Below are 143,072 nucleotides of genomic sequence, written 5' to 3'. Positions count from 1 at the left end.
TACCCCCTCGCCAAAATATTACACTGTATATGTAAGGCAAAATTTGTTTTTTATCTCTATATATTACGTTTTGAATCCACTTGACACAGCCCAAAGCATAACTTAGTGGTCAAGGGTATATCAAAGCATAAGAAAACGACCATTGCATACTCGCATTTCCATACTAAAGTCTCACATAAGGGCAGCACCTAACGAAGAGCCACTATGGTGATCTGAAGTTGCTTCACATGAAACAAAATAGTCCTGAAGTAACATTTATGGTAATCTCATAATGCAGCAACTAAAAACTCTGAGGTTCTCTGAAGGAAACTAACTTGTAATCACCACCTTGATCTATAATCAAAATCATCTTCCACATTCGGTTTCCTTTTGTCTCTCCAGGTCTCGCCCCACTTCTTGGCCTCAACAACAGCTCGTTCCCGTTCTTGATCCTTGCTCGAAGCTCTCATTTCCTTTACAGCGATTCCAGCACGATTAAAATCAACAGGGCTTGCAGTTCCTTGTTCTTCTCCCTGGAATATCCTCCCATCTCTCTGAGATCCAATCAGATTTGACTGAGCTGAAGGTGAATCGTGCTTTTGGGATGCAAAGTAGCTCAAAGCAAGCACAATGTCTTTCGTGTGAGGTCGAGCATGGGGATCATCCTGAACACACATTAATGCCAGTTCTACTGCCCTCCGGAAAACAGATTGTGGAAACTTGCCTCTTAAGTTTGGATCTGCTAATTGCACATAATTATTGCGGTCTTTCAACATAGGACGTGCCTGTGAAGAGGCAAACAAAGCTCACTATTAGCAGGACAAAACTGAAGTGCACAAACATGAAGTGCTGAAACAGGAGACTAGGGTTATCAAGCTCAACACTTATCACTCAAAAAAACAAACGAAACGATTTAGCTTATGATATATTTCATGACAAGTGGTCAGAACGGTGAAAAGATGGTAATTCAAATTATTATAGAGCAGACGTTTCGCGAAATACCTCTGACATCATGATAAAATTATTGAATACTCAGATAAAACCTTTTGCTTCAAACTAACGTACTAGAAGGCAGAGTCAAGAAGTGACACATAAACATCTTTAAGTAGTGAAACAAAAACTTGCTACAGGAATTGATTTTCAAAATTGGATTCTGTTCTAGCTTGCTAAGTATTGAATTAATTGTCATCAGTGAGTGAAGTTCATTACCCAGTCAACAAGCATTTCTTTTCCATGTTCATGAGTGTCATCCATTGCTCTACATCCAGTAATTAGCTCCAACAAGAGCACACCAAAACTATAGATGTCTGACTTCATAGTCAGCTTTCCAGTTCCCGCATACTCAGGTGCGCAATATCCATGAGTGCCCATAACCCGAGTTGAAACGTGCGTATTGTCTGCACATGGTCCAAACTTTGCAAGACCAAAGTCAGAGAGTTTAGGGTGGAAACCCTCACTTAATAATATGTTTGCTGACTTAAGGTCCCTGTAGATAACCGGACGATCAGCTTGACTGTGAAGGTAATCCAGCCCTTTGGCGGCGCCAGATGCTATTATCATCCTGGTATCCCAATCCAATGGCTCCATGTCAGGCGTCATATCTGCACATTACCCTCTAAATCATCACAATTCAAACTTTAATGGCTGAGTGCACATATTAGCTGCATCCTCTGATGCCTGTTCAATTGAACAAAATTCTACAGAAAAGAGATAAGTTCAAATCAAGTAAGGTAATGCCAGAAAATTTCCCACCAAATCTAATACTCACATAGTAACAACTTTGGAAGACATATTGTAGACAAACACTAATAGGTTCAGCAAATTTAACGCACAGTAAATACAGTTAGGAGTTAAAGTAGGGTAGTTGATCATTTTCACGGCGAGAAGTGAAGTGAGAAAAAAGATATCCATCAAATTTGGCAATGCAGCTCTTCTGCTAAACAACACAAGCTTAGTAATTTTAAACAAAGTCAGAAGTCTGTGTCGTGCTAAAGGAACCACCGGATCTATTTTGGAATGCGTATGTCAGACAGAAGCAGTGAAGACTTCCTTGGTGAAGAACAAAAATTATTGAAAATAGAAGTGGATGAGTATTTATAGTGTGATAATAAGACCTTCATATCTTCAGGGATCCTGAAAATGAACTTGTTTCAAACTTAAATGAGTTACAGCAAGTAATGAGTGAATCTACAGCTTCAAAGCAGACCAAGACAGGAACGAATGGTATTACTGAAGCATAACAGATGGCCGCAGGTAGACAAATAAGAATCTATTAATTTTTATTTATTTTGTTTCCAATCCAAATTTCATAACATGTGTAAGTGAGAATTGCCTATCAGCTGAAACTATGTTAACTTTGAAGCATTACCATGGATATGATATTCCAGAGATCCTAGAGGCATGAATTCATAGATAAGAATGCGCTGGTTTCCTTCAATGCAGTAACCAATTAGATTAACCAGGTTAGGGTGACGCAGCAGTGAAAGCATGTGAACCTCCACAAAGAACTCCTTATCCCCTTGAAGACCTGAATGATTTAGCTTCTTAACAGCCACAACCTGAATGGATCATTCCAGGACCAAAAAGTATGATGAATATGAAATGAACAAGACATACTTCCTTTAACGTGAAACTGGATAAAGATTTAATGTAGTGAAAATTACCTGACCACTTTCAAGCTGCCCTTTGAATACTGGCCCAAAGCCACCTTCCCCAATAATTGATTCTCGCCTGAAATTGTCCGTTGCCGCTGCAAGATCCCTGTAAGAGAAAGTTGGAAGGTTGCTTTCCGAAGGAGAACTGTCTTTTGATATTGGTACTTGTTGTCTGGGCTCCAAGAGTGTGCTATATTTGACTGCATTATCTGGCAGGTGCATATAAACCAACAAAGAAAGAACAGATGAATTATTACACCAGGGGATTCATGACTATTCAAGCTTCTAAAAGCACAACTTAATATCCTTGTAACTATAATATGGGATTTTACACCAACTTACCGGTCTCAACAAATGAAGTGCAAATTAACAAAAAGACAACTTCAGCACCAAGGAATTTATCAATAAACAGTTCGTCTATGTCAAGCATGGGAAGCTTTGTGAGAATATCACTGTAGCTAATCCATTTACTAAAAGCTTAGAACAACATAAACAAGATGGAACCTACATTAACTGTGGAAGATCAGGTTAATTCATCCAAACTTGTTATTATCTCAACTTCAAAAAGGCACGAATATTTGGTGTCAAAGAGAGCACATGCCTCGGTGTCCTTACACACAGCTTAAGGATTCGCAATTACATTACAGGGTTATCCATCCTGTGCATCATAAACCACTTTAAGCAATTAGTATAACTTGGTATTGAAAAGGCTTGACAAGATAAAAAGCGTGATTAACAGTTTAACGTTTAGGCTTCAAGATACTAATTACGTTCATAACATTCCACTGGTCTCTAGACAAAAGTAAACATCTCTTCATAGTCCCAACTCCCAACAAGGCAATTTAGGAAGTGAAATCACAATCAACAATTTGTCCTTTTATATTACCTTTTAAACAAAATGAATCAACAGGTTGTCCTTTGGCTCCATTTTGAATTACCTACCCAAGATTATGATGTTGAAACAGCAAAAGCAATTCTCACTGATGTGATTTTTTTTCTTATTAAACTAACTTATCAATTGTCACTTCAGTATTTTTTTTGTTCATCACGAATAAAATGGCATGCAAGTAAACATTTAGTATTCTGAACATGTGTTCAGTTAAACACCCTCATATTAAATGGGACACAACTAGTGCAGACTATTTCCTACCAAATTTAAAATACTAATTAATAATACTATAACCAGGTATATTAAAACGAGATAGAGAAGCTAACTGCAATCAGGCTGGAAGATTTGGGTAAGAATCATTCAAATGTATTTTTGCATGGTGAGTCATTGGAGGTGCAACAACTAATTAACTTGGACATCTAAGTTGATCGTAGATAAAAGTATAGTAACATTTTATTTTTCAAGTAGAAGCTATGAAAATTCCTGAGCCGAGGGTCTACCGGACACAACCTCTCTGTCTTCTTAAAGTCTTAAAGGCAAGGGTAAGGTCTGCGTACACTTTACCTTCTATATACCACACTTGTGGGATTACAATGAATATGTTGTTATTGTTGGTGTTAAGCTATAAAAACAGAATGCAAGCGGAGCTAATTAATATATAGCAAGCCTGTTGAACATTACAAATTTAAAAGAAACAAGATTAAATCGACGGAATAGACGAAGGGGGGAAGGAAAAGAAGTGAAGCAAACCAAGATCAGACTTGATGGGCGTAGTAGGGGCGCCTTCGATAGGAACGTAACTGTTGTTGAGCTTGGTTTTCAAGTTGATCCCCTTTTTTTTCCTACGAAAACATGGGCAATACCCCATTATATTCTTCTTTTAATTTCCTCTATATAATGATCAGATTATCAAACAACTCTCGAAGTTCTCTGCATGCATTTGGCCGGCGCCTTCGTGTTTCTTTTCTAGGTTTACCAAAATTACCGTATGCATCTCCTGATATTTCAAATACGTGGTTTGGATTTGGATGACAAAGTGATCATGACCGATCCACTCGTTTAAATTTAACGAGCTAGAATTAAGATGAGCTTTGTATAAGAAATCACAAGTTAACTATTTTGGATAAGGTGGACGACTTATACGTTTATTAAAATTAATAATTAGAATAACATTAGAACTCGAGGTTTTTCTTTTGACAAGCAAAGATAAGTACTTATATAGAGTTAAGTAACATAGTTCATTACATCATCCTCAGTGATAGTAGAACTGAGAATATTCATATTGCCCAGACCGACAAGATCAGATAAAATAATAGTAGATAATTTCTTAACTAGATAAACTTGGTCAAACCTATCTGCCTCTAGCTTATTTATGATATTACTAGGGGGCCTAATTATTAGTTGATGATCGGAGAACTTTTCCGGTGCTTCCTTAACCAGTCCATGTGCCACTTGATTACCATCTCTGTAGTTATGGATTATTTTCGCCTCCCTTAGCTGGTGCATTAGCCACCTGCAGTAGTTGACAATCATATAGGTAGATTTGTTGTTGTTGCTAAGTGATTTGATTACCTTCGTAGAGTCCGTTTCTATCACCAGAGAATTGAAACCATGAGATAAAGCTATTTGTAGCCCTTCCTTTAGAGCTTCCAGTTCACCCTGAAGTGGAGTTGAAGCTGGGCAATGATGTTGATATCCCAGAATCCAATGGCCATGACTGTCCCTGAAACAGCCTCCCAAACTTGCTAGGTTATGGTCTATACTGAAAGCACCATCTACATTGAGCTTCAACTGACCCGCTACTGGCTTGTGCCATGTGATCTTTATGGCATGCTTCTTATTAAGCGTTTGATTTTTTTGAGTTAGCAACTTATATTCGGTGGTCAGCCTGACAGAGCTTTTAGTAGAGAATTTCAGAGAGGTGTTATTCACATTATTATTATGACGATTTAGCCAGATGTTCCAAATGACAAAGGGAAAAAGGTCAGCCCAGCTAAGTAGCTTAGGGAGATTTGGCGGATGAAGGTCACGTAAGGAAGTTAACCAGTGGTTCGAGGTAGAATTAGAGCTACTATTAAACTCTATTCTATTCCAGACTTCATAGACAACTGGGCATTTAATAAAAATATGCTCAATATTTTCTGTACCAGATTTGCACATAGGACATATAGGGTCAATGTTGATCCCTATATAATTGAGGTAGGCGTGAGTTGGTAGCTTATTGTGAAGACATTTCCAAAGGAAAAATTTAATTTTGTTTGGGCAGTCGAGTGCCCAGATCCAGTCAAAGTTTTCCATAAACAGGTTGGTAGAATTTAGAAGGTTATAACAACTCCTCAAAGTGAATTTACCATCACTAGACAAGGCCCAGGGGGTTGTGTCCCTAGGGTACAGCTTTGGATTGATTGAGAGAATACTATTTTTTAAAGAGTCAGGGAGGGTGAAGGGTAATTTTCCAAAGTCCCAATTGTTTTTAACCCAAATATCCCGTATTGGGAGATTAATAAATTCTTTAGTGAGGGGACCTATTAGAGATGATCTAAGGTTAAAGAAGTGAAGAATCCAATTTGAGTCCCAAACACCTAGGTTAGAGTTGGTATTGGTAATCCAGTTTATACCCTTGTGACATACTTCCGAACCTTTGACAATACATTTCCAAACAAAGGAGCTAGTTTTTGTATTTGAGTTATGACCATACAAGGAAGATAGGGTAGATACCCACGGTGATTGATTTTGTTGGATTAATCTCCAAGCTAGGTTGGCTAAGTTAACCAGATTTTTATCTTTTGCTGCCTGAATACCTAAACCTCCTTGGTCTTTTGGTGAGCAAATAGTTTTCCAGTTAATTAGATGAAGTTTCTTTTTACAATTTGTGGTACCCCATAAGAAGTTTCTTTGAAACTTATCAATGTGTTTGAGAATGTTAGAGGGTAGCATATTATATTGCATAACATGGTTTGGCAAGCTATTTAGCACAGATTTTGCTAGGGTTGCTCTACCTGCTATATTAAGGAAATTCGATTTCCAAAGGGCTAGTCTCTTATTCATGTTATCCAGGATAAATTGATAGTCCGATAATTTAGGCTTGGTATTGGTTATTGGGAAACCCAAATACTTTCCAAAAGACCTACTAGTTTTGATGCAAAATAGGTTAGATAGGTAAGTAGATGTAGTTGTTGGATAGTATTGAGACACAACTATTTTTTATTTTAGATAATTTACTTTTTGACCTGATAAGGAGCGGGAGTGAGTAAGGCATGAGAGAATGGTTGTAGGAGAACTCCTATCTATGTTACACATTAGAGTTAGGTCACCTGCATAGAATAGGTGAGAAATTGGGTATATGTGTTTGCCAAGTTTTATTGGGGACCACAAATTGATGTCTACCATATAGGAAATTCGAGTAGAGAGCATGTTCATACATAATATAAAGATATATGGGGACAGTGGATCACCCTATCTTATACCCCTACTGGGAGTGAAGTATGAGCTAGTGTTACCATTTACTAGAACGGAGATTCTACTGGTCGTCACACAAGTCATTATGAGCTTTAGGATCTTGGAGGGTAATTTAAAATGGCAAAGAGTCTTGTAAATAAATGACCATTCTACGCGGTCAAAAGCTTTTTCAAGGTCTATTTTTAGGATTATATTTGATTTGGAGCTTTTATATTTGTTCATTCTTAAAATAAGCTCTTCGATAGCAATTGCATTATCACTAGCTCTTCTGCCCTTAAGGATAGATTGGTAGGGCCTGATGATTTTGGCTAGGAAAGGCTTTAATCTATTTGCTATGATTTTTGTGATTCCTTTGTATATTGTATTACAAAGACCTATGGGGTAGAAATTTTTTAGATTGTTGGCATTTGGAATCTTTGGAATGAGGCACAAGTATGTGTCATTTATCCCATCTGGCAGAGATCTTGATTCAAAAGCTTCATGGTAGATATTGACCACTGATTTGTTGATCGCATGCTAGTATTTTTGGAAAAAGAAGGGATGTAAACCATCCGGACCAGGAGATTTAGTAGATTTAAAAGAGAAAATGGTTGTTCTTATTTCGTTGATATTCAAAGGGCTATCTAAGGAAGATAGATCAATTAAGTTGTGAATAGCAGTATCATTTTTTATTTCATTCCAGCTGGAGGACATATGATTGGTCTTAAAAATATCTTGGAAATAAGAGATAGTATGGTCCATAATTTTTGAAGGGCCATCTATCCAATTCCCCTCAGAATCTTTAAAAGAAACGACTTTATTAATCCTTCTTTTGTTTGTGGCACTTATGTGAAAAATTTAGAGTTACAATCACCGTCGTTAAGCCAATTGATTCTAGCTCTGAGTTTCTAATAGTCTTCTTCCATCCGGAGACAATTATTAAAATCAAATTTGAGGTTAGCCTCTAGATTGGTCAAGAATTCACTATGACCATATGCTTAGAATTTTGGATACCATTAATCCTGGCTAACAACTTATTTTTCATATTAGATAGGTTACCAAAGGTGATTTTATTCCATTTAATAATGAAAACTTTAAAGGAATTTGCAGCCTCAGTAAAAACTTTGTTGTCCCAGCTTTTTTTACTATAGATGCAAACTCTGGATGGCCTGTCCAAAAAGTTTCTAACCTAAAAGGCCGAGGGACATTATAATTACTTTTAGGGAGTAATTATAGTTTGATGGGATTATGATCAAAGTGAGTTTTTGGGAGGTGAATGATCGCTGCCGACTCGACACTACACTATGGTAGGAAGAGCGGATCGCAATAGCTTTTACCCGAATAGAGGTCCGGGATCGAATTTCTACAGGGAGTTAGTAGTGGAGTTGTATTTTCTGTCTAGCCTAGAGTTGCGGTTGTGCTTCTAATGTCACTTCAAGCATCTTTTGAGTTTTTGTATTTATAACTACTATTATAAAACTACGGATTAAAGCTAGATTATGCAAGGAGAATATTGCTAAGTTGTAAGTATTGGGAAGGAAGAGCACTAGGGTCGTGGCATTACCTTGGTGGCTAATTGACGGGTAGATGTTACTTAGGTTCGATTGACTTATTTGGGGCTTATGCTATAACCGTTGCACAATTTTACCCACTCTCACACCTCTCGACAGAGAGAGTGATTTTTCCCAATTGACTCTCTCGAGACCAATTGGGTTGGCAAATTTGACCAAGCAACTAGGGTTCAAGTAGGGTGATTACTATCTCGAGATTTAACCCGTTAATTGGGACTATTATTTCTCATGAGTCCATCCCAATTCCTTGTTGGGTCAATTTTGAGGTCATAGGCTCTCTTTCTCAAGAAGAGTTAAACCCACAAAGCTTGAATCAGTGTTTGCAACCATCAATTCTAAATTAAATCATAAAATCAACCCAAATAACAAACACGCATAGTTAATCTAACCCTAGATGGCAATACCCATCTAGGGTTGAGCCACAACCCTAGCTAATGGGTTTAGCTACACATAATTAAAGAAGAAACTGAAGAAATAGATGAATAACTACACATATTAATTAATTACTAAGAATAAACTACAATAATCTATTGTTAATGGGAAGCAAATATGCCAAAAATGGCTACAACACCAAGCGCAACTGTTCTTCTGTTCTCAGATCTGACCGCTTAAAAAAATAGTAAAATGTTCTATTTGTACTAGGCTGGAAAAATTGGACAAAAATACCCCTTTGGGGTCAGTGCGGGCCGCACAAAATGGACCGCGGCTGCTCTGGCTCTTGGGCTTCAGTTGTTTGATGACTTGAACTGGGGGATGCGGACCGCGTGGGAGTGTACCGCGGCCGCGAAGGCAACTGGCGTGGTCCGCACAGACGTGACCGCGGACCGCGTGAGGACAAATGCCCTTTGCTGAACCCTATGAACACGGACCACACAGAGCAGGGGTGCAGCCGCGAAGCTTCTCCGCGGGCCGCGTGAATCCTACCGCGGCCGCGTGACCTTAAACTTGAAAATGTCCAGTCTCTGAACCTCCTAGTGCGGTCGCGGTCATTGTTACACGGTCCGCACTAGGCCCCTTTTTCTTCACTTCTCTTGGTCTTTGATACTTGAGCAGGTTTCACTCCTTTTCGAGCCGATCTTTGACATTTCGTCACTTTGTCAATCAACCTTGCAATCAAGCACAACTTGTGAGCATTTTGGGACTGTTTTTGTATCAATTTATACTCAAAGCATAGGCAAGTAGGGACATAAACACTTTAAAATCCTAACTTATCAACTCCCCCAAACTTAAACCTTTGCTTGTCCTCAAGCAAACAATATAAGACTCACCCCTTAAAGGAACATCCAAGTAATTCCAGTTATCCTAAAATAACCTCAACAAGCATCAATTGGGACTAACAATTGCCCTCAATACAAATGCATCATTAACACATTTAAAACTTTGAAAAATATGGATCAAGTGTGACACAAGAGCATCAAGAGTTGACACATTTCATCAAAGAGCTTTTCTCACTTACTTTGGTCATTGTGGAACCCAAACTCTCACATCCTCAACTCTCCCTAAGCGAACCTCACCTTTTAAATATTGACACACAAATTGAAGCAAATGAAATTTCACTCACCTCTCTCAAAAAGGAAGGTCACAAGTCCGGCTCTAAGTACCATATGCTTGCCCCTTATGTAAGTATCCACTAATGTAAGCTCCCTTCAACTTGAGATCAAATAGGGCTTTTGTGGAGTCATTATGAAGGCTTTTAGGCAAGGGTATGACATATTTTTATTCACATGGGTTCAATCTTCCCTTAAGCACTTCTTTTGATTCATTTCAGCGCAACTTTCTTGGCTCTTTTTGAGGATTTCACTTCTTCACAAGGGGTTAGAGAAATACATTGTCACTCTTTCTTATACAATTCAAAACATTTCTCCTTTTTCTACTTTCTCCACACCTTTTTCACTTTTGTTTTCCTTGAATCCCTTTTTATTCTTGTTCACATGGGACTTTCTTTTTGTCATTTTTCTTTTCTTGCTTTTTCATTGTCTTCTTTTCTTTATTTTGTACCTTACTGCTTTGCTTCCTTTCTTGTCTTTCCCCCCAAACTTAGATTTTTGTCATTACTCAAGGGAAGATTTGGGTGCCAAGAGAGGGTAATTGTTTAGAACGGGTATAGGCTTGTAGCATTGGTTCTTGAAAGAAAAAGATTTAAGGCTCAAAAGGGTTAACTAGGGATTATTTCATTAGAAGGCTATGAAATTGTTCAACTTAGCATTTGGATCAAGGAGAGCCTATAATCATTTCTCAAGTCAAATTTCACCTAGGATTTCGCCTCAACAGACATTCAGGGCAAGTTCTAGACCATTGGCTCGGGACTTGGACTCAAATTTCAATTCCTCACCACACACGCTAGGGATTTGCTAAAGACATTGAGTCGAGGGCCCATAACGACCTTAGTTACGATTTAAACACACAATGGTCCAAAAAGACCACATGATGATCGTTTTGTCAACGCAATAGTCTCAAAGCCAGGACTTTCACTATCCTGAACACAACATTATGTCTTTGACCATGGGATCAAAGGCAAATGTGCTAGGCCCAAGTGAAGCTTTGCTTGAGGTGCCTTTAACTACGCTATCAAAAACAAAAGAAAAATCAAAGAAACGGACTCAAACCCTTAAGAAGGTTGTCACACCATCTATCATTGGGAAGAGCCACCCGGTTCGCACAATATTCCACCCTTGGAAAGAACCGTGGCATTAAGAAAACCAAGGGCTTATTGGAAATGCCAAAATCAAAACAAGCGGCTACGAGCCTAACTACAAAGCTAAAAATGAAAATTTTGCGAAAATAGAAAATAGAATGAATATGTACAATAGGGGAGTAGAATATACAACAGGGATGAATATATACAGAAATGTAAAGTTATATACAGCCCAAAGTAAAAAAAATACAAAATCAATAAAAATAAACTAAGAATCTATATATATACAGTCATCCAGAAAAAAGTAGGGCGCACCCCATGAATAAAAGCTGGCATTGTCCTCAATGCCAACTACCAAATAAATATCAAAACAAAAGAAAGGATATAGGATCTCCCTAGGCCTGGTCCGTCTGCATGGGATCATCAGTGGTCCCCAAGTCCTCTATATGTATGCGAACCTCAAACTGGTTCCCAATCTCCTACTGCTCAACTGTTGGGACTGGGGCCTGCTCCTGAACCGGCTGACTGATAGGTGCATCACTGGAGGGGGTCTCCTGTGGGTCTGGTAGCTCAATAACTGCACCAACTGAACTGGGGAGCTTCCTCTTCTTTCTTGGGGGCATGGGTGCCTGCTCCTGCTCCTGCTGTGGCACTGGTGCTGGTGCTGCTGCTGGGGCTGGATCCCCGAATAACAAGTCTAAAGGCATCTGGTCTGCCAATATCCTGTCCACATCAGTCTGTAGCACTCTCACCGACTCCTTGGACGCCCTTGACTTCCTCATCTTCTTGTGCTCCTTGGCAAGCTCCCTCAAAGCATTGCCATGTGAATCCACCGCCATAGTCAAGGCGTCCTGAGTCCTCATAATCTTCTCCTGATTTTCCAGGAGCTTCTTCAGTGTGTCCTCAATGGACTGAGGAAACTGAGTAGTGGAAGGTGTTGAATAAGCCTCAACTATAGCAGACAATGTAGACAACTTGGATGTCACAGCTGACATCCAGTTGTTCAAACTGGCTAGTGTCCGGCTCAACTGCTGGGCCGTGAAAGGATGAGTTCGGGAAGAAGGGACCCCCTTGTCAACTGAAGTACTGGGGCCAGCAGAGGAGGAGGGTCGTAGAGGCAAATCATCATTCAGTGGTGACAGTAGGCATGGTGGAAGGCTCTGTGGGGGGCTCAACCGAAGACACTACCGCCACTGGCTCCTCAGACTGGCCAGCTGGAGTAGAGGAAGGCGGCTTGTAACTTTTGTCTTTGGGGTTGTCTGGCCCCTTCAAACTGTACCAGGAGAATGGAGCCACAGGTTTTACCTTGACGTCAAACGGTCTCTTCTCCACCTCCAAGTCCCGGAAATACATAGTAAGGGTGCTAGGAAAAGGGTAGTTCCGGTCATGCTCAACCCCTACTACAGAAATGGTGCGGGACATCACATTGCCCACATTGATAGGATAACCTGTCATAATAGAAGCAATAAAAACCGCCCGGGCTAGTGGAATAGTCCGATCATGAGTAGTCGGGTCGAGCCGACTGCATACAAAGGTCAACCACCCTCTAGCCTCGAAGTTGAAAGTTCTCCAAAGTATTTTGGTCCCTGCTTGTAACCATTCTGGAACTGTACCCGGGATTGCCAGGTACGAAGCTAACCACGGACAAACCTTCTCGCCCATTGTTAACTTTTCATTGTACATGGACTCATCTTCGTCAACGAACCCCAAATACTCATTCAACTCCTTCTCGGTGAAAACCACATTTTTGTTTCTCACTTTCGCCACTTTAGTGCCTTTCAAGATATTAGCCACATTACTGTAAAACTCCTTGACCATATGCTCATTTGCCTTCAAACAATTCTCTTTAAAGAACTCCCAATCCACTTGAGCTTGGAACTGTCTATGCACATTGGGGTTTAGGGGTAAAAGGTCTTTGTCAATAAAGCTCCGCTCAAGTATCAACTTCTGTGACGGCCACCATTCTCTAAATTTGTAGAACGCCACCTGGCTGACAAATCGATCTTCCCAAACTTCAGGTTTTCTAGTTCTCTCAACACCCCCAACCTGGGGCACCCCACTGTCTGGTACCTCATTATCACTATTAGTCCTGCCTTCGCACTCTCTCCAGATACTGAAACTGTAAGGGAGGTGGAGTATTCACCACTGCCTATTGCTGAGCCATCAGAAGACTCAGAAGGTATACGTTGTGGGGCTTGGGCAGTATGTGAAGCCGGGACTGCAGTAGCTGGACTTGAATCAGAAGAGAGGTCCTGAGAGGGTACGTACTCACTCCCCGATTGGTCGTTTATAACAATTTGTTTCCTTGTTTTCAGTTTAGGTCGGGAAGTGAGTTTAACTTGTTTCCCTTTTCCTCCCCGGGAGGAGTCACCTCGGTCGGGTTGTTTAGCACCTCTTCCTCGTTGTTTTACCATTGTCTGCAAGCAAACACATCTAACATTGTAAGTTGAAGCACAGATAGTGAAACATGTGACTGAATTAAAATTGCAGAAGCAAAATGAAAGTTGCAGACACTGCTACAGAACCAGGCACCGCGGACTGCACCATCAGGAATGCGGCCGCGTTGGAGGCACCGCAGATCGTGCTAAGGCGACTGCGGGCCGCACTGAACAAAACCCCAGGAAGGGTCTTCTCTGAATCTCACACTGCGGGCCGCACAAAATGGGGTCGCGATCGCGGTGGGCCAGCGCGGACCGCACAAAAGTTATTGCGGTCGCGCTGGACACAAGTTTTTCCTCAGTCATTCAAGCATCGCAGACCGCGTGGAAGCATAACGCAGACCGCGTTAGGGCACCGCGGACCGCGCTAAGGTGACCGCGGGCCGCACTGGGTTAGGTTCAATGAGTAAGCTAGGGATTGCATGCTTTTGTTCTATTTTTGTTCAACTTTTTACCCATACTTGTCCCTACTCATGTACCCAATCGTTAGTTATTTCAAACTAACATGGAAGCTACCCTAGACTAACAATTCGAAGACAATTGTGAAGGCAAAGAAGTTACAGACCACTGGCAAGCAATTAAAATAAAAATAAAAGAGTAATAATCAAAAATGCATGAAATGTTACCAGGATTATGAAGAATGAATGCAATCTATCCACACAAGCAAGAATCTCAGTCTTGGACGGGGATGAACAGTATAATTAGGGTTCTGGGTTTCCAATTTGCAAAAAGGGTAAAATTAGACCCTTGGTCTCTATTTATAGAGCCCCAGTAGGACCCGTACTTACCTACCAGTGCGGCCGCACAAAAGTGACCGCGAACCGCACTGGGTTTATTTGTGTAACCCCTTATGATGAAACCTACGCGCGACCGCACAAACGTGTAATGCGGCCGCGTCAGCCCACCGCGGACCGCACTAACTTGACCGCGGCCGTGGTGAAGAACTTTAGAGAGTCCCCCTTTTGACTCATGCCAGCGTGGACCGCACAAAATGCACCACGGTCGCGCTGGCAATCTTCAAAGACTATGCCATTTTCCAACTTTGTTTTGCACTGCTTCAACACAATCCCTGCAACATCTCATAAACAGTTAGCTCAAAAATCCTAAGCTACACATGGGTTGCCTCCCAAGAAGCGCCTGATTTAACGTCACGGCACGACGCATGTTACCACTACATCACTTTAGATGAAGAAGCGCCACTATGTGGCTGCCATCAAAATTTCCGAGATAATGCTTGACCCGGTGACCATTGACTCTGAAGACTTACCATTTTTGTTTTTTAGATCAAGAGAACCAAACGGCGTCACGAACACAACTTCAAATGGCCTACTCCACTTTGACTTGAGCTTACCCGGAAACAGACGTAACCGGGAATTAAAAAAGAGAACCATATCCCCAACTTTGAACTCCTTGCCTCAAGCATATTTGTCGTGAAGGTACTTCATTTTGTTCTTATACAAGGACGAGCTGGAGTATGCATGGAATCTAAACTCATCGAGCTCATTAACCCATTCTAAGTTCAACTTCCTCAAGGCTCACATAGACTTGTGCTCCAATTCCACCGGAAGATGGCAAGCTTTCCCAAACACCAACTGGTACAGGGACATACCAATCGGAGTCTTGTAAGATGTCCAATAGGCCCAAAGAGCATCATCCAATTTTTTCGACCAATCGGTCCTATTTGCATTTACAGTTTTAGACAAGATACTCTTAATTTCTCGGTTGGAGACTTCCACTTGATCGCTAGCTTGAGGATGATAGGGGTGGTTACTTTGTGATTAACTCCATATTTGGCTAGCAATGAATCAAAAACTTTGTTGCAAAAGTGAGATCCCCCATCACTAATGATAGCACGGGGAGTGCCAAACCTCGTGAAGATACTCTTTTTAAGAAATGTCACAACACTTTGGGCTTCATTGTTGGGCAAAGTCACTGCTTCAACCCACTTGGAGACATAATCTACCGCCACCAGAATGTAAGTGTTTCCACAAGAGCTCACGAAAGGACCCATGAAGTCGATGCCCCAAACATAAAAAATGTCTACCTCAAGAATTGTATTGAGGGGCATTTCATCCCTTTTTGAAATTCCACTGGCTCGTTGGCATTTATCACATCTTTTGACCACATCACCAGAATCTTTAAACAAAGTAGGCCAATAAATCCGCAACTAAGCACTTTAGAAGCTGTTCTCGCCCCGCCATGATGGCCACCATAGGGTGAGGAATGGCAAGTTTCCAAAATACCCAATTGCTCTTATTCCGGGACACATCGTCGAATCACACCATCGGTGCAAATCTTAAACAAATAGGGCTCGTCCCAATAATAAACCAAGCTATCCCGTTTGAGCTTCTTCCTTTGGTTAGAAGAAAGCTCACATGGGATGATTCCTGTAACAAGATAGTTTGCAATATCGGCGAACCACGATATTCCACTCATTGACACCGCAAGGAGTTGCTCGTCGGGAAATGTATCACTGATCTCAAGGCCGTCACAAGGCCTCCCCTCCTCCTCCAAACGGGACAAGTGGTCCGCCACTTGATTCTCGCTACCCTTCCGGTCAACAATTTCTAAATCAAACTCTTGAAGGAGAAGAACCCATCTCATCAATCTTTCCATTGAATCTTTCTTGGTCATCAAATACCTAAAGGAGGCATGGTCGGTGTGCACAATAACTTTAGCCCCCATAAGGTAAGGACTGAACTTTTCCATAGCAATAACAATAGCTAACAACTCCTTTTCGGTGACTGTGTATTTCCTTTGAGCCTCATTTATAGTCTTGCTTGAGTAGTACACCGGATGGAACATATTGTTGATCCTTTGGCCTAAAACCACCCCCACCGCAACGTCACTCGCGTCGCACATGAGCTCGAATGGTAAGCTCCAATTTGGTGTGGTGATGATGGGGGTAGTTGTCAACTTTTGTTTAAGTAGCTCAAAAGCCTCCATGCATTTCTCATCAAAAACAAACTTGGCATCTTTCTCTAGCAATTTGCACAACGGGTTAACTACCATAGAAAAATCTTTGATGAACCTCCGGTAGAAACCCGCATGCCCAAGAAAACTCCTCACCCTTTTGACAGAAGTAGGGGGAGGAAGCCTTGAAATAACCTCGATCTTGGCCTTATCAACTTCAATTCCTCGCTTCGAGATCTTGTGACCCAACACTATACCCTTTTCTACCATAAAATGACACTTTTCCCAATTTAGAACAAGGTTGGTATCTTCACACCAGGCCAACACTCTATCCAAGTTTACCAAGCACTCCTCAAAAGAATCCCCAACCATGCTAAAATCATCCATGAAGACCTCCAAGATATCCTCCACCATGTCGGTGAAAATAGCCATCATGCAACGTTGGAAGGTCGCGGGAGCATTACATAATCCAAATGGCATTCTGGAGAAAGCGAATGTGCCATAAGGACATGTGAAAGTCTTCTTCTCTTGGTCCTACGAGGCAATGCGAATTTGATTGTACCCCGAGTAACCATCCAAAAAATAATAGAAAGCCCAACTCGCAAGACGATCAAACATTTGGTCAAGGAACGGCAATGGGAAATGATCTTTTCTAGTCACCTTGTGCAGCTTTCGGTAATCCATGCAAACTCTCCAACCCGTCACTATCCGAGTTGGAATAAGCTCATTGTTGTCATTGGTCACTATAGTCATTCCACCTTTTTTCGGTACGCATTGCACCGGAGAAGTCCATGAACTGTCAGAAATGGGATAAACCACACCTGCATCAAGCCACTTGATAACCTCTTTTTTTACCACTTCTTGCATAGCCTCATTTAGTTTTCTTTGATGCTCAAGTGAATGCCTCGCATCCTCCTCCAATATGATTTTATGCATGCAAAAGGCGGGGATTATACCCCGAATATCAGCTAGAGTCCATCTGATTGCCCTTTTTTGCTTTTGAAGAATCGCCAAGGTGACCTTAACCTGCATGTTAGTAAGGCAAGAAGAAAGAATGACAGGTAAAGTAGAATTTGAACCCAAGAATTCATACTTGAGGTGTGGAGGAAGTGGCTTCAACTCAAACATCGGTGGCTCCTCAATCGATGGCTTCGTTGGTGGAGTTTTGCGATTTTCAAGATCTAAAGATAGCCTTCTAGGCTCATAAGAATATGAACCCATACCATGCAATGCATTCACGCACTCCACTCTACTAGCATCATCATTGACATCCATGTTAAGAAGCACGGCCTCAAGAGGATCTTCAACATTGATCATGGAACTTGTGTCATCCACTATCACGGCTGTGACAATGTCCACAAAAGAACACACCTCCGTGCTATTTGATTGTCTCATTGATTTGCAAACATGGAATACCACCTTCTCATATCCCACTCGGAATGTCAACTCACCCGCTTCAACATCAACTAATGCCTTCCCCGTAGCTAGGAAAAGTCTTCCAAGAATAATCGGTACTTCAAAATCCACCTCACAATCTAATATGACAAAGTCGGTCGTCAATATGAATTTATCAACACGGACAAGAATATCATCGATTATGCCCAAGGGTCGCTTCATCTATCGATCCGCCATTTGAAGTCTCATTGAGGTAGGTCGAGGTTGCCCAATTTCCAAAGTCTTGAAGACCGAGTACGGCATCAAATTAATACTAGCCCCCAAGTCACAAAGGGCTTTAGCAAAATCCGCACTTCCGATAGTACATGGGATAGTAAAAGCTCCGGGATCCTCAAGCTTGGGTGCCATTGAATGCACTATGGCACTCACTTGATGAGTCATCTTAATTGTTTCACACTCCATCGACCTCTTCTTTGTAACCAAATCTTTAATGAACTTTGCATACCCCGGCATTTGCTCAAGTGCCTCAACCAAAGGGACATTGATTGTGAGGCTCTTCATCATGTCAATGAATTTTTTGAATTGATTGTCACTCTTTTTCTTTGCTAACCGTTGAGGATAAGGTGGAGGTGGCCTAGGCAAAGGTGCCTTGGCTTTTTGTACAACCGGCTCGGGCATGTCAATCACGTGTTCTCTAGATGGGTTCACGGCATCTTGAGTCTCTACCTCGGCCTCATCATTAATATCAATCCGCACATCATTGTTAGCATTTTGATTAACCACATCATCAACAATCAAAGGTACATCATCATCCCGCAACTCAACATCTTCATCCATAACTTGCTTTTGCATTGAGGCATTCACATCACCGCCTCTCCCACTTCTTGTTTTAACCGCCATCACATGATTATTATTCCCACCCTTCGGATTCACCACCGTATCACTTGGTAGCGGACCCTTGGGACGAGTATTCAATGCTTGAGAGATTTGGTCTAATTGCACTTCCAAGTTCCGGATAGATGTGTTATGCGAAGCTAGTTGGGCCTCGGAATCTTGGTTCTTTTTCATCATTTGCTCAAACATGCTTTCAATTCTCCCCATATCACTTCCGGACGAACTCGGACCTTGAGAAGGAAAGGGGGGTGGGTTGTTCGGTTGTTGGTACATGGGGGGCCTTTGAAAGCTTTGCCCCCGATTACCTTGGTTCCCGCTATTGTTCCACCCTCCTTGATTGTTGTTGTTGCCACAATTATTGTTACTACCATACCAATTTCCTTGGTTGCTTTGATTACCCCAATTGTTATTTTGTTGTTGTTATTCCAATTACCTCCGCCTTGTTGTTGATTGCCCCAATTTCCTTGAGGACGCCATTGTTGATTTGAAGAGTTACCTCTATTCCATTGGTAGTTGTTGACATATTGGACCTCTTCGCTTTGATCATCATAGCACTCATTTGAATAACCACCACCGTCATTGTTGTTGTCATATTGTTCACAATTACCTTGAGGTTGTTGTCCTCTTTGCCTCCTTTTCAACATAGAAACACCTTCCATTGAATTGACTTGGCGCGGGTTTTGGGCTTGTTGGAATTGCACCTTTTCCAATTGATTCATAGTTGTTATAAGCTCGGCGGTGGCTTGGTCATGATCATGTAATTCCTTATGCAAATGGATGACCGTGAGGTCACCATGGGGCATATTTGCTCGGCTTTGCCATGCCGAAGAGGTGTCGGCCATTTCATCAAGTACATCACATGCCTCTTGGTAGGAAAGTTTCATAAAGTTCCCTCCGGCCAATTGGTTCACAATGCATTGATTTGTGGTGTTGATGCCCTGATAAAATGTTTGTTGAATCATAGCCTCGGTCATGTCGTTATTAGGGCATTCTTTTACCATTGTTCTATATCTTTCCCATATCTCCTGCAAAGGTTCCGTTGGCTCTTGCTTGAAAGCTAGAATTTCATCCCGAAGAGCTGTCATATGACTTGGAGAAAAGAATTTGGCAATAAATTTGTCCGCCAATTCATCCCATGTTGTAATAGAATGATTGAGGATCCTTTCTAACCAATCCAATGCTTTACCCCGAAGAGAGAACGGAAAAAGCCTCAATCTCAATGCATCCTCGGACACGTTTGTCTACTTGCTACCCCATCATGTATCTACGAACCCCTTCAAGTGCTTATAGGCATTTTGATCGGAGGCACCCATGAAATACCCGCTTTGCTCGAGCAATGTCAGCATAACATTTGTGATTTGAAAGTTCCCCGCCCGGATTCAGGGAGGAACAATAGCACTGGCATATCCTTGATTTGGTAAAACTCTGGGAGCCACTCTCGGTGGTACCGGAGAAGGGTCTGGAATGTTGTTGTTCTCATTTGCATTTACATTGACATGTCGGCCTCTCCGTGGAACTTGAGGTAAGACCTCATCTGGTTCTAGATCCTCTACCTCCTCCCCCGCTATCACATTGCCGAGAGGGTCATTTGCATTAAGAGCCATTGTACCTGATTGATCGACACAAACAAAATTAGTAAACAAGAAGGAAAGAGAAGCAAAACACAAAACTAACTAAACAGATAGTCAACACCGTAAGCTCCCCGGCAACGGTGCCAAAAAGTTGATCGCTGCCGACTCGACACTACACTATGGTAGGAAGAGCGGATCGCAATAGCTTTTACCCGAATAGAGGTCCGGGATCGAATTTCCATAGGGAGCTAGTAGTGGAGTTGTATTTTCTGTCTAGCCTAGAGTTGCGGTTGTGCTTCTAATGTCACGTCAAGCATCTTTTGAGTTTTTGTATTTATAACTACTATTATAAAACTACGGATTAAAGCTAGATTATGCTAGGAGAATATTGCTAAGTTGTAAGTATGGGGAAGGAAGAGCACTAGGGTTGTGGCATTAACTTGGTGGCTAATTGACGGGTATATATTACTTAGGTTCGATTGACTTATTTGGGGCTTATGCTATAACCATTGCACAATTTTACCCACTCTCACACCTCTCGGCAGAGAGAGTGATTTTGCCTAATTGACTCTCTCGAGACCAATTGGGTTGGCAAATTAGACCAAGCAACTAGGGTTCAAGTAGGGTGATTACTCTCTCGAGATTTAACCCGTTAATTGGGACTATCATTTCTCATGAGTCCATCCCAATTCCTTGTTGGGTCAATTTTGAGGTTATAGACTCTCTTTCTCAAGAATAGTTAAACCCACAAAGCTTGAATCAGTATTTGCAACCACCAATTCTAAATTAAATCATAAAATCAACCCAAATAATAAACACCCATAGTCAATCTAACCCTAGATGGCAACACCCATCAATTAACCACACTAGGGTTGAGCCACAACCCTAGCTAATGGGTTTAGCTACACATAATTAAAGAAGAAACTGAAGAAATAGATGAAGAACTACACATATTAATTAATTACTAAGAAGAAACTACAATAATCTATTGTTAATGGGAAGCAAATATGCCAAAAATGGCTACAACACCAAGCGCAGTTGTTCTTCTGTTCTCAGATCTGACCGCTCCCTTAAAAAAATAGTAAAATGTTCTATTTATATTAGGCTGGAAAAACTGGACAAAAATACCCATGTGGGGTCAGTGCAGGCCGCACAAAACGAACCACGGCCGCACTGGCTCTTGGGCTTCAGTTGTTTGATGACTTGAACTGGGGGATGCGGACCACGTGGAAGTGTACCGCGGCCGCGAAGGCAACTGGCGCGGTCTGCTCAGACGTGACCGCGGACCGCGTGAGACAAATGCCCTTTGCTGAACCCTATGAACGCGAACCGCACAGAGCAAGAGTGCGGCCGCGAAACTTCTCCGCGGGCCACGTGATTCCTACCGCGGCCGCGTGACCTTAAGCTTGAAAATTTCCAGTCTCTGAACCTCCTAGTGCGGCCGCGGTCATTATTACGCGGTCCGCACTAGGCCCCTTTTTCTTCACTTCTCTTGGTCTTTGATACTTGAGCAGGTTTCACTCCTTTTTGAGCCGATCTTTGACATTTCGTCACTTTGTCAATTAACCCTGCAATCAAGACTTGTGAGCATTTTGGGATTGTTTTTGTATCAATTTATACTCAAAGCATAGGCAAGTAGGGACATAAATACTTTAAAATCCTAACTTATCAGTGAACAACACTAGTTTTGGGGAAGAGGTTGATCCAAGAGTCATTTGTAAAGATTTTGTCCAATCTTTCTATAATACGACTCGAATTAAATTTTCTATTATTTGGTATATTTTGGCCCTTTGAAGCCTAAGTCTATAAGATTACAGTAATTAATTTCAAATTTTTAAGGCACGATTCCTATTGAGTGGATTACCACCCCATTTTCCATTAGTATGTAAGACATCATTGAACCCCCCCCCCCCAAAAGCCAATGGCCTTTGTAGTTATCAAAAATGTCACATATATTATCCCATATTAAGTTTCTTTTATTAACTTTAGTACTAGCATATATGGATAAAAAAAGCCAAGAGTGACGAATTGGAGGTACCTCAATTAGGGCATGTATCTCATTGTTCTTTCTAACAAAGTTGTGCGCGTTGACCATAGTTGTGTCCCATAACACAGCTAGCCCTCCTGATTGACCCTCAAAAGGGACCTCGATCATGTCAGAGAAGCCAAATTCATGCGTGAGGCTGCTATTGGAGGTCATCCTAGTTTCAAGAAGAGTGACCATGCATGGATGATGAGTATTGATCAACTCGCGAAAGTTCATTTTAAAGTCGTCGTTATTGCCTACCCTAATGTTCCATATGATGATAGTCTTAGCACACTTCATGGGGAGGAATTGGGGTTGTTGGTGACCATTCACTATGTTTCCTGCCCGGAATACTGGATTCCTTCTCAGGCTTGGCACTAGGATCATTGCATTCTTCCCTAATATGGGATCCTGAGGTGGACGAATGTCCATTGTACATTTGAAGAGTGAATTTGGGCAGGCTAGAATAAGCCTCTTCTCTCTCATCTCCTTGAAGAGAAAGACCTTGACTTCGTCTAGGTTTGATGATTCAACTATCGATTCTCCTATTAGATCTACCTGATCTACCATCTCCCCCCCCCCCATCTGATTTTCTTCCTCTTGGTGAATGGGTGGTTGCTCCATATTCCCCACATTTGTGGGCATTTGTGGTTGTTGGTTGAGAACCATTGGATCCTAAACCATCAGGACTGGGTTCAGAACAGTTAGTTCTTGGGGTGGGAAGAAAGGAAGGTCTAGGCCCATATTCTTAGGTAGGTAGGGGTACTGATTAAATGGGAGTGGAAGATTCCACTAGCCATGCATATTTTGGAGGAGATTGTTGTTCATGCCCAGGGCTAGGGGTTGCATTATGTTGTTGGCCCAAATTTGGTGCATATAGTTGTTCATTGCTAGGTGTAGACCCTCGGCTACTAGTTGAGCAAGAAATTGTGGGTTTTGGATTAGGATTATGCTTTCTTGGCCATTTAGGTTGAGTTGGAGTGAAACTGTCCTCCCCATTAGCCCCAGATCCAACCAAGATGTTGGGTGATGATCCTGGGAGAGTGGGGGTTGAGCATAGAAGAGAGGAAGGTTTTGATGATGAGGAGGGAAGGGGGAGATTGTTCATAGTGGTTGGACGATGATTTCTTAGGATTTGTATTAGCATGTAACTCCTTCTTGGGTTGAGAGTGATTCTGGGCATTGTGAAAGGGATTATAGATGGGGTTTAAAGGGTCCGAGGGGTGAGGGCATGGAATGATTGTTTTAATTTGCATGCAATCTGAAGCAGATAGCGTTCTAGGTTTAATAGGGAATTTGCATGGATTTGCTTGGGCACGTGTCCCAAGGTGTTAGACAAATGGGTCTTGTCTATGGAGTTCTTGGTTGTTAGTGGTTAAGCATGCCGATTATCTAGACTAATTTGGATATTGGTTGGTTGAGTAGTGTTTTTAGGCTCGTTGTTACTGGTACTAAGATGCCTTGTGTCGGTTGATAAGGTATTATTGTAGTTAATAGTTGTGTTAGGTATAGGGGTACCATTTTTGTCCTTTAGTGAAATTTCAGGTGTATGCATTTGTTTTGCAGCGTGGGATGGGTTCATGCAAATCGGGTTTATTGAGGAAAAGTTGGTTTATTGGGTGGTGTTGTCTAAAACCATTTGATGGTTTTCTGAACTAAGGCTAGAGAAGCGGTTTTTGCTAGTGAAAATATTTTTATGCTACTTGGTTTCAGAGATTAAAGGATCATTAGTAGTAGTCGAAGTGTAATTTGATGAGCCAACTAGAGAATTTTTGGCATTGTATTTTAATTTTTTGGTGATTATATACTTACCTGTGACAGCATCGAATAATTTTACCTCAATACTAGGATCTTTATTGGTGGAGGTGTCTGCCTTGCCTTTCCTTTGATTCTGCTTCTTTTTGCTCCTTGAAAAGGATATTGTATGCCAATCATTGGATGGAGTTGGGATACAGTCACTGACTTGGGGATTTTGGGGTTGGATTTCCTTAGCAACTTCTTTAATATCCAAAATTACAGAGCAATTTTTTGTTAGGTGTCGTAATCTACCACAATTTTTGCATAGAAAATGATCAGCCTCGTAGAGAATGGTCTATTTATGAGTGCCAATGTAGATAAATTTTAAAACTGGAACTCCTAAGGGTAACTCTATACAAAGCCTAACATATCTTCCTCTCAAGGAAGATGAAGTGCATGCATCCACCTTAAGGAGTCTCCCTATGGTGCTGCCTATTTTTGTAGCAGTTGACCATCGTAGAATTCCGTGGGAAGTTGAGGTAATCTCACCCATACCGCTGAGTATGCTTGAGTGGCCTCCGATGCTACAAAATTTGGTTGCCACCTTTGGATTGATAGGAAGTAGCCAAATACAAAGTATGGTCCATTTTGAAGAATAGAGATCACACTGTCCTCACTTTGTAACTTGACAACAAAATAATCATTCCCTAAGTCTATGAGTAGGAAGTTTTCGTGTAGTTTTCAAAGATCTTGTACTTTACGTTTGAGGATATGGTGAAAGGTTCTTTTGTCTTGGAGCTTAATGATTAGAGAAAATTTCCACGGTTCATAAATTCTTAGTCTATCCTCCGATGAAATATGGACCATGATCGGGCTAATTCCTCCTCCTTCTTCTGAAGAGGGAATGGGCATCTCTTGGTCTTGATCAATAATAAAGGGTGGGAAGTGGTTTGAGAAGTTAGTGTTTATGTCGATATGATCCCTTTGTTCTTGGAGTTTGGCCTAGAATGAAGTAGGGGATGTGGGAAGAGGTGATGAATTATTGGTTGGTCTATCCAGTTCATGTATTGTTTTCATGTTTTGGTAATTCAAACAGTCCGATGGTTTGGGAGGTGTCCACACTTCTGTTAAACTTGTTGTCACACCTCCTTTTTACTACCCCGAGAAGGGTATAAGGGAGTTTTTTTCAATTTAAGTGACAATCGAAACGGGATCATTTAAATTAAAATTAGAGCGCCACTTGGGATAATTTATGATGTCCCAAGTTACCGGTTTAAAATTCTGAATCGAGGAAGTTTGACTCTATTTACAATCTGCGAACACAGAAATTCGGTAAGGAATTATGTTAATCCGGGAGAAGGTGTTAGGCATTCCCGGGTTCCGTGGTTCTAGCACGGTCGCTTTGATCATACTTGGCTTATTAAATTGTCTAATTACTCGTTTTGGAACCTATGTGCTTTCACCCCTTTTAATTAGGAAAATATCTTTAAACAGGTCACGCACAAGTGTACCCATTTATTCAACGCGTAAAAAATCATGTCACGGGAACGTATCCACAATTAATAATGCTTTATTCTTAAGAAAGTTTTAGCCGAAGTTGCGCGAACGCATACTCTGATTTTGTTTTCAAAATCGTAATTATGTCACGCGAACGTGTACACAATCATAGTTATATATTAAATCGCACCTAAAGCAAGATACGAACATTATTTTGATGTTATTAATTTATCATAAATGGTGTTTCTACCTATTAGACCTATATGTAATTAAACTATGACACAACTCCAAACTAATGTGATTTAATCCAAACAGAATAGTCTCGTCGTTATCTTTATCACTCTTACATGTTTTAAACATTAAACCTTCGTCTCAAATTAGTTGTTAAGGCATATACTTATTCTGATTCTACACAATGAGAGTTAATTCACAGAAACAACCAAATATCAGTAGTTAAGGCATATACTATTGATGATACACGTTATTATAAAACAAACGTTCATGAAAATGAAGCAGATCAACTCAAATTTGTCAAACACATATATACAAATGCTCATTAACAACATTACTTCTTTCAACATGCATTACAAAATTCAGAAGTTCTATATCAATCAAGGGTGAGGCCAAAAATGAATCCTTACATGAATCTGAGACTCGACACTGACCTCGACCGGAAAATTTACTGACCCTCGACGGAACTACGACCAGACCTCGAAATTCGCTAGATTTCTCGTAGTGCTGCGAACCTCGGTGGAAACTGAAATAGTTTCTTCGATAGTATTTTACCACTGGTTCAACGCCAACATGTTAAACTTGCAGCGACAAATGAGAAACAAAGAAAGGGAGGAAGAAAGAATCGATGCCGGCCGTCGCCGGCGATGAACTTCGGCAGATGGCAAAGAAGAACAGCGGCAGTGGTCTTTCGCATCCGTTTCTTTCTCCCAGTGTGTGCGTGCCTGCTGGTTCTCTTGTGTTCTAGGATGTGTGGAAGAGGAAGAAGGGGTCGTTGGTTGTGAGTTGCAGAAGCGGGGACGGCTAGAAAATGGGTATTTTGGGTGTGTTCTTGTCGCTACTGAGATGTGAAGAAGAAGAGAAGTCTAGGTTGGGGTTCAGATCCTAAAAACGGCTGAGGCTTCTCTTTTTATTGTGTGTTCAAGCTTCAGAAGAAGCCATGGAAATGGCTACTTCTCCTCTCACGAAGAAGATCAGTTGCTCGGGGTGGGGGGTCGTTTATTGTGTATTGCGGTGCTGCTTTTTCATATTTTTCCTTGTCAAAAACGGTTGTTCCTAAAAGTGTATTCACGGCTCTTTTTAATTTTAGGTCTTAGGGTTTTCTTTTATTTTGTTCCCAGAAGAGTCTAGAAGGGTCCCTAGGTTTAGATTAATGGGTATTGGGTATTGGGCTTGATGGACTAATCTGAATTGGACCAAAAATTGGGCTCTAAGACTCCTAAAATGGTGGTCCAACACCTTAATTGACTCCTTTTAATATAAGATAAAAATACTACACAATGTAAAAACTAATCCTAATTAATTAAACTAAACTATATTAAAACATGAAATTATTTTTATTTTATTTTTTGTATTTTCAAGATATTATAAAGATGAAAATTATGTACTATTTTTGTATTTTTTTTAAAATATATGAAAGGTACATGAATTAGAAGTAACTAGGTAAAATATTTTGTAATTTTTTATTTTGTTATAAAATACCATAAAATAGTTAAAACTAGTTGAAATAGCGATATTAGGCGTAAACAAAATATTTACATGCTAAAATATAAAAAATCTTGGGGATGGTCAAAAATTACATGGCTACAGCTGCCCCTCTTTAACTGGAAACACAAAGTATTTTCAGACAAAGAACGACTAGACAGGTTTTTTGACCCGACCCTTATTTAGAGAGACCAAAAGCTAAGAGAAAAGAGAATGTGACCGAGCCCTGGTATCTGAGCTACCTACATATCCTTGGCTATAAAGGAATCAGGCCACATGTAGTTCAGAACTGAATGAGGTGATGGAGTATACCGAGGTAGAGAGTCGATCGAGGTGCCATTCCGTCGAGGTTCCGATCCGCGGTCCTGATGTTACATCAAAATCAAAAAATGAAAAAGACTTAACTGAGCCTATTAACTATGAGTTACAAGATTCCTATCTATAAGTCTTCTGAAGCTTGATCTTGAGTCTTGAATGGTTTTTCATACAGACTTTGGATTTGAACCTTGACGCTTGCTAGTTGCAGGTGCTAATTCATTCTTCTTCAGCTTTTCGGATCAAAACCGGACATACCATGCTTGTGACTTCAGTCATGTATTGAGCAGCCCACATCTTTCATCAGCTTCTGCATTTGGATTCACTTCTTGCCTTTCTTTTTTTTTATTCTGGATTGCGACTAACTTCCGTTGATCATCTCGGATTGTTGACTCGCATTCTTGCCGCGAGATTCTTTTGTTGTTGACTTGAATTGCATTCTGAAGTGAATTCGCTTATTCTCCAGGTGGCACCTGATTGCCAACATTTGAACCGTATTCCCTTGTTCTCCAGGCGGGCGCCTGATTACCAAAACTTGAATTGTATTCCTTTTGATACCTTAAATTGTTTTCCCTCGAAACCTGTGTTGTCTTCCTTTGAAACTTGAACCACTTTCCGTGTTCTCCAGGTGGGCGTCTGATTGCCAAAACTTGAACTATATTCCCTTACTCTCCAGGTGGGCGCGTGATTGCCAGAACTTTAACTGTATTCTCTTGCTCTCCAGGTGGGCGCCTGATTGCCAGAACTTTAACTGTATTCCCTTGCTCTCCAGGTGGGCGCCTAATTGCCAAGACTTTAACTGTATTCCCTTGCTCTCCAGGTAGGCGCCTGATTGCAAAACTTTAACTGTATTCCCTTGCTCTCCAGATGGGCGCCTAATTGCCAAAATTTTAACTGCATTCCCTTGCTCTCCAGGTGGGCACCTGATTGCCGAAACTTGAACTGTATTCCCTTACTCTCCAGGTGGGCGCCTGATTGCCAAAACCTTAACTGTATTCCCTTACTCTCCAGGTGGGCGCCTAATTGCCAAGACTTTAACTGTATTCTCTTGCTCTCCAGGTGGACGCCTTATTGCCAAAACCTTAAATGTATTTCCTTGCTCTTTAGGTGGGCGCCTGATTGCCAAAACTTCAACTGTTCAACTATATTCCCTTGCTCTCCAGGTGGGCGGCTGATTGCCGATACTTTCAACTATTTTTCCTTGAAACTTGAGTTATTTTCTCTTGTTCTTCCAGGTGGGTGCCTGATTTCTAACACTTGCACATGTTTTTCCTTGAGACTTGAACTACTTCTCCTTGTTCTCCAGGCGGGCGCCTGATTTCCAACACTTGCACTATTTTTCCCTGAGACTTGAACTGATTTCCTTTGTTCTCCAGGTGGGCGCCTGATTGTTCTCCAGGTGCATTCCTTTCCCCTGAAACTTGAACTGCATTCCTTTCCCCTGAAACTTGAACTGCTTTTCCTTGTTCTCCAGGTAGGTGCCTGACTACAACAAAATAGACAAAACAAAAGAAATTTTTCTGCCCCAGTTTGATATTAGGAACATCTGTGAATGTTAACCAATTCTTGTTATCAAAATAAGTTCTAAGCTAAATTCCCTTACCCTGAAAAATTTCAAACCAAGTCTCATCTCAAAAGTGAAAAACTTAAATGCTAAATTATACTTCCCACAAGTAAACTCTCGTCAGACCTTGTCACTTGCAAGGGTCTCAAAACTTACTAAATCCCGTTATCCAGGAGGGTACTAGAAACTTACTGTCGAGCATGTCTGGCACCTGCTTTCCTCACGGAGGATTTCTCCGGAAAAAACAAAATTTCCTGCCCCTGTTTTAATCAAAGAAAAATTGTGAGTTTAAACATGGTGGTTGGTTTGAGGCCTTGACTTTGAGGGTGATTGCTCCTTCACTTCCCATGATAATTGCGATTTCAACTTGAAAGACCTTGCCTGTTTATTGACTGACCACTTTCTCTATCAACCTTATCACAGAAAATACCTTTGATCTGTTCACCCAACATCCTCTATGTGTGGCATTGTTCATGAATTGACATATACCAAACCTTTGTATTTCACATGAATCCCAAAGCACGTTGATTGTTACCAGCTCAGTGCGCGCGCTGTTCTTTCCGGACTTATGCCACATTGATGTGCTAGCCAGATCCCGTTTTGTGCAATTAGAAAGCTGGTGGCAAATTTTGAAGTCATTTCTCACTTGTTCTGACCAAACAGACTCAGGAAGAGAAAATAAACAAGACAAAAGGAACAAAGTAAAGGACAATGGAAAGAAATGGTTCCTAACAAGAAAACTACAAAGTAGAAACTTATCAGATGTGGATACCAACTCTAACGACCATTACATGCGCCTTTGGATTAAGTGGCCTAATCTGTTAAGCAAGTCTAATGTTCAAATCTTGTTGTACCTCTTCGCCATGAAACTGGGCTTCAATGCTCCGATTATCCTATCTGATTCACAATCCTTATTCGACTTGTAGTGCCCGAAGGGTTTTCACCATCAAGTCTCTCTCATTTGTTCTTTCTCCCAACTTACCGTCGCCTTATGGTGCCTGTGAAGGTTTTCACCGATAAGACTCTCTTATTTTTTTTCTTTTCTTCTTCTTTCCTCCGATTCTGTAGATGACAAGGCATTGGCCATAATAAAAACATCATACGCTCCTGGCATGGCTAACTCAGCACTATCAAAGATTATCTGAGAGATCTTTTTGGACTGTAATATGGCTTTTGGACAGGGTTAGAAAGGAAGGATATCACAAAGGCTCAAAATAACTAAGATAACAGGGTTAATTTATTTACAACTTTTGGAATCCATTTTAAAAACTTTGCCCCAAATTTGAAACAAGGGAATTTGACTCTTTTTTTCTTCTTTTTGAGATGGAATTTCTAAGAAAGACTGCCTCACTCTCGACTTCATGGGATTATAAAATATTTTATTTGGTATGACCGAACCATAAGGCTGCCTACGTATCTTGCGTGACAAGAATTAGGTCAAACGTAGTTCACAAGACCACTTTTTATTACTATTTTCCTTTTCTTCTTCTTTTTTTTCTTTTTCCTTTTTTTTTCTCCTTCTTTTTTTATCTCTATTTTTTCTCCTTTTTTTTGAATTTTTCTTTTGGAGTGAACTTTCTAAAATAAACCTATGGGGACATGAACTTTCTTTTTTTCCGTATGACTCTAACTTGATTCCAAAAGAGGGGAAGTCAAAGAATTCAACACAGGCTCAAAGGGGACAAAATGGTATAAGTGTTTGGGTAGATGAAAAAGGGCCTCCCAATCCCTGAAAATGCCAAGTACGACACGTTCAACTTGAGAATGAAAAAAAAGACCATGCACAACATTTCTTTTGCAGCTTCGGAATGGATATCACTTATATGCCTTCCACCTTTTTTTAGTGCCTTGTCAAGTACAGAACTCTCGTTGGGTTATTTCTTCTTCACAATGGATACCCTCTGTCTGCTTGGAGCAAAATCCCTTGGCTTTAACTTGTTACTTGAGATGCACTTGAACTCAAAGTTGCTCGCTTCAAATTGTCGGGAATCCACTCTCCTTTAACGAATTCTTGTCATCCTATTAACTTCCCAAATTATTTGCCCTAGTTTCATACAGTTCAGGCTTTAAATGATCTCAAAAGGCCATTACTTATTTCCCTCAAATGTCTCTATCATCTTCAAAATTGTTCATCGCTTCATGATTAAACTAACTTTTAAGACCAGACCTAGAATTATGCGTGCAAGTCATGTCACTAGAGCCAGCAAGAAAAGAACTATAAAAGGAAAGAGCGCTAAACAGAAATGACTAGAAATAACAGAAAATAGAGAATTGCGTTAGACAGACAGTGACAGGGTTTAAACAACAAAACAAGCAAAATACACTAGGGTTACAACCCTGGAAAAACCTAAGTAACACTAAACGAGCTGTTACGACTAAACAAACTAGGCAAAATAAAAGGATAGAAGGGTTTGAGTCACAAGACAATATCTGGATTACAACCCTGGAAATAACCCGGACAACAGAAATGACAACAAAATAAACTACCAAGACTCCTCCCCAGCTAGCCAAGAGATGGCGCGTCTTTCCAATTACCAAGCACGACATCTTAGACACTGAGTTCCACATCAATATCACCAAGACCATTACCAATTTCAACATCAAACTTCACCAAGTTTTTCCTATCTTAAAAGAAAACTTTTAAAGAGGTACTAAAAAAATTCCTTTTTTTAGTCCTAATACACTAAAGGAAATATAAAAATAATTTTTATTTTAAGTTCTAGATATTAATTGGCTAAAGGAAAAATCACCTCAAATGATTTTTTTTAAATTCCTAGAATTAGTATTCTAAAGAAAACTTCTAACGGAAATATAAAAACGCAAAATTTCTTTTTTCTGATTTTTGATTTATAACACATCTTTTTTCAAATACAAAATAGAAAATAGAATAACAAAAGACTCGACATTACTGTACAAAACTAGAAAGTAAAAGACGACATAAAAGGAAGACAGACTCAAAACATAAAAATAAAAATAAAAAAATCTCCTTAAGCAACTCTTGAATGAGCGATCCTGATTGGATGGTCTCGGGGTGTCTGTCATGCTCAAACTCCGATAAGTAAGTCCACACCTGTGTGAGAAAATTAAGACCAAATAAAGTTAAAGACCTAGAACGCTATGTGAGACAATAACCCTTCCTGTTGGACACATGCAAGACATGATTGTGACTATTTTTTAAAATTAACCTATGTGGCTAAAAGTGGCTAGAATGCAAGATTTGGCTAAGACCCCGCGAAGCCAAGAACCTAAGATTCGCTAGGAAGACCGGACTCTATGTGGGTTGCCTACGTATCAAGCCCCGAAAGACGAGAATCAGGTATGCGTAGTTTGGGCAGGTCGGATACGAGCGAGAATTAAGAAAATAACTAATTTAGAGAAAAATATTTTAGTGTCTTTTTTTTTTGAAAAAAAATGATGAAACCTGTAAACTCTTTTTGGATTTTCTTTTCATTTTTTTTTATTTTTTGATTTTCGGAAAATGATGAAAAAGTGCAAAATCTTTTTTTTTTTGAATTTCACATGTTTTTTTTTTCTTAACAAAGATGTGACAAGAAACATAATTGGGCCCTACTTACTTTATTTTCACACTTCACTCTCTCTTTTTTTCTTTTTTTTTCTTTTTTCATTTGCCCTCAACTATCATTAGTCCGCCAAATGACCCTTTTACCCTTGAAAAAATGCAACATGTAGCACATAGGATGTATCAAGATGGTCTGTTATTTTGGGTACACCTGTCCTAGACTGACCCAACCCCTGTGTTGAGTTCCCAAAGTCAAATGCATGTGATGCAAACAAACGTTCCTACTAGGGATCCGTCATGAGGTTGTGTTATCTTAGGTTTAAACCTGGCTTTGTGTTCTTGACCGGGCTTACCCGAGCGGACAACTCGAACCAAAGAGAGGGCAACGTACCGGAAGCATTAAAGTCTACCCGGCCTTGTTACTGGCCCAGTCTCTTTCTATTTGGTATAACTTCTACAGAAAAAGCGGGTCACGCGAACGTGTGCACCATTTTTAGAAGACTCAGAGGGGTGACATAAGAAGACAGTTATATACAATTCAAATAATATTAAAGCAGTAAACAGATAGCATTTAACACAAAAGGTTCACAGAATACAGTAATAATAATAATGAATGAAGCCAACTAAAAACCATATTAACAAGCTCGAATTCTTGAACCCTGAACCAGAAGTTTTGGGTTCTTATCCCCAGCAGAGTCGCCAGAGCTGTCACACCTCCTTTTTACTACCACCAGAAGGATATAAGGGAGTTTTTTCCAATTTAAGTGACAATCGAAACATGATTATTTAAATTAAAATCAGAATCGCCACTTGGGATAATTTATGGTGTCCCAAGTCACCGGTTTAAAATCCCGAATCGAGGAAGTTTGACTCTATTTACGGTCTGCAAACACAGAAATCCGGTAAGAAATTCTGTTAATCTGGGAGAAGGTGTTAGTCATTCCCGGGTTCCATGGTTCTAGCACGGTCGCTTTGATCATACTTGGCTTATTAAATTGTCTAATTACTCGTTTTGGAACCTATGTGCTTTCACCCCTTTTAATTAGGAAAATATCTTTAAACAGGTCACGCGCACATGTACCCATTTGTTCAGCGCGTAAAAAATTATGTCACGCAAACGTATCCACAATTAATAACACTTTATTATTAAGAAAGTTTTAGCCGAAGTTGCGCGAACGCATACTCCGATTTTGTTTTCAAAATCGTAATTATGTCACGCGAACGTGTACACAATCTTGGTTATAGATTAAATCGCACCTAAAGCAATCTACGAACATTATTTTGATGTTATTAATTTATCATAAATGGTGTTTCTACCTATTAGACCTATATGTAATTAAACTATGACACAACTCCAAACTAATGTGATTTAATCCAAACAGAATAGTCTTGTCGTTATCTTTTATAGTCTATTTATCACTCTTACATGTTTTAAACATTAAACCTTCGTCTCAAATTAGTTGTTAAGGCATATACTTATTCTGATTCCGCACAATGAGAGTTAATTCATAGAAACAACCAAATATCAGTAGTTAAGGCATATACTACTGATGATACACGTTATTATAAAACAAACGTTCATGAAAATGAAGCAGATCAACTCAAATTTGTCAAACACATATATACAAATGCTCATTAACAACATTACTTCTTTCAACATGCATTACAAAATTCAGAAGTTCTATATCAATCAAGGGTGAGGCCAAAAATGAAACCTTACATGAATCTGAGACTCGACACTGACCTCGACTGGAAAATTTACTGACCCTCGACGGAACTACGACCAGACCTCAAAATTCGCCAGAGTTCTCGTAGTGCTGCGAACCTCGGTAGAAACTGAAATAGTTGCTTCGACAGTATTTTACCACTGGTCGAACGCCAACATGTTAAACTTGCAGCGACAAATGAGAAACAAAGAAAGGGAGGAATAAAGAATTGACGCCGGCCGTCGCCGGCGATGAACTTCGGCAGATGGCAAAGAAGAACAGTGGCAGTGGTCTTTCGCGTCCGTTTCTTTCTCCCGGTGTGTGCATGCCTACTGGTTCTCTTGTGTTCTAGGATGTGTAGAAGAGGAAGAAGGGGTCGTTGGTTGTGAGTTGCAGAAGCAGGGACGGCTAGAAAATGGGTGTTTTGGGTGTGTTCTTGTCGCGACTGAGATGTGAAGAAGAAGAGAAGTCTAGGTTGGGGTTGAGATCCTAAAAACGGCTGAGGCTTTTCTTTGTATTGTGTGTTCAAGCTTCAGAAGAAGCCATGGAAATGGTTGCCTCTCCTCTCACGAAGAAGATCAATTGCCCGGGGGGGTCGTTTATTGTGTATTGCGGCGCTGCTTTTTCAGATTTTTCCTTGTCAAAAACAGATGTCCATAAAAGTGTATTCACGACTTCTTTTAATCCTAGGTCTTAGGGTTTTCTTTTATTTTGTTCCCAAGAAGAGTCTAAAAGGGTCCCTAGGGTTAGATTAATGGGTATTCGATATTGGGTTTGATGAACTAATCCGAATTGGGCCAAAAATTGGGCTCTAAGACTCCTAAAATGGTGGTTCAACACCTTAATTGACTCCTTTTAATATAAGATAAAAATACTACACAATGCAAAAACTAATCCTAATTAATTAAACTAAACTATATTAAAACATGAAACTATTTTTATTTTATTTTCTGTATTTTCAAGATATTATAAAGATGAAAATAAGGTATTATCTTTGTTTTTTTAAATATATGAAAGGTACATGAATTAGAAGTAACTAGGTAAAATATTTTGTAATTTTTTATTTTGTTATAAAATACCATAAAATAGTTAAAACTAGTTGAAATAGCGATATTAAGCCTAAACTAAATATTTACATGCTAAAATATAAAAAATCTTGGGGTGGATCAAAAATCACATGTCTACAGTTGGAAATTGCCTCCGGAAAGAAACAAAAAGAGATAGTTAATGTGGGGAAGTGAAGAGTTATTAGAACTCGAGTTAGGAGAATGGACTGGGCCAGTGTGCTCTTATATTAGGGTCAGTGACACGAATGATCTTAAAAGGAGATGGTCTTGAATTTTTTACCTTTGGTATACATATGGATAAAATTTCAAGTTTAACAAGGGGTAAAACTTTTGATTTTTTACGGACAAAGTACAGCAATAGCCACTTTTAAGTCTGTTATTGAAAATATATCCATAATTTTCAATGTATTTAAAGATTAGCATATTCACCATAAATTAGACTTAGTGTCCTGAATTTTGAACTGCTAATTTGCAATTATATCTTGAAATTCTGAACTACTAATTTAAAATTCAAGACATAAAATTCGAATTTCATAACATAATTTTTGAACTTTAGGACACGATGCCTGAAGTTTGAATCTTGAGGTTTAAACTCTAGGACTCTGTGTATTGAAGTTTGAGCGAAATTGGGTAACCTTTAAATAAATTATAAATTGTGGATATATTTTAAACAAATTGCTTAAAAGTGGCTATCTGGTGTCATTGTCACTCATACTTGCATTTCTCCTTCAGAAATCATTTATTAAGGGGTTATTTTACTAAATAATTCTTATTAATGATTATTAAAGTTATAACTCTTATAGATTTAGAAACTATGAGTACTTTATACTAAAGGTAATATTGATAAAAAATCAAAAAGAGTTGCTCAATTTAAGTTAAGTTCAATTGAAGGTGGAAAAGAAATTGAAGATTGAAGGTGGGGGTGTAAAATTTAGCCCACAATATATAACTCTTCTAACTTGTCTAGACCTTAGCAGGTGGGGTTGGTTATATATTCAAGTGTCAGTCCTTTTAGGCGTAATTCAAATTGTTCACCTAAAAGTTTTTGCGTTGATTTGGGTCATATATGTCGTCCAGATTGCCGGAAAAATAGCACGAGCTAGTCAGTTTTCGGACTGGCCATTCAAAATAGTCAACGTTTGCAAAGTCATTGAAAAATAGCCACTATTTTGCTGCAACACGGAAAGTTTCAGCATAATATACTGGAGATCGGTGCACTTGTGTATGAACTTCTAGCATATTAGGCTGGAACTCCAACACGCAGAAAGTTTCAGTCCAATCTCTAGTATATTATGTTGGACCGGTATATTATACAGGAACTCCAGTATATTTATATTGGAGTTCCAATATACTTATGCTGGAACTCCAGTATATTATACTGGAGTATTTTTCCGGATTTTGAATAGTGTTTTCGTTCAAATTTATCTTAAATTTCGATTACTTTTGAAACTGTGGCTATTTTTAAATGACCACTTGTAAATCTGGCTATTTTTTAATTTCTCCCCAGATTGAACCATAAGAGAAGTTATCAAATATTTATTTTAAAAAATACTTATTCTTTGATTTGTTTATGGGGTGACTCTGAGGATTTTCCGGTTGTTATGGGGTTACACCAAGGCTCTGCGCTCAGTCCATTCCTATTCGCCTTGGTGATGGACGCATTGACACATCACATTCAAGGGGATGTGCCATGGTGCATGTTATTCGCCGATGACATAGTTCTGATTGATGAGTCGCGAACCGGTGTTAACGAGAGGCTGGAGGTTTGGAGACAGACTCTTGAATCTAAGGGTTTCAAGCTTAGCAGGACAAAGACGGAATACCTGGAATGTAAGTTCAATGCTGAGCAGAGGGAAGTGGGCGTGGATGTGAGGCTTGAATCACAGGTCATCCCGAGTAGAGGCAGCTTCATGTACCTTGGGTCGGTTATCCAGGGGGGAGGGGAGATCGACGAGGTTACACACCGCATTGGGGTAGAATGGATGAAGTGGAGATTAGCATCTGGAGTATTGTGTGACAAAAGAGTGTCATTGATACTCAAAGGTAAGTTCTATAAAGCGGCGGTTAGGTCGGCCATGATGTATGGGGCTGAGTGTTGACCGGTTAAGAAATCACATATCCAGAGGATGAAAGTAACAGAAATGAGGATGTTGAGGTGGATGTGTGGGCATACTAGGATGTATAAGATTAGGAATGATGATATTCGGGAGAAGGTATATGTGGCTCTCATTGATGATAAGATGCGGGAAGCAAGGTTCAGATGGTTCAGACATGTTCAGAGGAGAAGCCCAGATGCTCTGGTAAGGAGGTGCGAATGACTGGTTGTGGAGGGAACGAGAAGAGGTAAAAGACAACCTAAGAAGTATTGAGGGGGTGATTAGGCAGGATATGGCGAGGTTGCAGATTTTTGAGGACATGGCACTTGATAGGAACATGTGGAGGTCGAGTATTAGGGTTGTAGGTTAGGAGGTAGTCGAGTATTGTCTTATACCATAACCTTGTGAGACTAGTTTGGTAAGGATACTATTTTGATTTTGCTTTGCTTTGTATCATTCTTTTTGATTTCATGTTGTTCCTATTTGTCATATTTGTTTCATATTATTTCGGTGGTGTTACTAATATTGTCTTTGTTAATGTATTATAGTTTGGTTTGGATAGGAGTGTATCTAACAACAATTAGATAGAGAGTAGGAGTCTTATTGTTATCTCATTGAAGAGTTTGATTATAACTTGTACTGTGTATCATCTTATCAATAGCAATACAACAAAGCGCAAAGGTGCGAAGGTTATTTCTCAACATAGTATCAGATAGCCTTCAAGATCCTCTCTGAGATCCATCTTCCCGATCACTTCCATTGTCTCTTTATTCTCCATATTTGTCTTTTATCACCAAGTCTAATTCAATATTTATTCTGGTTTTTCTACTCATGGCTGCTCAACCTCCCAACAACCCTTACTCAGTACATATCAAAGACTTGGTTCCTGTTTGCCTTGACAATTCCAACTACATGAAATGGAGTCACCTTTTTCTTCCAGTTCTTGATATCTATGAGCTTCAGCATCACATTGATGGTTCTAGCACTGCCCCTCCGTCTATAATAACTGATTCAACTGGAAACAATATTCCAATCTCGAGTATTCGAAATGGCACCGACTAGATCGTCTTATAATGACTTGGATCAATGCAAGTATCACATGATCTTCTTCCTCTCCTCTATGCTGCAGATTCTGCTCACGCAGCATGGGCTATTCTGAAAAGTCATTTTGTTAACATTACTACTGCACGCGAGATGCAAATCAAATACCAGCTTCAATCTCTCAAAAAGGGTGATCTATCTATTGATGCATATATGGGTAAAATAAAGGAGTTAGCTGATTCTCTTCAAGCTATTGATCGTGTTCTAACTGATTCCGAGCTTCTGCTTTATGCCTTGAATGGGTTGCCACCATCATATGAATCCTTTGTCACCATGTCTTCTAATCAAATACCCCCTCCATCATTTACAGAACTCTGGAGTCGACTTCTAACATAGGAAACACGTCTTGAACAGCTTCATGGTGTCCCAGCTTCTTCATCATCAACCGCTCTTGTTGCAACCAATATACCAAAAGCTAAAGTTTCTTCGGTCATTCCATCCTTTTCTCGTGGTAATGGACGATCAGGTCGCGGGGGACGTAATGGTGGTCGTTGGCAGAATCGTGGTCGAGGTTGTGGTGGTAGGTTCTCTAATTTTGGTCGAGGATATAGTGCACCAGTTAGTAATTCTACAGGTTCTCCGTCTTTCATGCCTTGTCCAACATCTGTTCGTGGATTACTTGGACCTCCACCCTCTCAAACCTCTGTTATCCCTTCCTTTGTTCATCCTAATCCCACACAAGCCCAGACACAATGTCAAATCTGTAAAAAATTTGGTCACGTGGCGTTGGATTGTCCTCATCGTCACAATTATTCATATACATCTTCAGATTTTTCACGACAATTTGCAGGTTTTTCTCTTCAATATTCACCAGACCGGGCTTGCTATATGGATAGTGGTGCTAGCTCCCACATGACTTATGATCAGGGTAAGATAAAATCACCCTCTATGCCTTCTAATTCTCACTCTATTTTTCTTGGCGATGGTAGTACTATACCTGTCTCTTCTATCGGTTGTTCAACAATTGTTTCTCCTAATCGAACATTTCATTTAAACTCTATTTTACATGTTCCTTCCTTGCATAAGAATCTTCTATCTATTAAAAAGTTTACAAAAGATAATGACTGTTTTATTGAGTTTCACTCTTGGGGTTTCTTTGTGAAGGATTTGAAGACTGAGAGACTACTTCTCACATGCCCCAGTGATAGTCCTATTTATCCCCTGGTGATTTCTTCATCAAAGTTCAGTCCATCCCCTTCCAGATTCGCATCCTCGTCCGTCCTCTTCGCATCTCGTGAATCAATTGACACTTGGCATGCCCGACTAGGTCATCCTGGAATTGCTGTTCTAAATTTCTTGCTTTCTAGTAAATTTATTTCCTTTAGTAGAAATAATGAAAGGCAATTTTATTGTCCCTCTTGCGTAGCTTCAAAACATGCTAGTTTGCCATTTCCTGTTAGTCACTCTAAATCAAACTATTATTTAGATTTAATTCATTCCGATGTATGGAGCTCTCCTTGCTTTTCTGTTAGTGGCTATCGTTATTATGTAATTTTTGTGGATGATTTTTCACGTTTTGTCTGGTTTTATCCATTGCGCTTTAAACGTGAAGTTTTTGATTGTTTTCAAAAATTCAAATCTTTAGTTGAAAAATAATTTTCTACTAATATCAAAACTTTTCGCTCTGATGGTGGCGGTGAATACACTAACACCAAATTTCTTAACCTTCTTTCTACTCAAGGTATTCAATTCCAGGCATTGTGCCCTCATACATCCCAACAAAATGGCGTGTCTGAACGAAAACATAGACACATTAGTGAAATGGGACGCACAATGCTTTTTCATGCTACAGCTCCTCATAGTCTTTGGGTTGAGGCGTTTTCTACTGCTGTCTTTCTCATTAATCGATTACCATCTCCTGCGTTACATAATAAGTCACCATATGAGTTGGTTTTTCATACCCCTCCTAACTACTCCTTTTTTCGTCCTTTTGGTTGTTTGTGTTTTCCTAATCTTCAGGCTTATCGCTGTCGTAAATTAGCTTCTCTATCTGCTGCGTGTGTTTTCCTTGGTTATAGTCCTAATCACAAAGGTTACAGGTGCATGCATTTAACTACAAAGAGAGTTTATATTAGTCGTAGAGTTAGATTTATAGAGCATGTATTTCCATTAGGTTGTGGCTCGAAAGATATTCCTTTAGTCACCCCTTCTTCTTCCCATATTTTTCCTGCCCCAATTATGGATATAGATAATCATACTTCCTCCTTTTCAACTTCTCCAACTACTTCCTCTATGCCTCAATCTTCCACTGATACAACTAATCCAAGTTTAACAACTATAGATTCTCTGCCATCTAATTCATCTACCTCATCTCTACCTTCCTCTTCTCATTCCATGATTACGAGAAGTATGGTAGGTACTCACAAACCAAATCCCAAATATGCTCTTCTTACATCTCACCTTGAGTCTCTTCCCATTGAACCCACTTGTTTTTCCTCTGCAATTAAAGATCATAAATGGCGTGATGCAATTGTAGAGGAATTCAATGCCCTTCTTAAAAATCAAACATGGACTCTTGTACCCTATCATCTACATATGAACGTAATTGGAAATAAATGGGTTTATCGAGTCAAACAAAAGGCCAATGGGTCTCTTGAACGTTATAAGGCTCGTTTGGTCGCAAAGGGTTATAATCAACAAAAAAGCATTGACTTTAGTGAAACTTTTAGTCCAGTTGTTCGTCCCTCTACTATCCATTTAGTGATTTCCTTAGCATTATCTCGCGGCTGGGATCTTAGGCAGTTAGATGTTAAAAATGCATTTTTACATGGTTTTCTCAATGAAGAGGTTTATATGTCTCAACCTCAAGGTTTTATAGATCCTAATTTTCCTACTCATGTTTGTAAATCAAAAAGCTCTTTATGGGCTTAAACAAGCTGCGTGCATGATTTTCTCGATTTAGCTCATTTCTTCTATCTTATGGTTTTTATAATAGTCGTGCAGATACTTCCTTATTTGTATTTTATCATGACTCTCACTATATTCTTCTTCTTTTCTATGTAGATGATATTATTGTTACAGGCTCTAATATAACTCTTCTTAATCGCTTTATTCATATCTTAAAGTCTCAATTTTCTATGAATGATCTGGGGCCTCTTCATTACTTTTTGGGTATCCATGTTACAAAAACATCAAATGGACTTCATTTATCTCAAAGAAAATATGCTCGTGACCTCCTTTCTCGAGCATCCTTACTTGGTTGCAAGCCTGTCCACTCCCCTACATCTGGTTCTCGACCATCTGCCTCTGAGGGGGATTTACTTTCTGATCCTTCGGAATATCGTAGTTTTGTGGGTGCTTTGCAGTATTTAACTATAACTAGGCCTGATATTTCTTTTGCTGTAAATACTGTCTCTCAATTCATGAGTACTCCTCGTACCATTCACCTTATTGTCGTTAAACGAATCCTTCGTTATCTAGCTGGCACAATATCTCTTGGCCTTTACCTGAAGTCATCCTCAAACTTCTCTCTCACGGTATACTCAGATGCTGATTGAGCTGGATGTCCTGATACTCGTAGGTCTACTACTGGTTTTGCTATTTTCCTTGGACCAAATCTAATTTCTTGGAGTTGTAAGAAGCAGCCTACTGTTTCTCGCTCTAGCACTAAAGCTGAATATCGAGCCTTAGCTCACACGGTAGCTGAATTATCATGGCTCCAACATCTGCTTCGTGACTTGGATATACCTCTCTCTGATCCTCCTTTGGTGCTATGTGACAATGTTAGTGCTTTGTATCTATACACCAATCCCATTTATCATGCTCGTACTAAGCATTTGGAGATTGATTTCTATTTTATTCGAGAGCTTGTTGCTGCTGGTTCTATATTGGTTCGCTACATCTCTATTGACATGCAGCTTGCAGATATTCTCACTAAAGGTTTATCTTCTCACCGCCTCTCAGTTCTTCGTGACAAGCTTCACATTTCTCCTAATCCATGTTCAGCTTGAGGGGGCCTGTTAATGTATTATAGTTTGGTTTGGATAGGAGTGTATCTAACAGCAATTAGATAGAGAGTAGGAGTCTTATTGTTATCTCATTGAAGAGTTTGATTATAACTTGTACTCTGTATCATCTTATAAATAGCAATACAACAAAGCGCAAAGGTGCGAAGGTTATTTCTCAACAGTCTTCTTTTGTCTTTTTGTCTTCTTGAGCCGAGGGTCTTTCGGAAACAGCCTCTCTACTCCTTCAGGGTAGGGGTAAGGTCTGCGTACACACTACCCTCCTCAGACCCCACTAGTGGGATTTCACTGGGTCATTGTTGTTGTTGCTGCTTTGTTTAATATCGTCATGATAAATAAAAGATAAATCATTTATTTGTTTGGTTGGTCAAATATTCCTTGAATCTAACATGGTTCCCAATCATTGGTTTCATTAACCATAGCATGACAAGCACCACATGCCAAATGAAAACGGTAAGATGCAATATCTTTTCCGTTTGAAGAAGACATTGTTCCGAAGAATAAATTGAACAGGCAGATGTTATTATATAGTAGAAAATTTTAAGGGAAAACTATTGTGAGAAACAAAAGAATAGGAGAAGAAATTGAGAAAATCAGTGAACATCAATATCTCACGTCTAAAATCTTTTTATATGCATATTTTATAGTGACCGTAAATCTATTTACCTAATGTAGAATATTAATGCAATATCACATCAAGTATGACTATTTATCCTAGTTTTTTAACAGTACTTTATTTATGATGGTTTTATCACAAGTCGAGTGTACATAGTTTGCTACATCAGTTATCTTGTTTTTAGCCCATTTTCAATGTACCAAATTAATTACCTCTACCTATGTCAGTTGTCAAACCATATCAATCTCTTTAGAATGACATGATTCAAGCTTAAGATTGTTTATCAAATTGAAATTTTAAGTTGCACATACTCCTTTTTCCCCCTGATTTTTTGTCAAATGATTGGTTTTAATAAAATAGAAGGCACTACTATACATTATATATACAACATAGAAAAACCAAAGACGTGAAATAAAAAACGCTCCTTCCCACTTATTTCATCCAAAAAGTAAATATTTGTTCTTTTATTTTAACTCGACATTAATATTATTCTCAATCAATTAATTATGTCTTTGTACCAACCAAAAGAGATCAACAGTATGAATCACATACTATATATTATTCTAATATAACAAATCATATTAGAAAAATGTAATATTCTTACAATTCGGGGGGGGAGAGAGAGTATAAATACTAGAGTACTATTATTATGGACTAGATTCAAATCGGCTATGGACATGGTCAGTGGTTGAGGCCCTCCTTTATTCGTGCAAGTTTATGGCAATTAAAATATTAGATGTAGGAATGAGGAGATTAGTGAAATTGCAGCAGAAGTTTCCACGAAAAGCTCTCTCCTAACTAATTTTACGTTTTATTCTCTCACCCATTTGTATTCAGTTTTGACCGCACACTTCATTTCTCTCAGGCATGGACATTTCAATTTTCCAAACAATCTAATACCAGCATATCCGAAAATAATATCATCATTTCACAAAGACAATTACGCTCTAGTTTACAGTTTTTTTCCGGAGAAAATGAGCAGAATGAAAGGTCAATTTTCCTAGACTATAGCGTTGCATGTTTTTTTGCCTTAGCTCTATTACCATTGCACAAAACAAACCTAAAAGTTTTTCTTTCATACCATTTTTGTTTGAGTAGATAAATTCTAAGCTGAAAATTAAGCACATTTGAGTTAGTCACACAATCATGGATGCAGAGAAAGTAACACAAAATTCTGAAACAAAATCCCATGACAATAATCCCAGTGACAAACAACAAGAAAATCCTGACCCATTACCTCTGAAAGTTGAAACTGAAAATCCTTCGCCGCCCGACGAATCACAATCTGCAGAAGCAGAGATTGTTCAACAACTGTCAACAGATGATGGTGTCAAGACAACAGATGATGGTCTTGTCCAAGAAGATGATCCCAACAATGATGAGGTCAAGGTTGAAGATTGTTCTCCTTTACCTCCTGATCTCGGTAAGGTTTCCGAAGAAATTGATCAGTTTATATCTGATTTGTCAAACTTAAAAGGAGATAATGAATCTAAGCCTCCCGATGTTCCTGTCTTTGTGGAACAATTTGCTGTTCTTGTTGAGGCAAAGATTGAAGATTACGACGGCGGCGATGCACCCATCAAATGGAGCCAGCTCTCTCAGGAAGACGCCATGTCTTTTTTGGAATTTGTTGATCGAATCTCAAAGCTATTAAATTCTCTCTGTCAATTCTCTTCAGAGTACAAATATGCTTATTCAATCAGCCGCGTTGATGGTGTTCTTCAACGCGCAATGTCCTATATAGAGGAGGAATTCAAGTCGATCCTCTACGATTACAAAATTCCTGATTCAGATTTCAATTCAGACACTTCTACCAAGCCTAATAAGGAAACTAATTCATCGTCAGACACTAATCAAGATGCAGAACAAAGCTCTGTCGCTGAATCCGCGCCTTCTGAAGATAATAAATTTCCAGGATACACTGAGGAAATTGTGACAACAATGAATAAATTATCTAAAGCTTTGATTGCAGGAGGATATGAAGTAGAATGTTGTCAGGTGTATTTAATAGCACGGAGAAAAGCATTGGAGGAATGCTTGCATAAACTTGGATTTGAAAAACACAGCATTGACGATGTGCAAAAGATGCATTGGGATTCATTGGAGAGAGAGATTACTGCTTGGATTATAACATTCAAACATTGTACTAATGTGCTTCACTCCAGCGAACGCAAGCTCGCCGATGCTGTATTTGCTGATCAACCATCAATTGCTGAGAAAATCTTCAGCAATTTGTCTCGAGGTATGATGATCCAACTCCTTAATTTTGCTGAAGCTGTTGCCATGACAAAGCGCGCTGCTGAAAAACTCTTCAAGTTTCTTGACATATACGAGACTTTGCGCGATCTGCTTCCGTTGGAGGACAAATTGTTTGTTGTTTCTTACGCTGATGAACTCAAGGCTGAAGCTACATTGACCCGGAGCCGCTTAGGAGAGTCCATGGTTTCTATCTTCTCAGAGCTCGAAAACTCAATCCAGGCCGATTCAAACAAGACTCCGGTTCCAGGTGGTGCGGTTCATCCATTAACTCGTTACATCATGAATTACCTAAAATATGTAGCCGAGTACAGAGATACCTTAGAACAGGTCTTCAGAGAACATCAAATGATAGAAAGAGCTGATTCAACCACCGGATCGGATTTCGACTGCCAAAATCCACAAGCTCAGAATGAGACATTGAATAAGCTATCGCCTTTTGAAGCGCACATGATGAAAGTCATGGATCTATTGGATGCAAACCTGGAGGCAAAATCAAGACTATACAAAGACACTTCACTCAGCTCAATATTTATGATGAACAACGGTCGATACATTTTGCAGAAAATAAAAGGATCACCAGAGATCAATGGATTAATGGGGGATCAATGGTACAGAAAGCGATCTTCGGACCTTAGACAATACCACAAGACTTACCAAAGAGAAACTTGGGGTAAACTGTTGCAATGTTTAAACCACGAGGGATTGAATGTGAATGGGAAAGTGAATAAACCAATTTTGAAAGAGAGGTTCAAGAGTTTCAATGCATTGTTTGACGAGATACATAAAACACAAAGCAGTTGGGTGATTAGCGACGAGCAACTGCAATCGGAGCTGAGAGTTTCAATATCAAACATGGTTATACCGGCGTACAGATCATTCTTGGGAAGGTTTAGTCAAACATTTACTCCAGGACGGCAGACGGAGAAGTATGTAAAGTATCAACCTGAAGAAATTGAAACACACATTGATGAGTTATTTGATGGAAATGCTACGCCATGGGGGAGGAAGAAATTGTAATCTTAGTAGTACTTAATAACCAGAGATCAGATCAGTTGATGATCAATAACGTTGTTTGGAAGTTGGATCCAATTCTTTTTTGTCCGTTTTGTGTTGTAACTTTTGTTTCTTTTTGTTATTGTTCGTGTTTGTAGTGGTACGACGTATAAACTTACCTTTCAATTTCTCTTTTAATTTAATGAGAGAGAAGCTTTACACAGTATTTTCAAGTTGGGAACAACCTTATATTAACTTTTTATATTCCAATTCTTTGATTCATGGTTGTCATGTATCAATCTTCACAAAATTTACTACAAGTACATACTATTTTTATATATTCGACAATGTCACACTTTACATGGGATGATATATGTTAAGTGGTGATGGAAATATCATGCAAAAAGTTCCTAGAAAATACCACCTTTTTGCTACCGTACAAGGAAAAATGAAATAATATACTGCAGTATAATAGATTTAGAGACTAAATTTCCAGAAAATCTTTCTCATTGTATTGATAATGCACTGTACATCCCTTTTATACAAGTTTGTAATGTAAAATAAATAAATGAAAAAGAAAATTCTATTTACACTTGTCCTATTCTGATTCAATGAAATCTAACTATACTAACAAATTATATTCTCTCCCACATGCCAAAGAATTGATCACGTGTAAGCATCTTCTAGAAATATTCTTTTCTGATTGCTGGCCAAGGAAGTATTTGGAGGGTCATGATTTAATCCATCAACAATTTGTTTGAAGGTGAGGATTTGTCCACGTGTTCCTTTGTTTGTCTGAAAAGACCAACATTGACCAGAACATATTTTAAAGTTAGGTGGCTTCACTTTACCCTTTGTAGTCGATACACACGAAGCCTCACACGACCCCTCTTTCTTTGTGACGACCAAAAAGATCATTACTTGTTATAAGAACAAATTTCATATTTCGAGGCCTTAAAAACCTCTTTCTATCTTACCTCGATTTGTGTGCGCAGTCCGGGTGTGTAGCCGAAAAGCCATTATGTGAAAATCTGTGAGAAATGATGAATTTTGACTTTAAAATGAATTTAAGTTGACTTCGGTCTATATTTTGGGTAAACGGACCCGGACCCGTGATTTGACGGTCCTGAAAGGTCCGTAGGAAAATATGGGACTTGGGCATATGCCCGGAATCAAATTCCGAGGTCCCAAGCCCGAGAAATGAATTTTTAAAGAAAATTGTTTTTGAAATATTTATGAGTTTTTGAAAATGAAATGTGTCTAAAACTTGATGATATCGGGCCCATATTTTGGTTCCGGCGCCCGGTACATATCTTATATGTGATTTAAGATAAGTCTGTGAAATTTGGTAATAAATGGACTTGAGATGACGTGAATCGGATCGTATTTGAAAAAATTGAAAAATTCAAAGTTCTTAAGAAATTTCATGATTTTGATGCTAAATTCATAGTTGTTGATGTTATTTGAGTGATTTGAATGCACGAGCAAATTTGTATGATGTTTTTAGGGTAGTGGGCATGTTTGGTTTGGAGCCCCGAGGGCTCAGGTGAGTTTTGGATAGGCCACAATGTAGAATTGGACTTAGAAAAATTGCAGGTTTCAGTTGTTCTATTGCAGGCCTGGATCGCAAATGCGAGTTCGTAAATGCGAGGGTTGGGTCGCAAATGTGAACTAGACCAGGCCAGCATTCCCTCGCAAATGCGAGTTTCCTGTATCACAAATGTGACTTCGTATTTGCGAGAGGTCTATCGCAAATGCGAAGAAGACCAGAAAATAGACTAGGTCGCAAATGCGACATTTTGTTTGCAAATGCGAAGGTCTCAGAATTCTAAAGGGTTCGCAATTGCCAACCCTGGTCGCAATTGCGATATCAGAGACCTGTAAATTCACACTTAGATGCATTTTCAACCATTTTTTACATCTTCTCAAAACATAAACTCTCTTGGGCGATTTTCCAAAGAAAACTTCTTCTCCAAATCAATTGTAAGTCGTTTCTAACTAGTTTTCTTCAATCCTTAACATCTTTTTCACATAATTTCAACTCAAAATCAATGATTTTCATGGGGGAAATTGGGTGTTTTGGGTAGAACCTAGTTTTTCAAAAATTGGGGATTTGGACCTCGACTTGAGGTCCGATTTCAAAACAAATTATATATTTGGGTTCGTGGGGGAATGGGTAATCGGGGTTTGGTTCGAACCTCGGGTTTTGACCATGTGGCCCCGGGGGCAATTTTTGACTTTTTGGGTAAAACTTTGGAAAACTTATTTTCATGCATTAGAATTGATTTATTCAGCATTTATTGACGTAATTAAGTAACATGTGGCTAGATACGAGCGAATTGGTGGTGGAATCTAGAGGTAAAGCGATAATTGAAACTTGAATTGTGTTCGTGGCATCGAGGTAAGTGTTTGGTCTAACCTTAGCTTGAAGGATTAGGAGTCGTGTCTTGTTTGCTACGTGTTAATTGTAGAGTACGACGTATAGGCATGATGGCGAATATCTATATGTCAGTGTCAAACATGCCCGTGAGTCTTGTATTGTAATTGTTATGACTTCATTTTGGTTTATTGCGCTTCACATGTTATTATCATTATTGTTCCCTTGCCGGGATGTTATTGTCATATTATTATTCCCTTGCCAGGATGTTTGTTTTGATATTATTGTTCCCTTGTCGGGATGTTGTTGAAATATTATTGTTCCCTCGTCGGGATGTTGTTATATTGCTCTTGTTCCCTTGCCGGGATCCTTTTGTGAATGTTGTTGATTTGTAACTGGGATCGGGTGGCACGCCGCCACGAAAATATATGAAATGGGAGCGGGTTGCACGCCTGCAACAAGATATATGAAATGGGAGCGGGTTGCACGCCTGCAACAAGATATATGAAATGAGAGCGGGTTGCACGCCTTCAACGAGATATATGAAATAAAATCGGGTTGCATACCTGCAACGAGATATATGAAATGGGATCGGGTTGTACGCCTGCAACGAGATACGTGAAATGGGATCGGGTTGCACGCCTGCAACAAAATGTGAAATGAGAGTGAATTCTGCATTTGTTTCCCTTATCCTTGTTAGTAATTGGATTTTGGTTTCTTTATATTCCTCTTGATATTCTGTTGTTATCTATTAATCCTCGAATCATGTTTTCTCTCTCCCATCTTTAACTGTAATTATCTGCTTTTATTTTTCCATTGTATATGATTTAACTGCACAAGTTTATTCGGTAGTCTGGTCCTATCCTCGTCACTACTTCGCCGAGGTTAGGCTAGGCACTTACCAGCGCAAGGGGTCAGTTTTGCTGATACTACACTCTGCATTGTGTACAGATACTGGTATCGGAGCGTTTGGACCGCAGTGAAGTTGCTGCCTTCAGTCCAACAGGCGACCCGAGGTAGTCTTGCAGGCGTCCGCAGGTCTTGGCATCACCTCCTATCTTTCCTTTATCATGTTTCCTCTACTTATTTCAGAAACAGTGTATCTTTTATCTTTCAAACTTTGTATGTAGTATTCTTAGACCATCTGTGAACTTGTGGCACCAAATTCTGGGTAGAATTGTATTTAGACTTCCGTAGTTTGTGTTAAGATAAATTATCAGATTTTGTCTTCTGCCTAATTATTTCCACTATTTGTATGATATCTACTCATCACTGATAACAATTTAAATCTGAAAAAGCTTAAGTAATTAGAATAATTTGGTTTGCCTAGCTTTCACTAGTAGGCGTCATCACGAATCTCGAGGGTGGAAAATCTGAGTCGTGACATTCTTCTTCATCTTCAATCCTTTGCTATGTGACTCCATAGCTTGATTTTTATGTAATCCATTCTGAGAATCAAAATCAATTTTATCATGATTCTCAATACCCTCCCCTCTCAAGTTGGAGGGGAAGGAACTGATACCTAACTTGCAAATAATAGATCTGTGAGAGGTCCCGGCTAGAGACTTGGTAAAAAGATCGGCGAGTTGCAAGGTCGATAGAACATAGGAAAGGGAAATCAGCCCTGAGAGAAGCCGTTGGCGCACAAAATGGCAGTCCAACTCGACATGTTTTGTACACTCGTGAAAAATGGGATTTCAAGCTATGTGAATGACTGCTTGACTGTCGTAGTGCAAAGGAATTGGTAAACATGAAGGTAGAGAGATCCTCAAGCAAGCGATTCAATCAAGTCAACTCAGCAGTGACTTTCCTCATCGATCTATATTCAGCCTCGGTAGATGAAAGTGAGATGGATGGTTGTTTCTTCGACTTCCATGAGATAGGAGAGCCTCCTAAACTGATGTAAAAGCCACTGACAGATCGTCTAGAATCTGGGCATGAGGCTCATTCAGCATCACAGTAAGCAACTAAGGAGAAAGATTGTGATCCATTCAAAAACAAACCTTGACCTGGATCAAGGCGTAGATAGCTTAGAACTCGAAGAGCAGCAGAGAAATGTCCCACACAGGGTCTTTGCATATACTGACTTAAAATCAAAACAACAAAAGAAAGATCAGCCCTTGTGTAGGTAAGATAGTTTAATTTGCTGACGAGCCTTCGATAGAGGATGGGATCAGTTAGTGGAGGGTCTGAATCAACAGATAACTTGGAACAAGGATCAAGAGGGGAAGAAGTTGAAGGCAGCTAATTACAATCAAATTCTGCCAGCAAGTCTAAGGTAAATTTCCTCTGACTTATTATAATGCCATTGTTTTCGTGTAGAATCTCCATCCCCAGAAAGTAATGTAATTCCCCGAGGTCCTTGATTCGAAATTCGGCATGCAAGAAAACTTTTAGTTCTGATAGTTCTGTAGGATTGTTTCCTGTGAGTAGGATGTCGTCCACATACACTGCCACAATAGAAACAAGATCCCCTATCTTCTTAAAAAATAATGAAGAATCATTGAGTGAAGAAGAATAACCTTTAAAACTCAAAGCTTCAACAAGTCTGGCATACCACTGCCTAGATGCTTGTTTCAATCCGTATAGAGATTTTCGTAATTTGCACACAAGATTGGGACTAGAAGGTGTGAGACATGCAGGGAACTTCATATAAACTTCTTCCTGTAGATCACCATGTAAAAAGGCATTGCTAATATCTAATTGTGCAATGCTCCAGTCTCTTTTGACTGCAATAGCCAACAAACACCTGATTGTGGTCATTTTGACCACTGGTGAGAAGGTCTCGTTGTAATCAATTCCTTCTCTCTGAATATCCCCTCTAATCACCAACCTGGCCTTTAAACGCTCAATTGACCCATCTGCATTATGTTTTACCTTGTATACCCGTTTACAAGGCAAAACTTTCATCCCCTTTGGTAAAGGCACTACCTCTCAGGTTTGATTTGTTTGTAAATACTCAATTTCTAAATCCATAGCTTTCTTCCATCCAGGATGAAGTGATGTTTGAGTAAAACTAGTGGGCTCAGTCACAGTAGCAATAGACTTCAATAATTGTTGATTCTGAAATGATAAGGCAGTAAAAGAAAACCTGGAAGGTCGTGAGGGTTGTGTGAAATAGGCAGAGGACACATCTATGAGGTAAATGATGTTGGAAACATAGTCTTTCAGATGTTTAGGGAATTTAGTCACCCTTTCTGATTTTCTAACTGGTAAAACAGGACAAGGAACTAGACTGCTAAGAGGAAGGTTGAGAAGGTGAGCTAGGAGAAAGTGTTGGGCTGAGTTGAGCAGGGGAAGAGGGAGGCAGTGAACTAGGAGAAGATTGGTTAATGTAAGATTATATGAGTCCACCAAACTATAGAGTACCTGGTCCTCTATGAGACTGATGCGTAGAATGTAGTAAAGACTGAATGTAAAAAAGGCAAGAGATTTTATACGTGGAAAAATCCCACACAAGGGGATCAAAAAACCATGACCTATTATTGTAGGACTTTAACTCTACTAACTTGTAATCTACCTATTACAAACCACTTTTCAATACCATATTGCAAAGACTTCAAACTAACTTGTGATGCAACCACCACAAGCCACTCTATAACTCTCCTGGTTACAAAGGATTTAACTTATGACTATCCCTAGTCACAACATAAACTCTGAAGTTTATGAATTTGGTTTATTCCTAAGACAACGCATTTATGAAAGTCAAACTAGGAATTACAATGACGAACAAATAACAAGATTACAACTCAACTATGGATGTACATAAAACTCGTTTAGAAACTGATTCTTAGTGGAGTTGTCTTCTTGTTCTTGACACACCAGTGACTTCAATGTTGGATGAATGCTTTTGCTTCTTGAGAGAATATCACTGAATGCACAAAGAATGGTGTGTCTTGCACCAGGTTATTTTATTACAAAAGATAGCACAATAGGTAGTGATGTCAACTCTTGGTGTGCGCTTCTTCCCAATGAGAAGTGACTGATGTACTGTCTACACAGACACTTCTGGGCAGTTATGTTCCAGCTGGATAGTGGACTTTGTACTTCTATTAGAGAACTCTAAGGGAGCAAGTCTCTGTTGTGTTCCTCTTTATATTGATGTACTGTTGTGTTCCAATGAGAAGTGACTGATGTACTGTCACTAACTTGTTTGTGTCGGAGAACCCCCCGGTCTCTGTTGTGTTCCTCCATGTGGTCGTTCATCCATTTACTGACAAGTTCATATGAAATGTATCTTGTGGGACAGGTTCTATATCTAGTTCTTCACGACAAGTTTGTTAGATCATCAAAATATAAGAAACATAAGGCTAAGACATTGAAAACCTATCAATTTCCCCTATTTTGATGATGACAAACTTAGGCATGGAAAGTATTTGTTTAGAGCAGAATTAACCATATGAGATACCAGTTTCCCCTTAATCTTAGATCTCACTCCTTGTGATTTTTAGTTCCCCCTCAATCTCAGACTTGATTTTTCCCTGATCACAGGCATAGTACCTTCATATTACCCCCTCAACCTCCCGCTTCTTTTCCCCCTTTTGGCACCATTAAAAAGAACAAGTATGACGAAGAGCACAAGTAGGTAATAAGCATAAAAAAGTCTAACACAGCTAGCTCATGCCACATATGTGCAAACAATATGACAGAAAAGAGAAGCCAGAGGAACACAGTTTTGTACAAACAACGAAAGGGGAGCTGTTTTATTAATGTTTACATTGGACAGAGCAATTCAGGAGCAGTAATGGTTAAGTTTAACATGCCATCACAAAAACAAGCAAACAAAAGTAAAACAGCAGCCATAGGATGTTGGAGCAAAAATAGCTTGACAGAAAAGAGGATCCTAGGGAACACTAAAGAAAGGAGGCTTGGAGGAAGAGACAACAATGGTTTTGAGAGCTAGGTCCAGCCTAGCATTTGCAGACAGTTGTTCTTCAAGTAATTGAGCCCGAAGCCTCTCATTTTCCTTTGTCAGTCGGGCAGCCTCCTCATGTACAGAATCAGGTCCTTTAGCTGCTTGACTGACCTGAGTTTCCAGTATGGCATTTCGAGCCCTCGGCCTTCTTATTTCCTCAGAGGCTATATTTTGAGCGTTGATCAGCTGAGAGATGGTCGAGATGTTTCCACCAACTTTTTCTATACGTTCACATTCTTCTAGAGTGGTCTTAGAGAAGGTCTACTTGCGTGTGCCCACTCTGGGATTTCCCAAGGGGACCTTATAGAATCTGAACACCCGAGTGAGGAGAAAGCCATAAGGTAACCCATGATTTCCACCCTTAAAATTTGCCAACTTCTACATATGATCTATCATGATTGCTGGCAGATTGATTGGTACAAACTCATCAAATGCTTCCATCAGGACCAAATCCAATTTTGTAGCAATGGAACGCCTCTCAGAGCGTGGTAAAAGTACTTTATTAACCAGTTCAAAGAGAAGCTGATACTCACGAAGCAATACCTTCTTATGGACTTGTTCCCCCTGTTGAATAGCTTCCTCTTTCATGATAGCTTTCCGAAAGTTTATTTGACAGACATCCTTAACTGAGGACACACCTTCACACGGAATTCTGAGAACCTTTCCCAATGTTGAAGCGTCGAGTACAATGTCCACTCCATTTACAAGCGCATAGATGTGATCCCCCCCAACAGTGAAAAGAGATGCGTAGAAGGTTTGTACTGCATCTTAGTATACCAGAGGCATGCTCCCCTCAAACAGGTGTTCCCATTGTTGAAATTCCACAATCTCCAGAATTTGCATGCTTGCCATCTCCGAAATTGTTGGATCAAATGTTCGGCCCCACAACACTTTTTGAGTTCTTAATCTCTACTGCCACAGAACACCATCACAAGTCATGGACCTTGTTGAACTAGGTTCCTTAGTTGTTTCCCCTTTTTGTTTGCTAGACCTTTCGGCAGACTTTCCTTTCTAGCTTGTTGTCCCCACAGTATTGTCTAGGGCTGGGCATAAGTTGGTAAATACCGAATTACCATACCGAAACCAAATTTTTGGTATTTGGTATATGGTATTTAGTATGGTATTTGTTTAAGTTTCTAAAAAAATGGTATTAGGTATGGTATTTGGTATTTTAAAATAAAATACTGAAATACTGATACCATGCCGAAATATATATTGTATTACACAAAACACATATTATCAATTATAATATAAATATAAAAAATTTAAAATTTTACTTTCCTTTATTCTTAAAGTTCATCAATTAACACTAAACAAGTAACAAGACATTTCTACTGATCAAATATTTTTAATGTACAATTTTTTCTATTTGGGTTGATATTTGCTAGTTTTGGACAAATTTTTTGTCAACAAATATTTTTCAGTTTTGTATTTTTGAGTACTTTAATTAAGAATATTAGAGTGTATGGCTCTATGCACTAGTTAGTGTTTAAATCGAATAAACTGAAGTTATCAAACCGAATAACCGAAACCGAAAGGAGAAAAATATAACCATACCGAATTTAATTAGGTACGGTATTGGTATAGGATTTTAAGAAACCGAATACCGAAAATACCGAACCAAAATATCTAAATACCATACTGTACCGACCGATGAACACCCCTAGTATTGTCCTCAAACACGGCTAGCTCAGTTTGACTCCGTTTAGACTTGTTGTTGTACTTCACGGATGAACCTTTTTGTTCCTCAACAATTTCCTTAATTGTCATAGATTGTTTTACTAAGGAACCAGGTTCCCTAGAGGCATCTTTGTCTGTTCGGTTTACTGACACAATCTTGATGAAATCCTTTGGATTCATTTTTCTCTTTTTCTTTGTCTTGACACTCCTCTTACTTTTCTGCAATGAGGATTCAAAACTCTTTTGCTGTAGTGACCTGGTGGTGGGTGATTTGGAGGAAGAATTTAAGATCTTGGAGCGAACAAGAGGTGCAGGAGTGAGTTTGCATGGAAGTGAATCAGGTTCATCAGAAGGCTTTTTTGAGAATATCTCATGAGCCAAGGACTCAAGGAGTGTTGTGGTTCTTACATCTCCTAGGAATGGAATTTCTCCCCCTGGTACTCAGAAGAGAGATATGTTTCTTCATTCATCAGACTCTCAACAGCTATAGCCATGATGTTATGAGCTGCTTCTTTTTCTGGTGACTCCTTGAGAGTCACTGAGTCCAACATGGAGGAATTCATATACTGGTCAGGATCATCCTCAGGGGCTTCTGATACTCGAGGAGTAAAACCTCTTGTGTGGTCTTTGATAAGATCGTAGGATTGACTAGACATAGGATTCTCAAAATAGTGATAAATAGGGTTTATCAAAAATGAAAAACTGTAGGAGTAGAGGAGGAACCAGAAGTGGGTAAGGTGGTAGAAGGCGTGAAATAATGATGCTCTGGGAATGATTTCAAGGATAATGATGAAGTGGGAGTAGTGTTAATGGCGGGAGAATGAAACGATTGTTCGATCGCCATTAGATGAGTACTTGGTAAACGAGTAGAGAGAGAAAGAGAGAGATGGGGAGAATATCCTAGCTATACAAAGGAGATGAATGTTCATGACTTGCCGTAAGAGAGAAAGAAAGTTTTATTGGATGAAGGACTAATGATGAGTGGAGAGAAAAACAGGTTCTAAATAGTCTTGAAAATGGTGGTAGGTTTGTGGGGAAGTGTTACCGTGCAGAGGGGATGAAAGGATTTGAAAGACAAGATATGACACACAGATGTTGAAAAGTCGGATGATGTGGCAGCTGAATTACAAAATAGTTATATGTTTTTTTTGGAAAGGGCATGCAAAATTAAGCACATTACTATTAACCTGAGATACATGAACTTGATGCCAGAGCAATCTTTTGAACAAGGTTTTAGCAACTCCCCTCGCGCAGTTCATAACTGTACCTTTAACTTCTATGATCGTCATGCGTGTTTACCTACAACAGTATTGATGTGAGTTAGGCTTGGTCAGAAAACACTTTAGCTACCTTTACCTGACGGTGTCTTACATAGCCAACGGATGGAGGATCAGGTTCTTCATTAGTTTCTTTGTGACCCCTATCTTAACCTTGATTTATCCGGGATGCTCTCTGCTTGAAGCTTTGATGCAGATGTCTAGAGTTTGGTCTTCTGTTCTGCATTGCTTTCCACCGATAAATCCCTTCTTCATATTGACCCTCAGAAGAAAATCTCACCGTTCAATGTGTTTGATCCTCTTGTTTGAAATTTCTCTCCAGATGCTGATGAGGCCATTCCGTTTTGCTTCCTTGTCTCCCAGAAGTTAAGACATGAAACATGACAGGTGAACCGTTCCAAAAAGCACTTTTCTTTTCCATAGGACAACATTCTTATCTAGCTCTAGAGTGAAAGGGAGTGATTGACGTGTTACGCAGATGGGAACCTTGGGTTTTCCAATTTGATACAGAAATTGATTGAAGAGAGAGATGTGGAGGTTAGTTTAATTTCCCCACACTTTGTGTTTTGTTGCTTGTGCAGTGCCATGAGCTTCATCTTTACTCTTCCTTCAGCTTCAGTGGTAGTAGGTAACGTACCAGGTTCTTTGTGAGATGTGGAGGATGATATTGCATTGTCTTTCGCCAGTCTCTTTCATCTTGCTCACTTCATTATCCTTTCTTTTGAAGCCTCAGATATTTCTCAGAGACAGGGTTGGTTCATCACATTGATCCTCACTGTTTCTTTCTTGGCAAGGGAGATAGTCTTGTTGAATACCCCATAAGCATCTCCTACCATTTGGTGTGACATTTGTTGGAGACTTTATGGCCTTATTTTGTGGATTGTCCCCCAGAAGAATTCCTTTGCTCATCTTTTTGCATTGAGCTTCCCAAGCTGATCCTTCCTGTTGTCAAGGACAAGGCATTTTATTCTATTAGGCAGCTCCTGGTGGGTTTTGATTTAGAGAGGACCTGGTTCGACATGTGTTCTTAAAGTAGAGAGTAGTATTCACTCCTTTTGCCCAGAATTTCTTGGCGATTCCATAGGCGATGAGCACTGTCCATGCAACATTTTCCAGTTCCGTTCTTTCTTTCAGCTACACCATTTTGTTGTGGAGTCCTTGGTGTTGAGAAATTGTGTGTGATCCCTTCTCCCCCTCCTCCATCATTTTGTGAACTCATGTCCAGGTGACACTTGAGTTTGGCAGACCACGGACCGGGTCCGGCTAAGTTAATTTATTCGGAGGTGAGAAGTTAACATATACCAATCCTTCATGCCATGGTTACGACTTCACTAATTTCATACGGCCAATTTGTGGAGATTCATGATTAGTTGAAGTTAATGTTCTTGCTTCCTTTGTCCACTAAGACCACTTGGCGAGTTATCAGATTGGTGGTCGCACTTTTTAGTCCATTCACATAGTGCTCATTCCCACTTGAGTGCCGAAAAAACCTTTCTACCTTTTCATTCACTGAGAATGTACCCTTTACTTTCTTCTCAAGGATACATTCCCTTCCTACAGGGCTTTCAGTGAGAAGAAATTCATGATGTTTTCAGCTGCGTGCTTTAAGCACCCACTGTCCATAGTCCACCGCAGTCATTTTCCTCTCACTGTTCCCTGCATATGCACATCAAGGATTAGATTTAGGAACCCAAACTAGTTTGGGTCCCTTGTTATTATAAAAAGAATGAATGATGGATTTCCTAGTCCATACAAACAACATCCTCTTTTTGCGAGTGGTACCTAGTCCTTTGTTAGTAGTCACTCTATCAGTAAACATCTTATTCTTCTGAGCAGACTGAACCCTAGCCCGGCAATTTTCTTTAAAATGCCCATTGTTCCCACAGTTGGTACATAACCAATTATCAGGTACATTGACATACATGTTGTGCAGGTTATAGGGAATTTTCTCCCTTTGGAACCCGATGCCTTGCTTGTTCCCACTATTGTTGAGATACATGGCAGTGACAACATCTGAGGACCAGGTCCACTTCAAGGATTTCTCAAGATCATTTCTTACTTTCTCCAACTCAGTTTGGAGTTGTTGATTCCTCTCGAGTTCACTGTAGAGACTGGTTTTTACAATAGTTAACTCATTTTCAAGCATGATGTGTGACTCACTGGCTACTTCCTTCCCTTTCCCAAGACTTACATTCATACGTTCTTTATTGAGTCCCTCAATGGTTTCCTCTAGATCAGTGCATGTGACTAGTAGGTCATCCCTTTCCTCTTCAGTAGATGCAATATTTTCTTCTAAAGTGTGTTTCACATTGCCAAGACCTTTTATTGTTTCTTTTAGATCAACAACTACTACCATCAGATTGTCTCTCTCATTTTCCACACTAGTTATTCTTTCATTCAAGGCCTCCTTCTCTTGTTCAAGATTAGCTGTGGTCTCATTTAAGTTCACTACACAGACCATTAGATCATCTCTAGATTGTTCGGTCTCTCCTAGTTCTATGGTCAGAATCTCCTTATCATTTACAAGGCTATAATAGGCATCAATTAGGACATTGGATAAAGACCTTAGTTTATTAGAAGAATAGGATTTCAGATTTATATGAACATCCCTGAAGTTTACCTCATCTTTTTCATCATCATCATCTGACTGTGCCATCAACGCGAATAGTGAATCATACTTTGTTACTTCAGTTTTCACTGTCATCATGAAACTATTTTTTGCATCTGATTCCCTTTCGGATTCACTTGAGGAGTCACCCAAAGCAGCAAGATCTTGCTTAGCGATATTGTCTGTAGCACTTATTTGATTGAATCTTTTCTTTGGAACCAGGTTCCTTTTTCCTGCTTTGTCGGGATTTTGCTTGTATTGCTCTTGTTTCGCGGGTGGGCAGTCCTTGATAAAATGCCCTGACTTTCCACACCTGTGACAAAGATCGTTGTTCTTTGTTTTACTTGAACTGCCCCACTTTGGTATGCCACCATTTCTTCGAACCATCTTTTGAAATCTCTTAGTAAGATAGGCCATGTCACTATCTTCATCACTTGAATCATTGCTTTCAACCTTAAGCACCAGGTTTTTTTTCCTTCGTAGGCTCTTTTTTTTACCGTCTTTCTTTCTTTTCATCTCGTATGTTTTCAGATTACTAATCAATTCATCCATGGTCAGAGTCTGTAGGTATTTAGCTTTAGTAATGGCATTTACCTTACTTTCCCAAGACCCGGGTAGAACACTGAGAATTTTCCTTATAATTTTGTTTCTGGGAATGACAACTCCAAGTGAGTAAAGCTCATTTATGATGGAGGTGAATCTGGTGTGCATATCTTGTATGGACTCCTCATCCTTCATCCTGAAGAGCTCATATTCAGTGGTTAGCATGTCGATCTTGGATTTTTTGACCTGAGTAGTTCCTTCGTGTGCGGTTTGTAAAGCTTCCCATATTTTTTTGGTAGTATCACAAGCTGATACTCTGTTGTACTCATCAGGTCCTATGCCACACATCAAGATTTTCTTGGCACGATAGTTCTTTTCTATAACTTTTTTGTCAATTTCGTTGTACTCTATTCTCCTTTTGGGCACCAATGGTCCTGTTTCTTCAAGTTTCTTCATGGGAACATGTGGACCATCACAAATGATGTCCCGCAGCTCTGAATCTTTTGCCATCATGAAATCATGCATCTGGGTCTTCCACCAGCCATAGTATTGACCATTAAATCTAGGGGGTCTATAGGTTGATTGTCCTTCTTCAAAGTTTGGTGGAGCAGCCATTGAGGATCCTTCCTAGGTGTTAGCCTGATAGGAGAAACCTACTCTGATACCAATTGTTAGATTATATAAGTCCACCAAACTATAGAGTACCTGGTCCTCTATGAGAATGATGCGTAGAATGCAGTAAACACTGAATGTAAAGAAGGCAAGAGATTTTCTACGTGAAAAAATCTCACACAAGAGGATCAAAAAACCAAGACCTACTCTTGTAGGCTTTTAACTATACTAACTTGTAATCTACCTATTACAAGCCACTTTGCAAACACCCTATTGCAAAGACTTCAAACTAACTTGTGATGCAACCACCACTAGCCACTATATAACTCTCCTAGTTACAAAGGATTTAACTTATGACTATCCCTAGTCACAATATAAACTCTGAAGTTTACGAATTTGGTTTGTTCCTAAGACAACACTTCTAATAAAGCAAACTAGGAATTACAATGATGAACATATCAAGATTACAACTCAACTATGGATGTACATAAAACTCGTTTAGAAACTGATCCTTAGTGAAGTTGTCTTCTTGTTCTTGACACACTAGTGACTTCAATGCTGGATAAATTATTTTGCTTCTTGAGAGAATATCAGTAAATGCACAAAGAATGATATGTCTTGCACTAGGTTGTTTTATCACAGAAGATATCACAATGGGTAGTGATGTCAACTCTTGGTGTACGCTTCTTCCCAATAAGAAGTGAATGTTGTACTGTCTGCACAACCACTTCTGGGCAGTTGCGTTCCAGCTGGATAGTGGACTTTGTACTTCTGTCAGAGAACTCTAAGGGAGCAGGTTCCTGTTGTGTTCCTCTTTATATTGATTGCGTACAGTCACTGACTTGTTTGTGTCGGAGAACCCTAAGGGACCGGGTCACCAGGATCCTGTGTGTTCCTCCCTGTAGTCGTTCATCCATTTGCTGACAAGTTCCCATGAAATGTATCCTGTGGGACAGGTTCTCTATCTGGTTCTTCACGACAAGTTTGTTAGATCATCAAAACATAAGAAGCATAAGGCTAAGACATTGAAAACTCATCAGTCAATGTTTTGTGGTTCATGAACAAGTAATGTTGGTAAGGGAAGGTTTTAAGATTTTGAATATTTGGGATCCAGGTGGAGTAGGAAAGATGTTATGAGGTTTGGGTGCTTGATTGTGAAAAGGAAAATTAGTTTCATGGAACTGTACATCTCTAGACACCACAATATTCTTGTTGTCTAGTTCCAAAAGCTTGTACCCTTTCTGTCCGGGAGGGTACCCTAAAAACATACATGCCTTAGCTCTTGGTTCAAACTTCCCTCTGTTTTGTGCTAAAGTAGACACATAACATAGGCAACTAAAAGTCCTTAAAACTATGTAATCAGGGAGTTCTCCAAAAATCACCTCATATGGTGTCTTTACTTTAATCACTCTAGAAGGAATCCTATTAATCATATGTGTTGCTGTTAGCACACATTCTCCCCAACAGGCTGTAGGCACCTTCGACTGAAACATTAAGGCCCTTGCTATTTCTAGCAAATGCTTGTGTTTTCTTTCAACCACCCTATTTTGTTGATGGGCGGCAACACATGATGTTTGGTGTAGTATGCCTTGAGAGATCAAGTATTCAAAATGTACAGAACCTTCCCCTAATTCCATTGCATTATCTGACCTAATCACCTTCACCTTTACATCAAACTGTCTTTCAACCATCTTTAAAAAATGTTGTAGGACACTGAATACATTACTTTTTGCAGTCAACAAGTATGTCCATGTTGCCCTACTAAAGACATCAACTATAGTCAAAAAATATTTGTATCAATTATAAGTAGAAGCTTTGTAAGGCCCCCAAGTATCTATGTGGATTAGTTCAGATATTCGTTTTGTTGAAGTATGACTTAATGGAAAAGGTTTTCTAGTTTGCCTTGCCAAATGACATACATCACAAGAATAGTCTGAATTAGGAAAAAAATAAATAGTACTGATATTTTTCATTGCATGGAAAGGCAAATGCCCCAACCTATTGTGCCATAACATTACATCAGATACTAATTTAGCAGAAGAAACTGAAACTGAAACTAAATTGTTCTCTTTAAACAGTAGAGAAACATTTGATTGAAAGATAGTAGAAGAAACTAAAACTGAATTGTTCACATTAGACAGTAGATAAACATTTGATTGAAAGAAATTCCTAGACTGGGTACTACATGGCCTAAGCAAATATAGTCCTTCTTTGACTTCACCAAAAGCTTGAGGTCTCTTCATTAAAAAGCCCTGCAAGAGACATTCAGTATGAGTAAAAAGTACTGAGCATTTAAACTGGTATGTGAGTTTGTGAACAGAAAATATGTTAGACTTGAAACAAGGAACATGTACCACATTTTATAGGACAAGATCTGAAAAAATAGGTACACTACTTGAATGAGTAACTTTGAACTGATAAGAGTTAGACAGATTAACAATAAGAGGCATAAGGAGCGGAGTTAAGAACTTAAAATCTTTAGGATCATAACACATATGTTCTGAAGCACCTAAATCTATGATCCAGATATTAGTGTTATAAAAGGGCAAACAGAAACTAAGTTATTGAAGGCAATACCAGCTGCAACATTTGCACTAATATCTGCTCTAGTACCTGTTGAGGTGTCCTGATGAACCTTAACCTGCTTGAGCAAATTCACAAGCTGAGAGAACTGATCCTTGGACAGGTTCTGTGTTAAATTAACTCCATCGATCTCCATTGGTTGTTGCTCTTCCCCTGATGTTGCTGCATTTTCCCTTATTGGTCCCTGAAACTTCTTGCTCTTGTTGAACTTGTAATCAGAAGGATATCCCACAAGTTTGTATCAATCTCCTATCACATGATTTGTCATTTTGTAATAAGTGCAAAATTGCTTTGGTTTCTTTCCTTTGTAGTTAGAGTTCCCTGCACTTTGTGGGTAGTTCACTGAATTTCCTGTAAACTTATGTGCTGACTGTACTTGATTTCCATTTGGCATAGAGTATCCTTGACTTCCTGCCATAAAAGATGAACTTCCTGAGGAAAATTGATTGTAAACAGGGGTTTCCCTTTGATTCTCATCTTGCAATAATCGAAAGTAAGCATGATTAACAAAGGGAAGTGGCTTAATCATCAAGATGTTACTCCTCGCTTGAGCGTAGGTCTCATTCAATCCCATAAGAAATTGAATGAGCCTCTCATCCTCCAAAGATTTGACCAATTTCTTCTTTCCTCCACACATACATGCACAACTGCAGTTTGTATGAGTATTAAGAGAATCAAGTTCATCCCATTACTTCTTAATTTTTGTGTAATAGCCTGCAATATCATTAGTTCCTTGCATTAAATCATTTAATTCCTTTTGCAGATGGAACAACTTAGCACCATTTGAGTGTCCAAATCTTTCTTCAAGATTAGTCCATGAATCCAAGACTGTTTTGGAATAGATAACAGATTCAGCTATCTTTTTTCCAAGAGAGTTCTACAACCAAGATGTCACAATGTCATTGCATCGATTCCACTGTTGGAAATCCTTAGAGGTGGCTGCTAGTGCTAAGCAAGTCCCATTGATAAAGCCCAATTTGTTTTTGGCTGACAAAGCTATGAGAATAGATCCACGCCAAGCCTGATATCCTTTGCCATCAAAATGGGTTTCACCAGGTTCATACCTGGTGCATCAGATGAATGCAGAAAATAAGCATGGTTGGAGTCATACTGAGCTCCAATTCCAGCTGTTGTTGCTGCAACTTCAGTGTTATCCGGCATGGTTTTGTTATAAGTATCGAAGGAAGGAAGGAAGAAGAAAGGAGATTCAAACAAGAAGCCTTCAAGGCTCTGATACCATAATAGATTTAGAGACTAAATTTCCAGAAAACTTCTTCCTCATTGTATTTATAATGCACTGTACATCCCTTTTATATAAGTTTGTAATGTAAAATAAATAAATAAAAAAGAAAATTCTATTTACACTTGTCATATTCTTATTCAATAAAATCTAACTATAATAATAAACTATATTCTCTCCCACATGCCAAAGAATTGATCACGTGTAAGCATCTTTTAGAAATATTCTTTTGTGATTGCTGGCCAAGGAAGTATTTGGAGGGTCATGATTTAATCCATCAATAATTTGTTTTAAGGTGAGGATCTGTTCATGTGTTCCTTTGTTTGTCTGAGAAGACCAACTTTGACCAGAACATATTTTAAAGTTAGGTGGGTTCACTTTATCCTTTGTAGTCGATACGCACGAAGCCTCACACGACCCCTCTTTCTTATTCATCTTCAATCCTCTACTATGTGACTCCATAGCTTGATTTTTACGTAATTCATTATGAGAATCAAAATCAATTTTATCATGATTCTCAACACACTATATACTCTGAGATTATGACAAGAAAAACCTATACCTTCAAGTTCTAAAAATGAAAAAGGGTTCAATTTGCCTCTCTCCTTCCATCTAAACAAAAATACATTTTGATTGTTGTGTTTGTACAAAGAAACATCTATATTGAACTACAAGAAAAAAGAACCTAACATATGTACACACGATATGAACACTCTCACATATATCGTATTTATTTGTACTATCATATACATTTATACTGCGCGTGCGAGTATATACTATGTTTATCTAATTTGTGTTGCATTCTTTGAACAACTTTTTTTCCACTTGATCTCATCGTGTGAACTTAAAAAAAATGCTTTAAAGGTAATATTTGACCATTACATGTTGAACAATTATTCATCAAGTCGACTACATAAATTAAATGATATAATGGTTGTTTCACCTAGACACAAGGTCCACTTTTATTTCATTGAATAATGTTAGTTGAGGAAACTTTCTTTTGTTCTGAAAGTAAAAAGTAGGAGGAAAAATGAAGAATTTCTTCCTCCATTAAACCAAAGTGCCAAGAAAAAAAGGCGGAAAGAAAGATAGTACTCGAAAGTAGTGGTGGCAAAATGGTTAAAATGAAATAGTTATCCACTTATATTATTTATTAAAAAATAAATTGGATAATCAACTTTTTAAAAACGGGTCAAATATGAAAAAAAAACTATATTATCCACTTAGAAAATGGGTAATCAATGGATAACTAATGAGTTTAATTTTTACATTTATAAAACCTCGAATCAGGAGTTCCTCAAGTTTGGGAGACTAGGAATTCTCCCAAAAATGATCATATTGAAGAAGTCATGGATATCCATATTATTCACCGATTAACCCATTTTTTACGGTATTACATATGGATCATGTCGGATAAATTATCTGTTTTGACCCGCCCATATCCCATGCCACCCCTGCTCGAAAGGAATAAAAAAACACTATCCATGAACGGGATTAATACAAACATCAGCAATCAAATGGAGATTTTAATTTTTGTTTAGTCTAAGTTATTAGAATCAATCTCCAAAGTCCAAAGTTGTAAAAAAAAAAAAAAAAAAAAACATAATTCAAAAGAAAAAGGAAAAGAAAAGGAAAGCAATAGAAAGGTAATTAAACTGAAAAGGGAGGACAATCGCGGAAATTCGTAATAGTCAAGGACACACCTTCACGAGCGGACCTGCAGCGAACCTAAACCCAACTAAGGAGATGGGCTTTTAGTTCTGTACTTGGTTCCGGTTGCAACTTAGAATTCGACCGCAGACAATAATCAAAACTTTTCTCTGGCTTTTGTATACTGATTTTCGAATTAGGGAGTATATTAGTCCAAAATTTGTTCGCTCCAATTCCAGGGGATAATCTTATAATTCCTTCATTCACCGCTATCCTGTTCTGCTGCATTCTCCTTGAACTGGTTTGTCTTTTTCTTCCCTTTTTTTTTTTTTTTTTTGAACTACTAGAAGAAATTATTTTAATTTTCGTGCGCAGGCATTCGTTATTCTTATTCTAGGGTTAATTCTTTTTCCTATTTGTTTGATATGTCTTTTTTTTTTTTGAGTTATTTCTTTCTTTTATTGTTTGGGAACTTGTTGAACCCTGGAAACCTAGGAACTGAACTGACACGCCAATTCTGCTTTGTTTGTTCTTGCTGCCGTATTAATTTTCCCTCTTTTTAGTTTCGCCTTGTTTAGAGAGAACTTATGTTTGTATGCCTTTGATTAAATAAAAGAAATGCAATGTGTGCGGTTTTATACGGCTAAAGATTCAATGTTCTTTAACTGCTAGGCCAATATATTGACACCATTCGGATGGTATCTAATAAATACTGCCACCAGCCATATATTCTAATGGTAGGACTGGGCTGGGTGGTGCTTTTTTTTTTTTTTTTTGAGAAGGTAACATAGTGGTGTTTTAATTGTTTTATTTTGTATATCTCGAGTTTAGATTTCTCCTCATGTTTTCCCCTTGTTCCTTTTATCTGGACATTGAGATATTTATGCAAAGCACATTTTTTTACATAGGGTACAATTTTGGAAGCTAAATGGTATTTCAGTTGTTGAGCCTACATAAAAAGATGGGCAAAAGTTATTTGAGGGATTGAGTGTTTAATTAGTTCTACTTTTCAAATATAAGAAAATTTGTTTTTTTTCTTCCCTTTTGTGAGGGTGGTGTCCAGCCAGCATGCACGCACCTCGACTTTTCCACCAGATACCCACTACCTTCCACCAATGTAGGTGCCGGGTGATTTTGCCCACCATATGCTTAGGCAGATGAAAAGAAATTACCTAGTGTTTTTTGCCTCCGCTGAAATTTGAATCTAATACCTCATTATTCTCCTTCGATTTTATGAACTACTAGGCCACACCCTTGGGCAAAGACACATAAAATTGCAGATGTTTGCTTTTATTTACAGTTATTAGCATACAATGTGAGGATGGAATCATTGAATTAGTTGCAACGGCAAACATGGGATAATATTAAGTGTCAAACATTATATGGTGGATATGTAGCGCAAGTGTGCTTTATGAAAATTGTGTAGAGTACCAATATGATCTGAATTAGTAGCATATAAATGCACACTTTATTTACTTGGTAGTGTCAAGTAAGAGTTATCTTACTTGGGTCATCTTTGTGCAGTGACAAAGATGGAAATATCTTACTTATATCTTTTCCTCTTTCTCCACCTTCTATTACATCTATGCCATCCATTATTATATCTGAAGATATATATATTTGGTAAATGTATCTGAGTGTACACAATTGGCACATGCTGGGCATGCCTAAATGATTTTCAACTAATCTAAGATGTCAATTAAGGAGTGTAAATATACTCGACTACTTATTTAATTTGTGTCAAGACATTCTTGTCCTCTTCAACAGGGATCTTATGACCCATAGAAGTGTTTGCTCTTTTCATGTTTGGCATCTTTCTCATGTCTATACTTCTGATATCATAGGATTTGCCTGCTAAATTATTAACTCTATTTCACTTTATCTGCTGCCAGTCCCACATATGTGATCTCGTACTTATTTGGTTTTGTTTCTCTTGCTCAGGGTGCTTTTCTCTTAAGGGTCTGCCAAGGGGTTTACTAGTTGGTGAAGTTTGTGTCCAAAACCATGGGAACCACATTTAATACGCAAATTTTGGTGGACAAGCTGGCAAAGCTCAATAGTACGCAGCAAAGCATTGAAAGTATCCGTCAACATTTAGCTGCTAAATTGATGATTGTTTGATCTTATTCTATTTTTCAGGAAATGCATTGGTTGGGCATGGGAATTAATTTCATGTTTGTAAACTTTGGGAAGAGAGAGAAACAAAAAGAAATTAGAATGAGCAAAAATAAAGTTATTTTTGCCCCTTTGTTTAGTTTGGTGGATAAAGAAAAAAAGAGGAAAAATATAGGACTTTCCATTATCTTGAATTTGAATTTGTGGCTAAAGAGGAAAAATTACTGTTCTTCCCTCAGTTTCTACTCAAACCCAACAGGAGAGGGAATTTTTTTTGAAGCATTTTCTTTTATTCTGCTTTTTTCTCTAGTTTCTACACAAGCATAAAGTTTATTGACTTGTGTACTGTATTTTTGGATAATGAAATTGTGAGAATTAGCACGGGAAAAGAATATCATTGATGTTCATTATAATACAATGAACCCTATTTATAACTCTTAGAAACCAAAGAAGTTCTATATTTCATATCTAGAAGAGAAGATTACAAGGCCTATTTATAATACTAATTCACCTAATCTATTAGTTGCCATACACCTAATTACACCTACTATACAACTCATATACATGTGCTAGCTATGATGTAGTACATGTGTATACATGTGCTACACAACTTGTATTACACCTACTATACAACTCATATACATGTGCTAGCTATGATGTAGTACATGTGTATACATGTGCTAGACAACTTGTATGTCAACACTCCCCCTCAAGTTGGAGCATATATATTCATCATGCCCAACTTGTTACAGACATATTCAACTCGAGCTCCATTCAAAGCTTTTGTGAAAATGTCTCCCAATTGATCTCCAGTTCTAACATGACCTGTAGAGATGAGCTTTTGTTGAATCTTTTCACGAACAAAGTGACAATCTATTTCAATATGCTTAGTCCTTTCGTGAAATACAGGATTAGAGGAGATATGAAGAGCAGCTTGATTATCACACCACAACTTTGCTGGCAATGTAGTTTGGAAGCCAACTTCACTTAATAGTTGATGTGCCCATACAACCTCACACACAGATTGTGTCATAGCTCTGTATTCTGCTTCCGCACTAGATCGGGATACGACATTTTGTTTCTTACTCTTCCACGAAATCAAGTTTCCACCAACAAAAACGCAACATCCTGTCGTGGATCTCCTATCGGCTTTTGACCCTGCCCAATCTGCATCTGTGAAACACTCAATGTTAGTGTGTTCATTATTCTTATATACTAGACCCCGTCCTGGAGATCCCTTTAGATAACAAAGAATCTGCTCCAGAGCCGCCCAATGCCTGACTGTTGGGGAAGACATAAACTGACTCACAATGCTGACAGAGTATGCGATATCGAGACGAGTTACTGTAAGATAGTTCAGTTTCCCAACCAATCTCCTATATTTCTCTGGATCTTCGAATAACTCACCGTCTTCTTTCACGAGTTGTGTGTTAGGAACCATTGGCATGCTGCATGGTTTAGATCCCAACTTTCCAGTTTCAGCTAACAAGTCAAGAGTATATTTCCTTTGGGACAAGAAGATGCCTTTCTTGCTCCGTGTAACTTCAACTCCCAAAAAATACTTTAGTTGCCCTAAATCTTTCGTCTGAAATTGAGTGTGAAGGAAAGACTTTAGAGTTGAAATTCCTGTAATATCACTTTCAATAATAACGATGTCATCAACATATACTACCAATAAAAGAATACCATCATCAGACTTTTTATAAAACACCGTATGATCGCAATTGCTTTTCTTCATCCCATATTCTAGAACAGCCTCACTAAATCTGCCAAACCAAGCATGGGGACTCTGTTTCAGCCCATAAAGAGATTTTCGAAGATGACATACCTTTCCACACTCCCCCTGAGCAACAAACCCAGGTGGTTGCTTCATATATACTTCTTCCTGAAGATCTCCATGTAGAAAAACATTCTTTATATCAAGCTGATGCAGAGGCCAATCATAAGTAGCTGCCATAGAAATGAATAATCGAATAGAAGCTAACTTGGCGACCGGGGAAAAAGTATCCAAATAGTCGACTCCATAGGTCTGTGCATACCCTTTTGCAACAAGGCGTGCCTTAAGGCGAGCTACTGTCCCATCGGAGTTAAACTTAACAGCAAATACCCACTTGCACCCAATAGCTTTTTTGTTAGTGGGCAGATCGGCCAACTCCCAAGTACCATTCTCATCTAAAGCCATCATCTCTTCTATCATTGCATCATGCCAACCTGGGTGGGACAATGCTTCACGAACAGTTTTAGGTATCCTAGCAGAATCTAATGATGCAATAAACGAGCTACAAAAAGTAGACAAATGGTCATAAGACACAAAAGAAGAAATAGGATAAGTACATTGTCGTGTACCTTTGCGAATGGCAATAGGAAGATCCAAACTAGGATCTGAAACACAGGAGGTTGGATGTACCGACGAAGCAGAAGTAGGTAAAGGATCGGGTTCTGAGGTTTGTTGTCGCCTGGTATACACACGAAGAACAGGTGGCTGCTCGGATGGTCGATCGAGGGAAACGGGTGACTGAGGAAGAGGTGTTGGAGAACTAACTGGATGTGTGACAGTGTAGACCAAAGTATCATCTTCTTCCTCAGGACTGTTATAAACATATGAAGAAAAGAACGAATAATTTTCATGGAATGTGACATCGGCAGACACTAAGTACCTTTTGAGATCTGGAGAATAACACCGATAACCTTTCTGAAGACGTGAGTACCCTAAGAACACACACTTAAGGGCCTTTGGATCTAATTTAGTTACCTGTGGACGAACATCACGAACAAAACAAGTACAACCAAATATTTTGGGTTCAATAGGAAATAATGGCTTAGAGGAAAAAAGAATGTTGTAAGGAATATTACCATGAAGTACAGAAGATGGCATACGATTTATTAAAAAACAAGCTGTAGAGACGGCATCAGCCCAAAAACATTTTGGCACTTTCATTTGAAAGAGGAGTGCTCGGCCTACTTCAAGAAGATGTCCATTTTTTCGTTCCGAACCTTTACCAATAACCTGTGATTCAAGAACATAGAGACCCCCAGGCTCAGAACCTTTACCAATAATCTGCTTCGTCGTAAGATCCTGAAAAAGACAATAATTGGGAAAAAATTAGACACAACAATTTAGAGTACGAGTAAGTTTACTGACAGATATTAGATTGAAAGAAAAATCAGGCAAATTTAAGGCGGAACTAAGGGAAAGAGAAGATGTTGGGTTAAAAGTGCCAGACCCTAAAACATATGAGGTAGACCCATCGGCTAAAGTAACTGTGGAACATTGGGTATGTGACTGAAAAGTGGAAAAGAGTTTAGAGTTACCTGTCATATGATCTGTGGCACCAGAATCAATGACCCATTTGGATGACGAAGAGAGGAGACACTTAATGGTTTTACCTGACTCGGGGATAGTATTGATAGGAAGAGATGATGACTGAGATGGTGAAATAGTCTCGGAAGTGGCGATGTTGGCATACTGAGATCTTTTGTTCTTATTCTGAAGCTTCACACAATAACGTGAGCTCATGACAATAAAAACATTCAACTTCCCCTTGCTTTAGGTCTCGACTATCGCTACTCCGATTACAATTACTATGACTCCTATTCTTTTGGACGCGGCTAAGCAGAGCACCACTATCGATCGTGGCTGTCGGACCTGGATGAGACTTTTCAGTACGCAACACTCTTGTAAAGGCCTCTTTCAAGGAAGAGATAGCAGTCCCAGATAAAATCTGCGATTTGGCCCCTTCAAATTCGGGAGAAAGACCAGAAAGGAAACTCATGACCGCCAGTTGTTCACGCTGAGCCTGTTGTACCTTCATATTTGGACTAAACGACAATATAACATTAAGCTCATCATACACCTTCTTAAACTCTGAGAAGTAAGTGGTGAGAGAGCGATCTTGCATGGATGGATGGTAAAATGCCTGGCACACATCATACATGCGAGACAAGTTTCCTTTGCCAGAGTACAAAAAATCTAAATAATCCATTAGATCCTTCACATAATCACAATGAGAAACTAGATTATTTACCTCACTGTGCATCGAATTCTTGATTTGGAGAAACAATTTTGCATCCTCCTTTAACCAGACTGATTTAGTCTCATCCTTGGGTGGATCATCAACCAAGTGGTTCTCTTTGTCGATGCTCCGCAAATAGAGACGGATCGTCTTACTCCAATCCATGTAATTGGAACCCATGAACTTATTCTCCGTAATTTTGGACATAACCGGAATGACATCAACGGTAGGTTTCGTTTCAGTCATCTTACACCCGAATAATAGCAGAATCAAATAGTCAAGAACAGTGCAGTGAACAGTGAACAATGATATTTGAACAGTGAACAGTGCAGTGAACAGTACAGTGAACAGTGCCGGAACAGTGATCTTGGAAAATGAAAGTTGTCAGGAAAAAAAAATTCTGACAGTACCACTTTGGTCGGAATAGTGAGTAGAAAAATCTGTAAAGAAGCGGCCGGGGCAAAAAATGGCTGGAAATAGTGAAATAAAATCAAAGCAGCGAAAGACTGTTCTGAACAAAAATAATTTGAACGGGAAAAAAAAAATTTCCAACAACAAACTAATGAAAAAACTTTAATGCTCTGATACCATGTTAGAAACCAAAGAAGTTCTATATTTCATATCTAGAAGAGAAGATTACAAGGCCTATTTATAATACTAATTCACCTAATCTATTAGTTGCCATACACCTAATTACACCTACTATACAACTCATATACATGTGCTAGCTATGATGTAGTACATGTGTATACATGTGCTACACAACTTGTATTACACCTACTATACAACTCATATACATGTGCTAGCTATGATGTAGTACATGTGTATACATGTGCTAGACAACTTGTATGTCAACACTCCCCCTCAAGTTGGAGCATATATATTGATCATGCCCAACTTGTTACAGATATATTCAACTCGAGCTCCATTCAAAGCTTTTGTGAAAATGTCTCCCAATTGATCTCCAGTTCTAACATGACCTGTAGAGATGAGCTTTTGTTGAATCTTTTCACGAACAAAGTGACAATCTATTTCAATGTGCTTAGTCCTTTCGTGAAATACAGGATCAGAAGATTATTCTGCCCTATCTGCATCTGAGTATCCAAAGATCTGATAATGGCCTCGATTCTCAAGCAATAATCCTTTGCCTGAGCTGATTTTATATATCGAAGAATGTGGACAACTGCATCCCAATGACTATCACATGAAGAATTCATAAACTAACTTACAACACTCACAGAAAATGAAATGTTAGGTCTAGTCACTATGAGAAAATTTGATTTACCAACCAGCCGCCTATATCTTGCAGGATAGTTAAGCGGCTCCCTTTCTCCTGGAAGAAATTAGAATTCGGATCCATAGGAGTGTCAACGGGTCTACAACCCGTCATTCCCGTCTCTTCAAGAATGTCTAAGGCATACTTCCGTTGTGAGATCACAATGCTTGACCTAGACTGAGCGACCTCAATACCCAAAAAATACTTTAATTTGCTTAGATCCTTAGTTTGAAAGTGCTGAAAGAGATGTTGCTTCAACTTAGTAACATCATCTTGATCATTGCCGGTAATAACAATATCGTCAACATAAACCACTTTCTTTACGCATTGAATTGTTAGGAGAATCCATTTTGAGCATGAATCATGGGGAAGAGAGCATTGTTGTAGTCAGAGGGGCTGAGGGGGGAATATGGTGGGGGGGGGGGGGGGTAAGATTAGCAAGTATCATGCCATGGCACATATTAGAGTGTAACACACCGTGGACTTTGTATGAATACATTTATTTAACACTAATTCAAGCTCGCTACTTCTGTAACTATATTCTCGATATGGTCCATTTGACAAAGGATCATTTCCATGTGGATATCTGTAGAGTAAAGTATTTAGTTTGTTGTGCAGTTTAGTGTGATAGTGTATTTTTTTTAATCACTTCAATCGTAAGCCGAATATGAGTGCACTGTAGCCCCTTTTTCCTTGACTATGTGAAGAAGCTTTCTTGCACATTTTACATAGGTGTAAATACTTGCTTTGCTATTCTCTCTTTCGGCAATCAGCATACTTTGTCGTGATTCACATTAATCATATTGAGTATGGAAGACTTACATGCTTCAACATGGCCTAGGATAACGTTTCTATATCTTTCATGGATATATTATTTGAGATTTCTATTTTTGTCTGGAGATACTATGGTGCTGCTACTTTGGCTTGCTAGAGCAAATTGTAACCTGATTGCTCGACAAATGCTTTCTTTTCATGGATTGTAACTTAACTCCAACTAGCTTTATCACATTGGTGTATTTTTCACATGAACAAAGCTAAACAAGTTGTTGAAACTTGGGCCCAGCAATTCCATTGCTCACCACGTGAACAGAGATTGGCGTTTCTTTACCTTGCAAATGATATTCTTCAGAATAGTAGGAGAAAGGGTTCAGAATTTGTTGGTGAGTTCTGGAAGGTCCTTCCAGATGCTCTTCGTGATGTAATTGAAAATGGAAATGAGTTTGGAAGAAATGCTGCATTACGGCTGGTATGTTTCTCTAGTTCCTTATTTAGCTCCATACTGTAGCCATAGTTGGTTGATGTGTTTGATGAGTTTAAGCTCACCTAACTATGGGTAAAATTATACAGATTTGTGAATGATTGTTCGAAACAGAAAGTTTCAACTGTAATCGGTTGCCTTTATTTGTAATATCCTTTGTCCAATAAATTTAACTTGAAAAGTTAGAACTTGAACTTGAGAAACAAGGTAATACGAGTATAAGCTATTTTGAAAGAGTATAGTAATTGGGATGTACAACAGGCACTTCTTGGTACAAGTATGAGGTGGAACATTTTGGAAGGAGTATGAAGTTTGCAAGAGAATATACTATGTGACATTTTTGGAGAATATTTAGATCCCTTCTGTAGGCGGAGAAGTAGTTAAGACCTCTTTAATTAGGTTTTCTGTTTTATCTCAACTTGAATGCCTTTTTTTCCGGATTGGTGTATCCCAACTTGAATGTCTTTGCTTGACTTTGCCCATCGGTCATACAATAATAGAAAAACTAACTGTTTAGTCTTCATTGAGGAAACACGCTTAGAGAGGACATTGTGCGCTTTTGGTTTTAAACTGTTGATGTGTGCGACCATCTCATCTAAAAGGTTAAGTTGTTAGACTGAGCATAATTTTATTTACTTCATTATGTCTTCAAAACGTCCCTTCACGTGTGAACATGATTCTTTTTATGGGCTGAGCATGTGGAAGTTGTTTTTACACACTTTTATCTACTTACTTATGTCTTCAATATAAAGAGTAAAATAAAATAGGAAAAAGTTCTTTTTTAAGAGTTAATTTAGGTCCATATAACTTTTTATGGATATAAACACTTGAAAATATCCTTTCTAGAAGCAAATGGTACTTTCAGATGAACACACACAAAAAAAGAAGGTAAACATTCAGAAGAAGTATGATAATAGTGGATCTACTCAACCTTGATCTCTACAATTATTAAGTGGCAAGGAGGTCCAAAATATTTTATTTGTTATCTTTCCCATCCAAAATTAATTGTATTTACTAGAATATAATATAATGACCAAAAAGGAAAAAAAAAAGGAAAGACTATCTTCAACAATTTGTTGGACTCGACCAATAAGATTTCCTTCCCCAGCCCCCTTCCTCTCCACCCAACCTCAGTATCCTTAGCCCTCCTTTCCTATTGGCCCATACCATCACTTCTGCATCCCATAAGAATGTTTTACAGTTTGCCTGAGTTGACATTGTGGCAAACCGTTGATCATTTCCAAAAGTTGATCGATTTTCTAATTAAGGAATTAAAGAACAAGATCGTGAGCATCATTACACAACCTTTGCAGTATCTTATAAACCTTAAAATTTCCCAGTTGTAACAGTGACCGAGTGATTCTTTCAATTCCCCGTTATTGCAATTTCTCCTAAAGTATAATCTCATCCTATAGGTTATGGGTTCAAGCCGTGGAAGCATTCACTAGTTCTTGCATTAGGGTAGTCTGTCTACATCACACCCTTGGGGTGCAGTCCTTCATTTGACCCTACGTGAATGCGGGATGCTTTATGCACCGGGCTGCATTTTTTTTGAGTCGCAGTTGCGTCTTTGTCCTCTTTAATATAAGTTTCCAACAAACTGTACCCAGAGGGCCCTGATATGGTTCCATAAACCAACTTCATGAGAGAGGGACTGCATAATGTTCCCCTCCATATTTTTTCTTAGTTACTTGTTTCAATAAAGCTTTATCATTCTTACAATATTTCTATAACCATTTGAAGAGAAGGCTTTTATTGTGCACTCAGAGATTTCGTTTTGATAAGAAGTTACCCACAAATTTCTATGCCCCAATTCCCCGTCCTTGTTTTTTTTTTTTTTGGTTGTAAAACAGTTCAATTAACATGAAAAAGTTTTCTTCTCTTTATTCCTCTTATAGGCAATCTATTCTTATCCTCTCCTGCCTCTTCCACACTTCTAGGAATAGGAAAAAGACATAGTGTACGTGGAGAGTGTGAGTTCAATATGCTGTTAATTAGAACTAGTGTGTCACCCATTGAAAGCTTTTATAGTCAAGAGTGTCAGACGACATTTGCTCACACTTATCCTGTATCTCTTGCCATATCTCTGTTAATTTGTACTTCATTTCCAGAGGAAGACCGAGGTTATGCATTTAATTCCAATTTTCCTGAAAAATCTTTTTTTGGGTTTAAGAGGCCCTAAGGTTTCCTATAAATGGTGTTTTGGTCAAGCAATAGTTAACATTGAATCAGTGAGCTTTTGTTGTCAAAGAAGGGGGTCTCACGTGTTTATTAGGCGGAACCTATTTAGTTTTGCTATACTCGATTGCAGATTTATTTGAGATAGAAGTTACCCATTTGAAGAGAAGGCTTTTATTGTGCACTCAGAGATTTCTTTTTGATAAGAAGTTACCCACAAATTTCTATCCCCCAATTCCCCGTCCTTGTTTTTTTTTTGGTTGTAAAACAGTTCAATTAACATGAAAAAGTTTTCTTCTCTTTATTCCTCTTATAGGAAATCTATTCTTATCCTCTCCTGCCTCTTCCACACTTCTAGGAATAGGAAAAAGACATAGTGTACGTGGAGAGTGTGAGTTCAATATGCTGTTAATTAGAACTAGTGTGTCACCCATTGAAAGCTTTTATAGTCAAGAGTGTCAGACGACATTTGCTCACACTTATCCAGTATCTCTTTCCATATCTCTATTAATTTGTACTTCATTTCCAGAGGAAGACCGAGGTTATGCATTTAATTCCAAATTTCCTGAAAAATCTTTTTTTGGGTTTAAGAGGCCCTAAGGTTTCCTATAAATGGTGTTTTGGTCAAGTAATAGTTAACATTGAATCAGTGAGCTTTTGTTGTCAAAGAAGGAGGTCTCACGTGTTTATTAGGTGGAACCTATTTAGTTTTGCTATACCCGATTGCAGATTTATTTGAGATAGAAGTGATGATAGTACGATAGCGCTCAATTAACGAGAGGTGCTGCATCTAAGAGCTTAGAGCCTTGAAGCCTCATATGCAAGCCCATTATTGAAGTTTCTTATTATCCAGTTTGCTAAGTATGAAATTCAAACACTTCTGCAAAAACATTAACCAAGTTATCCAACTTATTGTGTGATTCAGTTCTTTTTGTTTTTGGACCTAGATTTTTTTTGGAAAAACAATAACAACTACTATAACACAATTCCAAGCTACTAGGGGCCTGTTATATGGTTCCTCACTATCCATTTGGCTCAATTTGGACATTTTTCATTCCAATAATTAGTAATTGGTGGTAATTTAATTGTAGGTTCTCTACATTTTATTGACAAATAAATCTCCAACCAACTCTTAGCACTTACGGAACTTAATTTGAGCTTACCATCTTGACTAGCTTTAATCACAACTAGTTGGTACCGCTAATATGTTTTTTTGCTTCCATTATGTTTATTTTTTGCTAAGTCTACATGGATTTTGATGATCATAGGGGTTTTAGACAACTTCCATGTGATTTTAGGTTTATTTATCAACTTTTTATTTTTAAGCTGCTGCTCAAGTTTTAGATTCTTTTTAAGTATTTTGCCTTGTATTAGTAGGAGCACGGTCAATGCCTTTTCTGTTTCATATGGCATTGTCCTATCACATTCAGAGTCCTACATGGTTTTGCAATAAATTATACTAGTTCCGTTGCTTTTTGAAGTAACATTTGTAGTAGTAGTAGTAGTTCTAGAAAGCAAGCGTGACATTTATTTTTTATAAGAGTCGAACATGGTGGCTTAGATTCTCCTTTCAAAACAGTTATTGCCGCCAACAAATGTGTGGAGTTGAAAGAAACACTCTTTTATGCTATTCCCTCCGTCCCAATTTATGTGACATTTTTCGCTTTTTGAGTGTCAATTTGACTAATTTTCGAAGTTAAATTGGACTAGATCAACTCAATATTGTAAAATTAAAATTTTGGATTTCCAAAACTATATGAAAAGTACTATAAGTTACAATTTCTTTTCATGTCAATATGATGAGAACTACATTTTAAAATGTTGGTCAAAGTTCACCTAAATTGAATTTCGATAAGCGAAAAGTGTCAGATAAATTGGGTGGAGGGAGTATATGATTGTTGGTCAGATATGAAAATGACACAATTTTTTAAAATGAAAAGCCAGTGATTTTCCCTACATTCACCTATCTTACTACTGGATTTATCTGTTCTGGTGATTCGAGAAGAAAAAAGTAATTTTTCCCTACGTTCACCTCTCTTACTCTTGAAGTACTTGCGCTCTGAGAGAAAGTTTCTTCAAGAGAACCAGAAAGGGAATTGCATTGATAACATTGAATGCCCACCTGGTTACCACTTCTTGAATTGTTCTGCAGTTGACCTTGTTCTAGACCATGGATGTTGATTCTAGCACTTAGTTATGCGACATCTTCAGGATGATTCCCCTATCTCATTTTCATTTTCACGAGGGTACAATTATATGCAGGATTGGCAAGCTGTTCTCCTTATATTTTAGATATGCATTGCAAGCTTTAACTAAGGTTATAGTGATCGTAATTCACGTAGCCATGAGTTTTAACTTTGTTTAGCCACACTTTGAATATTAACCTGAATAGTATGATGAACATTGGATGAAAAATTGCCTACAATATCATATCTTTTATCCTGGGTAGAGTTTATAGATCTTTGTACAATGTGACTTGCATTGTGGAACTGCCGTGGTGCCTATTTTATGCTCTATTTAATTCTGAAACATTAGATCACTATCTGGGAGGAGAGAAAAGTATTTGGTTCTCGAGGGCAGCTTCTGAAGGAAGAGTTTGCTGGGAAGCATGTTGGGAATGGAAAGCATAGTGGAGTCAAAGTGGTAAGTCTCCCTTTTTATCCTGGTCTTTTGTTGTTGAACCTGTTTTAGTTGTTTATTCTTTTTTATATATATTTGAAGCTGGATAGAACCTTCTCATCACACTCTTTGCGGAGAAACTCAACTGGGGATGCCCTTGACAAAATAGTTTCAAGTTATCAGATGCTGTATGGTGGTCAAATTGATGAAAATGCTATATTGAGCAGATGTAAAAGTGCCATTAGCTCTGTTGATAAATTAGATAAGGAGATTGGAGGTGATCTAAATCCAGGTGCGTTTTCTTTACCACTTGTGATGTGTGCCTAACATTGCTTGGCTTGTCCACTTTCATGTTATAATGGCGTAGAAGAAACATTTTAACCCTTTCACCAGGGTTTGAGCAATTGGCCCGTCAATTTTTTTTTTTTTTTTTTTTTTGATAATGGTAACATGTATATCAATAAATAAAACAGCACTAGGGCAGTGCCAAGCCATATTTACAAGGAAAACAAAAACCAGCTATGTCAACCTAAGATTTCAGTGCAACTATCTGGCCTACTAAAGATTCTGCCTCCTCTACACAACTGTCTTTACACCAGAAATGAAACAAAAGTAAACACTTCATCTTGATGTTCTGTAAAGAATTGCTTCTGTCTTCAAAAGTTCTTAAATTTCTCTCCTTCCAGACTGTCCACCATATGCAAGCAGGAACCAATCGCCACCATTTCTTCTGTCTCACTATACCCCCATTGTAATTCCAACAGTTCAACAGATCACAAGTGTTAGCTGGCATGCTCCATTTAAGGCCCACAATATTAAGAAAGAGCTGCTACAGTTGGTCAGTTAAAGGACAATGAAGAAACAAATGGCTATTAGTTTCTATAGCTGTACCACATAATAGGCATCTAGAGCATAGCTGAAAACCTTTTCTTCTCAAGTTCTCTTGAGTTAGACAAGCCTTTCTTGCAACTAGCCATGAAAAGCATACCACCTTGAAAGGTGCCTTTACTTTCCAAATATACCTCCAGGGCCATTGTTCTAACTGCTGGTTTGAAGCAACAATTAAAGTACATGCGGATTTGACCGTAAAATTCCCACTCCTGCAAAGGTTCCAACAGAGTTTATCTTCAGTTTCTCCAAGACCTTGGAATTGTTCCAAGATATTAAAGAAATCCACAACCCTCTCTAATTCCCAATCATTCAAGGCCCTTCTAAAAGTAACATTCCATCCTTGCTGACCCCAGGGCCTAGGCAGTGTCCAAAGTGAATGTACGCGATGTTGCAATGCTGAAAAAATCAGGAAAAAATTCTTTGAGAGGACCATGTCCTAACCAATTATCACTCCAGAAAAGTGTTTTCCTTCCATTACCAACCTTTATGGTTGTATTATCAGCCAAGAGTATTCCAGTGAAGTCTGATTGACCTCCATACCCCAACCCCATGTGGGCTGTTAACAATGTTAGAGCACCATAGTGATTTTGTCCATACTTGTCACAGATTACCTTTCTTCACAAAGCATTAACCTCCAGATTGTACCTCCAAAGCCACTTCAAGAGTAGACTCTGATTGTGGGCTTTAAGGTTCCTAATGCCCAAGCCCCCTTTGTCTTTGCTTGTGATAAGGGAATTCCAGTTAACCAAATGAATAGCTTCCTTCTCTCTGTTTCCTTGCCATATAAATTTCCTTCTTAGTGCATCAATTCTTTTCCTCACCTTGCTTGGTAAGGGAAACAAAGACATTACATATGTAGGAAGTGCATCCAAGACACTATTAACCAATACCACCCTTCCACCCAAGGATAAATACGGGCTCTTCCAGATTGACAGCCTCTTTTCACATCTTTCAAGAACCCCCTTCCATATTTCCTGAGCTTTGTTCTTGGAGCCTAGAGATAAACCCAAATATATAGTTGGTAGAGAACCCACCTCACATCCCACCCAGTATAGCTGCTAGGGCCTGGATATCATCCACTTCTTTAACTGGGAACACTTGCCGGTCAATTTTGTTCCAACTGAACAATACAATTCTGGTTTGTTTATTCGTTAATTTTCTGGGGTCAATTACTTGGACCTCTTTTTAATTCAGCAAAAATAAATAGAGCTCCGTTGTAGTTAAAATAATATCTGACAGTTTTTTGCTTAAATTTTCAAATTGGATGGCTTTTGCTTTTGGCATCCTTCGCCTGAAATTCCCTTTGCCTAACTTACCCAAAGTAGAAAGAAGGGGCTTCCTTCTTCAAAGAGAGAAGGAGAGAGAGCGAGAGTGAGGGAGACAAAGCTCCATTCAATTGTTTTGTTTGCATATCTAGTTTGATACTTAAACTAAATCAAAAGCCAATTCATTCGTTTTGCTTCTATATATGGTTTAATAGGGAAGCTTAGGAAAAAACTCCGCAGAGATAAAAACATTGACATAACCTATCAGAAAAGGAACGAGTAGACAAAGCAATGATTCGATTTCTTTATAAGGACTTAAGTCTCCTTATGGAGAAGAACTTATGGAAAAAAGGATCTCTCATCAGAAAAGTAAAATAATCTTAAATAAATAAAAAAGGTAAAATGTGCTTGAATATCTAATTTGACAAACACAGGTTGACACTCGAGCACTATGGCGGACCAGAGATTGTAGAGTGGACTGCTGAAATGAGACCTACCACATTTCGTGCTTGAGCATTTTCTCCACAGGGTCTTGCCAGTAGTGCCATCCTCCTGGTTGGCTGTAAGGGCGGGTGCCGGGTTGTCCCTCACTGCTGCGTTCTTTTAAGCTATGGATTAAAAGAACACAATTAAGGAACATAGTGCAATTGTTTTTGTTTTTATTGTTTAATCAGCTATTTCCTATTTATTTTGTTTCAGAAATCTATAACAAAAAATAGATTTTATGACAAAATAGCAGTGTTATCAAAGGCGAAAAGCGCAAAAAGGCTCTAAGGTGTGTTGGGGCTTTAAGCGCAAATAAAACATGGGCTTTAATGAATAAAGGCGCAAATGGAGAAAAACTACAAATATGTATGTGTAGTCCAAGACTAATATCTATAAGCTTGAATATCAAATATATGGACAAAAAAATTGAAGAAAGTTTATAATTAAGTGAAATATCAATTGTTTAGTGTTGCCTCTTCCGAATTACGCTTGTTAGCAAGGAAAAATATGCCTTAGAGTCTGGATGACAACACTGAAGTGCTCATTAAGCGAGGCGAAGCGCTCAACATGTTTTGAGCCTCACTTCAGGGCTTAAGAGCGCGCCTTTGATAACACTGCGAAATAGAAAGAAAAGAACCGATTTTGCATCGCTCAAAATTGACAATTAGTCATACAGAATTTCATTAAGCAACTTTATCTATTGGGTTAAGGGCAAGATATTCATGAGGATCTATATAATAACTCATTGGAAAGAGGACACTTATCGTGGTAGAATAAAAGAGGATCGTTCTGCGGGTATATCCACCCCAAACCCAATATTAGAATCAATCCAAATGTTGCCGGTTCTTTTTTCTGTGAAATTGTTCCTTGCTAAACAAATAGGTGTTCTTCTATTGTTTTTTTAAATCTGAATACTTTTGCTACCATGGAACCTGCTGGTTATTTTATCAACCATTGTCCTTGCTTAGTTGATAATGCTCCCTCCGCCCGATTTTTGCGTGCTAAACTTATACCGTCCTTTCTATTCCATTTTATTTTTCCATTTGTACCTTCCTGTTTAGCTTCTTTTAGTTGTGTAAAACGATAACTGGGGACCAAGTTTTAGTGCTTCAAATTACTGAATTAGCAATGTAATTCCAGTTTGGTTTAGAATATATACTCCTGTTCCTAAATTCAATGTCTTTCACTCTCTCTTGATTTTTATTGTAATACTATAACTCATAAGTTGTATTGGAACTTTATGCTTCCCGCTATGTGATCAAAGTCGAGTCAGAACCTGACTCTCTAAATATTGGAAATCACCCTTTTTGGGTTCTTATGTCAAAATTGTTCAGCATGTAATATCGTATATGTGTTGCTCGTTATATAAAATATCAATTTCTTTCAGTTCAAACTACCCAAACTATGCATGCTGACAAGGTTGACATAAAGGGCTCTGACTTGGGAAATGTGCCCAGTCACTTCTTCTCTTTCTCTATCTCCGAAACATGTCTTTCCGGCGACTCTTTCTTCTGTTAACTTCTTTTAATCTGTTTAATTAATCATGGAAGACAAGATCTTTATTTCAGGTGAAAAATCTTTTGAGCTCATTGATTCCGGCGAGGGGTGGTTTGTTCTGATTGAAAGGGGTAAAAGACTCTCGTGCAGAATAAATATAGATGAGGAAAATCTCTGACGAGTTTGCGACGCACTGAGGCAAGCATCTAAAAGGGAAGGGAATTACTATAGACGTTGGGGGTGGAAATCACAAGCTTACTATTACAGAACTTTTGTCAACTTCAACTGCTATGGTCGATTCATTCGTATTGAAACATGGCTGGGGGACAGGAAGAAAGCAGTAATTATTCCGAAAATTGATTACAACTTGGGTTGGGTCGATATAGCTGATAAAATTTTAAACTTTTTGGGAAAACAATCTTCAACCAGATCCAGGCATGCTTATACACATAGTACAAAGTCTTATGTTGACACTGCAAAGATTTCCCAATGGCCGGAGATGTCAAAGATTCCAGCAAAGGGGGTTGATGAGGTGTCCTCAGTTAAGCAAGGTGCAGCCGGCGAAAGCTTTCATTTCCTCTCAAGATGCTTGGTTGGCACTTTTAACGACCCTTTCAACTACATCCCTAACCATGAGGTGATCCAAAAATGGTTTTTGAATAGGTGGAAAGTTAGTGCTGGTTTGAAAGTCACCCCTATGTCCCACAACCAATTTCTTTTTGAATTCCCATCGAGGCAGGAAGCGGTAAGAGTTCATGCTGGAGATTGGTTCTGGAATGGCCGTCATCTTTCATTGAAGTGGTGGTCTCCGGTGACCGGCACTGATTTTGCCTCCCAGAGATCTGAACAAAAATGGATCAAGGCTTTTGGTATCCCTATTAATGCTTCGAAACTTGAGACATTCAGAACCATTGGTGACATTTGCGTCGGCTTCATTGGCATTGATTTGGATACGAAGTACCGGAACCATTTTATTTGGGCAAGAATCTGTGTTAGCAACAGTAGCAAAAAATGCCCAGAGAAGATAACACTTGACCTTGAGAACTGGAGTTACGAAATCTCAATTCTGAAGGACGTTGTTGCGCCACCAAAGCCAGTTAGAGTAGCAGGAGCTGCATCAGGGATTGGGTCATCACAGGCATAGAGTTTGGGGAAAGCTGATGAGGGTTACGTGAATTCGGGGCACGTGGAGGGACAGCTGTCCAAGGGCAACTTTAATTCAAATCTCTTGGGCCCATTTCCCAGCCTTCTCAATTCACGGGCCACAAGCCAGATCAGGCCCAATATTGCTAGCAGTTCAGGAGTTATTAAAGAACCTGTGGTGGGCCAAAATTTTAGTTACTACAAAGGCCCAAAAAAGAAAGCCCATCAGAAGGCCAAGCCAATCAAACCCAATTTTATTTAGGAGTGGCGAGCTAAAGGTTTATTGATGGACCCTCGTCCTAAAGTCATCGTTGCTGCACCTTCTTCTTCTATTTTCTCTCACCAGTCTCAAGCCACGAAGTCAATTGATGAATCCCTGCCGCATGCAACTGTTGAAACATATCTGGAAGCCGCTGATGAAGCAGAATCTCTTTTGGCCAACCTCAGGGGTCTTCCTCAACAACTGGGTTGGTCAGAAGTTGCTTCTACTGCCTTAATGTGCTCAGAATCTGATTCCTACACTGAGGCACTTCCTTTACCATGGCATGAAGGAGAGCAATTGGAAGTTCATGGAATCCAACAGAGTATTCAGCAACCTACAACAATAGAAACCTCCAAGTGGACCAAATTGGTTATGGGAAAAATTTGCAAGGCATTTGGGGTCAATACAGTGGGGTTTGAGCATGAAATTTTCGATTTAATTACGAGAATGGATAAAAAAAGACAGGTTCAATTGCAAAACAGGGGTTCACCATCTTCAGCTAGTAGAAAGGGGAAAGGGAGGAAAAAAGGTGGTACAGAGGTTTAAAATTTAATTTGCAATATCAACTATGAGGGAAGAAACAAAAGGGATAGGGGTAGGTATGGCAAGAATATGTCCACATGAAAGTAAAAATTCTCAGCTGGAACATTTGCAGTCTGAACAAGGAAAATAAAAGGAGTACTCTAGTATCTCTAGTTAGAAAATAGAAAGCTGACATCTTGTGTCTCCAAGAAACCAAAATGGAGAGCATTCCAACTTCTATGATTTACCAAATTTAGGGGAATATGTGGGTAGATTGGGCAGCATTGAAGGCTAGTGGCACTAGGGGTGGTATTCTTATCTTGTGAGATAAGAGAATGTGGAGGTGTATTGATTCTCTTCAAGGTTGCTTCACAATGACTTGCTTCCTTGAGAGCTTACATGAAGATTTTAGATGGGGTTTTACAGGTGTATATGGACCTCACAACAATATAGAGAGGGAGGTCTTTTGACAGGAACTAGGTGCAATAAGAGGAATTTGGGGTGATCAGTGGGTCGTAGGAGGGAATTTCAACGTTTGTAGGTTCGAATCTGATAGGTTGAATTGTACTAGAAGAATCAAAGCTATGAAGAGCTTCTCATAAACAATTGTGGATCTGCAACTAATGGATTTGCCTCTACAAGGGGCTCAATATTCCTGGTCAAGAGGGGAGGACATTTTCCAAGCCTCACGGATCGATAGATTCCTAGTCTCTCTAGAATGGAATGAAAGCTTCAATGCTGTCAAACAATTGGCTCTTCCAAGAGTTATTTCAGACCACATACCTTTGTTGTTAGAAAGTGGAGAATGGGACACAACACCATCTTATTTCAAGTTCGAAAATATGTGGTTGCAACAAGAAGGATTCATTGATATGGTGAAAGGGGTGTTGGCAGAACTATACAATAGGTGGCAGTCCAGATTTTGTACTCATCTAGAAGCTGAGGTGCTTGAAAAAAGATATTACCAACTGGAACAGGGAAGTCTTTGGTAAGCTAGACACGAGGAGAAGCAGAGCGCTAGATGAGTTGTCAGTTTTAGAGCAGGCAACTGAAAGCAGAGCTCCTAACCAGCTTGAAAAGCAAAGGTTCTTAGCTCTGAAAATGGAGTTGGAAAAGATTGCTAAAGCAGAAGAAACCTCATGGAGGCAGAAATCTAGATGTTTGTGGTTAAAAGAAGAGGATAGGAATACTAGATATTTCCATACAATGGCCAAGTCACACATGAGGTATAATTCTATTGACAAGCTCAAGATAGGTGATGGGATTACAGATGATAAAGAATTGATCAAGAAGGAGATCTTGAACTACTACCGGAATCTCTACAAAGAAAATGAAGAGTGGAGACCAACTTCCAGCTTTGATGATGTTGCCAGCCTATCAGAAGAAGAAAGAAAGACGCTAGAGCAATGCTTTGAGGAAGAAGAAGTACATGCCATCATTCAGTCATGTTCCCTTGATAAAGCCCCAGGACCAGATGGCTTCACTATGGCTTTTTTCCAGAAGTCATGGGATTTCATCAAACCAGAGATCATGGCTGCACTTAATCAATTCTATCAGCAATGTTACATGGTGAAATCATGCAATGCTTCATTTATTGCACTGATTCCAAAAAAGAATGATGCTATTGAACTTAGGGACTATAGATCAATTAGCCTTATTGGTAGTGTATACAAGATTGTGGCCAAGCTGCTGGCAGAAAGATTGAAGAAAGTTGTAGGAAAACTGGTGTTTGCTCACCAGAATGCATTGATCAAGCAAAGACAGATAACTGATCCAGCTCTAGTTACTAATGAGGTCTTGGATTGGAGGATTAAAAATGGGGAACCTGGTGTGATGTGTAAATTGGACATAGAGAAGCATTTGATCAACTTAATTAGTCCTACTTGCTTTCTATTTCGAGGAAAATGGGGTTTGGGGACAAATGGTTAAAGTGGATCAAGTATTGCATCTCTACCGTCAAGTACTCGGTCTTAGTGAACAGAGGTCCTGTGGGCTTCTTCTCTCCTAAAAAAGGAATAAGGCAAGGGGATCCACTCTCTCCTTTCTTGTTCATACTAGCCATGGAGGGTTTAAGTAAAATGATTGAAAAGGCCAGGCAAATGCAGTGGATTCAGGGATTCAATGTAGGTACAAACATTGGGAACACTATTACTATATCACGCTTATTGTATGCAGATGATACTCTGATCTTCTGTGAGGCAAATAGAACTCAAATCATGTACTTGAATCTTACACTGCTCTTCAAAGCCTTATCAGGTCTACATGTCAACAAACTGAAAAGTATCATCTACCTTGTCAATAATGTACTTAACATTGAGGACCTGACAGAAATCATGGGGTGTAGTATTGGAACACTACCTAGTACCTACTTGGGCCTACCACTGGGAGCTAAATTCAAAAGCTGTGAGATTTGGAATGGAGTTGTGGAAAATTTTGAGAAGAGGTTGGCTTCCTGGAAGTTGCAATACCTATCTATAGGGGGAAGAATAAGTGGGGGGAGAATAACTCTTATTAGCAGTGTACTTGACAGTATTCCTACTTACTTCATGTCCTTGTTTCCCATCCCTATAAAGGTGCTAAAAAAGCTGGACAGATTAAGGAGAGACTTTTTATGGGAGGGGAATAGTAGTTCTCACAAATTTCATCTGGTAAAGTGGGACAAAGTCGTGCAGCTCAAGTGCAATGGTGGGTTGGGGGTCAGAGATCTTGCCATGCAAAATAAGTGTCTTCTAATGAAGTGGTTATGGAGGTATGGTACAAATGATGCAAGTCTTTGGAAGAAGGTGATCAATGCTAAACATGGGGAAAATGATAATTGGGGCACTAAAATTGTCAATGCCCCCTACGGAGTAGGACCTTGGAAGTATATTAGCAAGTTAGGGAATAATGGAATAAAGTTTTCCAGAATGTCCATTTCAAGCCGGGCTATGGAGCACACATCAAATTTTGGAAAGATAAGTGGCTCAACAATTCTACCCTTATGGAGGACTATCCTAATCTTTTCCACTTTGCCCTGGACAAGAACTCCTCAATTGCTCAAAATAGAACTACCAATACTTGGGATGTGCACTTTAGAAGAGCAGCTCAAAACTGGGAGATTGAAAGCTTGATGGAAATGATAGCCAAAGTGGAGGCTTACAATATTGATGGGAATGCTTTGGATATGATGAGATGGGACAGTAAGGGTAGTTTCACTGTCAAAGAATGTCATAGGCAACTCAATTCTCAGAATCAAGTTCTTGATGCATGGCCTTGGAAGCTGATATGGAGGACCAAATTACCAGTGAAGGTCATTGGTTTCAACTGGACAGCCCTACATGAAGCTTGCCTAACTCAAGATAATCTCAACAGAAGAGGGTTTCAACTGGTTAATAGATGTTATCTATGCAGGAGGAACCAGGAATCTATCAGTCACCTCTTCCTGCACTGTCCAGTAGCCATTGATATATGGAACATGCTCTATAGTATTTTTGGGATAAGTTGGTCATGCCACAAAATCTGAGAGACGCGTACTTGAGTTGGAGTCTTTGGCTAGTTGATAAGTCCATCAAAAAGATCTGGATTATGATACCTGCAGTTGTTTTTTGGTGTTTATGGAATGAGAGAAACAAAAGATGTTTTGATGGCATCTCAACTCCAAACCACTCTATTAAAGCCAAATGTTTAACCAATCTTTTTTGCTGGTTTATTAGCTCTCTTGTCCTAGATTGAGACATTGTATAGGGGCGAGCAAGTCACTTTTGTTTTTTGTATATCTACTTCTTGTAAGTAGCTTCTTGTACTCTTGCATCTTCTTGATGCCTTTTAATACAACAATTTATTTCATCAAAAAATAAAAAAAAATATCAAGCAAAACAGAAACATGAGTTATCATTTTAGCTAAAAGTTACTCGGTACCTTTGCTAGTGGGAGGTAGCAGGTAACCGATGGAACTATCAGAGATGGGTGCAAGTTGCCCCGCACACCAATGTCAGTAATTTCCTTTAGCTAAAGTTATTAACATCTATATCATCTTTGAAGTAATTTTATGGGGCTGTGTTTGTTTAGCACTTGCTTAGAGTCCTACACTATAATCTTGTTGATTTTAAAAAATGTGTTGCCTACCTTTTGCTGTTATGTTAACCAATTCACTTTCTCTTCAATTTTGGAGAATTAAGGAAATTTTATGTGCTTTATTATTGTAGAGGAGCACATGATTGTGCCAGTCTTATTTAAGAGAAAAATGGAATAGTTACAAAATATTTTAATCAAGTCATGTTTCTTAGGTGTGTATTGTGAAATTTTCTAGTCAGAGAAGCCAGCTTTCATGGGCATGGTTTAAGGAACACTTTTAAACCGTAGGGCATTGTGGTCTTTATTTGTTGATCATCTAATTGATTGTTTAATACCTTATTTTCCTCTCTTGATTTGTATTTTATTTATTTTTTCTTTTGATACTTGCTATGTCATGCTGTGGTCTTATCGACCTCCTCCCTTGCTCTTCAGGCCATCTTAATGGATCTGGTATAGTGGATGAGCTCAAGGGGCAACACACTATATTGAAGGACTGTATTGAGCAGCTCACAACTGTTGAATCATCCAGGGCAAACCTCATCTCTCATCTTAGAGAGGTCCTCCAAGAGCAGGTTAGTCATCCAGTTTTGGTGAATTCAACATCTTTCCATCTCCCTGTTTGCTTTTGTTCTTTCGCTCTTGATTGAGTAGCGCCACGGGTTTCTCCTCAGGAATATAAGCTGGATCAAGTCCGCAATCAACTTCAGGTAAGTAACATGCTTATTAATTTCCGTTAAATGCGTTATTGATCTTTTAGGTGAATCATGAAATCAGATGGTCTCATTCAAACAATGAAATGCTTGATTATACTTGGTTATAATGACATGATACTGGTTTCATAGAGGGGGTCGAATATAGTTGAGTAGTCGAGGAAAGAGATAAACCTCATGCTTGCTTGGAGAAGTTATCGTTTTTCTTTGTGTTTTTCTTTGTGAAAAGGAAAAAACATGTAGAGAAGGAAAAGCTTATTGGAAGTACCAGCATATCCTATTCCTCAAAAGTAAAATATGTATAGAAGGAAAAAAAGTGCTTTTATTTTGCAGTAAAGTGTTCTACTGACATGAAGTATTAATACTGCTATCTTCCTACATTTTCTGGTCTACATTTGTGCCTAGTTAAACAGTGTTATGATGTTCCATCACTTTACTTTTAGGCTGCTCAGTCCCACGCAGATCAGGCAGGCAATATTTGTAAACAGTTGCTGAATTGTGATGCCAATGGGCAAATCTTGCCTGAGCAGAATCGAAAGGAAGCGAGTACCTCCCAAGCTCCACAGGCATACGTAGCAGGAAATCGAGAGCAATCTGCTCCAGTGATGTACACTCGACAGGTATCTTATGAAAAATCTGGCAACCTTGATGAAGATATGAAATCTGCAGCTGCTGCAGTGGCAGCAAAGCTCACTGCATCAACATCTTCAGCCCAGATGCTGACTTATGTTCTCTCATCCTTGGCGTCCGAGGGTGTCATAGGCAACTCAAGTAAAGAATCTTCCCACGATAATCAATCGGAGAAAAGGGTGAAGCTTGAAAATGACCACTCAGCTTATGTCCCTTCACAGAACCCTCAAGAACCCCTCTCATTTTTCTCTCAATCCTTCTCAATGCAACACAATCTCCCGAGCACAGCTCAGGAATCTGCTCCAATTGAACCGCCTCCTCTACCATCATCGCCTCCACCGTTGCCACCCCTGCCTCCTATGCAGCCATATCCAGTGCCTCAGTGCATGCAGACATCTGTGCAGTTGCCTAATTCAGCATTTGTTTTCGCGACAAGCCAGCAACCTTCAGCATTGCCTGGTTTTCTCCAAGTTGTGCCTCCTGTCAATGGGGTTTCTCCTTTTACATCTCCCACAACAAATGCCTACCAAGGGTATTCAACTGATAGTAGTTTATATAGCCAGTCTTCATCCTTGCCGATGGCACCCGTTACCCGTCAATAGGATTGACAGTTCCCTGTGGTGCCTAGAATGGTTTGTTTGGTAATTTAGAGCAAATACAATCATACTTAGCTTCTCTCACTTAATTTTAGGGTTCTTGACAGCTTTTACATAATTAGCTAGTCTGATGTATACAATTAGGCTATTCACATTGTAACTATGTAACTTATGTTGTGATTTTATTTCTAGATTGGAGGTTGTTGGTGTTTATATAATACTGACCTAGTATTGCACTATAAAAAAGTCGTTTGTTCGAGTACTTCACTATCTTCACAATGTCAACCACGTTTGTTCACTTGTGACTTCCTAGCAATTTTATATTCAGAGGAAGCAAACAGGCTATGAGACAATCATTCGTGTCCCCTTGGTTAAACAAGCGAGGAAAAGGTAAGAATGATGACCGCACGTGATGTTCCCAAAAAAAAATAAACAGACCACCACCCTCATCTACCCAAATTGATTATAGAAATGGTGTGGACAGCACGACCCAATTTTGAGTCAAGAAAGATACAATGGATATTGGTTGAGCCTGCCCCAAAAGGGTCGAAGGTGAAGTATGAAACTCGACCAAACTGACACAGTGACACAGCTTTTAGAGAAACCCATATGTTAACTATCTCGGGAGTAAGTAAAAAAAATAAGGAGTAAGAATTGACCCAACACGTCGACGACAAACTCATTAACTTATGGGGGAACAAAAACTGATTAACGCCGCCGTCCTGCTGTCAGTTTCTGTACCAACAAGAAGTGGACAACTGACTCATTTTTCCCTTCCTTTCTCAAGGCACAAAATAATTTTTCTGCATGCACTACTTGCGTGAGGTACAAAATAACAAAATACTCCCTCCGTTCCAGTTTATGTGAACCTATTTTCTTTTTGGTCCGTTCCAAAAAGAATTTTTAAATTTGGAAACAATTTAGCTTAAACTTCCAATTCTACCCTTAATGAGAAGCTTTTATAACTACACGAATACTTTGGACCCCATTTTAACTTGTTTAGGACCACAAATTTCAAAAGTCTTCATTTTTTTCTTAAACTCCGTGCCCAGTCAAATAGGTTCACATAAATTCTTTTTTTTTCTTAAACTCTGTGCCCAGTCAAACAGGTTCACATAAATTGGAACGGAGGGAGTAAATTTTTTCTGCATTACTGCATGCATTTTCATCACAATGGATCATTCTGTAAAAAAAAAAAAAGAAAAAAAAGAAAAGGAAGTTGATATTGCAAAAAGTGCAGCAACTTTGTCTCCCCAAAGCTACTCTTAGTCCTACTATATGCAACTGCTCTTATATCAGGGAACTACTACAACCACTTCTACCTGGTACTCCCTATTTTGTTTCAAAAAACACGCGAGTCTTTACACAATAGCAAAAGAGACAAAATGTCGGGAATTTGTCCAAAAGCAGCCGTCCAAATTAAAGTTTGATATGAATAAGGAGTGAGGTCAGAAGGTAAAACTGTCTCAATATTTTAGAATCAGCCGAAAAGCAGAGACAAATGTCTCCTTTAAAAAGGGAACCATACTGAACAAGGACGGCTCATTGTTAAGTTTATGAAAGTCACGTTCCTGACTTATAAATATTTCAGCCCTCTATGTAACAACAACAATAACTAGTCTCAGAACTCGACTCCCTTTTCAGACAAAAGCCTGCAATTTTATTCTTTGGGTAAATGTGTTGGATCAACATAAGCTAGAACAAAGCCAAATGCTGAAATTGTATTTATGCTAAAATACAACAAGGACAGTTAACCAGTCCCACCACACTTCACTACCCAAGACCTCTATCCACCTGCGATTCTCTATAAATACCTCTAGTTGTAAATACCTGAATCATCCTCACTCACCACAAGGATAATTGAGCTAACCGACTCACTTGTCTTGCACCTCCCATACTTGAATAAAGTTAACTTCGTTCATCCTTCGTTCATCCCTATAGACATTCTCATAATTGAAATAAATAGAATGCACTATCAAACAGAGCCTTGGAATTCTTACCTACCTGAGAATTTTAAGATGGGTGGTGGTGACCCATTGGAAGAAGTACAGGGAATGGCATCAAGGAATGCAGTGGTGATATTCAGCAATAATACTTGTTGCATGTGTCACGCAATCAAGAAGCTTTTCTGTGGAATGGGTGTCAACCCAACAGTTTATGAATTAGATGAGAACTCCAGTTGGGAGCAGGCTTTAATGAGTCTTTTGGGCAGCTCCTCTTCTTTGCCTGTTGTTTTCATAGGTGGGAAGTTGGTTGGAGCTATGGACAGTGTCATGGCAGCTCACATTAATGGCACATTAGTTCCACTTTTGAAAGAGGCTGGTGCTCTCTGGCTTTAATCGTGTTGCGCGGATTCTCCAAAATGCTGCCGCACCCGTATCGGATCTTCCAAAAATACAATACTTTTGAGGATCCGATACGCACCCGACGACGTTTTCGGAGAGTCTGAGCAAGATCTTCTCTTCTCTCTTCCTCTTGTTTTTTTTTTTTACTTTACTACAGCGGAAGTGGAGTTGCTTAGATTTACCAATCTTTTCTTTTTTTCTACTTCATGACCAGAGAAGATTTTTTGTTTTACTTGTTTTTTGTAGTTAAAAGTCTTAATGGTCTGGGAAAAAAATTGTAACGTGCTGCTTCTAAAGAGAATTGAAGTGAATAAGAAAAATGTATTTCCACATTTCTTTACATATGATCACTTCCTAATTTACTTTTACTTTGTCTGCTATAGTGCAATGTTCTACCTCGCCTGTACAAACTCAGTTTCAATTTTTCTTTTACTTATCCTAGAGTTGTTATGGCTCTTTTTTAACTGTACTAAGAAGGAAGGTTTCATTACAAATAGAAGAGAAGGTATATTGTACTACTACCACTTAATACTGAATTTAAGAGAATATCACTCATTTTTAATGTGCTTCAAGATAATGCTCCTATAACTTAAAAGAAAACTTCTTTTAGTTAAATGGAATTTGAAGTAAATTCCTCAAATGATCATTCAAGGTGACTAAATTACTTACACCATCTCCAACCCAACACCATTTTTGATGCCAAACGCTATTTTGATGTAAGATTTAGTGTTTTCGTGCTCCAACCTAACGCCATTTCTTACCCCATTTTGGTGTGTGAATAATGTTACACCATCAACACCGTTACTATTCATTAATGTTTTATTATTATCTTTTATTATATACTGACTTTTAAATTAATATATTATAAATTTTGTAATTATTTATACTTTTTATGTAATATCTTTATAATATTAATTTTATATTTTGATTTTGGTGTATAATTTTTATAAATTAATTTTCGTATATATTATTTTTATAGACAAAGATGCTCATTTTGCACTCTGTAATGCATTAATAGAGCATTTATGGGAGCGGCATACTAATCCTGAAAGTTGATTATTTATGTAAAAATTTCATTAAATTTTACCATAAAATAATATTTATTTAATTATATCTTATCAATGATTTTATTTTTATTTAAATTATCCATTAATATGTATAATATTTGCTTACAATTTATATTATTTAAAAATTTATGATATAAAATAATTTTATATTAAATGGTTAAATAAGAAAGGCATGAATTATTTGGGATTAACATGTAAAAAAAGAAAAAAGAAACGATTTGTTTTATGAAATAAAAAATAAATTTAAATAAAAAATTAATATAATACTCCCTCCGGTTCATAATAAGTGTCCAATTTGCTTTTTCATTTTGGTTCAAATAAGTGACCAGTTATGTATTATGTAATCAAGAAAGAATTTAATTTGTTTTTACAAAATAACCTCTACGTACATATCCCTAAAAAGTTTTCTTACTCCTCACATTAAATATTTAATTAGGGGTAGTTAAGTCATAGTAGATATTTTTGTATAGAATTTAATATTTTCTTAATGGGCGTGCTAAAAGCAAATTGGACACTTATTGTGAACCGGAGGGAATATAGAAGAGAGAGAAGAATATAAAATAAATATTTCATTTTAGCGTAAAAAATAGTGTAATTGTTTGGAGTTAATTAGTAAAGTCACTTTCCTATTTTTTATCACAATAAAATCACTTAATTATTGGAAAACTCTCAAAAAAACAAAGAAAAGCTCAAGTTGTTTTGTGTGCAAATTATCACTTTTTCAATGTTTCTAAAGATGGTTCGCCTCTCACAATCATGAAAGGTACAAAGTAATTAATCTCATCCATAAATCATTTATCATAAAAGCAAAGAGCAAAAAACATAGGATGCAAAAATGACTCAAACACCTTACGATTTATCGAAAAGATATACCTTATGATTTTATTAAATAATAATAGTTGTAAAAAGATAAAAATGTAAATTAAAGAAAACCTCCATTAAAATGCAAAGTGAAAAAACGAACAGAAAAAAGTGATACAACAGCTCGAGCCAGCCGTGAGCCACGTGGCATACACTCTAAAATCCAGCGTAATCCCACTTAGTGGGGTTTGGGAGTTAGTTTGTACGCAAATCTTACCCCTATATTAGCCCTATATTAGGGTAGAGAAGCTGTTTCTAAATAGTCCCTCACATCACTTATCACCACCTTATTGTTGGGAAACTCGAACTTACGAACTCTTGGTTGGAAGCGGAAATTGTTTGCCATTACAGCAACCTGACGTCAAAATCATACTCCAATCATACACAAAACCAAAAAGGAAAGGGTTTTAACCACTGTATATATTTTGTAAGCTCTTCACTGTTTTACATTTCTTTCCTTTTCCGTCTTACTTTCCCGTTCAACGTCATCGATTTGGGGTCTAGGGTTCCTGGTTTCTTCTCCCTCCCTTTTACTAAATTCAATGCAACCAAACTCAATAATACTTCAAATCTGCTCTTTCACTACTCGTTAATCACTGGTACATGTTAATATTTTATTTATTTTTATATTCGTGTTATACTTGTAGCTTAGAAGTTAATTTATTTCCCTTTTTTAAACTATGGGGTTTGAGTGGTTCAACGGCGTGTACTCAATTTCTGTGTTTGGCTTCAGGAGCTGAGGGTAATTTGGGAAGTCCAGTGAAGGTTGGAGGTTTGGTTGGTGTTGATCGGAAAACAAGTGAAGACGGTGGGCAAATGCCGGAGGAGGACTTGATAGAGCTCAAATTTCGGTTGTACGATGGATCAGATATTGGTCCTTTTCGCTACTCACCTGCTTCCACCATAGCTATGCTTAAAGAGAGAATTGTCGCCGAGTGGCCCAAAGGTTTTTTTTTTCTACCTCCCTACTTTGCTAATTTTAATATTTTTTTCCTAGTTAGAAGTCAAGCATCGTGTAATTCTTTTCAGGGCTATGTATAACCAGTCTTGCCATGTTTTCAGTTGTTGTAATTTGCCCACATATGATGCCTCCCTGATTAAAAAGTTAAGGACTTTCAACTCTCGTTTTAGCTTATTTAGTTTTACAATCAGTGTGATCCTTTGCATTGAAAATTAGCTCTAAAAGGGGGACTAAAGGGTGTGGCCTAGTGGTCGATGAAGTGTATTGAGAACCACGAGGTCAAAGGTTCACATCCTGGCAAAAATACTAGGTGATTTCTTTCTCATATATCTAAGCATTGGTGGATAGAGTTACTTACCAGGTACATGTTGGTGGGAGGTAGCAGGTACTCTGTTGAGTTAGTTGAGGTGCGCATAAGCTGGCCTGAACACTATGATAATTAAAAAATAATAGTCAGATCTCATCCTGCATAATTTGAAAGTTGAATTTTGTTAGATTAAGTCACTTATAGGCAGCTTTTGAATTTGTTATACCGTTCATGGTCAGGCTTATTAGTTAGAAAGCTTGTGTCAAGTGGCAACTCCTCTGGAAAAGTCCAAGAGTGCTAGTGTTAGTCGCAACAATAACAACATACCCAGTATAATCCCATAGTCTGAGGAAGGTAGTGTGTATGCAGACCTTACCTCTACCTTGTGGAGATAAGTCGCAAATGTACTAATATTGAATTAATGATAGAAAGTATCTTTGCAGAATTTTTTGAGTCAAGAACTGTAGGGAGGTATTTCTTTTTCTGAACGTCAATTCCGTTTAAAATGACTCATCTTCAATAAGTTCGTATGAGTCCCGAGTTTCTAGTGTAGTCTGTTCAAGCTTTCGTGCTGCTTATTCAGAAGTTTTATTAGCTGGTGTGAACTTTCATCATGTGCCTTGATGTTTCACATGAAAGAATTGTGTGTTGTATTTGTTTTAGTGCTCTTTTTATCATTGGGTTCAGGAGTCTTAGGCTGCATATATTTGGTCTTATTTTTAGTTCTCCAAAAATCTTCACTATCTTGAGGGTTTCTCCATATTTCCAGCTTTGTGTCAACTCCCTTGCTAGTTTCGTCATTTAGCACAACATCATATGCAATATCAAAGGCCTTAGAATATCATCCTATGTATATTAGTTACTTTGTCCATAACTATGGTAAACAAGAAGCCATTCAAGGAAGATGCTTGTTGTAAGCCCACATCATTCACCATAGAATCTCATCTTGTATAGTGTATACTATTAGTTAGCTCAATATAAGCCAGCCGCCTGGTGTAAACCCATGATTATGAGAAATTCCTGTATGCATCCTCTCGATATTCCTGCACTTATGATTGCTTGCTTGCACATATGATATGACAAAATCACTTTAAGGGAATGTATTCATACTACTAAAGTCATATATTAAAAAAGGGGCATCACGGTGCACTAAGCTCTCGCTATGCGTGGGGTTCGGGGAAGGGCTAGACCACAAGGGTCTATTGTACGCAGTTTTATCCTGCATTTCTGCAAGAGGCTGTTTCCACACCTTGAACCTTGTGACCTCCTCGTCACATGACAACAACTTTACCAGTTACGCCAAGGCTCCCCTTCACTGCAGTCATATATTCTTTAAAAACAAAAAGTAAATATATCCAACCTACGGTTCATAGTGTCAAAAAATTTAGGGTATATATTTATTATCCATCTTTAAGATCAAAATCACCACCATCACCAGAGTGAATCAGCCTACATCCAGACAGTGTTACCTAGATCCAAAATTGCATGATTCATAGTGTTGTACATGAAAGTAGAATATGTATCCAAATTGTCAGATATATGCTGAATTCTAAGAGTGGGGACTTGATAGCTAGATCATCGAGCTAATGACACCAAATCATATTGACTCCATCAAAGATTGACAACTAAGCGTTTTGGTCCTACTCATTTGCCTAGGAAAGCTTGAAATAGAACCCATGGACCTTAGGATTCTTGATAGGGTTAAATGTGGTGCTCTCAAAGGCCAAAAGCGCAGGAAAGCACCAAGGTCTATTGAGATTTTAAATGCACAACAAAAATTGATACATATGCATAGTGAAACAAGGTGCTGAGGGAAAAAAATGAAAGAATATATATCTAATGCAAGGAAAATAACTATAAATATTAACAATAAAGTAAAAAAAAAAAAAGCAAAGTAAAATTCTGTCATTCAGTGTTCAAATACCGTACTGCAGGACGAGCTAAGTAAATTTTCCAACCAGGAGCTTTCTGGTTTTGAAGAGAACAGAAGAAAAAGTACTTTCCCACCTTCACACTAAAAAAGAAAAAAGAAAAATAAATAAAAAGATCAGCCAAAAGTTGAAGCCTTTTGGGTTAGCTACAGGTAAAGTTCGTCCAGAGCCAAAGCAAGACACACAAACCGCTACTCCTTCAGAATTAGAAGAGAATTTTAAGTTTCTACACTTTTAAGACTGAACCTTCAATATGCCCTATTTTCACCCCTATCAAACAAAGGGGGTAAACCCAAGACCAAATTTTCACAACTATAAACCTATGTTGGTAAAGGTGATAGAGTTTTGAGCCTGGAAAAACCACCTTTATGTTTGCTCTATATCGTGCAAGAAAGTGAGTAGACATCTGAACTTTAAGATTTGACACCTTCCTCTTATATCATGCTTTATTACTTTTCTGATGGTCCATTTATTTGCAGGGGTCTTTGAAAAGGGATTCGTTCATATGCTTCTTTGTACCTTTTGTCTATGGGCTTTGTTTTAATAAGATTCAGTTGTTTTCACTGCAGATAAAAAAATTGCACCCAAGGCGGCAAATGATGTAAAATTGATATGTGCTGGCAAAATCTTGGAAAACAGCAGGAGTGTTGGTCAATGCAAGACGCCTTTTGGCGAGCTACCAAATGGTATAATTACCATGCATGCTGTTGTACAACCATCTATAGCTAAAGCAAAATCAGGTTGGTTCCCCTTACTACTGAATATGCTGGCATTCTATGCTATGTCTTCCTGTTTTATATTAGGACATTTTAACCTGATGAAATCTTTATGTTCTTAAAACAGAAAGGGAACTAGAAGCTTTTATCTCTTCCTTTGAATGTGTTGAACCTTAAGCAACAGTGTTGAATGTGGGAGTCTTATTTCTAACATAGAATGCATCTGTCTAACATAGTTATGCTGGAGATGTCTAGTGGCTTTGCCAAGATTTTCAGAAGATTGACATTTCTCTAAGGCAAGAGTGTAAGATATTCAGATATAGTTCAGTTGGAGTCTTTCACATGTGGTGTGGAGAAATTGCTATTTTATGAGAAGAAAGGAGGAGGTTGCGAAGATTTGACATTTCTCTGATCCCATCTTAATATTTCTTCTATTTTGAACAGAAAAATGCTTGTCAATTCGATTCAATTTACTCTATGTCCGCTGAAATTTGCAACCATCCTTCTATAACACGGTGGATGTTTGCAATTTGTTGGCTGGCAATAAGATGGAGAACTAGAATAACTTTTATTCCTCTTCTACTTATTGGACTCGTTAATAAACTTTTGTAAGAGAAAATATAGCCAAGTGTGGAAAATATTTTGGGAGTTGAGGTTGAAATGAATGACATAGAGATAGGGAAATGTCACTTGAAGTATCTCCCAATAACATAAATTGAGGAAGTTACGAAAATTGAGCATTGTTTAACCAATTAAATGGTAAAATTACCATGTTTAGGGTAAAATTGTAAGCGAATGTACATCGAAAGCCAATATATTTCTTACCTTGTTCTTACTTTCTATATCAGCATAAATGAAAACTTGCTATGGGGCATTGAAGAATGAATCAATGCATAATTCTTAATGTTACACTTTAGTATTTTACCACCATCTTGTGTTGACAACAGTAACTTGGGATGTTAACATATCCAGCGTTTTTATGTGAGTGAATTAGCTTTATCATGGATCAATATTTGCTGGGGTATTATGTGAGTGAAATTAGCTTTATTAAAAATCAGCTTGAATGTGCTCTAGGTGGGATGAGCAACTCAACACGTTGCTTAATACACAAGCTTATAATTACACCAGCTTTTTACATGTATTCATTATGTCACTTTGAATATATTCCATGATAACTCAACACTTGTTTCATGGTGTAGAATTGTCTTTATGATTTTTCCTTTTTTTCCCTCTACTCTTTATTGTATCCTATCAATCTATGTTGCTTGGAGCTGAATCTACGCACGGCAAGTTTAGCCAGCATAAAGAAGAGGTAAGGTGACGCGAGATTAGACAGGATTATGGTGCGTAAATGCACTAATTTAGATCTCGGCTCTAGGAGAATGGAACAATTGATGAAGATATCACACACAGAATTAAAATAGGATGGTTGATAAAATGGAGAAGTGCTATTATTGCACTGTTAGTACATATGGAAGATTTGGTGTATGTTCCCAAATCTATTTGGGATTTTGTTGGTGATGCCGGAAACATAAGATACGCTTAACAACTGGCAGGGCCAAAGAATTACCAAGAGCAAAAAGAAGATATGGAGAGCTATTTCTTTGTGTATCTTGGGCAGTTTGGATTGCGAGAAACCATAAATATTTTGTGGATAAAAATCTATCCTTACTGTTCGTGAAGTTTAGATGCCTATAGAACATGTATTGGTGGAGCAATGTAAATTCTCTAGAGGATCCTAGCTTGATAGTAGAACTCATAGACTTCCTCCAAGTCTAAAAGGGAGAAACTACCTCATGTTTTGAACTACTTAGGCACCTGCTTGCTGCTATCTTTTGCTATTAAGTTTATATTTACTGATCAGAAAAGAAATGAAGAAATACTACCAGAGTATTATATGATAGAGAGGATGCAGTTTGATAGGCAAGTTCTATAAAACGGTTATAAGACCAATAACGTTATGTGAGAGTGAGTGTCGGGCCTCTACAAGAATTATAAAGGAGAGCAAGATTTATATCCTTGTTCTTCTTACAAGGATTCAGTGCATCTATCAGTGTGTCCACATCTTCTACCAGTTCTTCCTTACACCAAAAATGAAATAGAAAAAAACTTGTGTGGATCAAAATCTTCAAATATTGGATTGATGCGAGTCTGAGTGGAATGATGTGGTCAACGAGGATCTATATAACCAACTCTAGCTAGCTTGAGATTGAGGCATAGCTGTTGTTTGCTATTTTTTTGGTCTTTTTCACCTCGTCTATTTTGGTTTATTTGCATTGTTATTCTCTTAACTTCTTCACCGTCAAGCACTGCTAGTTTTTGTTGAATTATCTGAAGATCCAACTTTGAGGGATTTTGCTAGTCTACAATTGATGTGCATAATTTTTGATGATTGCTACAATCCGAATAATCTTCCTCTTTATAGTGTGACCTGAACTGCTGACTCTCAACTTGTAAAGCATCTAATGAACGTGGACTTACTAAGTTCTAAGGAGTTCCGTTGTCACTTCTTGTTAAGTTGCAAACTGTCGTATTTTTGTAGACGCATATATAATTGTTCTTTATAGTGTGACCTGAACTGCTGACTCTCAACTTGTAGAGCATCTAATGAATGTGGACTTACCAAGTTCTAAGGAGTTCCGTTGCCACTTCTTGTTAAGTTGCAAACTGTCGTATTTTTGTAGACGCATGTATAATTGTTCACCGTCTATGTGCGTATCTTGAACCTTGAGAGAGAGCTCTGTATTTGAAGATCTGAGGTGGTCCTGCTACACGCTGTCCCCTACTCTAGCCCCCGGTTGCCAATTCTCAGTCCAGGGTTATGTTGTTAAACTTAAACCATTGATGTTTTATTCTTAACCTTTATTGCTGCTGAGACTTGTCTTTCTGCAACAGAAAAGAAGATTGACGAGACCCCAAAGAAAAGCATCTGTTCGTGCTCCATATTGTGAGATTGCAAGTGTGATTCAGTTTGACCTTGTGGTATTCATGGGGTTACCTGCTCTTTTAGTCACTGAGTTAATAATCTGTATGTACCTCATTATTACATGTTTGTTAAAAGGCATTTCTATGTAACTATTGCATGTTCCTATTATCACGTTTGTTCTATAAAGTTGGCATCTTTACATTTGTAGTCGCAGATTTCTCATTTGGAAAATACAGGGAAGGATGGGGACACGCAGAAGGTGATTTCTCATCATGGTCAATGGACTCGGATTTTCTTGTCAAACAGACGCATAATTAAATTGACTTATGGATTCCACGTTTTAGTCAATAATTGACACATTAGTGTACTAGCTACCTACCTTTACGTAGGATGCTGGTTATTTTTTTAATACTTGTGGTCGTCTTAGGAGGAATTGTCCTTATTGAGTGATGCAGGGTAAACTTTATTCTTACCAAAAAAGTCTCAGCAACTTTTGTATATAACACAACCGAGTAATTCTTACAATATCAAGGTAACGCAGCATGCGACTTTAGCTTTTATTGTCTTTTAGAATAACCATAAATATATAAGGAAACGAAAAAGATATGATCTAAAAAAAAAAACTTTTTTTTTTCCTGAAGCTTGAAATCCTTTTATGGTCTCATAATTCGTTTCCTCTACTTTTCTTCTTTCTTTTTTTCTTCTTTAAACAAAACCACTTCCAGTGGTGATTTTATACATCACTAAACAGCAAAACTTTCATGGTAGGGGATGCGACTCACATTCTCCAATTCAAGTTGAGAATGGACCGTCCTATTTATACATTAGAGAAATCTAACACTAATCAGATTTGGGGACTCGTTAACAATTTGTCATGTTAAGCTTACAATTTTTTTTTTTAATCATAAATTAATGTTGACCTAATCCATCTTAAGAGGTCCCATTCTACTTACACAGAAAAAATAATACTCCATGCATCTAGAACTTTGATAATTCTGTTTCATTTTCTTTTTCCTCTTTGGCATTGATGCGTCTTTTTGTTTTGTTTTGTTTGGGCTTAGATAAAAGCAATCTCAATCTGAGTAAGAAATTAAATAGAGAAAATGAAAGAAAGGAAAAGGGGAGACATACATTGATACAAGTAAACATTAAGGAAGAAGAAGGGAAGCAAATAGAGAAACCAGCATCAGCATCGCCATGCAGACGCAGCTAAAATGGCTCTATCTTGCCATCCCAAGAGCAAACAACCATTATCCTCTGTCAATTTATAACCATCACACGAGTAAAGTCCCAGTAATATTTTGGACTGCGTCACTGCGTTGGCACTCAGTGGCACCCCTTTAAACCCCTTCCCTTCCATTAATCTCCTCCATTTTTCCAACCTCTCGTGCCGCACCACTCTCTCTGCTCCCTCACACGACACTATGTTCATTATCTCCGGCGCAAATATATACTGTTCCAGTTTTGCCCTCTGCGAAGAATCCGCCGGAAAAGTTGCGTCCAGAGAATCAAATATCGCTGAATAGTAGTGCAACGCTTCTAAGAACCGGCCTAAAAAGTAGGGCCCGTTATGGCTCGCTTCTTGCTCCACAATGGTTACTATATTCGGAGCCTGGTCTCTAATCATGGCTAACAAGTTTCCAATACAATTGACTGGGACTCTATGGAGTCGGTTCACCGAATTAACAGCCAGAGCCTCACCAATCCTTCTGTTAAACATGTGCGGTTTCAAATCCTCAAGTTGCTCGCCTACAGGGTGAAATTCAAACGGAACATGAAGGGAGTGAGCCAGTTCTGTTAAACATCGGCCCGTTTCCCTGACGGCTTCAGGAGACGGCCCGACTCCTGTTATACGAAGGAACGGAGCTCCACCGGGTCGGGCTGCTAACGCTTGCATAAAAGCGGGCCACTGATAACCTTGAAGGATGTCTAAATCGATGACGTGGACCCGCTCTTCGGCTTCAAATGCTTCAAATATGGCTTGATTAGCTGTGAAATGAGCAAATTTAACGTAAGGGCAAGCTTGGTAAAGAATTTGATAGATTTTGAGGATTTCTAGGGAATTAGGAGGGAAAGGGTTGAATGGTTTTGGAGCAGAAGAAGTGCTGGGTTTAGTGGCTAGGGTTGCGGCGAGTCTAGCAGTAAGAGCTTCGGTGAAGCAGGAAGCGACACGTTGCATGGAGTCGCCGATAGGGGTGACAACTCGATTCAGGTGGTGGAGGTATCTTCTGGCCAACATGTAGTCCTCTTTTGAGACTGCTTCTGCACAGGCAAGGAGAAGGTGCACCAGTTGTAAGCCACTGTCCTGTTCCTGCATATATACATGCATGCGTTCAAATTAGATTATTTACACTTATTTATCTTTAATTAGCATAGTGCCACCTATATAATTTAGGAAATTAATAGCCCGTTGGGTGAAACTGCAAAAATCAGCTAATTTTTAGAAGTGTTTTTTTCTCGTAAGTATTTTTGGTAAAAAACAGTTTGTATTTGGCTAATTAATTTGAAAAGTACTTCTGAGCAGCAATTAGTGTTTGGCTAAACTTTTAAAAATTGTTTCTAAGTGTATTTTTCTCAAAAGTGTTTTTGGAGAGAAACTATTTTTTTCTGCTTCTGCTTTTCCTCAAAAGCACTTTTTTTCTTCCGGCCAAACACCTCAACTTTGAAAAAAAAATAGTTTTAGGATTGAAAAAGCTTGGCCAAACAGGCTATAAATTAGAACATTGCTGTCTAGTGAAACGTCTTCAAATTAGCAATAGATTATATTTGTCTAGTGAAGCTGATTGAAAGAGTCCAATTTTGTGGGATGACTAAGGATTAGGCTCTTTTCTTAATAAGCTTCTGTCCATATACAAAGAGGGACAAACACGTTTGCATGGTCATAATAAGCAAGCCGTTAGAATTCGCTGTAGATATGTTGCCGTTTTTAGCTGACTTGGTTTAATTCCTACGTTACTATTGAAAAAGAAAAATAATGTTGTAAACAAGGTAGATTAGAAAGTTAATTTGAATAAATAGCATTGGAAACTGCAGGGGCGGATTTATATGGGAGGGAGGAGGTGGGTTCACGTGAACCTATGCTCCCCTTTCTGGACTATGTATAGCACTTGTATTTTTTTGATTTTATGTCGATGAGTGCACCGCCTTAAGTTGTTCTTTAAAAAGAAGGCTTTCACTAAAATGTTTCATGAAATGTGATGTTCTGATTCCATCTTTTTCTCTTGAAGATTATCACTGATAATAGTAGGTTGTAAGTATTCGTTGAAAAAAAAAACTTTAAAATTAAAAGGTTAATCTCTCAAAAAAGGCTTACATTTTGTCATGAAACAGTACCAAAAAAGATAATAAAATTAATCTAAACTCCCACTATAATCATAAACTAATAATGCAAATTACGTATCTATAGGGAAATAGAAGTACATAAAAAGATCTATGTATAAGAGGCATGATTTTTTTTTTATATTTAGCTTGATATATATAACATAAGATATTTATTGCAAGTAATAATTCTATTATTGATAGCTTTCAAAGTATGAAAATTTGTCAGAGGACATAAATAATACTAACAATATTATAGAGTTTGCTCGTCAAGTTGTGTCATCATAAAAAAAAAATACTCCATTGTTAAAAATTGCTAATTAATTTGAAAAGTACATCTATTTAAAAATAGTGGTGCACCCGTACTCTTAAAATTCCGAATACGCTGAGGGAAAGACAGTCTAAATTTTGGCATATTTGCATGAGGTGAAATCAAGACGTGCAAGATGAGTAGTACTAGCTAGATATGGTTTCCTTTCCCTAACCTTGTAAAGAACCCTCAATTATAAATGTCAAAGTAAATTTACAAAGAAAATTAATACAGATAAAGTAGTACCTGATCAGGTGCAGCAACAACCAAGTTGTGATTGATAATTTGCGTATGTTGTTGTTGTGTCATTGGTGGTTGTGCATGTGTTATTGGTCTTTGTTTTTGTTGCTTTTCATGCTGCCGTTCTTGTTGTAGCTGTTGGGACAAAGGAGCGATAGACCCCGTCTGGAAAATTTCATCGTCTGGGACGGCACTTGTGTCGCCAAGTAAGGATCCCATAAAGCTACCTGGTCCATTAGATGATGAATTTGGCAAAGCCAGGCACTCCAACAGATCGGGCACTACCGACAGTGCATCAAACGACTCGGACGAAGATCCAGCCACACCACTACCTGAAACTTTAAGGGCCAAATACGAGGATGCCAAATCCTCCTCCTTGTCATAATCATCATCCAAGAAACTCTCAAGAGCTGGCAGTTTAAAGCTCTCAATTTGCATGAACTGGTTATTGGGAGAGTTGAATACCTTTTGGAGTGGGCTCAGTCCCTTGCCTTTATTACTCGAGTGGTAATTAGGTCCCAAAGGAGAGCGAGGAGGTGAGCACATCATCATGCTCTGCCCATGAATCCCCTGATGATGCGCGTATATATTATAGTTATTATTATTGTTGTTGTTGTTACTATGAGTAGTAGTACTGAAACTGGAAGCAGGCTGAGGCGAGGGATGGTTCCTGACGGGGGAAGAGATCATGAAATCTCCCTCCAGCTGATCAGCAAAGAATGATTCCCAAATGGAATTATCAGGTGATTGAATTTCAACATCATCGTCCACTTCGAATTTCAGGGCAGGGAAACTGAGACTAGTAGGTGCTAAGCTGCCACAATTGAGTTCAAAATCGGAGGTGACAGGAGTCACTTTCTTTGATTCAGAAGAAGCAAGAGAAGACTCATCTAGCGGCAGCTTACTGTATGAATTCTCACTCTTGAAACTTCCTATTTCACTCTTTAAGCTGCCAACTTCGCTCTTTATGTCATTCTTTAAACTTCCCATGCTCACAGACAAAGAATTGTTCATAACACTCATTCACTGCCCTTGTTTTTTGCAATCTATCTATGCTGATGAATCAACCTTTATTATTATGATTTGATGTCCTATATAATTAACAGGGAAATTATTAGAAATGATTATGATATGAAGGTGCAGAAAGAGGAAGTTTGATGTTGAAAATCAGGCGAAAAGGAAAAGGAAAGAGTTTTTAAATGGTGAAAGTTTGTGATCTTTCAATCGTTTTTTTATTGGAAAATTAAGGGCATTCGTCAGCTTGTCCAGACTGTAGGTTCTGAGGGAAGAAAATCTTGGAAAAATCTGTGACTTCTTCATTTCGCGTGTTTGGAACTTAGTGAATTTTATCGACTTCTTTCTATCAATCGAATAGGATTTGGAATTATACCTCTTAAACTATTAACGGTAGAATTTTCTGTTAGCTGGTTGGTCGATTCTACGTTATTTTATTTCATCTCTTGTTCTCTTCTTAAACGACAAGAGTGGTTGCTCTGATGGTAAGCAACCTTCACTTCCAACCAAGAGGTTATGAGTTCGAGTCTCCCCAAGAGCAAGGTGGGAAGTTTTTGGAGGGAAGGATGCCGGGGTCTATTTGGAAACAGTCTCCCCAAGAGCAAGGTGGGAAGTTTTTGGAGGGAAGGATGCCGGGGTCTATTTGGAAACAGCCTCTTTACCCCCTGCGTACACTACCCTCCCCAGACCTCACTAAGTGAGAATATACTGGGTTGTTGTTCTTCTTAAACTACAGTGTTTATACTTCTGGTGCACAAAAAAGCAAGAAACAGTGGGGCCTTGAGGTCCAGTTGTACGAAGTTCGTGGTATGGGCCCCACCGTGGGCCGGCCCAGCTGAAGATAGCAAAAGAAGGCAAGCATAGTTGGGAATTTTGAATATAAAGAATGATTCCTTTGGTTTCCATAAAATAATGGGAGTATAGTGAAATCCGCAAGCAGGGATTGGTCAAAGCGGAATGAAAGGGATATTATTAGATAAATGCGATTTTGTTTAACATATATTGAACACCCTTTGCTGGAATTTTGTTTAACTTATTTCAAGTTTGAACACACTTGAGGAAATTCCTGGCTTCGCCTAGTAGCTTGTATTTTCTCTATTCGTGCGTGTACTTAAGCAGAGGCGGATCTAGGATTTTAATGACATGGGCGCACCACTATAATAAAAGAAAAAAAGAAGAAGTATTAAGTGCACTATTTAGCCTCTTTGGAGCATGAGAGCTAGCAGATAATACTAGACCAATTCTAAAAAATATGTACATAAAATATCTAGTTTGACGGAAAAACCATGAGTTCACGTGCCCCATGTAAATGCCTACAAATCTGCCTACAAATCCGCCTCTGCACTTAAGACTGTATTCATTGTATTTATTTGACAATGCCTATGTACAAATTCGCCTGTGCACTTATGTACATAAAATACCTAGTTTGACGGAATAACTTGACACACTGCCTACAAGATAGTGTTTCAGCTAACTGCCTAGCTTTGTGTTTCCTCTTATTGTACGACACATACATGGAAGATTATTAGGTATCTATTTTTCAAGTTGTAACTCCCAATATTTTCCTTTTTCTCTTTTTGCATGTTTCTTTAATTTTGCGTCATTGAACCGTTAGTGTCTTATGTCTAGCGAGAATAAAACATTATAGCGGTTATCTCTTCACATAAACACTCAAACACTATTTACTCCAGGGTAATATAGGAAAACAATAATTAATTCATTCTTAAAATCTAAAAAAAATCAAATATTTTGGACCACAAAATAAGGGCCAAAAAACCACTTATTGTGGACCGGAGGGAGTATATACATGATCTTCAATTAAAATCCAGTGAGTGACAATCATCTTCTGGACATGACTTAAATTTGTTCTTCTTATTAATGGACTCAAAATAGCGCATAACCATACTTTCAAAATAAATAGTAAATAAATACAGAAAACTGTGCAAACAGGCCACTCTTGTATCGGCAAACTCCTAGGTTTTGCACTTTCTAAAAGTTTAAACTAAATAGAGCTCACTTTTGATTATTTATTATATTATGTGTCTCAATATTTATATGACAAGTATAAATGTAATACTCTTTGGTTATCTGTCCTAATTAGTAATCAAATTTAAGAGCTACTTATTAGATTTGTAGTTGAGTTGTAACTTTCAAACTTTAAATTCCACTGTCTCTTCTTTGCAGCCTTCTATAATTTCATTTCCACTCGCTCTTCTTGAAAGTTTATGTGCATTTCTGTAAAAGAACTGTTGAGTTTCTTTTTAATATAGAAAGGTATTAAAAAGAGGGTGAATGGGAAATGGAGGGAAATGAAAATTTTGAGTAAAATTTTAAGTTTTCCTCTCCTTTTAATGAGACATTGTCCCTCGTTGGTAGAGGAAAAGGAGTTTGGTAGGTTTATAAACAAATGCACTTCATGTAGCTCTTAAAGAGTTAGGAAGAAGGCAAACCTCGCGTCGTCGTTGTTGCTCGCTTGGCTCGGCTTCGGATTTGGATTTGGTCAAATGATTGATTGATTAATTTTTTGGACCAAATTTATTCGTTAATAGTAAATATTAACATAATATTATCCGTGTTTGTAACGGATATGTTCCAATCCGTGTATTGTACCACCAGTTGCAATAGCAGCCGCCTAGGAGGGGATTAAATTCCTTAAGGAAACACTGTGAATTCAGTGGGCTCGAATTAATTTCTGTTTTATTTATATTTATGTTTATAAGCTAACGTTCTAATTTTCAGAATTATTATTTACAAATACAGGATAACAACAACAAGAACATGTGGCAATAAAGCTGCTTCGGAAACGAAGGGGTAAACTTTAAAAAAAATATTGAAAGAGAAGAGTTTGGGTTGTTAAGCCAAAACTACCGTAGCCGAATATGTAGGTAGAAAATAAGAAGAAAGTGAAGAATACATGCCTCATTTGTTTGTACTGAACCTAAATCTGAATCTTAATTATTCAAATTTCAGACATTAAGTGTGTTTGTTTTTAAAGTTTGAATCTTAATTATTTAAATCTTAATCATTAAGTGTTTTTTTTTACTTCACAACCACTTATTGGGTCTGAATAAGTCTGTATGATTAAGATCTATAACAAAGACTTAAGATGCTATCACATATTCATTATTAACTGCCGCCATTGCCTATCATTATCAATTACCACGATGCCACCATCACCACCATACTCAACCACCACCACCACCTCCATCACCACCACGCCACATTCATCCTCAATCATAGCCGCCACCATTATCAACCATCACCACCCACTATCCCCGCCACTTCGACCACCATATATCATTCTGACCCACAATCAACAGTCATCCACCTCAACTACCACAAATGACCACCACCCACCCACCACCTTCCTCAGTCACAACTACTACCACCACTAGCTATTATTAACTATCACCACCCACCAACACCATCCTCAATCATAATCGCCACAACTACCAATCACTACTAGCTAGCATGAACCACCATCATCAACTAAAACTACCCGCATTCACCTGTTAGCCATCACCATCAACAACTATCGTATTTTAAAAAACTATATATTTTATTAATAGAATATTAGATTAGTTAGTATTTCATTTGGATTTTATGTTTATTAATTTTCAAATAAAGATAAATTTTATACATTCAGATGTTAAAAATCAAATAGTCTTAATTATTTCTATTCAGATCTTAATACACATCTTAAAATATTCAGATGTGTATTTAAATTTAAATGTCTTAATCTTAATACACATCTTGATATTCAGATGTGTATGCAAATTCAGACGTCTTAATCATAAAAAAAAAACAAATGAGGCCTAAATCTCCAAGTGTTAGCCAAAAGAAGGGGCGGTAGGTCATTATCCAAGAAAAATATTTAAGAGGGAAACTAAGTGCGAAAGAGGAAGTAGAGAGGTAATGAAAGAAATCACAATGATTAAAGTTTCCTTCCCTTAATCAAAAGTATGAGATTCAAATCGTGAGAATAAAATTATTTTTGATATATACCCCCTTCGGTTCAAAATAAGTAATTTTTTGGCTTTTTTCTTGTGGTCCAAAATAAGTGATTTTTTCAGATTTCAAGAATGAATTAATTATTTTTTTCTTATATTACCCTTAGAGTAATTAATGTTGGAGTATGTGTTAGGAGTGTTTATGTAAAGAAATAGTAAATGTTAATATGGTCAATTTTATTGTTATTTAATGTTAAAAGAAGAATTTCTTAATATGTGTGAAAACAACAAAAAATTACTTATTTTGGACCGGAGGGAGTATAAAAAAAAAGCTAAAATTCCTTATGATTTAGTATTTTTTATAATGCGAATCCGAATTAATCCGATCAGTTAATACTCCCTCCGGTTCACAATAAGTGTCCAATTTGCTTTTAGCACGCCCATTAAAAAATACTAAATTCTATACAAAAATACCTACTATGACTAAACTACTCCTAATTAAATATTTAATGTGAGGAGTAAGAAATTTTTTTAGGGATATGTACATAGTGGTTATTTTGTAAAAACAAATTGAATTCTTTCTTGATTACGTAACTGAACACTTATTTTGAACCAAAATGAAAAAACAAATTGATTACTTATTGTGAACCGGAGAGAGTACCGGGTAGCGAGCGGTGACAAATAGTAGAAATTGACAACATTAATGTCTCATGTGTCGTCGATGGCGCCCTTATATATGCCTTGGATTTACCTAAGGATGGTTGCCCTTTGTCTTTCTCCTCTCAGAAAAGTCGGCATTTTTTCTCTTCATTTATTGCCACCTCCACAAAGTTAAACCCACCTTCTTTCTAACTGGATAATAATGTTTATCACGTCCCTCAGCTTATTTTTCCACTATTGAATTTTGAAAAAAAAATTATTAACATTCCCAAATATATTACTACTATATATATATATATATATATATATATATATATATATATAGCATCAAAATTACCAACTTATTAACTTTTCCTAGATAATCTAGTGACGAATATATAGGGTGGCATAGTTTATTTGTCGCATATTAATGAATTTTGATAGTTTCTTATTTATAATTATCTTTACAACTAACTTATTAACTTTTCCCATCCCAGAAACACTAGTTTACAAATATATAGAGTGGAAAGAAGGTTAGGCTCCCGTGTAATAATTCTTTATATAACCACAAAAAAGGTCTTTGGTCTCACCCCCAAAAACAAGGTTTGGACCTCGTCTTTATATATTTACTACGATCCCGTTCATATTTTAATGGAAAGCGATGAATATAGGTATTTAATATTTGTTTGAGGGACGTGTGAATTCAATAGCCAATGTTATATTAAGAACGGGAATTTTCAGAAATCACTATTGTTTATATAAAAATTTATGATATACGAATTGCGCTAATGTATTCATAAATATAGTAGTACAAGTACAACAAGTACAGTCGCACAACTGGACTTTCCTAATTTTTAGGCGAATTCCGCTATTCTATTCATGAATACAGTAGCGTGAGTACAGCCTCGTAGAAGCGAAATTTATGTATAATTGATTTTGTTGAGCTAAATTATGAGTGATACTAATTGATCCTCTTTCAGTTATTAAACAGCTGGACTTCCTTATTTTTTAGTCCCTTTTGAATCATTTATCACAAATTTTCGTATCTTATTGTGTATCTTAAACTTCCTCCATATTAGCCATGGCCAGATCTGTTCACCTAAGAGGATGAGCTAATATTGGATGATGATGCCGGCGATTCTGACGATGACCACGATGATGACGCTGACAATTCTGTTGATTTGATGGAGAAGAGAGACAATTGAGAATCTTACTAATAGAAAGAAGGAAGAAAGAGAAAGAACATAATTGGCGTATTGCATTCCTCGATGGTAGGTATAAATAAATACATATTTTGCTATAAAATAGAAAAGGTAGATATAAATAATAATATTTTGAAATTATTTTGGTTTATAATAAATAGGGTACAATAGTTTGTTATAGGAGGTAAAATTAGAGTAAAAACGGTTATCAACTGGTTGAGTTTCATAAATGTTGTACTAATATCTTTTTTTTTTAAAAAAAAAAAATTGATTGAAGAGAAACACTAGAAAATTAGGACGATTAATAAAAGAGTAATTGGCATTTTCTCTTTTTCTTTCAGATGTGTAAAACATGGAAAATATAATTATCATAATGGTCAGCTGGTAGATGTAGAGTTTTCTGTGATGACCAATAGCCAGGACGTAACAAATGGAAAAACTACGCTTCTGGCTTTTTCCCTTTTTCTTTTTGGAATATTTTGAACAATTGTCTGTTAGTTATTGTAATTAATTCAGATTTTAATATATCTTCCTGAAATATGATTTATGTGGACCACTTCTCCACCCACACTCGATTCCAATCATTAACCCAGAAAAAAAAAATATCGTTATTCAAACTAATTTCAAAACTAAAATTCAAGCTAATTAGTCTTTAGTTTTTTTTAAAAAAAAAACTTAGTCTTTTAGGGGACACGTTGGAAGAAAGAATCATTTTACAACTTTTCGATGACCACATTTTGCAACTTTGTACGGTTTCAGCAGTTGCTGGCCTAATTGAGTTTTGACGTAATTGAAATTAGTACTCTTTTATGTGATGAAAATGGCCGAATATGTTAGGGATATAGTAGATATGCCCTAAATCTAATATCATATTTGATGATTTGAACATAATTTTGTGAACGTTATTTGATATAAAATATGTATGGCATTTGATATTCTTTTATCATTGTTATTAATTGCTTTATTAATTTGATAAGGTCCTTGATTAAATTTTGAGACTTGACATTGTGATGGAGATCATGATAATGAGAGTAAAGTTTCTTTTAATTTAATCTAAATTTGTTCTTGATCGTAGGATTATTAATTTGGACATTAGTAATCCGGTTAGATCAATATTTATGTGATCGTCTTTATGGAATAAAGATTAGTTTATCCCATTAACTAAATTACATAGATAGATGATGCATATAGAGATATGATCATTGAACCGACTCATTGGATAATTCCTAATTATTAGAATTACCATAAACTGTCAATAGGATATTCTCTTGAAGAATGTGATGTAAGATTTTCCTTTGACATGGGATCGTCATAGTAATTGACAAGTTATTTATTGTGCTTTGATACCAGACACCTATGGCCCTAGGGCGATAGTTGAAAGGATATTGGGTACGATTAAATATTTGTAGAATTAGTGAATGATCAAGATGGAATCTGTCAACTCTTGGTAATGAGTTTAAGCTCCATGTTGTCAAGAATTATAAACGACCAAATCAAAACCTTGGCCAGGGCAATTGAATGAAAGAAGAAATGAGTTTCTTAGGTCATTCGATGGTCGATTATATTTGACATGAATACATGGTTGGTCGCCTATTAGGATTTGACAGTTGAACTATATCCTAGGGTGACTCAGAGCTATAAGGATGGAAGGAATTACTACATTATTCTTCTACTGGTTCTTGAGAGTAAATTGTATACTTCATTCTATCCGGTCGTTAAGGAGTGTTGCTAAACGCCACCCTTGATTAGTATATTGATGTGATCAATTTACTACCGGCTTAGTATTGAACCTATGGGGTCGCACACTAACGAGTGTTCTGATCTTTGCTAAAAGATTAATTATTTTATTATTTGATAATTAAATTAAAGAATTTAATTAGTCAAATATATTAAATTATTAGTCCAAATGAAATATTATTATATTCTTTGCTAGCACAGAGGATATAATTAATATTGTGAATAAATTGATTTTCTATTTGGAATAGTAAATTGAATTATATTTCTTGACTAACCATTGGATAAACTAATTATCAAATTATATATATATAATTGGTAATACTATGTGGGCACAACAAGACAAAAGGAAAAGTTTGTCGTTGCTGCGTGCCTCGTTAATTCTCGTTAGGAATGAGATTTGTTTTCCAAAGGAAAATTGTGGAGAAGTCCAAATTTGGTCTTGTGCTACAGTAGGTCACCGCCTCAAATTTTCCTAAACCTTTTGGGAATGAATTATTAATTGGTACTATAATAAATACCTATTAGTCCTAAACATGAGGTGTGTGAAAAAAGCGTGTAAGTGTGCCGCAAAAAGTCAAGAACTATTCTTTATAAGAAAATTAGTTTTCTTCTTTTACTTTCGGGCTGAAACTTTGAGAAGAATTTCAGCATAGTAATTTTCGTTCAATTTGTTCACGGATTTCATTGATCAAAGAGTTGATAGTAAGGATCGGTCTCGGTATGGATACGCATAGAGTCTTCGCACTATCGAAGAATTTGAAACGAGACTTTCTTCACCAGGTACGTCTTAGATCCGATTTATTGGCATGTAAATAAATTTTTAAACACGAAAAGATCTGTCTAGGATTGTTATTGTCTTCCGCCGCGTGTTACGAATACCTATACGCAATCCTACAGAATATAGGTAATTCTTAATTAATTTGTTTCATGAATAGGGAGAGCTTATCATGCCATGCTTAAATCTATTTTCTTTTGGCATTAAATATAATTCTCCGCAAGAAAGAAAAGACTTTGAGAGAAAGACGTTCGGAAGACCTCTAATCAGTGCTTGCAAAGTAAACAAAAACGAGACCCTCATATATAAGGGAAAAGGGAAAAAAGGTAACACTTACATATATATATATATGCAAATCATTTGTTCTAAACTTGTATTTTACAACTCCAAGTACTTGATTTTGTCTAAGCAAAGGTACGTAATATGCACTATAATCTTTTCTTCGCAAAAGAATATTACATGTTCAAATTTACAGTATTAATCATGAGATGTGGATTAATTTGCGTAACTAAAACATTCACGTGTTAGAATTGAGTGGAAGCATGTGAGTGAAAGTAACTCATAAAAAAAGGTTTAACCTGTTTTATATATATGATGAGTTATACATAAGTAAAATTTTCATCTGACTAGTTACATAAAAAAAATTTAATTGACAGAAACAGAGTCAGAATCAGAAAGATAATATCCAAGATATCAATTTAACATTTTGCTTTCTAATTAATAAAGTAGTTTATACTAACATCTAAAGACTAACTATAAGTTAATACAGAAGTATTACAATTATTTTAAACCTAAAGGCGTACATTTCGTAGGAACTTCATGATGTTTTATTAGCAGACTAATCAACGTGTCCCCTAAATTTTTATTTTTAAGGAAAAAAAAGGATACAAACCGCACGACCAAGTTTCTGTACAAGACGCCAAAAGCTAATCTCCCTTTCAAAGGAATTTCTTCGGACCCAATTAAGATTGTGTCATCATGACTCAGGTATCTCTTCAGCACATTTCTTAATCATAAATACACTTACCTAAATTACGAAATGAGATCACAAAATAACTAAGTATCGTTGATCCGTTATATCACCTAAATGGGAGTGACTGTAAAGAAAAATAAAGCAAGAAAAGAAGGGAGAACAAATATAGAATTAAGCAGAGATTCTCTAGGAACTTAATTCATAGTATACCTTTTTCTAGTAATTTCATAATTCTTACTTATCCATCCATTTTTTATTTTTAAAAAAAGAAATAACAACGTTTAAAAATTATAGTATTAAACATGATAGGTAGCTTTTGCTACCACACACAATATGCATTAACCTCACCTCCAATGGTATCTAAGGTAGCTTTTGTTATCTTCCAGGATACACTAGGGAGGCTAGTAGTAGCACAACTCCCTCAACTCAGTTGTAAAATGCTCTGCTGGTCTTAAAGAAAAAGTTTTACATATTAGTTTTGTTTGGTAATTAACAAAAAAAAAACTCAAACTTGGTAAGAGTTAGGCGGGTTTCGGTAAGAGTTAGGCGGGTTTCGCCATGACCCACTATTTAGGTAGAAATGACGTGGGATAGCCACTTTTTAATATAGTATTTAGTTTTTATCCAGTATTTTTAATGCTGAGCAAAATTAGCTACTACTCTATTAAAACTAATACGAAAAGACGTTTTTACCCTTTCTTTATGAGTGCTGTGTAAATATAAAGGACATGGTGTCCTTAACATTTACACTACATATATGAAGTTAAGGACATGATGTCCTTAACATTCACACTGTACATATGAAGTCAAGGACATGATGCCCTAAAGTTTAATAACGGAAGGTGCAAATACAAGACAATTTGTTCTTAATATTTACATAACATTCATGAAGTTAAGGACATCATGTCCTTAATATTTATACAACACCCATGTCTAGCACAGGGGTATTTTCGTCCGGGTGGGTAATAATTTATTAAGCACTGGTTAAAGAGTAAATACATTTTAAACAGTGGTTAAAGAGTAAAGACATCTCTAATTAGTGGCTAACCGTACACTTCCCCCACTATTTAGCCCACTTAACTCAGCCCAAGTAATCTGTAGATGGGTTTCACCAAACTCGGCCCAACAACTTCATTTTACAGCCTTAGTTGTAACTAACCCAATAAACGGTCTTACAACTAGCTTGATACGTGGTTAAAATAAAGGTTATGGTCTCATTGCAATATTGAAAATGTTTCGGCTCCTTGTATTTTCATTGGTTCGTCATTGTTTAGACATAACCAACTGCAGGCAGTTTCTATAATTGATGGAAAAGCGAGTAACAAAAGTTAAGTGCAATGAAGCCATTTCTCTACAACAATGAATACATCTACAAAGAAATAAAGATGAGAGGTCAACGTACAAGTTACTTACAATAAATGTGAAGTTATGCTTGGCTTAATTCTTTCATCTATGATCACATGATTCTCAGTAGAAACAATCCTTCACTCAGCCCAGACGATTAATAACAGAGAAAAAAAAAGTAGTTGAGATAATAAATAGACAGTAGCAACTAGCAAGAAGTTCAAGAAGCAGCTAGAAGGCTTGTTAATTTATATCACGTTAAGAAGCAAGACCATCATAAATTCCAAACATAATTCAAGAAAATGAAAGGTGGGGGACCTATTTATTTCTCTATGCAAATTGTCTATTTCTTACCATACTCTCTTTCCTACACATCCACCCTTACAAACTTCCAAAGAAAGTTCACATGCTTTGTTTGTTTGTGAATTCTGAATAGCTAGTAACTGCTGCAGAGTGCATACAATAAGGTCCGATCCTTGTCTCCCTCTTTCTAACTTTGATCTCTTTTTCATTTCTGTCGTTGGTACTTATTATCCATACACCCACTCTCACATCTTTTTTTATTATAGAATTTTTCAACAATATTAGCTAGTCTTTTTTTGTGTGTGTTTTCTTAACTTATTTTAAAATAGGCTAGCTGCTCGATTTACTAGCTTTACTAGCTTAGAGCTAGCAGGGGATAGCTATTCACATATAAGTAGTTTTATCTGTTGCTATCAGAGTTTTAACTCTTAAAGTCTCAGGTCAGTCTGCGCTGTTGCCATGACTACTACTACTACTACAGTTTTCCTCTTGGTGATTTCATGCTGCTTCTTGTGGTTGTGTTTACCATTTCCTTTGGATGTTGAGGCTTCATCAGCAGCAAAAGTGGCTAATTCCCAGATCACTGTCATGGGTTTGGTTTACTGTGATATTTGCTCCAATAATTCCTTCTCCAGGCACAGCTACTTCATGCCAGGTATTACAGTCTTCCATACAAGATTTTGGTGGAATTCTTGCATATTCACAAATCCATAACATTTTTTCTTCTTCTGTCTTAACTACTTCATTCTGCATAGTGCTACCTAAAATAATCCTTTGGTTAGAGGTGTCAAACGACTGGTCAAAACACTAAGCAGTGATGACTCAACCCGTTCGGATCAAGATGGGTCAAAACACGGGTCATAACCCAACCCAACCAGCATGAACTTACCTCCATTTTTTATTTTGCTTTTGAAAAAAGAAACTTAAAAGCTAATGTATTTTTCTTAAATTATTAAGTTAAGTTCGTCCAATTAAAATAATTCCCTATCTCCACGTTTGATATGAATTTGTATGCTTGGGTTTGGATTGCATTTTGACCCGCTAGGTTACACTATTTGACCCAATAAGCTGACAGGTCATCTTGGGGGTTTGGGGGTGGGGGTGGGGGGTGGGGTTCAACCCGTTTGGGACAACTCAACAAACGGGTCATAACCCAAACACATTTAAACTTGGACAGGGGACTAAAAATTGGTTGATTAATCGGTTAATGCCATTGATATTGGAACAAACAATGAACAGGTGTAGAAGTTAAGATAGACTGCACCTTCAAAGCAATGTCAGCAAGGACAGCAGAGCTGGTATCAGTGTCCGTCAACAGAACTACCAACAGATATGGTGTTTACAGGTTGGAGATACCATCTGTGGATGGAATAGAGTGTGCCGCAGAGAAAGCAATTGGCAATTCCTGCAGAGCTAGCCTTATTGGAACTTCATCTTCTTCCTGTAATGTACCTGGCTCTACAAGAACCACTACTGATGAGATTACCATCAAATCGAAACAAGCAAATATGTGCATCTACAGTCTCACTGCTTTGAATTTCAAACCTTCTAAGAGAAATGTTGCTCTTTGTGGGAATTAGAAGCCCCAACAACAGAGTTTCAACATATATGTCTTCTCCTTGTCTTTCACTTTCCAATTTCCCGTTTATAGGGAATAATATGTATAATTCATTTGTCTCCCTTATATTTCCATTAATCATGTGCCTCGTCCTCAATTTCTGGTAATCAAATTCTTGCATCACACTATGCATGTGAATACAAGGAAATGTATTAAACACAGGCATTAAGTATTGCTGTTGTTAGCTGGTTAATCAATCTGTTTTCTCTTTTATGTACAAGAAAGAGAAAGAAGGTTATCTTTGTGTTGTGTACCTCTTTGGACATGAGAATCTCATTTTATCTTTTAGTCGAATGACAACTCTCTAACCTGATATCAACAGCAGAGCACAGGTGCTAGCTGTCAGCAAGATAAATGTTTATCATTATGCACTATTATGACGAAACAAAACATGAAATTTTTTCTTTGCAGATGTAACAGGCGAAATAATACTGCAACTACATCAACTGCAAAAAGAGAACAAAGTTACAAGCTCAGACATGGCAGAAAGATTACTTTGTCTTAGCTACAAGAGACTTTCCAATTTATATTCCATCTAATATCATTACGTAATGTAACCAACAGGTCTTCAGCCATGCCATTACAAATTTAAGATTGACTTAATAAGTGTTCGAAACACAAATAGTGCCCTTCTCCACATGCTACAAGAAGGAATATAAAGCGAATATCTGGAAAGGAAGTTAACAATGACAGATCGACAAACAACAATTGTACCTCAACCTGCAACGCATTAGAGAATTAGTTCACAATCTCTTCTGCCCACACCAGATTACACGATGAGCTGCTTATGTTTCTGCTCACATTTAATGAACTTCACACAAAAGGGGTCAGCAGGGAATCAAAAGTGGCTCCAATTAGCAATCTTTTATTTCAATATCGTATTTCGTATTTCGTATTTCGTATTTTGTATTTCATATCCCTTATATTGCTGTTATTTATTATGCATTTTTATGGTACTAATATATCGGCTCCTATTACCTTTTTGAGCTGAGGGTCTCCTAGAAACAGTCTCTCTACCCTTCGGGGTAGGGGTAAGGTCTGCGTACATATTACCCTCCCCAGACCCCACTTGTGGGATAATACTGGGTCGTTGTTGTTGCTGTTGTAGTATTTCAATATCGACTGTACAAATTCAAGCCTTAAAGAATCCCCCGCTCAACTCAGATAAACTGCAGATGCAGTAAAAACATTCAAATATGACATTTTTTCCAGTTAATTCTAGAGAATTTTGGAGGTAAATACAGTATAAGAGCTTCTTCATTGAATGCCAGTCATTGCGACCTTGATACGTCAACCAATTTTCAGCGTGCCTTGATCTGTAAATTCCAAGCTTTTCTTTGGAAAGATAAAGCTTAAACAAGTGATGGACGTGTAAAAATCATGCCTGGCCACACTTGCTTAAGCAAGCAACTCCCTCTTCTAAATAATCTTGTCTATTGATCCAAAACTCAGGGGCATCCTGCAGAAATTATTCGATAATTCAATATTTCATTTCACATCATAATGTTTCTTTCAATTAAATGCTCTTCAATTACGGTGCATATTGACTCAGTGAAACTATTTTCTTTTTGACATTATGAGAAAAAAACAATAATGCTCAAAGAGAGACGAATGCCATTCTATAGATGATTTGAAAATGAAGGAGGATCCTGACTAGAATAGAAGGACAGCATGAACCGTTTACAGACATGAAATATACCAGCCACAATGATTTGTTTGGACTCAATAAGAAGATAACCTCGTTTACTTTTTGCCAAATGATATGCTCTTTCATCATCATTTCAGCAAAATATACAGTAAATATTTTCGCTGCCACATAAAAATTTCTTAACCTGCTGTGGTGAGTGGATTATTCAGTTGCATTCAGCCACCGGAGTATCTTTCATACACAGATGATTTCATCAATTGCACAAAATGTGTAATAAAAAAGAGATGGATTGGGGCCAAATGCAAAAAACGCATTTTACTTGCGGCTGAAGTTGATGATTGCCACGAATGTGTCACATCAAGATAGTACAATCCAACATTTTCGACCCCTAATTCAATTGAAGATGGAAGTGGGATACTCAAATCTTGAAAGTTATGGAAAAGAGTACAGATTGAAAAAGGTTGTATCCCAGGCAACCAACTTACTTTCTTTTCTAATTTTAATTTCCTCTCTGAAATTAAATACTCGTTTATATGCATTGTAGTGGAAGGAACAGAGATGGGGCTAGAGAGACAGAAGGAGATATCATATACCTTCATAATTCCTGCCAGAACCGCACCTCCAAGGTACACCATATGCTTTCTTCTTGGTGGATCTTCTATTCGTAAGCGCAATTTCTGTTGCAGAAAAGACATAAAACAAAAAATAAAGATAGAAAATTTCAACGAAAACCAAGCAACACATGAAGAGAGAATATGCTTGTAACCAATGTAATCGAAGTTCCTAGAATATGCTAAACCCTACTCGTCCTGCTCCAACTACTTTCATATCTCCATCTTTTGATTGACTTGAATTTATACCAGAAACCGTCATAAGCAGCAGGTCTCTATTTTTCTATATATATATTTTTTTTTTGCCTCTTTAGTTTGATGAAAGCTTTTCCCCTATGGCTTTTTCCAAGGGGAAAATGATTTCCATGCCTTCTGATCAGATATCAATGCAATTTTATTCAACACTAATTGGTTCCAAATAATCAAATTAGGTTTGTAGGTCAGACAATTCGAATAAAAGCTACTTTGTCGCATAAGCCTGATCCATAAGCTAAAAACCTCAAGAAATGGCAAAAATAATAAAAAAGAGGCAACTGTACCTTCAAACCATCTTTGTTCCCCTTCAAAACAACATCAAGATAGCGGTCCAAAATTTCTTTCTCAAGGCTGTCAGTGTTTGAAAGAAGAAAATACAAATACAAGTGTAATTAAATAAGAGAGAGAGAGAGAGAGTCTGGGTGGAGGTGCGGCAAGAAAGAGTTCATTCCTTTTATTCCCTCAGGAAACAGAGGGCTGTCATAATTGCAAAAGTAGAGTTTAAGGAAATAAATCACAAAGAGATCACAAAGAGAGATAAATTCTTTCTACGGCAGGGGAGGACTGAGCAAATTTTGATACCGCACATCAAGAGAGTTATCAAAGTCATACAACAAAACAGTTACATAGTTCAAAATCTCTGCCAGAGAGATTGATCAAACATTAGTCTCAGAGAAAATTCAAGGATATACTACGGTTCATAAATTCAAAGAAAGCATTCACACTAGTTAAAAGTTCCTAGAAAAGTGTGATGATAATGTAGCATTTAGAATCAGTCATGCACAATTGCATTACTCGGCAGCTAAGTTCTCAAAGCTCTGTCATAAGAAAGAGTATTTGAGCAAGTTACCGACTAGGTAAGCCAGGATACATAGTACTTCCGCCACTCAAAACAATATGTTGGTAGAGCTGCAAAAAGTTTCAAAGTAATGATTATTATATTAACAATAAGATGGAAGGCAAACAACAACACTACGGGCAAGGAATACAGCAAAATTCAAATTTGAAGTACCATCATCCTGTTATCAATATCCATCTCCTGGATGCAACGAAATACCATGTCTGCCATGCCATCACCTTCAACATCAATAAGATCCTAAAATGGATAATGAAAATAATATTTAGCTTCCTTCCACATACATCAACCCATCAATTAGAGTTCCGGAGAAGCATGGAATAACATTTTAAACCATGCAGTTACAATGTTGCTTCAGTTTGTCTTAAGGACTTCCTTAACACTTTATTTGAAACAAATCGATTTGAAGATGATAATCTATTTTTTGCTTTCCTGTTAGAAGGTTGAAAGGTCAAACTAGTTTAACAATAACAGAAGATCCATCAATTTAAAAAGTTGTCAAGACAAAAGATGGTCATTGATTAGGTAACAAGTGTCACATAGCATCTGGCATTATACAGGATTAGCTTTCTCTGGGGGAAAATGTGAACAGCATTTACTCTTCCCCACTATGGGGAACCAGCAAAGCCCGTGCATGTTTATGAAAAGGTATGTTCATGGATTTTGAAAGAGGAAAACAAATGGGAATGCATGCTTACTGGAGTAAAAAGAGCCTCAGGTGCCTGGAACCTCTCTGTGCCAACTTTAAGTACCCTCCCATCTGGAAGCTGTGAAAAAATATGGGTCACTGAATGACTAAGTTTCTTATGGAAACATGAAGATTTTTATATCCAAGAGCAAGGTACCATACCTGATTGAAGATTCAAGGTAGTAGAAAAATTAAAATAATAGTAAATTTATTTTTCCAATTAAGAGCTTATTATGGATGGAGCCTACTCACAGTATAATTCTTAACAAGAATAGTAGTCTCAAGCCCTAACTGATATTCTCTCTTGTAATCATAACTGCAGTACAGCAAATACCATTACTCCCCAGAAGAAGTTGTAAAGGAATTAAATTATGACAAAAGTTATTTTACCTAATGTAGCACAGCTTTTCTTTAATATCCCTGACGGTCTCAAAATCAGCACTCTTATTCATTGCATACCTTCAAAAATTGACTGGCCATCAGAACTCCAGTAATGGTGTAAACTAATCAAATATAGCATGAATTACCACAGCTTATTTCAAATGTGTTGGCAATTACCCTCTTCGAAGTAGCAAATCAACCAGATAAGAAGTTATATGGCGCCCCGCTACATTCATTCTTTTTGTGAGGTGAGGGAATGAGTATCCATCAACAACAGGAACCTGCATCAAAGAACTTTCTGATAACATACGGAAGAAAAGTATCCCACTGTTCATGGCAAAATACAATTATGTGCTATCAAACGAAAAAATAGGTGAATTAAACGCTGTGTTTATGACCACATTGACCAGAAGCTGCAACGGGCAATCTTATTTAGTCAGGGAAACATAAATGGACTCCTCTGATGCAGAAAAACAGCTCTATATTGGGCAAAATCAATACGGAACCAAGACTATCGGAGATCGTAAAGCAGCTATGATAATGGAAAAACTTACAACATGCGTAACTCCATCACCAGAGTCTATGACTAGCCCAGTCAACAAACCTGCATATATTTTAGAACAGCAATGATGAGAAAATCCATCACATATAACCAAAATAAAAGCAAAATATCTAATTAAACCCATTCTTGTAACAAAAATAAGTATTTACCCGACAAAAATTGCAATATCTGGACTCATGGTGGTCCTTCTCACAATAACAAAAAACATGATTTATGCCCAAGAACTCATATATAAAACTTTTCGCCTAATGTATAATGGTACCTTGAGCATACAGTGTTAGAACAGCTTGAATTTGGATGAAGACCCCGGCAAAGTTGTACTTCTCAAACATAGTTTCTACCTATAATTCAAGTATATTCTGAGTATTATTTAGAAATCTTTGAGGCAATACAAAAAGGGAATGTATTCTGTAGCATGAATACAAACCATCTTTTCACGATTTTTCGAAGGATTGAGAGGTGGATCTGTCAGCAGAATTTTGCATTCTGTCGGATCTACCTTCAACAGCAGAATGAAATGAAAGCTTTTTCAGTTAATCATGAACTAGCCATATGCCAAGTATTGTACAAAAAAATTAGCAGGCAAAAGTTAAACTGATAAAAGATCTTCACAGGGAAAGCTAACAGTAGAGAAAGCTACCTTCAGTTCGTTGAAAAATGCATGATCCCACACATGCCCCATATCATCCCAGTTTTGCACAATTCCATTGTTGACAGGATAAGATATATCCAACTGATGCCGCAACTTCAAGCAATCATCTCCCACAATAGTATCCTAGAGAAAGAGTGTAAAAGAGTTATGTATTTGTCAAGAAGTCTGTGAGTTGAGTTACAGAGCTCAATAGTGAAAATGCAGAGCATGTAAGAGAAGGATATAAGAAAGAAAAAATAAGACGAGAAGATTTCCAGTGTCCTGGTTGCAAGACAGACGAATAAATAAAGAATCCAGGAATATAAAATATAGGCATTACTCTAACAATCCCTGAGGTGTTCTGGGAACCAAAATAAGAGTAAACCTTCATTTCACAAGAAGTAGTAATATGGAACTATTGAAGCCTAGATTTTCTTTCTCCAAGAAGAACTTCCTAGTTGTCTATAAATGCAAGCGAACTCTTTCACATTATCCATTTTAGGGTAAGGATAAAGAGAGAGACGTTTACCTTCAAGTCTTGTTCCATAAGTGATTCTTCGTACCTTAGCATTGGCCTCCCCACAACACAAGGGAATACAGATGTGGGAAAATTCTCACCCGCAAAGCCACACTTGACATACTGCATTTAGACATCAAAATAGTTATAATAAATGTATTCGATCCCCAAGCACCACCACCAGCCCCAAAGAAAATGCTTAAAAAAAGGGCAAAGCCAACAGCTAGAAACATCTTATGCTTCAGCAAAAGCTCGGTATAAACTCTCTTTCATTTCATAAATCAGAAAAGCAGGTTCCACTAGGAAAGGATGCTTGATTAGGTAGGATGATGGTTTCCATAAACCACACATTTAAGTCAAAGCTTGCATCTTGTGAAGGAAATGATTGACAGAGATTTGGTTTTCAAGAATGAATTGTTCCAAAAAAGAAATAAAACCAAAAGTAGCTTCACAAGCAGAAAATAATTTCGTTGAGATCACCACATAAGTCCAAGTTCAATGAAGTAATGCATTTGATCATGCCAGACATAAACCAAAGTTTCTTTCTCATTTTCTGATAAATCAAAAACATACTCTGTTGTGTTGGGATGAAATGCATCTCAATATAGAGGACTCATGTAGCACATTGTAGCACAACCAACTAGTATGGGGTTGAAATGTAGTTGATTAAACTGAATTTACAAGAAAATCAAAGAAACTTTTATTGATATCACACATCCATAGTTTAAGGTTCACAACATAAGAAAATTAACTTTAGCTAACGGATGATGGTTTAAGCATCTCAGGCACAGATGACCGAGACATTTCAGTTACTGTACGCGTCCTTAGCTGCTTTTTTCAGAAGTATATACGCACACGTACAGAGTCACCAAATTTATTCTCATTTTCCCTAATCTATTAAGTAAATATTGCAAAATTTCATCTATTAAAGCCTTGGATAAAAATTCAGTTTCGTTTGACAAATACGCGATCTTCAGATGAATTAGAACTCTACTATACCAAATAAAAAGGCAATGTGAAAGAGTAAAGACAATACCCCGGTGCCGTTGTCGCAAACGACGACGTTCCTACTGTCCATCTTGTAGCTATTCAGTTGGATCAATCATGGACTCGATTTTCCTTTAAGTTTTTTGTGCTTGCTCTAACAGCAAAGATCAAAGCTTTTAGTTGGTAATGGTCATGGACTTGCTCCGGCTACCGGAAGTTAAAAAAATATTTTTCGTTTGAGTCCTCCAATTTGGTAATTTTGTACTTTTTACCTCTTTGGTGAACTTTCCTGCATAATCAATCCCTTCAATTATGTTTATTATAAATTTGTCTAATTATCCGCTAAATTTTTTATTTTATTTTCATAACAAACATAAAATTGATTTTTTAGAATATTAATGACAAATTAGTTAAATTTATAAAAATTTAATGTTTCAAGGATATTTATGTTTTTATCAATTCAGTATTTCACATATCTTTTCCATAAAAATATTTATTAAAAAATCCTTAAACTCTTCATGTGCAAGTCTGCTCATATCCACAGTCTCAAGCTAAGATAAAAAAATAAAAATAAAAATTGTGGTAGGCTAGTAAATAATGTAAAATTAGTCAATGTATGACGATTTATCACAATACAACTATGTTATTGTGTTGCCAAACACACCATAGTGTTGTAACAAACAAAAGTGTATTTCAAAAAGATTAAAAGTGGTAGAACATAAAAATAACACATTAAAGCGTTACCATAGATATTTTGAAAGATTTATAACAGCTTGTTTGGATGGTTGTTACTCATTGTATCATATTGTATTGTTATCTCAAAACAATGTTTGTTTTGATTGTTTAGTTAAAATTGGTTATATTTTATTGTTAAATTCATTGTTCCAGAACAATAAAAAATCTCATTTCTTTTTAAACAACCGATTTGGTGCGGTGGAATTGTTTCGTATTTTTCTTTCCAATTATGCCCTAACTTATTACTTTAGAGTTATATTTTACCCTTTACCTTTTTTTTAAACTCCAAATCTCCAACCTTTAACCTACTTTGTCTTCGGCCCTTTTTTCCTTTTGCTGCTTACTATTCTCAACTCCAATGTCAAAGGTAGTAAGAATAGGTTTTATCTTCTTTTTGTTTTGTTTTTCTTCTACTTAGATTTTACGGAAAAGGGCCTAAAATGTCCCTCTATTATATGAAATAGGACATCAAAGCCCTCCGTTAAAGTTGGCCCATTATCTGCCCTTGCCGTCTAAAAATGGGCTCAAAAATATCATTCTCCACTGACAGGAGACTCTAAAATCCACGTGGAATTACATTTGCCTATTTAAAATTTTCAATCCTAATTTAAAATGCCGCATGTATTTAAAAATACTCCAACCCCTTATTATTTCCCTACCCCGGGCCCACCCCCAATCTTTACTTAATATAGCTGTTAGGTTAATTCCAATTACCAGACCATTTCATTTCCCATTTTCATCCCAAAAGCTTCTCCCTCAAAAAATTGACCTTCATTGATGTCTGATTTCTCCTACTAATTGGGTCACCTTGTCGATTTCGAGTTGGGTTCTAGTTTAGGTTTAATTCTTTTTCATCTTTATCAGTTTGTTTTGGAGATTTCTCTAAGACAATGTCGCAAAGTTCGAGTAGCTTAAATGGGTCGATTAGACGGTGTCGTTGTGGACTTGCTGCTAATTATTTCATGGCGTGGACTCCTTTAAATGCTGGGAGAAGATTTTTCAAGTGCCCTAAGCATGAGGTAAGTAAATTTGTTGATGGGTTCTTTTAATAATTTCGATTTGACTGTAATTTCTTTTTCTTTTTTTTGGTTTTAGGATAAAAAATGTTCCTATTGGGAATGGTAAGATGAGGAGCTTCCTCCTAGAATTTCAAATCTCATATGCAGTTTAAAGAAGGAAAAGGAAGCTCTAATCCGTGAAAGAAATGTACTTCAAAGGAAAGTTGTCGATCTTGAGAATGTTATGATGCTCGTTGATCATGGAGGAATAGAATCCTTGGAATTGGAAAGAAATGTTCTAATGAAGAAAGTGGTTGATTTAGAGTACTCAGCTGTGCGTGATGCTAAATTTCGGAAGAAGATGTGAATTTTCTTTTATATGATATTGGGATATTTTGTTATGTTCTTTGGATTAGGGGGAAATGATATATAATGTTAGTGTTATTGTGGCTTAATTGTTGTGTTTTATTATGTAATGGAATTTTATGTTTTTGTGCAAGGATTCAATGAAGTCATTCCCATTCATTTGAATGTTTATGTCTATGATTGAGTTACTTGCTGTGATAATTAGTTTGTTGGTCTCAAATAGGTGTGTGAGTAAACTGATATGGTGTGAAGTGTTTGAGAATTGACTACTATAACTGACTCGTATATGACCCTGTACAATCCGAAAAGGGTCTAAAATGCCCTCACATATACCTGTTGGACCAGATTCAAACAAGATTTACAGAAGAAAGAGGCGATAAACCAAGCATAAATAGTCATCAACTAGTCATTCAAGGGATAATACAAATCAACAGAGTTAACTAGTCATTCAACAAACATCAACATAAATGTCATTAACAAGTAGGTGGTTAACCAACCACAAGAACCATAATTGTGGTTGGTAGCAAAAAAAGTTGTCTATCAACAAAACATAAGTTTAGAACCACCTATATCTAATGCCATCACATTCAAAACAATTTAGAAATCTGCAGATTTAGTCTTCACATGGGTTCTTTCCTTTTCTTCCCATCATCTTAATATTCTTTCTCCTTTGTTGTTCAAGCTGGTTAGAAGTGATTGTTGCCTTCCCCTTCCAGGTTGTCTTGGTTGGGGAATATGGCAAGTTTGTTGGTGTGCAAACTCCATTATCATCACCCATGAAAGGAATCCTCCTATTTTCAGTTGGTGGCAACCTTTGAGACTTCCTCACCTTCAACTTTGTTAGTTTCTCAGAAAGAATCTTTGGCCTTAATGGTGGATCTTCTTCATCACCAATGGAAGGACCATATGCAGTGGACTGTTGTGTCCCATAACAAGTGGATTGTTGTGTTGCATCTTCATTGTTGATCATTGATTGTATTGTCTGTTGTGTTCCAGCATCAACAACTTCTTCTTCAAGTATTTCATCTTCAAATGTATCATCTCCAAACACTTCATCTTCATATACTTCATCTTGAAGCACTTCATCTTCAAGAACTGAACACTGTGATGATATGCTTTTGTTTGAAACCTTTCTCTTTTTGGTTTTGGAGATTTCTCCAGGAACCTTATCCTGCAAAACAGGAAATTAGTTACTTAATTGTAATAAGTAAAACTTTAAGAAGAAATGAATCTATATTACCTTTGGACAACCCCTACAATTGTGGTTAATTTCACCACAGTTGTTGCACTCCATGACTCTTCTTTTTCTTGATAAACTCCACAAATCTTTTCTATTGCTTGCCTCATCAGGTTCTCTATTTCTTTTCACCTTAGGTCGACCAACTGTTTTGACAATCTCTGGGGGCTCCTTAGCTTGAGCAAAACTTTCCAGAATTTAAGACCCCTAACAAGTTGTAGCTTATGCTTATATGTCAGCATATTATGCCACCAATTAACACCAGTTAAAGAGTCATCTTTATTGTGATTCATTGCCTTGATTGCATGAGGGCAAGGTATGCCACTCAAGTCCCACAGTCTGCATGTGCATCTTTTTGTCTTCAAATCCACAGTATGCATATCATCTCCTTCTGATATCTCATATCCATGGTCCTCATTGAATACAACTTTGCACACATTAGCAATAATCCTGTAGTCATTGTACAACTTCATAGCAATTGGACTTATATCAGAAGTCCAACTCATAACCTTTTTCTCATTGTCTGCCAACATGTTCATGACTTTCACCCTTATATCCTCCAACATTTTAATAATTGGTTTGTGCCTAGCTTCAAGGATCCAACTATTAAATGATTCAGTAAAATTGTTATCAACCATTTCATTCTTACACTTTGTATCAAAATAGGCCCTACACTATGCATGTGGTGGATATTTGAGTATATCTTTTGTTGCTTCTTCATCCAATTCCCCTAGCTTCTTTAGTTGGTCTTTGAACTCTTCCTTATAAGTACTCCAGGCACACCACCATAATAGTTTCTTCATTTCACCACTCCTCCACTTCTTCATCCAATTAGCTTCAATATATCTCACACAAAATCTGTGATGTGCATCTGGGAGTATTGTGCGTACAACGTCCAAGAGCCCCTACAGTTTTCACAAGATCAGAAGTCTTTTATTGTAGACTAGTTCAGGTGAAATGCCCCAATTGCCACCATAATGGAATAAAACATCAACTTCTTCAATCATCTTCAATTAGCACATGCAACAAAAAGAAAAGGGCAAACACAAAGGGATCACATCAGCATTGAAAGCAACAGTTCAAAAATAGAGTTAAACCATAAAAAAGAATTAAAAACACCAACCACACAAACATATTCATTCTGAGATTGAATTAAAAACCCTTAAAAAAGATTCATTTAGTTCGGGACCACCAACCCCACACAAACAGATTTATACTATAATAAACAAACATATAAAGACACAAAACATGTGAATAAACTAATGAGATGGTCACAATACCAAGAAATGTCACATGCATCTCTATTCCCTTTTTCTAATTACAAACCTCTACGGCTCTACCCCACGGTTTAAATGCAAATAAACCAGTAAAAAACTTACATTGACAACAAAACGACAGCTTCAACACCAAATCTTCAAGCTTCGATCGGAGATGAACACTGCTCCAGAACCCTAGCTCATCGTTCAATTTGGGGATTTAGTAGAAAGAGAAATGTAAAATGGTTAAATGGTGAAAAGAACGAGGGGTTAACTTATCAATAGTGGGTTAGGTAAAGATTAGGGGTGCGCCCCAGGGTAGGAGTAGGGAAATAATAAGGGGTTGGGGTATTTTTAAATCCATGTGGCATTTTAAATTAGGATTGAAATTTTTAAATAGGCAAATGTAATTCCACGTGGATTTTAGTCTCCCGTTAGTGGAGAAGGACATTTTTGAGCCCATTTTTAGACGGCAAGGGCAGATAAGGGGCCAACTTTTAACGGAGGGCTTTGATGTCCTATTTCATATTGTAGAGGGGGCATTTTAGGCCCTTTTCCGTTGATTTTAACTTCAATTCTAATTACTTTAATCTCTAATTAGTTGTATACTATTGGTTGTTTTCAAATCTGCAAAGTGTTACTTATTTATCTTCGTTCCTTTATTCTGCCACCACACGATTTTCGTTCGTTTATATATCATCGTTCTTTTTTTCTAATGATAGTTAATCTTTAATTTTAGTAGAGAAGGATATTCTTAAATTATTTTTATGCGTAATTCTTGATAAATTTAATATTTAAAATAATTAAGGCTATTTTAATAAACTTATCAATTACAGTACAGTACGATACAGTCAAACCAAACAGCAAAATGTTATTTAACAACATCAAGTCATACAATCCATCTAAACGTTGTATTCATAAAACGATACAATACAATACGATATGATACAATACAATACATTATAAAACGATAGATAACAATGAACCAAATAAAGCGTAAATGGTCAAAACATTTTAGTTAGTGGTTTTAGAGGACTAGAATTGATGTTGAGCAAATCATAAATGCCCCTCATACATGATAGGAAAGCAATTAGCTAACTTACGAGTGATTCAAAAATTATTGTGTTTCGCAAAAGAGAGCAAAAATAAGAAAGGAAAAGCCTTTTAACTTGACCTGGTTATGTATTACCCCCCCCCCCCCCCCAAAAAAAAAAAAAGATTCTCTATGTATTATTGTTCTCAGTTCTGTATTCTCATATGTATATTGATGTGTCCGCTGGTGAAGACCCATGTATAGAGCATTCTGAATGTACAAACATGTGGTATGTCATCTGTAAGCCATTTCTTTCCCCAAGTCATTAGTAGAATTGAGACGGTTTTCTTGCATAACTTGAAATAACTTGAGAATTGGATCTGGTTTTGAAGAAGATGAGATTGATGCCAATATTTCATTGCTCAGTGCCTGATACATCGAAGGAGATTTGCCTTGAATCCACTTCAAATGTTCAACAGCCATACTTATTTCTCCAGCATCGGCTAAAAATTTAAGAAAAATCAGATGAGAGTCTAAAAATGCAATATCAGAGCTTTGGCCACGAAGTAACTCCATTGCAGGAAGCAAATGACCTGCAATTATAGGATAACACTTGAATTAGAAAAGATATCTTGTTTTCTTGGTATATATGTGTATTAGAACTATTTTTGCAGTTAATATATAATCATAAGGGTTGCTATTATCACACGAGTTTAACTTCAATACACTAATAACTATGGTAACCGTCCATAAAAAGTGGGATCACTAACCTGAAAAAGTAATGCAAGTTACCTGGTATACATGTTAAAATGCATTGATAATGTAAGACAGTGTCTGTATGTTAAATCTTTATAAAAGATGCAGAGTCATACCTTCCTTGCAGAGGCTGAGGATGAATGTACACAAGACGGATCGTGCAATGGTTGGATCCTGCATAGCACATCTGTTGAATATTTCAAGAGCCATTTTGAGATTTTTTGCTTGACAAAGCCCTTTAAGGACTGAATTATATGTAATAGCCTCAGGTACTACTCCTTTCTCTGTCATGTCATTGAAAAGCCTACAAGCATCTTCAATTTCTCCTTCTTCTGAACACTTCTGAATAAGAATATTGTAAGTCTCTAAATTACCAGGGCACCCATTTGTGAACATCTCATCCCACAACCGTTTAGCTGGTCGCAGTAGATCTTCTCGACAGCAAGCTTCTAGCAGGAGATTATAAGATTGTATATCAGGAACTGCACCTTTCCTTCTCATGTCACGAAGAACCTCGTAAGCTTCTCTAACTTTACCAGCCTTGCACAGAAATGAAACCATAATATTATAACTCTGTGTATCAGTAAAATAGTTTATAGCGGACAACTTTTGAAATACTTCTAGCAATTCATCAATCTTTCCATGCTTACAAAGGTTTGCACTTAAACTCGTCACAGTAACAAGATTAGGCTCCGTTTCTCTACCCAGCATGAAGTTTAAAAAGAAGATGGCGAGTCCAGGATCACTAGCTGATACCGATCCTAGCAAAGCATTGAGCAGATCATCATCCATTGGAAATTTCCCAGATGCAATTACTTTGCCCAACTCTTTAGCTTCGGAAATCAGCCTCTCTGAAATCAAATCAAAGATGAACTCTTTATAATCATTATTCCTCGGAGCCACTCCTAGTTTTCTCTTCTTCTTCAAAACCAACTCTTTGTCAACTACGTTTCGCATATTCCCCAACGCTTCAGCAACAACGCTATAAGCAATAAAATCAGGTTTACACTCCCTTATCCTCAATTCATCAAAAGCAGAAACAGCTTCAGCTATCCTAGACCGCGAGCACAACCCTTGTACGACTAGAACTGCAACAACGGATCCATTAATCCCAGAAAAGTCAATCTTCCTGACCTCATCTAACAAACTCAAACTCTTTTCCAATCCATTAAATCCGCAGAATCTCCACAGAAACACACCAAAACCAAGTGTGTTCAACCGAACACCTCTGCGATTCATTTCGTCGAACACCTGGAAAGCACATTTATAGTTACCTTCCGATGACAGAGCAGCAAGAAGTGAATTACAAGTTTGGGATCCAATCTCTGATGCCAACGAAGGAACCTCACTGAAAACGGAAAATGCTAAGTGGGATTTCTTACCAATGATCTGGGAAGCAATGACAGAACGATAAAGCGAAGGATGAAGGCGGATTTTCTGAGCTTTTACCTGCTTAAAGAGCTTATCAAGGGTATTGAACTGACGGGAAATGCAAAGAGACTTGAGAATGGAATGGTAAGTGGAGGAGTCGTGGGAGAATCCAGGTTGCTGAGAAGCCCAGTTGAAGAAACCAAGAGCAAGGGAATGGTGGTGGACAAGGCAAGGATCGATGACTCGGGCGACGAGTGTCGGACTGAGAGATTCCCGACATCCGAGGCTGTACAACGTTTGCTCTAACGCTGGAGTCCATGTTTGGCTTGGGCTGCTTTGCTTTGATCCGTGGATGAGAGCCCGGCTTATTACACTTGCCAACTCCCCTACTGATCGTTTCATCATTTTACACGGTCTGTTTTCTATGTTCTTAAACGCTTTACCCTTATGTTTTGAAGAAATGTTTTTCCTTTTTAAAGACCAAAGGTAATTAATATCGCAGAAACTGTAAAATAGCTAAATAACCATAACGTCATTAGTACTACAATATAATCTTTTGCATGTTGCTATACAGTTCGGAAACAGCCTTTCTACTCCTCCGGAGCAGGGTTAAGTTATGCATACACACTAAACTCCCCAGATCCCACTTGTGGATTCCACTGGATTGTACGCAGATCATGCTCGCGAGTACAACAGGGGAAGCCAATAAGCCATAACAGCTCCCAAGCGTTAGTTGAATTCATTGGAGAAAAATTATTAGGATCACAATGCCACTTGTAGAAAAGAATAGATAAAGTAATACTGTATTAGCACAGCAGACTACAGGAAAAAGAAACGTCAGGAAAAGGACTGAGGAAACCAAATGGCTTTTAGCCAAGGCAGTTTTCATTTGATCAAAAGTCTAAACCCACAGTTGCCAAAATATCACACTCTTACACGTATTTTGTTTTCTCCACAGTATTAAGTATCTGTACAAGTTGTCATATTCTACTTTACAGTTTGGTTCTCTTTTCTTCTCAGAGTGAATACTGTACAAAGTATATAGTATGTATATATGCACCTATACAATAACCATGTATATACAGAGACCCCTTGGCTATATCTGCTAGTGCTGATGTTTCAGAGTTTCTTTTATCAGTATTCTTGGTACTATATCACTATCTACATGGTCTGTCTAATGGTCACTATTTACATAAAACTAACAGGTCTTCACCAATGGGTAGGATATCTACTTACACTTCCTATTTGTTATCTGACATCTCCATTCTGACATATCTACAAAGTTTTCCATTCTTCTACAGGCAGCCACTTAAGTCAAGTGTAGTATTTCATCAGATTCAGATTTTGGAGGGTTCTAACTTTGAAGAGATTCCCAAAGAGGTAACTGATTGTTCCTTCTTCAGGTAGCTTTGAATGACAAGGATTCCACTTAACATGCAGCATATTTTGTCCAACTTGCTCACAAATTGAGTCAACTGTTTTTTGGTCAACTGGATTCCCGGTCACATCCGTGACATAAAAGATATCCTTTGCCTTCCCACCTTCTGTTGAGATTTCAGCTCTTTTAACGCACAAACTATTCTCCCTGAATATCCTAGTGATATCCGATAGTAGTCCTAACCGATCTTCTGTACACAATTCTAGCTCCAGACCCTGCAGAAAGCTAGCACATATTAGTGGGCTCGTGCTAGAGAAAGCTTTAAAAACTTAAAGTCCTCTTGTTTCGGAATCAGTTGCTTTACCTCAGAGGCTCTTCTCTCAATAGCTGCTTCAAGGCACTGTTTCACACGTTCTCGCTCAGCCTCCGAGCTTATTGGAATCCCGTCAACATGTCGAATGTAGAATTCCTGCAGTAGGCCAAATTAAGGTTGAAATTGGACACAAATTTTCAAAGCAACAGACATATAAGAATTGACTTAAAGCTAAAATGCCATCTCATTAACACATAACAAACCAAAACTAATCTGCTACTTCAACTGAAAGATGCTTTTTTTTGAATCAATACTGCTAGAAAGACCATCAATTACTGTCCACATAGAAACTAACATTACCTGATAAGCTTCCTTCTTCCCAGTGTGAACAACTCCATGAAAGACCACATACTGCATGTCAGTTAAAGTGCAGACAATATCAAACAACAGCTTAGGTCGATCCCTTGACCTCATAGTGATCACAGTGTAATCCTTTTCGCTACAATCATAAACATTTATACAAGGCCTGGACTTCAAATCCTCAACTTTGCCCTGCTCTGTTCTTCTAACCTTTACATAGTCCCTATCAGCAAACATTATCTGGTGTAATCTTCTCTCCCGATGCGTAAATCCAGGAGGTGAAAGTGTCATCTTTGCAGTCTTCAAATCATTGTTACACTTGAGAACATTGTGAAGTAGCTTCTTGATTATAGCAAGACGTTTTGGGTCTTCAATTGCACAACCTGTACTGTTATCGACTACATGAACCACAGCTGCAGCCCTAGCATTATGTGTCCAGATTGCAGCATTCACCACGTTACAGCTAAGGTCAGCAAGAACTGCGCACACTTCAGACAATAAACCAGGTCTATCAGTCCCACTTAGTTCAATGGAAGTGTGCTCTTCAGAAGGCATCAAGCCAACAGTTCCTCTCAAAGAGGGTAGCAGAACTTCATCATTTTCAAGAGTCTGTGTAACAGAAAATTGAAAGAATTTAGGGTGCACGCCCAACTTCGAGTAAAGTGAGGAAACAAAAGAAATCAGCTTAATCATTTGCATTTAAGATTCTTGTTGCCTAGCAGCCGACTTATTTTTAATCTTTTTGGGGCAAAAGACAAACTTAAGGGCACGTTTGCTTACAGGTATAAACAAAAACAATCATGGTATAAAAATTCATATAAATTTATACAACATTTGGTTGAATTATAAAATCATGCATTACATTTTTTTTTTTTATGCAGAGTTTAACATCGGTAACCAAACGTTGTATAACTAATACGGGTACAGGGTTTATGGGAATGTATGTATTATTTTATATGGAATAGAAGGTGGAATAAGTAATACATGTATTACCAATGCGTGGATACGAACGTAGAAAACAAAAATACCCTTATAATTGATATATCCAGAAATAACAATCCCCATATACTTTATTCACCGTGTAATAGTTCATGCATAATTTATTCTATGCCTAACAATCCCATGTTATTTATTCTCCACATAACAATCAATGCATTTCACTATATAACTAAGCCATCAAACAAATGACCTAAATGATCAAGCTTGCTTTGCTGATAAACCATAGGACTATACTGCAATGAAGATTGTCCAAGGAATAAGAGGCCATTAATACCTTTTGAATATAGTTGATGATTTCTTCATCTCTAACTTTATTTCCATCTTGATCAGTCACATTAAAAACTGAAGAAATAATATATAGAGAATAGTTAGTGGCAAGTCAATTTCATAAAGGAATTCCTTAATCTTCAAGTAAAAAAGCACAGCTTACCATCCATAAACCATCCCCCATCAGAGGAAATGTATGCTTTAGTGATAACAAGGTTCAGATCTGTCAGAACCTGTACAACTTGAAGAAGAATCCCATGCTTGTTGACACTGTCAACCTGCCCAAATTTGAGCATAACATAAATATTTTAAGCACAGAAAGTGAAATCTTTTACTAGTTGATTGGATGCCTAGACTAACAGAGAGAAACAGAAAAGATGGCTTTTTTTTGGGGGTGGGGGAGGGGAGGGGTGTAGGACATGCCTGGATAATGGTAGCATCCTCGCAAGAGTCGTTGTCAATTACCACTCTGTAACAAGAAAAACAAAGGTTAAGGAGAGAAAAAAAAAAGGAATTTTCCTTCATAAACCCTAATTAAATAAACCACTCGATCAGTTCTCCAGTGGAAAAGCAATTCTTGGACAGGGGAAGGGAAAAGTTGACAAGAAGAAGACCAAGGAAAATAATCAAAACAAGTCACTCGTAACAACAGAAGAAAAGCTCAGATAATAATCAATTTTTACGAAAAATAGCGGCTGTGCTGGGCTGGTAAGTGAATAGATGATCTGAGTCGGACACTGAGTCAAAGGAAAAAATGGAGAACGAGGAAGAGAGAGAGAAGTACCTGGGAGGATTCATCCTCCGAATAAGCTTGGCATACTCGTCATCCATGTCTATGAAGATGGTCTCAGAAGAAGAATTTGTTTGATTAATAAGCAGAAGGAGAAGAATTTGAACTGTCGGAAGATAAGAACAGAATGAAGAAAGGGTTAAAAATAGAATAAGTCTCCAATGTCCCTGGAACCTAGGCAAAGGCTGATGATATATGATATTTAGAGAGAGAGAGAGAGAGAGAGAGTGAGAGTAAAGTGGCGCTTTAAGGAGCGGAAAAGGCACCAATTTGGAATTGGGATTATGAAACAACACGCCGCACCACTATTTGACACTTGACATTACCTATTGCAGAATTAAGCGCCTCCTTCTCTTTTTTCCAAGGCGGGTGAGGTGACTCCCGCCCACCATTTGGGACGCTTTTCTTTTAAGGAAAAGGTCTAAATTTAGCCTCCTTAAATTGGACGGACGGTTCATTTTATTATTGATTTCTTTATCTAATATTATTTTGTTACTTCTACCCTTTCAATATATCGGCTCCTGTTACTTTTTTGAGCCGAGGGTCTCCTGGAAACAGCATCTCTATCCTTCGGGGTAGGGGTAAGGTCTGCGTACATATTACTCTCCCCAGACCTCACTTGTGGAATTATACTGGATTGTTGTTGTTGTACCCTTTCGTTAGGAAACAAGTTATTTCATGATTAACTATTTAAAAATTAGTTATCTTAGGATTAGTTATCCCCTATCATAGAGATTAAAAAATACTAAAATTCCGGAATAACTAATCTCAAAATTAGTATATCATAATTTTATCCCAACCAAATATGAAATAAACTCATCTCAAATTTAATCTCATGATTAATTATCTTTTTATCTCTCGTGCCAATAAGCCCTTAGTTTTAATTTGAGCTCTAGTCTGATGGTAACCTTTTAAGAAGTATTTTAAACATGTAAGTTCACCCACTTTATGCTATTGCTTTATTAATAGCAAAAGAATAATACAAGACAACTTGATAACGATAAGGATATTAACCAAAAGTATAATGGGAAACAAAATTGAATAGTTTCAGACAGTACATGAATAAAATTGAATAATTTTCTTTTTAAAAAAATTTGACACGTAGCATGGTTGACCACAAGGTCACTTTGTATTTTAGACTTCTAGCCTTCTAGGTATTGAACAGTCTCATCGTATGATATGCGATTTTTGCATTAATCATGATTATTATTTTTTACTTTCTTTCTAATTTGACTAATATTACTTTTAGGCGAAATGACTTCCTAACCACTTAAGCTTATCGAGTTTTTTAAAGCCGATACATAAACTTTGGATTTTCCAATTTGAACACTCGAACTCATTTTTTCCGTAATTAATAAACACATTTGACCCTTGAGCCTATGCGCGTGTATTACACATACACAGACGTATCCATCCAGTCAGCAATTGACCAATCCAAAACTAAGACCCCACCCAACTAATGACATGTGTAATTTTTAAATAAAAATTGTCACCTATATTTATATTTTAAAAATAAAAATAAATAAAATAAAAAAGAAAACACTTAAACCTTTCCAGCTTCCTCTTCCCCTTCACCGTTCTTTCCCATCTCGCCCCCTCCCCCACACCTGCAACTCTTTCTTCTACTTCCATATCAGCACTCTCTTCCTAGGTTCTTCTTCGTCTTCTCCTCTCTCTATTTTTTTCTAGCTAGGTAGATTGTCGGAGAAATTTTCCGATCAACACTGTCGCAAAATTTGTTTTATTTAAAGTTGTGACAATTAATTTGTTGTAATGGCCAATTGGCGTGACCTCCTCAGCAGCAGGAATCTATTGGCATTGCTCTTGGGCGATTTGGACCACTGGAATGCCATCTCCGACCAACTGGAGCCGCCGGAGAGTTGCAACGAAATGAACAAGGCGAATGCCATCTCCGACCCAGAATTGAACAAGGCGAAATGATTATTTTGAGTTACTGGTGCTTAGTTAGCAACAACTCACGAAAAAACAAGGCGAAATGATTATTTTGAGTTAGCAGTGAGCCCGCAAAGACCGCTGAGAAATTGCTATTGGCGGCTAGACACAGTCGACATCTTACTGAACAGTTCAAAACTATGGTGGATATGATGGTTGGTACAATTAAAGGTTTGCAGGTTAAATTGGAAGAAAGCAATAATACTTGTGTGAAAGTCCTGGAAGAAAAGGAGATTCACCAAGAGAGGATCTCCCAATTGGAGATTGATCTAGAAGCGTCAAATGATATTTGCAATGAGATGAAGCTTAAGTTAGAGGATTATCAAGCAAAAGAGGATAATATCAGGGAGAAAGAAGCTGAAGTTTTGTCTCTTAATTCTAAAAATGGAAGAAGGGGTATTTTAGAAGGAATGAATAAGAACACAATTAAACATAACCCATTTTGTAATGTTGGGCGTTAGGAAGGGGGTATTCACGCACCAGTGCGTCGTGTTCCTCACGCGGGCTATTGATTAGGACTGACTAACACCACATATGCATGGTCAATGGTCAAATGTGTTTATTAGTTACGGAAAAAAACGAGTTCGAGTGTTCAAATGGGAAAACCAAAGTTTGTGTATCGGTTTTAAATAACCCGACAAGTTTAAGTGGCCAGGAAGCCATTTCGCCTTACTTTTATCCCTTAACCGTTGAAATCAAAGTGATAATTCCGTTTTAGCCCTTATAATGCTAAGAGGTGAAAATGAATAAAAAGGGAAATAAATACTAATATAATGTTAAAAAAAAATCTATGTTAATAATAATTACTCCATCCGGTCCACAATAAGTGACCAATTCGCCTTGGGCACATCCATTAAGGAAATACTAAAGTTTAGACAAAAATAGTTAGTGTGACTAAACTACCATTAGTTAAATGTTGCACCATAATTTAATGTGATGAGTAAAAGACTTTTTAGGAATACGTACATAAGGGTAAATTTGAAAAACAAATTAATTTTTTTTTAATTATATAAATTAAACTTATTTTGGACCAAAATAAAAAGACAAATTGATCATTTATTGTGGAATAACAATTTAGACTTAAACTTCTTATGTTATTGTAAATAACATGTTATTGTAAATAACATTCGTGTTTATTCACATAAATTCACTAATCAAAGAGAGTAATAAATATTATACGGTCAACTTAGATGGGGGAATGGGGCATTTTCCGCGTGACCCACTTGTTTTCTGGCCATGTTCTTCAAATGCTTAGCTCTCTCCCTCACCCTCTAATTAGTCTTAAAAGAGTTCGGCGGAAATGGATTTTTTTTCGCCGCCTAAATCTTCTTTATAGTCTAGCCTTCAACTTCCCCTCCTAATATGGACCCTTTTCCTATTCCTGATACGTATGCGTGTTCTCCAAATTATTCTTTTCCAAATCCTACATCAATTTCTACCCATTTTTACTGGATCTGCAAAGGATTGGATGGATAAGGAATACATGAATCCCCCTTTCTAAACTCCCAAAAACCGACAAAAAAATATCGGTAGTGACTCGGCCTAAATATGTGATAGTAGTTATTGATGACAATGGCGAAACTAGAAATTTTTCTAAGAGTATTCAAATTTGAAAGAAGTGATCTAAAACGTAATATTTTATCTATACACAATACAAATTTTCGGCGAAGGGTGATGAGTTAACCACCTTGTGATCATGTGGCTTCGCCACTGATTGATGGTCGGCACTGATTTCCCTACTTTTAGCAAGACATAACAATATAATATAGTTGAGTAACAAAATTCGACTCTATCATATCTCAATATCGACATTTGATGTCTACTTTTGAAGTCGGAGGTTCTTAATTAGGGAAAAAACTAGAACATAGATAAAGTAGTCACTATTCACTAATCAACCATACGTTGATTGAAAACGTCCACGTTGATGTTTTTTGTATCGCGAGTATCAGATAATTTTGGATAACGTATTCGTCAAACTCGCAAAAAATTTAATCCTAACCCAGATAATTTTGAGTTCACCTCATTCTGTCTCC

At 37.8% G+C, this 143,072-nt stretch overlaps 11 protein-coding genes and 1 long non-coding RNA gene across 17 annotated transcripts; 5 read left to right on the top strand and 7 right to left on the bottom strand.

Moving 5' to 3' along the window:
- Window positions 1-34: 34 nt before the first annotated feature.
- LOC107809247 (putative serine/threonine-protein kinase PBL7) lies at window positions 35-4,667 on the bottom strand. Its single transcript, XM_016633844.2, has 5 exons — window positions 4,273-4,667; window positions 2,643-2,842; window positions 2,348-2,537; window positions 1,189-1,580; window positions 35-764 (listed from the first exon to the last, which is right to left on the bottom strand). The coding sequence occupies exons 1-5, from the start codon at window positions 4,388-4,390 to the stop codon at window positions 321-323; spliced, it is 1,344 nt and encodes a 447-aa protein (XP_016489330.1). The 5' UTR covers window positions 4,391-4,667; the 3' UTR covers window positions 35-320.
- Window positions 4,668-44,100: 39,433 nt separating this feature from the next.
- LOC107809246 (exocyst complex component EXO70C1-like) lies at window positions 44,101-46,774 on the top strand. The gene has a single exon (XM_016633843.2). It carries the CDS (start codon window positions 44,450-44,452, stop codon window positions 46,577-46,579), a length of 2,130 nt encoding a protein of 709 aa, XP_016489329.1. The 5' UTR covers window positions 44,101-44,449; the 3' UTR covers window positions 46,580-46,774.
- A 14,848-nt stretch (window positions 46,775-61,622) lies between these two features.
- On the bottom strand, window positions 61,623-64,311 carry LOC142179326 (uncharacterized). Its single transcript, XM_075249016.1, has 6 exons — window positions 64,215-64,311; window positions 63,843-63,978; window positions 63,527-63,797; window positions 63,119-63,358; window positions 62,528-62,819; window positions 61,623-62,341 (listed from the first exon to the last, which is right to left on the bottom strand). The coding sequence occupies exons 1-6, from the start codon at window positions 64,309-64,311 to the stop codon at window positions 61,623-61,625; spliced, it is 1,755 nt and encodes a 584-aa protein (XP_075105117.1).
- Window positions 64,312-66,074: 1,763 nt separating this feature from the next.
- LOC107816383 (uncharacterized) lies at window positions 66,075-91,816 on the top strand. Its single transcript, XM_075250581.1, has 8 exons — window positions 66,075-66,341; window positions 67,982-68,120; window positions 74,443-74,690; window positions 79,416-79,523; window positions 79,602-79,791; window positions 90,051-90,190; window positions 90,290-90,325; window positions 90,772-91,816. The coding sequence occupies exons 2-8, from the start codon at window positions 68,045-68,047 to the stop codon at window positions 91,558-91,560; spliced, it is 1,587 nt and encodes a 528-aa protein (XP_075106682.1). The 5' UTR covers window positions 66,075-66,341; window positions 67,982-68,044; the 3' UTR covers window positions 91,561-91,816.
- Window positions 91,817-93,572: 1,756 nt separating this feature from the next.
- On the top strand, window positions 93,573-93,893 carry LOC107816381 (glutaredoxin-C5-like). Its single transcript, XM_016642091.2, has one exon. The coding sequence runs from the start codon at window positions 93,573-93,575 to the stop codon at window positions 93,891-93,893; it is 321 nt and encodes a 106-aa protein (XP_016497577.2).
- Window positions 93,894-96,140: 2,247 nt separating this feature from the next.
- Window positions 96,141-103,228, top strand: LOC107816382 (membrane-anchored ubiquitin-fold protein 4). 5 transcript variants are annotated; one of them, XR_001654940.2, is made up of 5 exons: window positions 96,141-96,426; window positions 96,561-96,773; window positions 99,596-99,766; window positions 102,342-102,560; window positions 102,638-102,875. XR_001654940.2 is itself a non-coding variant. In XM_016642092.2 (4 exons), the coding sequence occupies exons 2-4, from the start codon at window positions 96,644-96,646 to the stop codon at window positions 102,691-102,693; spliced, it is 357 nt and encodes a 118-aa protein (XP_016497578.1). In that variant the 5' UTR covers window positions 96,209-96,426; window positions 96,561-96,643; the 3' UTR covers window positions 102,694-102,875. The 5 variants fall into 5 exon arrangements, 1 of the variants encoding a protein (XP_016497578.1); XR_001654942.2 differs by lacking the exon at window positions 102,342-102,560 and adding an exon at window positions 102,905-103,228 and having other exon boundaries at window positions 96,209-96,426; window positions 102,638-102,770; XR_001654941.2 differs by lacking the exon at window positions 102,342-102,560 and adding an exon at window positions 102,877-103,228 and having other exon boundaries at window positions 96,209-96,426; window positions 102,638-102,770.
- A 544-nt stretch (window positions 103,229-103,772) lies between these two features.
- On the bottom strand, window positions 103,773-108,535 carry LOC107816380 (GRAS family protein RAM1). The gene is made up of 2 exons (XM_016642090.2): window positions 106,543-108,535; window positions 103,773-104,979 (listed from the first exon to the last, which is right to left on the bottom strand). Exons 1-2 carry the CDS (start codon window positions 107,557-107,559, stop codon window positions 103,855-103,857), a joined length of 2,142 nt encoding a protein of 713 aa, XP_016497576.1. The 5' UTR covers window positions 107,560-108,535; the 3' UTR covers window positions 103,773-103,854.
- Window positions 108,536-118,505: 9,970 nt separating this feature from the next.
- LOC107809892 (uncharacterized) lies at window positions 118,506-120,344 on the top strand. Of its 2 annotated transcripts, none has more exons than XM_016634589.2 (3): window positions 118,506-118,637; window positions 118,914-119,128; window positions 119,713-120,344. In XM_016634589.2, exons 2-3 carry the CDS (start codon window positions 118,933-118,935, stop codon window positions 120,051-120,053), a joined length of 537 nt encoding a protein of 178 aa, XP_016490075.1. In that variant the 5' UTR covers window positions 118,506-118,637; window positions 118,914-118,932; the 3' UTR covers window positions 120,054-120,344. The 2 variants fall into 2 exon arrangements, with proteins under 2 accessions (XP_016490075.1, XP_016490076.1); XM_016634590.2 differs by having other exon boundaries at window positions 118,508-118,637; window positions 118,919-119,128.
- On the bottom strand, window positions 120,082-120,941 carry LOC142179607 (uncharacterized). The gene is made up of 3 exons (XR_012708170.1): window positions 120,806-120,941; window positions 120,346-120,430; window positions 120,082-120,216 (listed from the first exon to the last, which is right to left on the bottom strand). It is a non-coding gene; the product is annotated as an uncharacterized LOC142179607 (long non-coding RNA).
- A 289-nt stretch (window positions 120,942-121,230) lies between these two features.
- LOC107809894 (actin-related protein 2) lies at window positions 121,231-127,444 on the bottom strand. Its single transcript, XM_016634591.2, has 15 exons — window positions 127,277-127,444; window positions 126,253-126,363; window positions 125,733-125,867; window positions 125,520-125,591; window positions 125,355-125,433; window positions 125,085-125,134; window positions 124,708-124,811; window positions 124,540-124,608; window positions 124,402-124,465; window positions 124,160-124,228; window positions 123,618-123,701; window positions 123,456-123,514; window positions 122,890-122,956; window positions 122,333-122,416; window positions 121,231-121,550 (listed from the first exon to the last, which is right to left on the bottom strand). The coding sequence occupies exons 1-15, from the start codon at window positions 127,316-127,318 to the stop codon at window positions 121,470-121,472; spliced, it is 1,170 nt and encodes a 389-aa protein (XP_016490077.1). The 5' UTR covers window positions 127,319-127,444; the 3' UTR covers window positions 121,231-121,469.
- Window positions 127,445-133,023: 5,579 nt separating this feature from the next.
- Window positions 133,024-135,516, bottom strand: LOC107809890 (pentatricopeptide repeat-containing protein At5g14080-like). Its single transcript, XM_075250580.1, has 2 exons — window positions 133,725-135,516; window positions 133,024-133,445 (listed from the first exon to the last, which is right to left on the bottom strand). Exons 1-2 carry the CDS (start codon window positions 135,382-135,384, stop codon window positions 133,147-133,149), a joined length of 1,959 nt encoding a protein of 652 aa, XP_075106681.1. The 5' UTR covers window positions 135,385-135,516; the 3' UTR covers window positions 133,024-133,146.
- A 376-nt stretch (window positions 135,517-135,892) lies between these two features.
- Window positions 135,893-139,358, bottom strand: LOC107809891 (ACT domain-containing protein ACR6). Its single transcript, XM_016634588.2, has 7 exons — window positions 139,081-139,358; window positions 138,720-138,765; window positions 138,460-138,574; window positions 138,304-138,371; window positions 137,031-137,639; window positions 136,722-136,826; window positions 135,893-136,632 (listed from the first exon to the last, which is right to left on the bottom strand). Exons 1-7 carry the CDS (start codon window positions 139,125-139,127, stop codon window positions 136,294-136,296), a joined length of 1,329 nt encoding a protein of 442 aa, XP_016490074.1. The 5' UTR covers window positions 139,128-139,358; the 3' UTR covers window positions 135,893-136,293.
- Between the last annotated feature and the right edge of the window lie 3,714 nt (window positions 139,359-143,072).

Source organism: Nicotiana tabacum, chromosome 3, assembly GCF_000715075.1.
Source record: "Nicotiana tabacum cultivar K326 chromosome 3, ASM71507v2, whole genome shotgun sequence".
Taxonomy (NCBI): Eukaryota; Viridiplantae; Streptophyta; class Magnoliopsida; order Solanales; family Solanaceae; genus Nicotiana; species Nicotiana tabacum.
Note: the sequence above shows the minus strand (reverse complement) of the source record. Positions and strands in the feature narration are given on the sequence as shown.

Coding starts and splice junctions, on each gene's coding strand:
- LOC107809247 (XM_016633844.2), bottom strand. CDS start 4,390: ATGGGGTATTGCCCATGTTTTCGTAGGAAAAAAAAGGGGATCAACTTG. Junction 1,581..2,347: donor TCTGGAATATCATATCCATG/GTAATGCTTCAA, acceptor GGTAATGTGCAG/ATATGACGCCTGACATGGAG. Junction 765..1,188: donor AAGAAATGCTTGTTGACTGG/GTAATGAACTTC, acceptor GCCTCTTCACAG/GCACGTCCTATGTTGAAAGA.
- LOC107809892 (XM_016634589.2), top strand. CDS start 118,933: ATGACTACTACTACTACTACAGTTTTCCTCTTGGTGATTTCATGCTGC. Junction 119,129..119,712: donor GCACAGCTACTTCATGCCAG/GTATTACAGTCT, acceptor AACAATGAACAG/GTGTAGAAGTTAAGATAGAC.
- LOC107816381 (XM_016642091.2), top strand. CDS start 93,573: ATGGGTGGTGGTGACCCATTGGAAGAAGTACAGGGAATGGCATCAAGG.
- LOC107809890 (XM_075250580.1), bottom strand. CDS start 135,384: ATGATGAAACGATCAGTAGGGGAGTTGGCAAGTGTAATAAGCCGGGCT. Junction 133,446..133,724: donor CCTCAGCCTCTGCAAGGAAG/GTATGACTCTGC, acceptor CTATAATTGCAG/GTCATTTGCTTCCTGCAATG.
- LOC107816380 (XM_016642090.2), bottom strand. CDS start 107,559: ATGAGTGTTATGAACAATTCTTTGTCTGTGAGCATGGGAAGTTTAAAG. Junction 104,980..106,542: donor TTGTTGCTGCACCTGATCAG/GTACTACTTTAT, acceptor GTATATATGCAG/GAACAGGACAGTGGCTTACA.
- LOC107816382 (XM_016642092.2), top strand. CDS start 96,644: ATGCCGGAGGAGGACTTGATAGAGCTCAAATTTCGGTTGTACGATGGA. Junction 96,774..99,595: donor TGTCGCCGAGTGGCCCAAAG/GTTTTTTTTTTC, acceptor TTTTCACTGCAG/ATAAAAAAATTGCACCCAAG. Junction 99,767..102,637: donor TATAGCTAAAGCAAAATCAG/GTTGGTTCCCCT, acceptor TTTCTGCAACAG/AAAAGAAGATTGACGAGACC.
- LOC142179326 (XM_075249016.1), bottom strand. CDS start 64,311: ATGCCGGATAACACTGAAGTTGCAGCAACAACAGCTGGAATTGGAGCT. Junction 62,820..63,118: donor CCTTCAATAACTTAGTTTCT/GTTTGCCCTTTT, acceptor TGTCTCTTGCAG/GGCTTTTTAATGAAGAGACC. Junction 62,342..62,527: donor CCATGCAATGAAAAATATCA/GTACTATTTATT, acceptor TTTTGACTATAG/TTGATGTCTTTAGTAGGGCA.
- LOC107816383 (XM_075250581.1), top strand. CDS start 68,045: ATGGGAACCACATTTAATACGCAAATTTTGGTGGACAAGCTGGCAAAG. Junction 79,524..79,601: donor AGCATAGTGGAGTCAAAGTG/GTAAGTCTCCCT, acceptor ATATATTTGAAG/CTGGATAGAACCTTCTCATC. Junction 79,792..90,050: donor TGGAGGTGATCTAAATCCAG/GTGCGTTTTCTT, acceptor CTTGCTCTTCAG/GCCATCTTAATGGATCTGGT.
- LOC107809894 (XM_016634591.2), bottom strand. CDS start 127,318: ATGGACAGTAGGAACGTCGTCGTTTGCGACAACGGCACCGGG. Junction 125,592..125,732: donor CATTTTTCAACGAACTGAAG/GTAGCTTTCTCT, acceptor CTGCTGTTGAAG/GTAGATCCGACAGAATGCAA. Junction 124,609..124,707: donor GATTTGCTACTTCGAAGAGG/GTAATTGCCAAC, acceptor CAATTTTTGAAG/GTATGCAATGAATAAGAGTG.
- LOC107809246 (XM_016633843.2), top strand. CDS start 44,450: ATGGATGCAGAGAAAGTAACACAAAATTCTGAAACAAAATCCCATGAC.
- LOC107809891 (XM_016634588.2), bottom strand. CDS start 139,127: ATGGATGACGAGTATGCCAAGCTTATTCGGAGGATGAATCCTCCCAG. Junction 138,575..138,719: donor AGGATGCTACCATTATCCAG/GCATGTCCTACA, acceptor AAATTTGGGCAG/GTTGACAGTGTCAACAAGCA. Junction 136,633..136,721: donor TTGAGAGAAGAGCCTCTGAG/GTAAAGCAACTG, acceptor AGCTTTCTGCAG/GGTCTGGAGCTAGAATTGTG.